The 144,179-nt window shown below is 42.3% G+C and overlaps 1 protein-coding gene across 1 annotated transcript; it reads right to left on the bottom strand.

The window, feature by feature from the left end:
- Positions 1–64,359: 64,359 nt before the first annotated feature.
- LOC148030244 (uncharacterized) lies at positions 64,360–122,100 on the bottom strand. The gene is made up of 4 exons (XM_087686530.1): positions 120,685–122,100; positions 75,670–75,846; positions 64,966–65,169; positions 64,360–64,869 (listed from the first exon to the last, which is right to left on the bottom strand). The coding sequence occupies exons 1-4, from the start codon at positions 121,978–121,980 to the stop codon at positions 64,753–64,755; spliced, it is 1,794 nt and encodes a 597-aa protein (XP_087542656.1). The 5' UTR covers positions 121,981–122,100; the 3' UTR covers positions 64,360–64,752.
- Positions 122,101–144,179: the final 22,079 nt, after the last annotated feature.

Raw genomic sequence — 144,179 nt, 5'->3', positions numbered from 1 at the left:
ATCGACTTAGAGCTTTATGCTAAGCCAGTAAGGCAATAACAGAGGTGCATGAATCCACATTACTCTGCTCCAGTAAAAGTAAAATTATTGAAGCTTCTTGAAGCTGAGTTTATCTATCCAGTGGCCAATAATGAATGGGTTTCGCCTATCGTGGTAGTACCCAAAGAAGAATGGAAAGTTGTGAATATGTGTGGATAGTTTCTCTATCCCTTTCAGAGACTAACTATTGGACATAGTGGCAAGCCATGAGCTTTATTCCCTATTGGATGGATTTAATGGGTACAACTAAGTGCAAATAGCAGAAGAAGATCAATCCAAGACAACCTTCACAATAGAATGGGAAACTTGTGCTTATAGAGTGATGCAATTTGGGATTTGTAACACTCCTACTACCTTTCAAAGAGTGATGATAGCCGCATTCCAAAGTCACATGCATGATTTTATTGAGGTATACCTAGATGACTTTTGTGCCTATAGCCTAATCCGTGAGCATTGGGGACACCTAGAGCAGTGCTTTGACAAATGTTGTGAGTATGGAATTTCTCTCAACCTCAACAAATGTGTCTTGGGAGTCTCTTCAAGAGTTTTATTGGGCCACATTATCTCTACACAAGGGATGGAAACAGACCCTACCAAGATGGAGAAGATTGTAGCTCTAACAATGCCAACTAACCTCAAACAATTGAGGGGATTCCTTGGCCATGTGGGCTATTATAGAAGGTTCATTGTACACTTTGCAACAAAGGCATCCGCATTGCATAAGCTCTTAAGGAAAGATGCAAAGTTTACATGGACTACCGATTGTGACGAAGTGTTCAATACCCTAAAGCAGTGTTTGACTGAAGCACCCATCTTACAATCTCTTGATTGGGCGAAGGAATTCTATGTGTACACTATGCATCTGTCGAAGGGTTAGATGTGGTCTTATGTCAAAAAGGCTCCTTGAAGTTAGATCAACCTATGTACTATGCAAGCCGAAAAGTCATTGACTGAGAAAGAAAATACACAATGATGGAGCTCAAATGCCTCGCTAAGGTGTTTGCCTTGGAGAAGTTTTGACACTACTTGCTATCAACACATTTCAAATTCTATGTGGACCATGAGGCATTGTCCCTTCTTGATGAACAAAGCATATGTGAAGAGAAGAATAATGAGATAGCTCCTTCTATTCCAGGAGTTTTATTTCCAAGTGTGACCAAACCCAGTCGCTCCCATGTGTTAACTGATCATCTATCATGAATCCCTCAAAATAATGGAGGAGCAAGATGACCCAGACCTCCCTGTGATGCTTCCTTGTTTCTCGTTGAAATAGTAACTCCCTGGTATGAAAACATAGCCAATCCCTTGGAAACTCAATAGTATCCTCCTCGTATCTCCAATAGCACAGAGAAGAAGAAGCTTTTGTTTAAATTAGCCCCTTTAAACACCCTATTAGGTGGTTCTTTGTACAAGAGGGATAGATATGAAGTGTTGCGCAAATGTGTTGCAAGAGACAAGATTGGGATAGTTCTAAAAGCATGCCATGATGAGCCCTATAAAGGATACTTTATAAGAGAAGTGACAACCAGGAAGACTCTGCTCACAGGATATTGGTGGCTTACATTATGCAAAGATGCCTATGATTACCAAGAAGGCTCTACTACTGGCAAGGATATTGATGGCCTACATTACGCAAAGATGCCTATGACTACTGCAAATGTTGTGATACGTTTGAGCAGATGGAAAAGGCTACCAAAACTAGCACCATGCCACTATAGCCCATCCTTTCCCTAAAGCCATTCGAGAAATGGAGAATCGACTTTGTTGGCCCCATCAATCCGCCAACCAGAAGGAAGCAAAATCGATACATTTTGGCATGTACCGACTAGTACGTGACAAAGTGGTGTGAAGCTAAAGCTCTGGCAATAACATGGCCCTATTCCTGCACGAGAATATCATCACTCATTTTGGCAGTCCCTTAGAGCTAATCTTAGTAACAGAGGTACTCATTATCTGAACAAAATTATCAAAGAATTGACAAAGCTTTACAAGATACACCATCACAAGCCCATACCCTACTACCCTAGAGCCAACGACCAAGTTAAAGTTACCAATCGCATCCTTTGCTCAATCGTGACAACAAGGACGATTGCTGCACATCTCCTGATTGGGATGATCGTTATATAGATGCTCTCTAGGCATACAAAACCTCCCATAAGGCTGCTATAGGAGGACAGATACCGTTCTAATTAGTGTATGGTATAGAATTCATTTTCCTTGTAGAGGTAGAATTGTCTTCTTTGCAAGTGGCTATCCAAGAATGCCTAGGCATGATGATGAGTCCTTGCATCACTATCTCCTACACTTGGAATGTCTAGATGATGTCGTGAATGGCCCTACAATGTATGGAAGCCACACATGCTCAACGAAAGGTTTATCATGATAGATTTATCAAGCATAAGGAACTTAAGGAAGCTGACTTAGTCCTTGCCTATGACTCGAGATTTGGCAAGTTCCTAGAAAAACTACAACATTAGATGGGCTCCTATAAGGTTCTTGCTATCAACCCTAATGGCTCTGTTCATATACAAGCCATGGATGCCTCTAATGATCCCTTCCTTATTAATGGCTATCGCCTAAATAATTACTTTCCTCCCTAGGGATCATGACAATCACAAAACCGACAGTTCCACTCCTTCTGAGACTGATCCAACAGAGGTGGCGAGGATGGTTTTGATACATGGTATTCCTGTCATTCTTCTTTTTGAATATTTTTATTTAAAAAAGAGAAAAAAATAATATACATAAATATATATCGGTCATGGGAGAAGATAACTTTGGTCCCTATCATGCCAACCTATTCTTTGAGAAAATGTGGAAATATCCTCAAGAGTAGGAAAAAAGGAAGAAAAAAGAAAAAAAGTTAAAACTATTATGGGAGAAAAGGAACAAATTCCCTGTCATAATATGCCTCACTCCAAGAAAAGATGGGAACACCCTTGGGGGATGTTAGCCTCAGAACAAGAAAAAATGAGAAAAGTTAGAGAAGCGCAAGTCAAGGGCTAAAAGAGACAGCCCAGAAGGAAATTGAAGACACAACGGAAGAAGCAGGAAGGGAAATAGCCAAAAGCGCAAGGGCAGCCTCAAAAGCTAAGCCAAAGGCAAAAGCACATTTTTAAATGCAAGGTGCCCCTAAAACAATTTGTAAAAGAGCGCTAGGCTCCCTCCTGTGCAAATTGTAAAGGTAGATGGGTGGTAGGAAGGAAGCTAATAGGAAGATAGGAGGACAATGGGAGAAAGAGGGCCTAGGCCATGTAAAAAAGGGGATAAGGGAATTACCGCCGAAAGGGAATCAGCATTAGGGTTTTGTATATAAAGTTGAAAAGTGAATGAAGAAGCTTATTCTTGTGTGTGGCCACCAAAATTAGCTCTCCTCTTCTTATTCTTCTTATTCTTCTTGCTTTCTTGAGCTTGTGCTTGAGAGAGAAGTATGCGAGTGTGAGGAAGTGTGTGTGAGGATGAGGGACCGTGGTGGAGAAGCTCTCCATCTTCTCTTCTCTTCTCTTCTCTTCTCTTCTCTTCTCTTCGCCGCAATGGAGCTTAGAGCATGGAGCTTGAGGATCGAGCTCGCTTGAAGCTTGCACTTGGATTTTGGAGCTACTTGAGTACTAGGGAGAAGAGGCAACTTGATCGGGCATGGAGGTAAGCTCACTACACTCGTAAAGAGAGATATCAGGTCAGCTATGTGAGAGGTAGCCATTAGTGCTCAACTTGAAACGCTAAGCGATCCATGGGTCTTGGTGATTGAGCACCTCTACATTTCGGTTCCCTTTCTGGGACCAACGGATTCATGCCTTGAGTGCTTGCGCACTCTGAATTGAGCATTGAAGTAGGGTTTTCCCCGAACTGGTGCTTGAGCTAGATAGGTAGAAAGCGAGGGAGTTTGAAGATGTATTTGATCTCCTTAGCAAGTAAGTTTTTTTTTTTTGAATTTGGAAAAGTAGATTAGAGTAGTGTAGGTGTTTGCTTTGTGATTTTGATGCATTAGGGTAGGAAAAAACAAAGAAAAAAAAACAAGCATTAGGGTTTCTACTATCATAATAGGGCAAGAGGGTTTGATTTGTTTGCCAATTTGTATTTTGGAGTTTATTTGCAATTTCAAGTATATACAATCCTTCATTAGGGTCTATTCTTACATTCTAGAAGTTTGTCTAATCCCTCATAACCAAAATCATCATAATCAAGTTGATTTTCGTCATCCTTGGAAACTGGTATTTAGGAGCAGGAATCGAACACAGTTGCCATATTTCAATTCCCAAAATCGGACTTGGCGGATGGTCTGATTCCTAAAATAAAACTCCCAGAATCGAATTTCTAGAATCAAATGTGATCTGATTTTTAAACTCAGATACCCTAAAAACCTGTCCAATCCGACACATGGGACTTGTCCGATTCAGACACTCGGACAATCGGACAATCGGACGCTCAAATTTAGACTACCTAGGAATCAGACACACAAAAATCGGACCAACCCATAATCAAACCACCAGAATCAAACCAACCAAAATCGGCGAACCACTCACCGTTTGATCGTTCGATCGGACCAACCCACCATCTGATTTTGATAATTGAACCTCTGAGAATCGAGCAGAAAACTATCAAGATCGGACAAGTGAACAGAATACAAATTTGACAGAAGACTATCAAAATTAGACAGGTAAACAAAATACAAATTTGACACATCTAACCCCTGAAATGGACCCAAAGACCGTATAGAGCCAAAAGCACATCATAGATCTATCGTTGGGCTGAAATCTAGAGCAAGTAGTTCAAAACATGGCTACAAACGGTCCTTCAAATCGTGTATGGTATTTAGCATAATGGCCCTACAGGCTAGGGGGGCTACCCCCCCTGGGACCCCAATAGAGGGTGCTCTACCCCCTCCGTACCTCCCCCAAGTAGGCTGGAGAGAAAACACGTGCCATGAGAGGTCCTTCAAATTAGATCCTAGTGTAGTAATGGCTACCCCCCCTGGGACCCCAATAGAGGGTGCTCTACCCCCTCCGTACCTCCCCCAAGTAGGCTGGAGAGAAAACACGTGCCATGAGAGGTCCTTCAAATTAGATCCTAGTGTAGTAATGGCTCTACACAAGCATAGATTCTCACTTGCAAAGCAACAACCAAAAGCCCATACTCGAACAAAGACAAATAGGGACCCTAGAACCTCAATGGGCCAATCTAGCCAATAAGGGAAAAAATACCACACCCCAAAAACATGTATATGTTGCATTCAGACTGCATCTAGTCAAAGCGAAATGCAATAACATCAAGCTACAACTACAAGGATGACTAGACATGACAATCCTAACGATAGATGCACCTTGAATGGCACTGCACAGACGACCCAAGACATCATTAGAGAATCCACATGTGGTCATGTAGTTGGGGACTCAAATGCATGTATCAAAAGGCCTAAACTTATAAGCTAAGACCGAAAAGATGAAGACATAGTACCACCTACTTGTCTTAGGGTCAAACTCCCCATCACAAAAAGAAAGCACTATGTCGATGCTCTCGTTGATGAAGGAGTGAATTTTAATATCTTGACCTATGAAGCATGGACTCGACTAGGCCAACTAGAGCTCACACCAACTAATGCAACTCTTAATCCTTATGAGGGACACCCATAAGCACTTATAGGGAAGTGTAGAATCCTTGTAACTATTCAAACGGAAAGCTTGCATATCCTATTCCATGTTCCTCCAAATAGTGCATATTGTGGAAAGGAAACCTTAACATACCAAGCAAGCCTAATAATGAGAGCAAGGACTTATTGAAAGAGTTGATACAAGCATATGTTGAACAGAGAGAACCAATGTGAACGAGGCCATGCTTGAAACAAGAAGGTTAGGAGACAACGCCAAAGATAGGCTTTGGACTTACAAATATTTTAGAAGACCACAAAGGAGGCCCAAGCCCTATAAATGAAGGTATTGATGGAGAGCCAACACAACGCCGTGATGGATATCCAAAATGTTGCTACGTGCTCAAGGGTATTACATAGGTAATCGATGGATTTTGGTACGAAAACCCCCGGATAAACCACCTTTGTTAGCACTAAAGGCTAGATCGTGTCAAAAGTGAAGAAGTGCAGGAGGAAATCTAAACAAAAATCCAAGTCTCGAGTAAAAAACATTGGAGTGACTAAGCCCCTCATGATTGAAATCAAGAAACCAAACATGACTATTCGAAAGGAAGATCCTTACCGTAGCATGCTTAACAAGCAGATTTGAGATGTAATCGCCGAGTGTGCACAAAGACCACTAGTGTCCAAAGAGCCTTTGACTTCCCAAGAGGACATCGAGAATAGAAGTTACATTGACCAGCCAAGCGTGGATAAAACAATGTCACACCAGGTTGACGAAGCTATACTAGTCACATCTGAGGAGAACCATGACATAATAACAACAAAGCCTTAGAAGAAATATGAAAACTCGGAGAACATTGAGCTAAAGAGGAAGTTCTGAAAGGAGTCTCAAAAGGGTATTCAAAGAAAGATGTTTTTGGGGGCAGAAAGTTATGGGGAAGATCTTCTATTTAATGTGATGAGCACCCATGTATATTTGGGGAGATGGTGTCTGAACTAGCATGAATGCAAGGCCATATGTTTAATGCCCGATTCAAAGTTAAATTACAAGGACATTGGCCAAGTTCACATTCTAGAGGGAAAGAAAAGTCTACATGCGAGTTGCTAGGATGATTGATGAGCCTTTGCATGGATGAATATATAGTTTATGAGACCCATAAATGAGTGATGATGTTCTGTATTATCATAAAAATGAGGGTTGGTGTACTAGTAGAGAGATCCCGCAAAGTAACCAACTACCAAGAGCTAGTTGAATGTGTCATTCTAGAGGAGTGTTTTTCTTATGGGGATTGCAATGTGCAAGAGAGATGGCTTGCTATGTGTCCTAGTTATGAAGGAAGATAGAAAACTATGTGCATATTGGCCAAGGAGGTGATCATAAGACTGCCTACTAGTGTTGTTTTTTATCTTCATAGTTCATGTAATATGTGTGCATCAAAGATTCATGATTCCATCATCTACACCTCCATCACAAGATATTACTCGATGTAGCCTCGTGGAAGAGATTATGAATTATGAATTCTATTTTTAGCAAAATAGGGTGATTCTTTCTTTCTCATTAACTATTCTGATCAATAGCAAAGGAGATGCCATTAAAGTTGGTATTCTAGATTTCTTTTTAAATCTTTTGAAGCCTTATATCTGGGGTGTTCTGAGCATGATTAGAGTTGTGGTGGCAATAGCCCTTAGAAGTATGAAGGTAGCCTACATTATGAACAAAAAGCAAAAAAATTTCAAAGAGAAAAGCAAAAAGGCTTTTCAATAAGGTTCAAAAAATAAGGAAAAAGCACGAAGCTTTTCTAAAACACATGCCATGTTTGAGGTTAAGGAAAAACTATATGAGTTATGAGATTTAAGGAAAAGGGGCCCTTTTTTTTGTAAATTTTCTTGTATAAATAGAGAATAGGTTTACACTCAATAAAAAGTCAAAGACAAGTGGCCTAAGGCCTATTGGAGAAGTGGAGATTTTTCCAAAAGTCGAAGCCAAAGATTTCAGAGAACTCTCCTTGTTAAAGAGGTAGGAGATATTTCTTTGAATAAAAATCTTTCGGTAGAGATTTTCAAATATTGAACTCAAGACTTTAAAGTTTGGTTTTAGGGAAAGGCATGCTTTATATTCTACAAGAGGCATTGAAGTTGTTGATTTACTCATGTTTTCTGATTTCATCAAGTTAATTTCTTTTCTTTGGCAAAGTCATACTACTTTTTGGCACTCCTTTCTTTTGTTTATTTGGGTTGTGTGAGAGGATTATCTTCAATCATCACTCGTGTGATATCTTTTTTTTTGTTAGCACTAAGGAATGTTGATTTAACTTTATTTTAGACTCCTAATTGTTTGCTTGCAGCAACAACCATTTTCAATGGCTAGTTCTTTTCCCAAATTTCATGGTTCAAAATATTATTGTCCCTATGCTAAAATTTCAAACTTCAAGGATTCAATTGTTGGATGAAGGTAGAAATTGGTTTGAGGATTATGAATAAAGTTTGCATTTAAGAAATCCCCCTATATCCTATAGAGTATGAAGCTACCAAAAGTAGGCATTCCTTGATCGATTTAAAGAGACTAAGACTTCTCAAGACCTTTCATGAAAGATAGAAATATGGCAAAAAAAAAGAAGACCAGACTGTAGAAATGTTTGCCTTAGAATTCAATCGGCTTTGGGATTGACGGAACACATTCTTTAGCACTGGAGAGAGAGCACTAGAAATGCTAAAAGTATAATAATTTGTGAAAAAATCATAGGGAGAGATTAGAATTAAACTAGAAATTATGGAATCTAACTCTTTTGAGGAAGCACTAATGATTGCAATTATAAAAGAAAGTAAAATTGAGAAACTAGAAAAATAGAACTTTTTAAAACACCAAATATTGAGAGTAGAGATAAAACTTTGCAAGGGAGTGAGCAAAATTATCAGCTAAGACAGAGTGCTCAACTAGCTCCTGAGGATGTAGATCAACTATCTAGGAAACTTTAAATTATGAGATTGAGAGCTTTGAGAGGATAGCCTTGGGAAAGAGGTAATGGGGGATTATAGAGGGAGCTCACACTCAACCGCCAAGACCCACGGACCACTTATTGTTCAAGCATTTCAAGAAGCTCTAATGGCTATATCTCACCTAGCCGACACGCCTTCGAACCTATGAGTGTAGTGAGCTTACCTCGATGCCAAAATGATTTTCCTCCTCCCTCACACACACCGGTAGCTCCACGATCCTAGATGCTAGCACAAGCATCCTCAAACCTCCTCCATCGAGCTCCATCCACCATAGCCACACGCGCGCGTGAGAAAAGAGAAGAGAAGAAGAGGAGAGGAGATGGTGAATAGCTTCATCCTCTTGATCCCTCACTCCCACACACTCACTCCCTCACACTCTCACACTCCCTCTCTCAAGAGAACACACAAGCAAGGTGAAGAGAAGAAGAGAGGAAGAGAGGACTCTTGTTAGCCACACACCAAGGAATGAGCTTCCATTCATTTTTTAAACTTTATATACAAAACCCTAAAATCCCATGGGCACCCATTCCTTTTTACATGACCGATCATTGTGGCAATGTCCTTTTTTCCATTTCCCTCTTTTTGCCTCATTCCTTAAGCCTACACTCGTCTATTCTTTTACAAATGGCGCAAGAGGGAGATTGGTGCTCTTTTACAAGAGTTTTTTGAGTTTTTTAGGCACCTTCCATTTAAAATTGCGCTTTTTGCCTCAGCTTATCTTTAGGGGCCACCTATGTGCCTTTGCTCTTTTTCTATCCTTTTTTTGCTCTTTGCTTCATATTTTGGCCATCTCGAACTGAGGTTCACATTACCCCCCTCGAAGACAGGTGCTAGTCCCATGGCACTTCAAGCTCTTTAGTGTGGAAGAGTGGGCTCTGGGCAAGTGCTTGATGGGTTGATGATAGGGCCACATGTGGACGCCGTTGATTGGAAACAGAACCCAATGTATGTCGAGTAGATGATGGGGGCCTCCGAAGTTGGTGGTTTGGAGCATCTTGTTGTACCTGAAAGGAGAAAATGCTCTACCTAAGGGGAGTGTCTACATCACCGTGCAGTGCTCTGTGCTCGTGCTAGTGGAACGGGAAGCTGTGTCTAGTAACCACATGCAAGCTTGGGTGATGTCCCACACTTGAGGACCCTATTCATGCGAAGGGAGGTGTGGTGTGTATAGCTTAGGGTGACAAGTTTGAGTGTTACCTCCCTAGGTATGTCCTGCCCTTGAGGTGCCCTAAGCATGAAGTAGGGAGTCAAAAAGGGCTAAGGGGTTAGGAACGGAGCCGGCCAATCGAGGCCACCGGGCATGTCTAACTTGAGGACCCCTAGGTACAATGACTGCGAGCTATGTGCCACGACTTGTGTTTGGACATGTCATGTGCTCCTTTCATTGTTATTTGTTTGCGGTTTTTTTTTTTGGTGGCTTGCTAAGTTACAAGATTCGGGCAATAGAGCTAATTGCTAGTTATCATCATCAAAATGTGGTGGGGAAGGGGATTTAATCGAGTGACTTAAAAATTTCCAACTCTGCATGTAACCATTAAGGTTCAAGCAGACATGGATAGAGGTGGTGGAGAGGAACGGGTGGTTACAGCGGGTGAATTCGCTGTCACTCCTATCCTCGAGAATAGCAAGGTGGTAGAAGGAAGGTAGAAGGCTGGCTCACATCATTAGGCGGGTCATTGCACAGCTATCTATGGCATTAGGATCAAAAAAGAGTGGGGGGAGACTACATTCTATCGGGGTGGGATCTTTCTCAAGTAAGATTTTTAATAGCCTAAGGTAGTTGCATGTGGTAATTAAGGCGGGATTGGGACAGGAGGAGAAGTCAGTAATGAAGCGAGTCATGGTAGCATCTAGGCTGTCCGAGGTGAAAGTGGGGGCTTGTGCTAAGGTAGTAGTATGGGGGTTATATATGATGGGGAAGTCCTAGAAACCATGGATGTTTGTTTCAAAATCTATGCCTACCCTATGAGGATATGCCATGAAGATGGGGTTGTTTCTCTCAGAGGGGAGGGTATTACAAAAGGCTATCAAGGAGAACACATTGTCGTCGCAAATGCGTCTCCGCCACAGTGGCTGGCACTTGTATCTAGGCACAGACCAAGGCACTTCAAAAACCTTATTTTTCAAATATGCCACATCCTCGGTGCCCCAGAGGGTGGGATTATTCTCTGTTTCTTCCAGCCATTGTTGGCCTAGCTGGCTTCCAACACCGATCACCTCTTCCACTACTTTAAGGGGAAGGAGTCTGTATAAGCCATTGGGGAGGAGAAAGCTGAAGTTAAAAGGGCTGCTTCTTTATTTCTTGTCTCTCCCAGACTATGAGTTTTGCAAGAAAGCTGGCCGACAGGTCACCTAGGCATGGTGGAAGAGGTGCGGACGGCTATGCCATAGGCTTGGATCTCAATCTCTGTCTGGAATCTTCAACCATTTTCTTTCTCCTTTCCCTCAGGGCGATTTTTCTTTCCAAGGATGTTTCTGTTGACTACTGTTGTTCTTCAAGGTGGGGTGAAGGGGGTTGTGGGATCACTTCTTCTTCAAATCTACCCATGTCAAATTTAAGTTCAGCTTCACCCCTTTAGCGATTCTCTTGCTATACCTCCTCTACAAAGCCTAGTGCATCAATATCCTGGGGGGTTAGGCCAGCCAACAATAGGTATTTGCGTTGTTTATCAAGGCTCAACCCAACTGCAATGGTTTGTGGTGGCATGTGTAGCCCTACTTGGAGAGCTCTGCATGCTATGCTCAGCCTCTTCTTTACCACCTCAAAGGACTCCCCTTCCTCCATGTGAGTGGCATCCATCAGAGTATTCAGGAAAGCTCGTTGTTGAGTGTTGAAACCCACTTGGGCTGCCTCTACTCTACTTTCTGCTAGGACTTTCTCTTTTTCTACGAGAGCTAGGTGATGCGCCAAGGTCTTCACTCTTCATTCATTTTGGCCTGCCCACTCTTTGGCTCTCTTTTTCATCTCCTCCATACTTTCTCCTTGTCTTTGCACCAGGGCCATGAGTCTCTACTCCTGGTCTTCCGATTCCCTACTCATTCTCTACTGCTCTTTTCTTTCAAGGCTCAACTTTTCAATCATGGTTTCCATCTCTCTGTGATGTTGCTCCTCTTCTTGCTTCCTTTCTTCTTCCCTTGCAGCAAACTCTTCCATGCCTCATATGATCTGATCTATTTTTGTTGCCAAATCCTCATAGTGCACAATTAAAAGTTTATACTCTCTCTGCATTTTCACTAGCTCTTGATTTTCATCTTCGAGTCATTGCCGCTAGCTTTCCTCCTTGTCATCTTTGGCCTTTAGTTCATGTTTTAGGTCAAATATCTCCTTTTGTTGCATAGCTATTTGCCTCGTCTTTTCAAGCTGGAAGGTTGCTGCTGACTCCTTTTCCACTTCCAACTCGGCCACACCGATATCTTTCTTTCCTCCTTTGCCTTTTCTAGCTGAGAGAGCAGTTTAGCAACATATTCATCATGGTTTGCCAGTGGCATCATAGTAGTAGGGATTGGAGTGGCCAAAGCTTCCACCTTTTGGCGTTTCGGATCCTACCTAGACTCAACATCTATGGTTGGTCTTTTCTGCCCAATGGCCGTAGTCTCCACACTCTTTCCTTGGGCCAATTCCTTATTAATGAAGTATTGCATCCAGGCCACAAAATTGTTTACATCGGTGCTGGCAGGGATGCTTGGAGTGAGAGTGGTTGCCTTGCTAGTGGCCACCAAGAGGGGTGGGATGGGATTAATGTGGGAGCCTTGCCCTTTCCTTTGATGACCACAGGCGGTATGACTTTGGGTACATGAGTGCTTGAGCCAGGTCTCTCATCCTTGGGCAGACTTAGAGCCCCTAGGTCATCAAGTCGGCTTTGTTGTTCTATGGACTGGTGAATTGCTTTGGTTATGTCTTCCTCCTCCTTTCTCCTCAACTCTGCCTCCTTTTTCCTAGCTCTTTTCTCTCTATTTTCCTCTGTTTTCCTTGATTCTTTTGCTAGCTTTTCAGCTTCTTCCTTCTCTTTCTTCTTCCTCTCTTCAACCTCTTTTTTCGACTCCTTGGCTTTTCTAGTTTCCTCTTTCAACTCCTCTGCCTCTTGCTTTTTCTTCTTCTCCCTCTCTTTAGCCTCTCTTAGGGATTTCATTTTGGCTCTCTCTAGATCTTCTTTTTCCTTCTTCTTGCCATCATCCTATTTCTTCTTTTGAGCTGTCTTTTTAGTGGGCTTCTTTGCTTTTTTCCTTTTGGATTAAGCCTCCTGATCCTCCTTCTTTGTCTCAGTTTCTATCCTCTCGCTCGCTCGATGGTTCTTTCTCTTGGTGGATCGGCGACCTATCTAGAGTCTCATCCGATCCTTCTTCTCCTTTGCTGAGCTTCTTTTATAGCCTCTTAGATGATGGTTGACAGCACACTTCCATATATGATGAAAGAGGCTTTCGAGGAAGGTCTCTTCCTCTCAGTACTTTTAGAGGTGGGAGACACTCCGCCTGCTTGTCTGTTGCCCATGGCTAGTGCTTTTGCTGTTGGTCTATAGTCTTGCGCACGTAGCCATTTCAGTCTACCTCATCCAAGGTGTGGGATGCCACATTCTCCAGCACATGCACACTAATTCGGTGCATGAGGGAGTTATAGCGCTAGCTGGAGAAGAGTGAGTGTACCAATTTTTCCTTCATGCGGGCCTCAGCATCAGGGATATCCTATATGTTGATGCCATCATTTGTCAAAACATCCTCCCTCTTCATCTTTAGCATAGCATACACATCTCTCTTATGTTTCTTCTCCACCTTAGGTTCCAACCCCAGTGCCTTCTCCCAAGGCCTGGTTCAATGGCACCTACACCTGTTTAGCATTCTCCCCTCTTCCCACAGTCACTATTCCACATTCTTGATCAAGGTTATACGTTCTCAGAAATTCCACACTTCGTGTGATCAGGCTCTTGCATAAACTTCTCTAGGTACTTCGAGAGGTTACACTATTCCACCACTCTCCTTGTAGCCTCCTCCTTGGCTACCACCTTCTCGAGGTTGTGGATACTGCAGAATTTTAGTTGATTATAAGCACAGTTTTCTAAGCTGATGCCGTACTGCGTCCTCTCCTCCTTCGTGAAAGGGAGTTGGTGAGCACAATCTTGCTGCAACATCTTTCGTTCTTGTCATGAACCATCATTCCCATTAGTGCTTCCAAAACAGTTATTTGCTAAAAACAAAGACTTCATGTTTGTTGAATGAAAACATTTAAGCTTCAACATAAACTTTCCTTTCAGACTCTTCACCCTTTATTTCAAAATTTTTGTGATATTTTTCCTCAATTGCAAGTTTACATGTTTCTTTCCTTTCTACGTTTAAGTGTAGATTTAGGATTTCACAGTGGTGTGTTTTCTTATGTGTTTATGCATTTGTTTGATTTTGATTGGTTCTTATATGACTCACCTTACCCCCTCCCCTTCTAGATTTGAGAAGAATCATTCCTAGGATTGAAGGTTAGTGGGCCAAGGGCATTCGATGTACAGGTCGAGTGTTCACTTTCGCATGAGCCAAGCATAGAAGTCTGGATTGTACTCCAACTGAGCTTCGCGGTCCAAATCGAAGGGTCGGCTACCTACTTGTGTGATGTATAGGACATCTATTAGGAAGTTGCCACAATCGATACAGCTAGCAATATGTAACTCTTCCTTGGTTAGGAGGTGAGCAAGGTAAGGGTGTCCTTTGATGTGCTCGTCCATGGGTCGGCCCCAAATAGTTGTTAACACCCTATACAAAGTTGGAGCTCCGATGTCTTGATTGCACATTGGTGCTTAGTGTTGGTCATTATTTGGCATTCTTTGAGCTCCCATTGCAATTGAAGAGTGTACCAGTTCCGTAAGAATGGGGATTTGGTTTGAGCAAGCTATTTCAACTCCTCAATTTCTTGGTCAGTCATAGCAGAAGTAGATCGCTTATCATATGACGTAATGAGGCGTTGTTTGATGTCTTGCTCTCTAGATATCTAAGTGCTGAGAAACTCTGCAGTTGAGTGGGGTGCTTTGACGAAATGCGAATTCGAATGTGTTCCATGAACAAGGCATCATACAAACTTCGGTCGCTAGGGGCTCTTGCAACATGTCCAAGTCCAAGCAGTCATAGCTCAGAGGAGCCAGTGACATGAATGTGGCATCTAAGCATCTAATGAAAGCAATCATATCATCCCATGTGTCTTCAGCTAGATCTGCAGCGGCCAGTGTCAAGAATAATTTCCGCTCATAGGAGGGTCTAAGACCTGCGGCGGGTGGTTGGGGTTTGATAGAACTAGAGAGTCTGGCAGCAGATGGTTGCGGTTTCGGTTGTTCTTGAGATTTTGGTTGGGTCCCTTGCACAACAGTAGACTGCTAATGGGGCACTGCTACTTGCGGATGTGACTTCTCGAGTCTTGGTAGAGTTATGTGGTACTGGTTTGGGAGTAGCATGCTGAGATTTGGGCCAATAGACTTAGTCGGTCTTCATGGGCATAATCAATTGTGAGTCAATGGGCTTGACGTGTTGAGGCTTATGAGGTTGTAGGCCTTGACACGTTGTATGGCTGGGTATGATTAAGTGTGAGGGTACCGTTTGATCAGTGCCTTTGGCTGTTTTAGCCTTAGAGATACATATCCAGCCATTACCCTCATAATAGCCTTGCGCTTGCAATAGGGTCTTAGGAACCCATCGCGGCTTGAACATACATCATTGTCTGTAGCTTTGTCTTGGCCTCCTAGGTTTTGAGGTTGCGTTCTTAGCCTTGCAAAGGCATGGCTGATTGCTCCTCGGTGGCAGGCTTTGATGTTTAGGTACCCATCTGAACTGGGGTTCATGGGCATTGGCTTTGGCCTTAGCGAGTTGTTGGTGTAGAGGCTTAGCAGGTTGTAACAAGTCACAACCCCCCTCCTTAGACTTGGTTGCAAGCGTTTCCACTAGTGTCTTTGCGGATCTCATAGGAGTCACCTAGCCCTTGCTAAAAGATGATACTATGCAGACATTGCCAATGACTAGGTGGATACATTATGACTCATAGTTAACATTGCAGTGAGCTTTCTTTTTAAAGGTTGGACCTAGCAGCAACGCCATGCCTACATCTTTACTATTTGGCAACATGTAAAAGATCTTGGACTTCCCTAGGAGTGCATATGATCAGCTCCTATATTGGCCTTTTCGATGTAACTTTATTGACATGTGGAGGTAAGCAGGTTTTGCATCTTCCTCATTTCATCATCAATCTCTGTGATTGTGGCTACTCGTACCTTAACAAGGGGTTCTAACATTGGTGGTTCATGCAGAGGATATGTGGGAGGGTAATACTTCTTGATGTGACTGCCATTGAAGAAGCCTATGCCCTCACCTTCCAGAGTCTCGAGTTTAACATTACCTATTTGGTTGATGGCACGAACCTTGAAAGGCCTTAGACCTTTAAACTTCATTTTCTGTTTATGCCCCTTAACGGAGTACAAGAGCACTAAGTCCCCCTATTCAAAGTCGCGCTGCTTGACATGCTTGTCAAACCAACTTTCGTGTTGTGCTTTCTCAAATATGAGCACATGGGTAGCTAGAAGTTGAGTTTCTAAGAGGCATTTGAGTTCAACTAGACATTTCGTCCATGCCTCCTTCCCTTCCCATTTTTCATGAAGTGTGATCCTCAACCTAGGAATGAAGAACTCTACAAGTAGTATTGCTTCAGTTCCATAGGTCAACCTAAAAGGCTGCTGAGTATGAGAGGGAGAATATGATGGAGTGCACCAGTGGATTCATTTTCAGTCTATGCTTATTTGGCTGAGGTTTATAATCCTTATTCTACCATCTAACCACAAAAAAAAAATCAAATTTTTATAATATTTGGTACATATAACACATCAACGAAGTACTTAGTTTTGACATATTTCATACTCAGAGGAACATTTCCAACATGAGTAATGGGGTGAGGTGTATCTTCCCCTATCTCCACACAGCTTGGAGTCTCTAGATTCTGCATCTCTCTAAACCACTCTCCATGAGAATTCATGTGGTTAGAAGCACTTGAGTCTATATAATATACATCATTCTTTACCATCAGTAGTCATAGTATTCATAGGGTGCTACATAACAAATGACTTTTCACTTCTATCATCATTATTTTTTCTTTTTTCATTTCTCATTTCAATCTTCTTTTTGAAGTAGTTTTTAGAAATGTGGTCTTTTTACCACAATGTCAGTACTCCTTGCTATCACTAAAATTATTTTTCCTATTAGAATCTACAACTTGGCCTCTTTGACTCCCCCTTCCTCAGGACTTTCCTTCTCTATTTTAATGTGTATTATAACCTTGACAACAATCACCACCTTGGCCTTTACCACCCATGACCTCTACCTCTGTTAATAGAGTAGAACACCTCTTCAAACTTGTTTTTACTTTGAGAAGAAGAGGAATCCAAGCCAAGGCTCTTCTCAGCTCTATCCGCATAAATCAAGTTTGCAAAATTAGGGATATCATCCCTTGTATTCATAAATGACTTGAAGCTCTTGTATTCATCTCCAAGTCCATCTAAGCATGCATGCATAGCATCATTATCATCAACTACCACACTGATAGATCCAAGAGCTTTTGTAATACTCTTGATCTTCAAGGAATAATCATTAATGGATAGGTCCTCTCTTTTCACTTGGTTCAATAGCTCTAACTTGAGTTGCAACTTTTTGGTCTTTGTATTTTTTTCAAGCAGCCTTGCCAAATTCTTCTATGCAATAGTGGAGGTTTCAAATCCTTGCAAATAGGCCATCATGCTATCTATGACACTAACAGACAGCCAATACATGACTTTACTCTATGTTTGGTCGCAACTTTTCTTAGATTTTACATGTTCTGTAGTAGCGTTTCGTGCAGAAACTTCAAGTACTACTACCATGTCTCCTTCAATATAATTCTAAACACCTTTGTCCTTCAAGAAATTTGTCATTCTAAACTTTCATGAAAGATAATTGATATTTTCAAGCTTCTTGCTAAAAATCTAGTTGAAGTTAGCAAACATTTTGATAAAACAGAAAACCTTGCAAAAATTTACAATCTATAAGCAAGTTGATACCAAGTGCACCACAACTAAATACACAGTATTTTACACTAATTGCACAACAATAACAGCAATCTGCAATCTATATGCAGATGCCCTCTATGTCTGCAACCTAGCATACATCTAAGATCTTACAGATTCAAAATCTATACATTGATCCCACATGCCACAAAACATAGCGGGAAATCCCTAAAGGACCTATCTATAGTATATACAACATTCTTTCTACTCACCAAGTTTTAGTGCAATCGAAGACTATAGCCTTGCCAGCCTCAAAAAGCCTCCTGCAAGATGACAACTATAACCTAAGGAAAATCGAGTAAGGTGAAAGAGCTTCTTACTCGTTGCTTGCTTTCTTACTCCAACACCTTCACATCAGCCTTTAATGAAGCTCCACATAGTCGTGGGATGGCTCTGATACCATGAAAATAGACAAGAGAGGAGAGAGATGAAGAAACCAAGAGCACACATAAAATAATGGAGACTTGAGCATGTAGAGAGATAGGGCTGAAATCTTATTCTTATTCTTATTATTTTTCTTCTTCCATACAAAATAATTAAGTATATAGGATGATAAAGTACGAATATGAAAGTACCACAACGTATGTACATGTGATCATGAAGTGCAAACCTACTAAGAAAAGAAGAGGTAGCACAATGAATGTGACATGACCAAGCATGGACTATGTGGATGTAGCCTAACTATAGAATCACTCATGTATCCTCGTGTCGGTCATCTAACACACCAATGAATAATATCCTACCACATCACCAAGGTACGTAGTAGATACCAGCTTCATGTAGAGTTTGGCATCTCAATAGCCAATAATGTTGGGGGTTTTTCCTCTTATTCTTGGTAGACCTTGGATAAGACAGGTTACATCAATACAAGGTTGGAGTAGAGAAACCATAACAATTTCTGATTGTAGAGAGATGGCAAGGAAGTTCAACATGGCATTGAGAAAAGAAATGGTAAATGAAGATAATAGTGAAAAAGAAAAAGAGGAAGAGAGTGATAGTACTACATTGAGGAAGATGATAGTGAGGATGAGAGTTCAGACATTGATTCCAATTCAAAAGTGTCATCAATTGTAGTAGAAAAAGAGGTAGAAAGGAAGGAAAAGGAGAGAAAAACCTTAAACCTTGTAGATGAAAAAAAAAAAAACTTAGAGGAGAATCGAGGACACACACACAAACAAAAATAAAGACAATTTTTTCTAAAGTTTTGAAAATGTTTAGTAAGGGAGAAACAATTCATTCATCAAAAGACAAGGGACTTTTATTTTTTCTCAAGTATAGGGAAACATCTAAAGAAGAAGAGTCTATGAAAGAAGATGATAGCGCAAATGCAAAAGAAGATGAAAGACAGTCTAATGTTCAAGTATTATGTGTAAAAGAGGAAGTTTAGGATAGCATTATGATTGGAGAAGATGAAGACGAGAAACTAGAGGAGTTAGAAGAATTGAATGGACAATCTCAAGTTTCAATAGATAAAAGAGCGTTATTGAAAAATATATTGAGTCATGACCTAATTAAGAGAGAGAAAAAACAATATCAAAGCATTATTAGTAAGTATCTAGATCTCTTTGTAACCTCTTACACAGAAATTAGAGGTCTGCAAGCAGAAGGGCTAAAAATCGAACTTAAAGGAGATGCAAAACCTATTTGTAAAAAAATTAAATCCCTTGACTTTAGAACAAATGACTTTGTTAAAGGAAGAGGTTGAAATTTTGTTACAAGCATGGTTTATTTATCCTGTTGAACATTCTAAATGGGTAAGCATGATACTCATGGCTCCAAAGAAAATCGAATGTTGGCATATTTGTGTAAATTATAAATCCTTAAATGCAACCACAAACAAAGATCATTATTCACTTCCTTTCATTGATGGAATTTTGGATTCAGTTGCACATTATGAAAGGTATAGTGTGTGTGATGGGTATTCAGATTATTTTCAATTACCCATTGCTCCTAACGATCAAAGGGAAATAACTTTTATAACACTTTGGAAAATTTTGGCTATAGATTTTTACCGTTTGGACTTAGTAATGGACCATCATGGTATCAAGGAAGGGTAAATAAAGTGTGAGCTCCTTTCTTAGGAAAAATTGTGAGGGATTTCATCGATGATGTCTATGTGCATAGCTCAAGACTTGACCATCATGAAAAGTTGGACAAAGTAATTGAGAGAATAGATAGTTATGGTTGTCAATTGAATCCAAAAAAATATAAGATAGGTCAATCTAAAGTGAAACTTCTTGGTCATGTGGTTTTTTGAAAATAGAATAGAGCCAGATCCTTAAAAAGTTAAAGCTTTAATCACTTTAGTGTCACCTACAAATACTAAAGAGCTTATGACTTTCATTCACAAGGTAAGATATCTTTCAAGATTCATACATTTGGCTTCTCCGTTACTTTACCCATTGCAAATGGTAGCTAAGAAGGATCATTTAGAATGGATAATAGAAGCCAAGAAAGTGTTTCAACAAGTCAAAAAAATTGTAGGTCACGCTTCATCAATTTAAGCACCTCTTTATGAATCCTTCAGTATATATGAGACACATTTGTTTCTCTAGTCAAGTGAAGATGCAAGTAGAAAGAACTTATATTGAGATTGAACTAGTTATGATCAGTGTGACCTTTGCTTGCAAGAAGTTTAGGAGGTACTTGTTGCCTAGGCCCTTCAGGATTTTGACTAGCTATACATTGTTGCCACAACCAGTGAATAACTCAAATCTTTCGAGGAGAGTTATGAAGTGGATTGTTGAGCTTACAGAATTTTAGTAAACATTCCAAATAGAGGACTCAACTCAAACAATGATAGCAAAATTTTGACCTATAGGGGGAGTTCATTTTTATTGAAAGAAAAATTTGGGGACAAAGAAGAGGCTAGAATAGAGATTGAAAACTCATTTTTGATGTACTTTGATGGTTCTTTTCGTAAGGCACATCAAGCATCATTGGGTGGAATTGTGGCTTTTGATCCATAAGGAAATTTAATAAGGAATGAAATGGTAAAATTTGAGGCAACCATAACAATAAAGTTGAATATGCAACTTTTCAGGTAGCTATCTCAATGTGTCAAATAGAATGGTAATTAGAACATTGAGGATTAGAGGTCATACTCTACTTTTAGTGAAGAAAATCCTCAAAGTTTGGCAAATAAAAAATTCCAAACTTAAGATAATGTGTAATAAGCTCAGACAAATTTGAATCATTTTGAAGCTTTGAGTTTGAAACATATAGCCAAATAAGATAATCATAATAATGATGCCCAAGCTACAATTTGTCAATTATTTTCTATCAAAGTAGATTTTCCTTTGTAACATCAAGCAAGAGAAACTATTCACTTGGCAGAAGAGTTTCTTTTGACTGAGAAGGTACCATCTAGTGTTCCTAAAGAAAAAAAAAAGTATGGGTTTTTTAGAAGGGATGGAAGATATAAACTAAGGAATGATTTATTTATTTTTTTTGCAAAAGGACTCGATTTGATTCTTAGAAGAGTGCCTTTGAAAGAGGAAATTTTTCATATTCTTAAAAGTAACCATGGGGGAGCTTGTGGAGGACATTATTCTTACAGTATTACATGCCAAAATATATTCTTAAAAGTAACCATGGGGGAGCTTGTGGAGGACATTATTCTTACAGTATTACATGCCAAAATATATTGGCTAAAGGATATATGTGACCAAGTTTGCATAAAGATATAAATCATTGGTATAGGTTTTATCATGGATGTCAAATAATGAGCATGAAAATTCTCAAATCCAAAACAAGAAAGACAATTCTTGTTTATGACATTTTTGAGAAATGGGGAATAGATATGATTGGTCCTTTACCTTATACTCAAAGAGAAAAGGTTTATATTTTGACTACAATTGATTATCACTAAGTACCATTGGGCAGATGTTAAAGCAATTAAGAATATTAGAGCTATTAATGTGGAAAAATTTGTATATGATAACATACGCTGTAAGTTTGGGACACCTATAGAAATTTTATCTAATAGGGGACCTAACTTCAAAGGAGACTTGATAGATTATCTTTGTGAGAAAATGAAGATAACAAAACAATTTTCTTCGCCCTATTATACTCACTGTAATGGATTGAATGAGAGATTCAATGGTGAGGTAATTAGGATGTTGTCAAAGATGATGAAAGACCATCCTCAAAAGTGGGATATTAAGCTTTTGAGTGCATTATGGGCTTATCATTTATCCACGAAAGAGAGTACTGGGTTTTATCCCTATAAGATGGTTTTTGGAAGAGAAGCTTTATGGCCTATAGAGGTAGATACTTGAAAAGTTGAGTGAGGATGAGGATAAAAATTATTTGAAAGGGAGATTTTTGCAATTAAAAGAAGCACAACTAAACAAGCAAGAGGCATCTGATTACTATGAAAGAAGTCAGAAGAAAAACAATCTTCAAATATTTAATCTATGATATCAAGAAAATTTTTATTAAAATTTTTGGTTTTAAGATATAACATTAATTTGGATCACACATTCAAAACAAATTCCAAACTGAATGGGAGAGACAATTTAGAGTGACTAAAACATACAAAAATGGAACTTATGCATTAAAAGACTTAGATGGAAAAGCACATAAATCAAGGATCAATGGATATAGATTGAAAAAGTATATATCAAGATTAATGACAATTAAATTGGAAGAGTGAACCACACATAAGCAAGAAAAGCAAAAGAACGAGGAAATTGAATGGATGATTGATGTAGCATCACTATTAGGCATGAATACTTGCAAACTAGGGGGAGGGCTAAATATATCATGTGTTTTCATGTAAATTAAAAACCCCTAGTAAAAAATCTCATAGGTAAGATTTCTTTTGTGTTTGATTATTTGTGTAACTATTTGCCTTGTTGTTTTCTAGCTAATTTTTTTGTGTTTGTTTAGACTCAAATTATTTTGTCATTATTTTGATTTGATTGTGCTTGAGAACTTGATTGACTTGGTAGAGATTAGTGTTTTGTTGGATACATTGGAGTTAGATTTTGATTATAGCTACTAGAAATCCTGAATTAGATATACATTCTTGCCGATATCTTTACACATCACAAGGATTGTGGGTTCATGAGCACTTCACATTACAGTTATTGGGGATACACTATACTCTAGGATCGTCTCCTGATTTTTTCAATTACTTCCATGTCATGGGTTGGGTTGAATGCACATATTGCACCATCGTTGTGAACTAGCATTGGCATGATGCCTGTTGCAGCTATATGCAATAAATCTTAGAAGCACACACACTTAAGAGAGCACATTTTTATTACTCACGTACTATTATTTGCACGCACGAGAGCTGGGATATTGATCATCAAAGTAGGAACCTTAGGCTAAGAGGAAAATGTGGTTGGGTGAGTTTGAGGGTTGTGAAGGACTCTTCAGTTGTGAGATGGGATTTTTACCTCGGTCAACATCATGAGGACCATTATTTCGTGAGTGTTTGTTAGATTTGGGTGCCTGGAGAGGAGTGCAACAATTATTTCTTCCACTGAGTGATGAGAGGTGAAGATAACAAACTAAATTTAATGAAGGAATTATGTTTGCATTTTACATGATACATGGACACTTGTAGACATGCTAGGATAATCTTTTTCAGTGCATACTTCTTTTCCTGTATTACATGGTTTGTGTGAGTCCATGGCATGGGCTCCGACTTTTCATATTTTCTCTAACCATGTGCGATTGAGCATGGAGTTCATCTTTAAAGCATGCATTTTGGATAGAACACATTGCATGGAACCAAAAACAAGAAAAATAGAAGGAGACCATCATCAAAAGAGCAATTTGAGAATAAATCAATGACAAGTTTGAAAGTATAGAGAGGCCTTAGTGGTGGATGAGTATTAAGATAATGATATAGAAGAAGGACATCATGAAGCTAAATTTGGGATAACATGAAAAGTATAGGCCCAATTATGTTTGGAATCAAGGTAGCTTTGGACTCGAGACATTGCATGCTAAATCTCTTATCACTACGAAGCTTGCAAGAGATACTCTAAACTCACACGTTTTGATCATGAAGAAATACAAGACTCCATCTCTGTGAGTGAGCGGTATATATTCAATGAATGTTTTTTTCCTTTTTTTTGGGGGGGAGGGGGGGTAAATAAATTTATGAGGAAGACCTTCTTTTTAATGTGAATGAGCACCCATGTATGCTTGGAGAGATGGAGTCTAAACTAGTATGAATGCAAGGCCATGTGTTTAATGTCAAATTCAGAGTTATATTACAAGGACTTTGGGTAGATTGACATTTTGGAGGTAAATATGGGGGTACTATGGTGGAAATAATATGTCAAATAGCAATCCAAGAGGCCCAACTTATACCACATTTAATGCATCCAAGCAACAAGGTAATTCTAGGATAGCATTTAGTCCAAAAAAAGAGAATATAAAAGTTGAAAATAAATCAAGAAATCCTTCATCTCAAAGTGGTTAAAATCTCATATTATTGATGGATTTCTTTGAGGAGCAAAAGGAAAAGGCTTTATGTTTTAAATGTGGAAAGAAATACATGACTAGTCATGTAGCTTATGTGGGTATAAGAAGGCCAAAGTTAATAGTATGCTTATCATTAAGAAATTGAGAAATGAGAATGAAGCCCCAATGGTGATGGATATCATGCTAAAATTGAAGATTTTAATTATGACAATGACCAATCTCAATTTTATGATCCTTTGAAAGGATTTTCTTTTGGCGTAACTGGTCAAATACTCTTCAATCCTAACGAAGACAATCATAGCAAGCTCTTGATTACCACTTCAACTTATTGAATCTCAATGGATGCTTGGATAGGTTCAAGAAGCCCACGCATGCTTAGGATTCTAAGGAGCATCCACGATAAGATTGCTTGTATTTTTGTGGAAAGTAGTAGCATGCATAGCTTCATCAACAAACAAGCAATGGATAAATTGAGATGTTTTTCCATTGATTTGCAGCAATCTATCAAGGTAGAAGTAACTGATGGAGATGAATAAATAAGCACCCAAATATGCTCAAATGTTCCTCTATGCTTGGCTGAAAATTATGTGGTATCGATGGACTTAATGGCATTGGAAATGGACCTTATTGATGTTGTTTTGGGTTATGATTGGGTGAGGTATTTAGAAATATTATCATAGACTTTTGCCAACTATATATGGAGTTTATAAGTGAAGGATAGCTTGTGCATCTTGAAGGAGTTCATAGTAAATCATATTTTTAGCTTATTACAACAAAGCAACTTTAAAAAAGTTCAAAAAGCGATTAAAGTTCTATTGGAGGATTATTAAGATTTATTCAAGTGCCTATAGTTGAAGGAATTCATAGTAAAGTAGATTTTTAACTTATTACAGTAAAGCAACTCAAAAATGAGTTCAAAAAGTTATCACAAATCCTTATTTTACACCTCAACAACAAGAGTATAGGTTGATCCACACATTTAGCAAAGGAGTTAGCACTGAAATCTCTATTGGATTATAAAGATTTATTCAAGTGCCTATAGCCCTTCCACCTAAGAGAGCAATGGATCATCCCATTGACTTGGAACCCAACTCAAAGCCCATTAATAAGACACCTTATAGGCTCTCTAAATATGAAAGGGAAGAGGTAGTTAAGCAAATAATGATTTGCTAGAAATCGAATTCATTGAGTCTAGATTTTTGTTATATGCCTCTCTCTAGTCTTGTTGTCAAGAAGAAGATGGCACATTTAGGATGTGCATTCATTACTGCGATCTTAATAAGATTACAATTAAAAAGAGATGCCCCATTTCAAGAATTGCTTATTGGATGAGCTAAAGAGGGAAAAATACTTCACTAAGATAGATATGAGATCAAATCACAAAGTGAAAACTATATTTAGGACTGATAAGGGCCTCTATCATTTTCTTGTAATGCCATTTGGGTTAACCAATGCCTCGGTCACCTTTCAAAGCTTAATGAGTAAGATCTTACACCCTTTCCTCTTCAAGTTTGTGCTTGTATTATTAAGTCATTGAAAGAGCATTTGTTACACATTTGGACTTGCTTATAATAAGAATTGTTGAAGCCCAAGTCTTTGGAAAATTTGACTTAAAATCTAGTTTTTGGCAACTACCCATTATTGCTAAGGATAGGCCTAAAATGACATTTTATGTTCCTCAAAGACATTACCAAAGGCTTTATCATTTGGTATCAAAACTACTCTCACAAAATTCCATGAGTGGAAAAACTCCATGTTTGATGACATGAGTTTTATCCTTGTCTATAGTGTTGATTTATCAATGTTTTTCGAAACCATTGACCAACACATTGCTCATGTTCAAAAAATTCTCTCCAATATTGAAGAGATGGGGATGATTCTTTCTTCTACAAAATATAGATTCTTTGCTTATGCAATTGATTTTCTTGGTTCAGCTATATGAAGAATGGAAAAATTCAACTTTTAGATCATGTTCTTAAAATTTTGATAGTGTTTCTTGATCGATTGGTGTTGGTTAATAACTCTAACAAATTTTATGCTTCTTGAATTGGATTAGTGACTTGGTCCTTTCATGATCCAATTCACCTCAATCTGTTATTCTTTACTTCAGAAAAGAAAAATTTAGCTAGTAAAAAAACTATAATTATGCCATGAAAGGATTAAAAATCCTTATTGCAAATATTTCACACTAGAGTTACCCTTTAGAAAACCACTATTCATCTATACTGATTTATCGAGAGATCTTAGCCATCCCTTTAGTGTCAAATCTGATATTGCACATGTGTCAAGGTCTCTAAAAGGAAAAGCCTCCTTTGCTATAGGGAACAAAAGGCTATTGCTTGAACAATTGGGTGTCACTTTCCAGCACATTAAAGGCAAATATAATATTGTAATGAACTACTTATCACATCATCCTCCATAATATACTTTCAATATGTACAAATGCAAATATTTTGGCTCCTTTAATCCCACACTTACTACATAGCTTTGTTTACACTATTTCTATTATAGTCTTTCAATATAAATTTGAACATAACATAGTTGCAAACCTTTTGGATAAGTTGCATGTTTCTCATAAGGAGATTTCCCTGGATTCTCTCAAAAAACTTAAGATAATGACTCATTTTGAAAAATTGGGTGAAATTTAACATATAGCTTTCTAAAAATTTTAATTTTATGTATTTCTAAATAAAAACTACTATGGTAAAATGACTTTGGTTTAAAAATTAGATCATTTTTGAAGGATTTTTTAAATAGGAAAGCTAGTATCTTGATATCATAAAGTTTACATAAACTTAATGATTAATAAAATATGGCACATGATAATTATCTTAAAACTAGAGTATTCAATCAGAATAACTTTGATGCTTAATTGACAAGAAAGATCTTCTTATAGTTACCTACCAAACTGTACAATCATTACCAATTTATATATTTGATCAACAAAAAAGACCATTAACATGCTACCATTTCAGATATATACTATCAACTTTCTTTTGTATAACTAAAGTTTTAGATTATCAAACAAAATTTAATATATACACAATAATCTTGTATGACAAAATATGAAAACTAAACTTTTCAAACCCTAGTATGAGTTAGTAAATCTGTAAGTACTATTTCGTATGCTACACAAATATATATTTATATTTTTATAACATTTTATATTTAAAAATATATATTGTAAGAAGTTGGAAAAAATATCTATTTTAGTGTGGATTTATTAATAATACATTATCACACTGACATAAGTATAAAAGGGTTGAGACATATAAATTTTCACATCTTTTGATATTAATACATTTACTGTCTTTTACCTCACCTTCTTGTTCACAGCTTCTATGGCTTCTCTCTCTTCTTTCCTAAATTTTTATTATTTCTCTTTCCTCATCACTCTTTTCTCTCTTCTTTACTCTTCTTTCTCTCACCTCAGTTCTCTCCTTAACAAGTGGTATCAAAGCATAGGCTTTTGATCCATTTGATTTTCTCATTTTTATACATATTTTCTCCAAATTTTCACTATTAAATCTTGGATAGTAAGTACACAAGCCACATGGCAGGTACTTGCATGTGTTCTACTTGGAGCAAAGACTAATCTTAGAGCTTTGACAAATTTCTTAGAGTGATTTAGCCAAACCATGGCTAAAATGGTAGATCATGCATCCACTACATGCCATTTTGAAGGTAACTTGGTGAAATAGGGGTTGATCGGACTTAGGAAAAGAACAAACTATGATTACTTTTCAAAGACAAGTTTCTATTTCCCCTTTCTTCAAGCTATTGTCAAGCTTCCATGGAGTTTTCAATAGAGATCTTCTTCTCCTTCACTAATCTTTGCTTCCCTTCAACAATGGCATGCATAATGGTTTTCTATCCTACAGGTACCATACCATTTTATTGATTGTGTGGATAGCCAATTGTGCAGAGATCAGTCTGAAATTTGCATTGATTTTTTTCAGTCTCTTCTTCATATTTTCTCCATCTCTTGGACAGCATTGATCCTTCTAAAACATCATTGGCACAATATACTTCAAGCCCGTGATGTTTAGACTCCCAAAAGAAGATCTATTTATCATCCTTTAACTCTCTTGAAACCCTAGTATGTAGCCCAAGGTTAGCCCTGAGAGCTTTAGTCCAAGCTTCAACTTCTCTTAAATTTCTTGAATACTTTTCATCATTTCAGCCCTGGGACTCATTCTAGTGAATATTCCTTAAAGAAATTGCAAGTATTGAACAAGATTTCAACCTCAAGAGCTTCCATGGAGTCAAGATTTGGGGGAAACGAATTCAAGGCTTGAGTCTCAAGATTGCTTCCAAGTATCCAAGGAACAAGGATTGAAGGTTATTTCAACAATATTGAGGAACCGGAGGCTTAATCAAGTATTTGGGGATTATTAAAGCCTTCATCAAACTATGTAAGAGGTATTTCTCTTTAATTTCTTGATCTCTCTCATTTATCAAACTGCTGAGCTTCATCCATTTGATTGATAGATTCAAGAATGAAAAAAAAATCATCAAAACTCAACCCATCATTGGTTAAATCAGTCCATTCATGGAGTGCATTGCTTACTTGATTCAAACAATGAATTAGAAGCCCTTGCTTTAGTTTTCAACATTACATTCAATCCTAACCAATTGGTCAAATTGCTCACTCTATTTCAATAATTAGCTGATGATTGTTTGATTCACATCAAAATATATCATAATCCATTGTAAAGGGTAATTTAGTAGTGAGTCCCTGCATGGTAAGACCCTCTCCCTATTCATTTTGCCGATTTCAATCCTATTGCATCTCATGGAATGAGCTAAAATTTAGAAATTTTAGTAATGCATATCATGATAATTGATTAGAGTAGAATATCCCATGTTGAGATTTCCACCTAGGAAAAAGGTGGATGCCGAGGGAGATCGTGGGACAACAGAGAGGTGACCCTCCCCCACTATTAAAGATCTCAAAGAGGTGCAACCAATCAACCTAGGGGGAATGTTGTGTTAACCATACTGCAAAGAAAGCAAAAAGAAAATTAAAAATACGCAGGGCAATGCAAAAAAAGGCGGCCCTACTAAAGAAATAGGATGAAAAAAGGCCAAAAGCGCAAGGACAACCTTGAAAGTTTAGGGCAAGTGAAAAAGAGGAAAGACACATTTTAAACATAAAAGCACACTCTAAAACCTTGTAAAAGAGTGCAAGGCTCCCTCCTATGCAATTTGTGAATGTAAACGGGCATGGGTGAAGGCACAATGCAAATAGGAGGGGAATAGGAAAAGAGGACCTAGGCTAAAATGGTCACGCACGTAAAAAAGGGATGGGTGGCCAAACGGGATTATGGTTTTGTATAAAAGAAAAAAAGTGAATGAAGAAGCTCATTATTATATCTGGCCAAAACTATCTCTCTTCTTCTTATTCTTGATTACTTGAGTTTGTGCTTGACGGAGGGAGTGTGAGGGAGTGTGTGTGAGGGTGAGGGACCGTGGTGGTGTGTAACATTTCCCCTCCCTCTAGCTATACGACCCCCCTAATTAAATGATTTTTTTAATTAAAAAATAATAAATTCCCCCCTACTCATGCCGCTGATTGGCAGACGGGGCGGGGGGGGGGGGGGAGAGGGGTGCTGCCGCGTGTCAAAGGGAGGGGTGCTGCCATTGATGACATGTGGCAGGGGGGAGCTCCAGGATTATGTGGGCAAGGGGGGGTAATGAATACTTCCTCTTCCCCTCCCCCATTCTCTGCATGGCAGCGGCCATCCAGCTGGCCGCCCTATTGGGAGTAGATGGGGGGGCCTCCATACCTTACCAAAACTCCCCCTCTCTATAAAAGTGCCCTTGGGTGTTGAAAGGAGAGAGGGAGGATCATTGTTGTCCGACTGGTGATGAGAGAGTAAGAGAAAATGGAGAGAAAGTGTGTGAGAGAAAAGAAAGAAAGAGAAAAAAAAAGAGAGTGTGTGTGTGAGAGAAAAGAGAAAGCAAGAGAGAGTAAGAGAAAAGATAGAGAGAGACGGAGAGAGAGAGAGAGAGAGGGGAAATTTTCCCCTTTGAAGGCCTCCAAGCTTACCCTTCTTTTATCCCTCTCTAAGAGGAATCCCACATACAATTTCCTCTCAACATAAGGAATCAACTCTCCTAAAGCCTGGGTGCGTAGTCATGAAGCAAAAGCCAGATTATACGATGCCTCACAAGCAAAGTAAGGTCCAATCCAGTGCAAATCCCGCTTCAACCAATGGAGCTGTGGGTCAAGGAACCGCGATGATTGGTAACCAGGTGCGTCCCATAAATCCTACCCTGATGGGAGCCCTTAAGAACCTGACCCACTTCATTGGGAAGGGAGAAGTATTCGAAAAAATTCTATGATAACTAACCACCATTTAGGTTGTATCATTCTATCATGTTGGAAATTGTGTTTTATTGCACTTTTGCATGTTTTGGATGAATAAATTGCACGAAAGATTTTGCATTCATGCACACTAAAAAAATCAAGGACCTTATTGATTATATTCATAGTGCTTTAGATTATGCACTAGCATTGGCATGCTTGAAGATACTGAAAAATGGATTGTTGGGATGCTTACGCATATTCATCATTAAACGGAGGGAAGTGGTGCATTTTGGCATTAGGCCTGATAACTTCACGTCCCCCACTCAAAAGAGAAATAAAAGTCTATATTTATGTTTTGCATAAGCTCATTGAAATGAATTCCCAAAACCAAAAGCCATGCATTGCATCATCGTCTTAGGAACGACACGCATCTAAATTGTGTTGTATCATGGTTAATTTCAATTGCACTGCTAGGAATTCATCTTAAAGATAACCGTAAGTGACGCATATGAAATGCTAAAATTTCTCAAGGCCATTCAATAAAATGAACTCTATATACACGAGGATAGGGCTTAACTCGACTTATTAGGGGTTAAAAGCAAGTGAACAAAACTACTAGGAGGACCCTGAGAAAGTAAAACACTCTTTGGTCTCTTTCCTACATCTAGCCTCCTTCGACAAAGTCAAAACAACCTTAATGATATCACCCTTAACCATGTAACAACTCAATGTTAATACAAGAAAAATTTGGAAGTCATTTTCATATGCCAGAACCTTGGACAATAAAGAGAACTATTAGATATAGATCCAATTGCATAATTTCTCACTCCTATCACATAGGAGCGGGGTCAGAAAGAAGGTATTCCCTAACCCTCGAAGCATATTGGAAATTGCCGCCAAGGCAAGAAGGACAAACGCTAAGCATCAAGGGAGGAACCCCACCTTAGTAGATGTATGTGAGCACTCACCTGCACCCTTGTTTCTGCTTGTAAATTTAGGAATATTGCTTATAAAAAGGATTGTTGACCCCAAACTCATAAAAGAAATGGAAATAATGAATCAAGTTGAACTTTTGGAAGGCGTGCCCCAAACCACCCCCAACTGGCCACCAATCCTAGCCAAGGGGGTTCCAAATAGTCGTGACAGGAACGTAGATCATCGAACCCGCCACGAGAGGGCTCACCGTGGGTTGGATTTGAATGTAGGAGAATGCTTGGATGCCAGGGGGGGCCTGACTATAAATTCCCTACCTCCGGGTCCTACTCAAACGATCTGTATGACTCGCGATAGATTCTCGAGGGCCCCTTGTTACTAGCGCAAGTTGAAAACTTGGTGGAAATAAAGTGCATCCTTACGGATTGCAGATGTTGTTCCTTTTGATGAATAAGACTTGTATCTCTGATAAAATGCTAATATTAAGTTTACTTCCAAGAATCCTGTTTGAATTCGTTTTCGTGTTAGTGCCATAAGATTACATGAATGAACCATGTTCCCTAAAAGGCTTAATTAAGGAAGCTACTTTTACATATCGCACATAAATGTGATAGGGCTAATTCGATAACTAAAGTACATCTATTGAGGGAAGCGGGTGGGCGGAACCCGATGGGTCTGTCCTATGGCAGGGTGGTCCCAAAGAATGGGGAGGCTTCTCACAAGGTTTTACCATCACTTGACCTTTAGGCAGTGCTAGGTTAAAACCCGATTCATGCCGTTCTAGGGGATCAGAATGGGACTATGTCGTACGAGCAGAGAGGTTGAGCAGCGCATCCCTCCCATTTCCCATTCTCCTTGAACCAAGTGCAGCATGGGTCTGCATCGGATTAGGTATCTCTATGTAAAGTAGGATGTCCAGAATTCGACGCTGGAATACTGTCAGGAGACCTTGACCCCTAGGGACTCAAGTTTTAGGTCAATCCTAGTGGGTTCGTCCGCGAACGTTCTATTGCAAGGTGGACTTGGGAAACCCTAGGTGATAAACCCTGGAACATTCCATGGTAGTGCTGGGCGGCATCGCTTAGATTCATTTCTCGATGGACCGATAAAACATGCTTGGACAACCAATAAAACATGCTTAGATTCGTTTCTTGATGGACCGCTAAAACCCACAACTAAAACAATTAGGAAAGCAAATTAGGAAGAGTGAGGCGATGTTTTCATTAGAAAATGTTTTTCTTTTTACTCACTTGTGGATTGTTGCCGCTTCTAGACTTACAAGGCATGGAGTAGGTTCCTCGTATTTCATATCATGTTCAGGACATCTATGAACTCTTCAAGCTATTGCAGGGACAGTCCAACATGATGGGGATCCTGGATCGACTCTATAACCCCTCACTGCTATATGTGAAAAGGCGTTGGACTTGGAGCATGGGATACTACTGCATAGATGCCAACTGACTCGCCTATCTTCAAAACAATCTGAAGAGGTTAAAGTGGTTGGAAGACTTGAAGATTATCAAGTTATTCATCTTCCATGAGGCTCGTATGAACTCGACCCTACACATTGGACGTCGACAAGTAGATCAGAACCGCTACATCTACGACGAGGTAGTAAAATTTTACCAGCAGACATAATTAAAGTAATGGGGAAAAATGAACGTCGTGGCTATCAAAAATAGGGATTTCCTAAACTTCCCATGACTTATCACTTCCTGAGAATCCATTCCCCCAATCCATACTACTATTTTGTCCCTATAGCTGAATCCAATAGGGAATTATTAACCTGGCGTTAATGTAACTCCTAAAAAGTAAATCATCTCAGCCAAACCCTATCTATTCCTGAATAATTGTACCTGAGGCTTATGCTTCCCTTTGGTTGAATAAAAAATTTATGTTCATTTGAATGGTTGCATAGTAGCAATGGAGAGTATGTGCACATTGATTTAAGTTGTATAAGGATGTCTAAATGCAATCCTAACACGGAAATTTTAAATTGGCAATCAGATACAACCCCAAGCGCAGACCCAGAATCCTGTTTCTGCACTAAGCCCAGCAGAGGCATAAGAGAAGAAGTTTCTTCTCAAACAAATTAAACCACCAGAATTTGACAAAAAAGGGAAGGCTATTGAAGATGATTCCGAAATATGGATTGAGTCCATGGAGGACTATTTCAATGCAGTAGGAACAACACCTGTGAACCAAACCATGATTGCCAAGCTCAAGCTCACTGACGAAGCTAGGCTATGATGGAAGCAATGGTGTAAAGACCAAGCAGTCCACTGAAAACACAATAACTTGGAAAAAACTAAAGGAAGAAGTGCATTGAAGGTATATGCCACTTGCGCATAGAACTCAGAAGTGAATGAGTTCTTTAAGTTGAGGCAGTTGGGCCTGTCTCTGGAAGCATACTTCTCGAAATTTGTTTCCTTGCTAAAACATGCGCCCCGACAATGAGTATCCCCAAGCAGGTCTCGAAGTTTTGTGATGGGTTGAATCCACCAATAAACACTCGGTTGGAATCAATGCGTCCTTCAGATTTGCACGATGCATTGATAAGAGCGGGACCTATTTCCCAAGAAGTCTAGTCAAAGTCCAGACCTTGGGCTTACAGATACTAGAATCCAGGGATGTCAAAAGCTCAAATTAAAAGGGCGCAAGACAGAGTCAAGGCCAATGGAAGAAGCCAAGAGCAAATGCAATCAATGACTTTTTCCCCACTCAAAGAAGTGAACAAAGCCTACGTTGTTTTCACTGCAATGAACCTAGGCATTTCAAAAGGGAAGGTCCCAAGCTTGGCGGACACCACCGTCAAGAGAAATTTGGAGGCCAAGCAAGGGCTACCTGTAGCTACAGTCATGCAGCATTGGGAGAGCAAAAACTTTCAATATTACCACTAAATTATTAGACGAAGAAGAATATCTATGCATGGAAGCCAAGATTGAGAGGGCAACTGTTCATGCCACTCTCCATAAGAAGGGCCCGAACTGCCAATTCTCGGTTATTCAAACACCATCGGACTACCAGGGTAAGGAATTCAAAACCCTGATTGACTATGGCAACACTCATTCTTTCATTTCACCTACATATGCTAGGTTAGGGATAACCACTGTAGCTGCACCCACTTTGCTTGTCGAATTAGCAAATGGGTGAGAAATCACTTATACTAGACAAACTGCTAAGGTGGAATTCCTTCTCGGAAATGGTCCCACAATTGTTAAGTTCAAGGTAATGAATCTAGGTGTCCATGAATGTCTACTCAGGATGGATTGGCTAATCCCCAATGATGCTCACATTCATTGTGGAAAGGGTCAAGTCTCCTTTTGAAATCCTAAGTGTGAGCTAGTTACAACACAAGGTGAAGCAGGTAAACCAAAGATCCAACTAGTTAAGGCAACACGAATAGTTCAAGGAATAAGGAAGGGATTACCTATCTACCTGATCAAGCTAAACAAACCAGATTAGGCAAAGGACACCAATGAAGAACCATCATGGCTAAATGAATATGTGGATGTGTTCCTAGAGAATTTGATTGAATTACCACCGCCTAGCGAAGTGGATCATGAGATTAAGCTGATCCCACAAGCAGCACCAGTTGCGAAAAGGCCCTACAAGATGTCCATTCTTGAAGCCATTGAGTTAAAGAAACAAGTCAAATAGCTACTGGACCAAGGGTACATATGCACCAGCAGTTCTCCTTGGGGAGCTCCAGTCTTGTTCCAAAAGAAGAAGGATGGTACATTTTGACTTTGCATCAATTATAAAGGCTTGAACCAAGTAGCCATCATCAAGAATAAGTACCCCATTCCAAGGATAGATGAGTTACTCGATCGATTGCAGACAGCAAAAATATTCTCCAAGATTGATTTGAGGTCAAGGTATTATCAGATTTGTGTCAAGGATGAGGATATTTCAAAGACAGCATTCAATACCAGATATAGTCATTTTGAATTCATAGTAATTTCTTTTGGGTGGACTAATGCCCCTACCACCTTTAACAGGCTAATGAAGGACAATTTTAGACCATACCTCGATGATTTCGTACTCGTCTTCTTTGATGACATCTTGATTTATTCCAAGGAAGAGGCGGATCATGAATCCCAAGTTCGTATCGTCCTTGAGACCATGAAGACTCATAAGCTCTATGCTAAGAAGAAAAAGTGTGCCTTCCTCAAAAGGCAAATTGAATATCTTGGATTTATTGTGTCAAATGAAGGAATCTCTGTAGACCCTACCAATGTTAAGGATGTCCAAGAGTGGTCTCCACCGACTACTATTAAAGAAGTGTGTAGCTTTCTTGGATTAACAAGTTGGTACAGGATCTTCATTAAGGACTATGCTTTAATCGCATCACCCCTCACAATTTTGCTGAAAAAGCAAGTTGCCATAGTGTGGACGCCCTCTAAACAAGCAAGTTTTGATCAACTCAAGCATAGCTTAGTGACAACACCAATTCTGAAGCTCCCCAACTTAAGCAAGGAATTTGAAGTTGTCACAAATCCCAGTGCACTTGCACTGGGCTATGTACTAATGCAAGAAGGTCATCCCATAGCCTATTCCTCATGGAAGCTAAAAACCCATGAGAGGAATTATGCCACTCATGACCTCAAACTGCTAGCAATGATCCACGCCCTCAAACTTTGGCGACATTACTTGCTTGGTAATAAGTTTTCTTTGGTCACAGACCATAAGAGCCTTAAATGGATTTTCACCCAAACCGACCTCAACATGAGGCAATGTCGTTGGATAGAAGTTCTGCAAGAGTATGATTTTGAGATCAGGTATCGACCCGACAAAGAGAATGTGGTCACTGACGCCCTAAGTCGCAAGGTGTTCCTCAACTCCCTTATCATGGAGGAACCCTCAATGGCCGAATCATTGGCAACTATGGTGTCAGTGCCTAGCAACCCTATCCTTGAACTAGCCAAGGAAGAAGCCAGCCATGATCCAAAATATCCGGAGATGATAAATGAAATTTTAGAAAAGGACCAAAAACCCCAGACTCAAGGTCAAATATCAGGAATTCTCCTCAATGAAGGACTTGTCTATTTTAGGACAAGATTATCCATACCCTCGAGCAAGAAACTCAAATAGATAATACTTTGGGAAGCACATGACTCCCCCTTTTCAGGCCATCCCGGATATGTCAAGTCCCTCAACACGGTTAGAAAGAGCTACCATTGGGGAAGGCTTAAGGGAGACGTGCTCAAATATATCACGGAATGTTTTTCTTGCCAACGCATCAAGGCAGAACATGTCAAGATGCCTGGGAAGTTGCAACCTCTCGACATCCCCCAAATGAAGTGGGAATTTATCAGCATGGATTTTGTTGTTGGGTTACCCTTAGTGCAAGGGGGCTACAACTCAATTACGGTTATAGTAGACATGCTCACCAAGGTTGCACACCTCATTCCAATCAAGACAAATTATAAAGCTTCAGATATTGCCAGACTATTTATCAAGGAGATATTTAGGCTCCATGGGTTGCCTAGAAGGATCGTTAGTGACCACGACTCCCTCTTTACATCTCACTTCTGGAGAAAGGGATATTTGAGGCCATTGGGACTCAACTCTGTTTCAGCACAGCCTATCACCCTCAAACTGACAGCCAAATAGAGAGGGTCAACCAAGTCATTGAAGATATCCTTAGAGCTTATTGTTGTCATGAACCCAAGAAATGGATTCAATATCTACCATTAGTAGAGTTTGCGTATAATGCTTCCTACCAATAAAGCATTCAAATGACACATTTTCAAGAATTGTATGGGCATGATTTTCATACCCCATTGACCTTTTCAAATCCTACTTTAAGGGTAGAAGCTTCTAAGGAAATGCTCGAGGAAATGGATGAGCAGGTTAAGGCCATTAGATAAGACATTAGAGCCACCAAGGATAGGTAGAAAATCTATGCAAATCTAAATAGACAAGAGCGACTCTTCAATGAGGGACACATGGTTTTTATTCATGTATAGCCCAAGAGGAGTTCCCTATCATTGGGGGAATTTAAAAAACTAAGTCCAAGGTATTGCAGACCCTACAAGATCCTCAAATGATTAAAGCCCAATGCCTACAAACTCTAACTCCCTGAGAACGTATAGGTTCACAAAGTATTTCATGTTAGCCTACTAAAGAAATACGTATCCAATCCTAGCCATGTACTCAATATCAACAAGTTGTAATGCCAAGCCAAGGAGTCCTCTGGCCAACTAGAATCCTAGACCTTATGGAAAAGAGATTGAGGAGTAGAATCCTCAAGGAGTGTTGGAAGAGAGGGAGAGAGATAGAGTGGAGTGGAAGATGAGCCTCAGCTCATTGTTGGGTATGACTAACCAAGACTAACTGTGGTTAAGTCACTGACTACAACGACTTATTGAATATCACACACATGTACAATTGTATCCATCTAATGTCAGTCACACACATAAAGATAGACTGGCTGAAGAGTAGCAGGAGCTTGATATTCTAACACTCCCCCTCAAGCTCAAACCATCTGATAAAATCCAAGTAGCTGTCTGAAAGTATATGAACTTTTATTTACCAAGTGACTTGGTAAATATGTCTGCTACCTGGTCGTTAGTCTTCACATGAATCAAGTCAATCTGCCATGTAAAAACCATTTCTCTTATGAAATGGTAGTGAACCTCAATATGTTTGGACCTAGCATGGTAGAGAGGATTGCTAGCCAACATAACACTACTAAGGTTATCACAATGCAATCTCACTCTGCTTTCCAACTATTTTCCCAAGTCTTTCAACAGTTTCATCAACCAAACTACTTCGCAAGCTGCTAAGGCAGCTCCTCTGTACTCAACTACTATACTAGACAATGCAACAGTAGGCTGTTTCTTACTCTGCCAGCTGATCATACTGCTGCGAGGATCGAAATAGAGGGAATTGAGTTAACTCTCTCCCTTGTAGCCTCTCGAGGTGACTCTTCTCTCTCTCTCTTTCTCTCTCTCTCTCTCTCTCTCTCTCTCTCTCTTTCAAGCTCTCTCTCACAATCTCTTGGAGAGGTATCCCTCTCTCTACCTCTCTCTCGCAGCCTCTCGGGGTCTCCATATGCTCCCTTGTGCCTCCCCATGCCTCATATTTATAGTGAATTAGAGAAGAGGGCTTGTGGCTGAGAAGTGGAGCTCTTTGTGGAGGGAGATCTTGGAAAGATCAGTGATCTGATGCTCAGATCATAAATCTGACGGTTCCATTGGCTCCAAAAGGGGGGTAAACCCCCAATACACTTGTTCAGAAAGCTCTCAGTTCACTCCTTCTTCTTTTCTCTACTTGAAGTGATGTTTTCTGTCTGTAGACTAGAATCGCGGCACATGTGATTTCACAAATCCCTCTCTTTATTATTTCTTTTTATAAAATCTCCAAAACTAACTAAAACATCACTTGTCTTTTCTTTTAAATGACATCCAGTTCTAGAAATCTCCATATCTTTTTTAAGGATAATATCTAAAATATCTAAAATATGCTAGTTTTGCCCAAAATCTAATATTTTTATACCATCCAAACTATACACATTAAGACATGATTAATATAGCTCATAAGTCTCATTCACGTTATAACTTCCGTGAAGGGTGGCTACGGTCCTTGCCAATCCGAGAAAAATTTTGGATTTACGACTTTTGGTTTTTTACACATATTTTTAATTAAACAAAAATCTTTAATTATTAATGTTAGTTAGTTTTTTACTTTAGTTAGTAATCTTACTAACTTATTAATTTACTAACTAACTTTCAAACTAACCAACTAATTTTTATTGTGTGAAAATATTACATCCTCCTCCCCTTAGAGAAATCGAGATGTCCTCATTTCGAGAGAAACCGGGGGTATCATTTTGGAACCTGTGGGTTATGGGCCTATCACGCTTCCGCTATGCTACTTTAGGCATGCGGTCTTTTGAAACAACAACCTATTCTATTTGTTATATCTGAGTCTTGATTACAAGAGAAAGTTTATTGTAGTTACATCTCATGGATATCTTCTAGGTTTTTCCTAAGTATATGGTATATTCTGGATCACTGGAGCTTGTACAACTTCATTTCTTGTAAGCTCAAGTTCTCTTTGAGTTCTGTTGGGACAATTGATATAGTTATGTCCAATGTTGTGGCACTCGGAGCATCGGTGTTTAGGGTGCTTTGGACATTCCCTTTTGAAATGACCTAACTCCCTACAATAGAAACAGTGCGGAGCTTTATCAGTTGCAGTCACAAAGTTCTTAGTTGTCCTTGGCAAGAGTTTCTTCTTTAGATCAAATTGTCCTAGGATCCTTTTAGCAGATCGAAGTGGTCTTCTACCTCGGATACTATGTTCCCAGATTTTCCTCTTCTTAATTCGGGACTAAGCTCCATGGACAATTGGCTTTGCTTGTAATACTAAAGAATACTTCCAAGCTTTGACATCCTAGTAAGACCCAATCTATATTAGTTGAGAAGAAATGACTTAAGAGAAATTCATTGTACGTTATAACTATCATTCCTTGTCAAAGTATCTCTAATCATTTGCAAGTTCTAGGCTCAAAATAGATGCAACTCATATTACTCAGGTTAACTGTAGTTACAAGAGTAAAGTTTATTCCAATACAAGTTGTATTTCATGTCGATAAAATTTTCAGGATTTCTAATCATCTTGAAGAGGTATTGTCGGTTCTAGGCCTCTGTCTTCATCTAATTCCTCTATATATCCATAGAATACACCTATGTAGCTTCATTTTCTTGGAGGCTCAATATCTTTTGGACTTAGATCAGGGCAGTCTACTTGGATGTGTCCTAGCTCATTACAGTGGAAACATCGACGGTAGAGACATCTCCTACGGATGTGCCGTATCTCTCCACACATATGGCATCTCTTACCCAGATCTCGGGAGTCATCTTTGCTACAATTGCCCGATTTAAGTTCTTGGACGATTGGATTCGCTCGGAGTAATACATCTTGTAAGTCCGTTGGACGCATTGATTCAAGACAGTGGTTCAGAGGAGTGTTTATACCATGGCAAAACTTAGATACTTGCTGTGCAATATCCATAGGTGGCGCATATTTTAGTAGGGTTACAAACTTTGAGTAGTAAGCTTCCAAGGTTAATTCCAGCTGCTTGAGCTTGAAAAATTCATTCATCCTCAAAGTCGGGTAGGTTGGCGGAAGCATTATCCACGTACAATATCTTTCAACTGAGCCCAAGTGACAATAGCTTCGAGAATACCTTGATCCTTGCACCATTGCATCCACCATAACTGAGCCCGGCCAACTAGCTTAAGTTTGGCTATCATTGCTTGATTGGTAGAAGCAATTCCTGAAGCAGCAAAATAATCGTCCATCGACTCAGCCCACATTTCCACCTCAGTTTGCGACGTCTATTCCTTCTCCATCAAACTCGGGTGCCTTAATTTTCTTGAGATGAAATTTCTTCTCTTGCATGTCAGCATTTATGGGTGCAGGAGGTGCCTAACAATCAAGCCATACCACTTAGATTATTTTGTTGAGGATATGCCTATGAACTATACATTAATCAATCACTCATCATTACGAAGTTTCGCTTTGATACCAACTGTAAGGTGCCCGCCCATTGGCTGTCCAGGCACGCTTTTAGCGTTCTATTGAGAAATGAATCTAAGTGTCACTGCCAGCACTCCCATGGAATGTTCCGAGTTTTGTCGCCTAGGGTTTTCCGAATTTGCCTCGCAACGGAACGTTCACAGTTGAACCCACTAGGATCGACCTTAAATTTGGATTTCTAGTAGCCAAGGTCTCCTAACAACATTCTAGCGTCGGATCCTGGACATCCTACTTTATGTAGAGATACCCAAGCTGAAGCAGACCCATGCCACACTTGGTTCAAAGAAAATGGGAAACGAGAGGGATGTGCCACTCAACCTCTCTGCCTGTAGGGCATAGTCCCATTTCGGTCCCCTAAAATGACATGAATTGGGGTTGTATCCTAACAATTTCTAAAGGTCAAAAGACGATAAAATCTTGTGAGAAGCCTCCCAGTGTCAAGATTGTGGGAGAGAAGGAAGGAGTCTCACTTGTAGCTTTCTTGCTTGCACAATGGGGGAATACACACAGAGGTGGAGGCTGAAAACAGTTTTTCTCTCCTTAGTTGTGTAAGCCAAAAAGAACTCTACTACATAGAAATAGAAGAACCCTATATATGAGTCTCAAACCAAACTCAACTAACTAAGGTGGCATACTAACTGAGCCACGAACTAGAGTAGATAAGGATAGATGTCATCTAGCTATTATTCATGGGCGGTGTACCAACTGCATCTGCAATTGACAAGTCGGTGACATGAATGCACAACGGTCACCCTAGCATATCACGAGTGGAGCTCGATATCTCAACACTCCCCCTCGAGCTCAATCCCAATTCCTGCACACCAAGCAGGTCTTTGAACTTGCGCAGCTTCTCTGCGCCCAATGCCTTCGTGAATATGTCAGCTACGTGATTTTCTGTGCTGACATAAACTAGATCAATAAGACCTAGTAAAACCCTCTCTCGCACATAGTGATAATGCACCTCAATGTGCTTTGTTCTAGCATGATAGACTGGGTTATTTGCCAAGTGTATACTACTCATATTGTCACAATAAATGACAACTGGCCCATCTGTAGGCTGATGCATATCATAAAGTAGCTTATGCAACCAAGCTACCTTACATGCAGCCATTGCTGCACCCCTGTACTCAGCCTCTGTGCTCGACAAGGCAACTGTAGGCTGTTTCTTGCTGCTCCAAGTGACTGCAGCACTCCCAAAAGAGAACACATATCCACTGGTAGATCGTCTATCAGAAATACTACCAGCCCAATCAGCATCAGTGTATCCATGCAATTGTATCTGAACCCCAGTCTCATAAAATAGTCCATACTGCAATGTGGACTTCACATATCTGAGTATGCGTCTAGCCGCATCCAAATGCGGTTTCCTTGGAGCCTGCATAAACTGACTTACCAATCCAACAGCATAGCTCAAATCTGGCCTGGTAATAGTCATATAAATCAAGCTTCCTACTATGCATCTGTACATAGTAGGGTCTTCCAGAAGCTCACCTGCATCTGCGCTCAGCTTCACATTCTGCTCCAAAGGAACTGAAATAGGCTTACAGCCTGTCATCCCATATTTGGACAGCATGTCCAATCTATACTGCCTCTGCAAGAGTTGTATCCCACTTGGTGATCTAATCACCTCAATGCCCAAGAAATAACACAGCTCTCCCAAATCCTTCATCTCAAACTTCTGCTTCAATAGCATTTTCACATGAAGGATATCTTCATCACTGTCACCTGTCATAATCAAATCATCAACATAAATGATAAGTAGCATAATACCTTTCTCTGTTTTTCTCACATAAAGTGAGAAATCTGCCTTGGAAATCTGAAATCCAATAGTGACAAGATACTATCCTATCTTGTCAGACCATGCTCTAGGTGCTTGCTTCAAGCCATACAAGGCTTTCTTCAACCTGCAAACAAACTCAGGATGAACAACATGCACATAACCTGGTGGCTATTCCATATAGACCTCTTCTTGCAAATCACCATGCAAGAAGGCATTCTTTACATCCATCTGATGTAAAGACCATTCCTTTGATGCAGCCATAGCAATGACTGCTCTTACGGTTGCCATCCTTGCAATCGGACTGAATGTTTCTTCATAATCAATGCCATATGTTTGTGCATACCCCTTGACTACTAATCTTGCCTTGTATCTGTTCACAGAACCATCTGCATTGTGCTTCACCTTATAAACCCACTTACAGCCAATTGCATTCTTACCTTTAGGCAAAGGTACCAACTCCCATGTAGCATTTGCTTCCAAGGCATCCATTTCTTCATCCATGGCTTTCTCCCATTTTTCTTTTCCCATGGCTTGCTCAAAAGAAGTGGGTTCTGGTTCCTGTATCACTTTGACCATATATGCATAGTGGATGGCTGTAAATCCATCATATTTCAGCCTATCCACAGGATACCTAGCTCTGGTAGACCTACGCAAAGTTTGCTCGCTTTCAGTTGCTCTCAAAACATCCCTGGTCTTCCTTACTCCAGGTGTAACAATAGAGGGGATACCCAACTCATCATCAATGCTCTGTTCTGAGCCACTGGATTCACCATCCACATAAGAGTGACCTGCATTCACATCAAACATGGGCTGATCTACCTTCTCTTTTCCTTTTCGTGATACCTGCATACCACTATCTGCATTGCTTTGAGAAGATTCTCATGATCTCAATCTGCCTGTCCATGGCGAGGAATGTGAACCACTGCTAGAGGACGCTCCAGGTCCACTAATATCTTGTGACTGCTGCTGTGAATTCTGTGCAGCATTACCATTTTGTGCATCTACATTATCAATCACATTTACTGGTTTATACCAACTACTCATCTCATAAAAAATAACATCTCTGCTCACTGTAAACTTATGAGTAGAAGGGTTATAGCATCTATACCCTTTCTGCTGCAAAGAGTAACCAATAAAGATGCATTTCTCAGCTTTTGGATCCAACTTGGATCTCAACTCATCTCGCACATGAACATAGGCAATGCAGCCAAAAATATTCAAATGAGAAATATCTGGTTTCCTACCAGTATACCTCTCCTCTAGAGTCATCCCATGTATTGCTGCAGTGGGAGTCATGTTCATTATGTAGACTGCTGTAGCAACTGCCTCAGCCCAATAGAAATCTGGCAGGTCTTTTTCACTGAGCATGGCACGAGATACCTCTCCAATATGCCTGTTTTTCCTTTCTGCAATTCCATTTTGTTGTGGGGTATGACCTACATGAATATTGCTGCTTTATGCCATGCTCCTGCAGGAACCTTGCAAACTCATTTGAGAGGTACTTTCCCCCTCCATCTGACCTTAGGCATTTTATTTGCAGACATGTTTCTTTTTCAACCATAGCTTTAAGAGTTTTGAAATGCCCAAAAACTTCACTTTTCTTTTTCATAAAATACACCCAAACTTTTATGCTATAGTCATCAATAAAAGTGGCAAAATAATGACAGCCTCCAAGAGATGCAGCTTTAGTAGTCCACACATCAGAGTGGATTAATTCCAATGGCTTCTTACTCTCTTGAACATGTCTAGGAAATGGTTTCCTTGCCTGTTTTCCAAACTGACAGGCTTCGCATATCTTATGCATTTCTGCAACCTTGAATTTAGGCAATCCTGCAACAATATTTTGGGCTTGCATTGATTTAAGTCGCTGTACATTAACATGACCAATGCGTTTATGCTAGATATCAATATCTGCAACTACACCGGTCCCATGTGCAAACATTGCTACACTCAATTCAGGCATGTCTGCATCCAATGTAAACATTCTGCCCTTCTTCTTTCCTTTTTCTATCAAGCGACCTTTATTTTTCATATCCTCAACAAAGCATCCATGAGGATTAAATCTGACCTGCAAGCCCTGCTCAACCATTTGACCAACAGAAACCAGATTCTTGGTGATATTCGGGACATGAAATACATCTGGCAGGTATTTCTTTTTCCCATCCTGCATAGACAAAGGAATTTTTTCAATCTGCACAATAGGATGTGCAGTATCATCACCAGTCTCCACAAATCCTGGTTTTTTCATTTTTCTTGCATCCTCCATCCATTCTGCATGACCTATCATGTGGTTTGATGCACCTGAGTCAACATACCATACATCGTTGCTTTCTTCTGCACTTGTCACAGAATTGTTCATGTGCTGCACCATAAACAAATGCTCACTTCTGTGTCATCACCCTGTCTACTAGAAGATGCATAATTTCCTTGTTGCAATTTTCCATTCATGATGTCATTCTGCTTTTTATAGCAGTCTTTAGCCATATGACCCATTTTACCACAGTAGTAGCATTCAACATTGTTGTTTGCATTTTGCCCTCTTTGCCATCCACCACGACCTCTTTGGCTCCCCCTGCCTCTAGAGTTACCACGTCCTCCTCCATAGGACTGGTTTTCTTGAGTCTGCTGCATATTTTGATTTCTACCACGGCCTCCAGATCGGCCTCCTCTACCTCTGCCTCTACCTCTTCCAGCATTTGAGTAGAAGACAACTTCTTTTGAAGTTCCTCCTGAAGAAGATGCACCACCATTTCTCTGCTCCTCAAAAATTAGAAGAGCAATCAACTCCTCAAAATCAAGAAATCTTTCACGGACAGAAATGGATGTTCGGAATTGTGCATAATCCTTTCCTAGACCATTCAAGGTCACTGAGACTAAATCATCATCTTCCACTGGCGACCCAATGGAAGCAAATGCATCTGCAATCTTCTTCACCTTCATGTGGTAGTCATTGATGCTCATACTTTCTCTTTGCACATTGTGCAACTCTTGCTTGAGCTGCATTTTCCTCGCTTGCGTATTTGTGCTATACATTTTTGACAAAGTATCCCATGCCTCCTTTGGCGTACTTGCATCCTGAATATGCACAAACATAGAGTCTGAAATGCTGATAAACAGCCAATACATAACTTTCCTGGCTCTCTCATGCCATGGTTTAAATGCCTGCATTTGCTGTTGATTAGGAATATCAGGAAGAACTGGTTCTTCTTCATTTCCTGCAACAAATTCCCAATATCCTTTTTCCATAAGGAAATTCGTCATTTTAAACTTCCATGCTTGGAAGTTGTTCTTGTCAAGCTTTTCAGTGACAATCTGTGAAAGAGAATCAGACGCCATTACAGAACACTGCAAAAAAATTCTGTCACTGCAAAAAACACAACTTCACCCTCACAAGGGCAAATCTGCAAAACTGGCGAAAGTGGTATTTGACCACACAGTCACTTTCTAGTGACGATTTTGTATAAACAAGAACCAAGGATGATTTTGTAACTCCCAATGTCTCTGCACACAAGCATACGATGCAATTTCTGTGGTAACTTTTCACCAACCTGTAGAACAGTGGTCGCACAGGATAAAACATGGCCTTTTCCTGAGTGCGTGCAGAAAACTTCCGCCTCCAAAACAGGCCCCGAAATGGCCTCAAATCAAAAAAACAGGGTCACCAAGGGCTAAAGCTCTTTCCCGTAGCATATACTGCCCTCTTGCTTCACTGCGAAGAGCGTCTCAACCTGAGACAATGCACTCCTGCACTTTCCGGCTGTGCTACCTGCAGAGACTTGCTCCCACACCAGAAAAATGAAAGCAACACTGGTCTTCTTACCAGAACACCGCAAGCTTGGCTTGCTTTCTTGAGCTCCTTACCACGAACAAGGCTCTGATACCATGTCAAGATTGTGGGAGAGAAGGAAGGAGTCTCACTTGTAGCTTTCTCGCTTGCACAATGGGGGAATACACACAGAGTTGGAGGCTGAAAACAGTTTTCCTCTCCTTAGTTGTGTAAGCCAAAAAGAACTCTACTACATAGAAATAGAAGAACCCTATATATGAGTCTCAAACCAAACTCAACTAACTAAGGTAGCATACTAACTGCGCCACGAACTAGAGTAGATAAGGATAGCTGTCATCTAGCTATTATTCATGGGCGGTGTACCAACCGCATCTGCAAATTGACAAGCCGGTGACATAAATGCACAACGGTTACCCTGGTATATCACGAGTGGAGCTCGATATCTCAACACCCAGTTCTCTGGGACTACCTTGCCGTAGGATGGACCTGTTAGGGATTCCGCCCACCCACTTCCCTTAATAGCTTTAGTTTTCTAACTAGATCCTACCACATTTATGTGTGACACTTAAAGTTAGCTTCATTAATTAAGCATTTTAGAGAATAGAGTTTATTTGCATAACTTACAGCACAGACACAAAAATAGAGCAAGCAATCTATTTGACAAACAAGTTTCTTAACTTATCTTCAAGTTAATCTTTGTCTCCCACCCATACAGGAGAAATTATGTGTCCCTTTTATCCAACAGAAGTATCTCTTATGCCCTGCAGAAGTAACTGGTCCAAATCACATGGCACCACAAATTCAATCCTTTATCTAGAATAGGATCTCCCAACATGCCCAGATATTAGGGGTCAGGGAGATCTTCAACTCCATTCTAGACCTAGCAAGGGGTGTCCAAAGCTCCAACTGACGCGCAAGCTGTCTAGGAGCGAAACATCATTCATTTGGTGGTTAGCCTTTTCACCACTCGACCTTCGGCCCATGAATCGAGCAGCGTCCTCTTTGGGTTAATCCGCGGTGAGATCATGGAGGTGATCCACCCGTGCAAAATATCATTCCTTAATTAAATCCTTTAAGAATCAAGCACAAAAAAGGCATTCAATCCTAATATCATTTTTCAAGAAAACATTCCTTTATTCCCATTGTGACGTCACCATAGGTTTTACCATAAATCACAAGCACTTGGAATAATCATCAAACAATAACTAATAACCAGTTGAATATAAAAGCATTTAGGATGTTGTCCGATCAACCAACAAAACCAATTGCATTCTTCCCAAACAATGCAAGAATAGTCGCGATAACATTTCCATCGCATATCTGCTCTCCCCCTTGGGATCAATGAGCGATTCTATATAAAATTTACTTAACACTTGTATGCACAATTTTAATGTCATGATTATGCCATTCATAACCTTTGACCAATCCTTCCTTGTAATAACTCTATCAACGAATAAGACACATGCAACTAGGTGCAATTAACTTTCCTTGATATATGCACTTCGCAAGCTTCATCTTGCGAATATGTGAGATGAAATGATCTATACTCGTGCATCATAGTATAGGCCTAATGTATCTCATACGAAAATCAAAACAAGCATCTATCAATTTGAAAATACATTACTTACGATCGGAATCGCAATTGGATTGACGGTGATGCCTTCGTCTGAAGCTTCGTTGTCAACTATGGGATTGCCATTCGCACATGACATTCTTCGCTTGGGGGCCATCATCCGCAAGCAGACTCAAGAGATTAAGAAGGCGAAATAGATTCGAGATGGGAGAGTGTAAGAGAAGATGGGTAAGTTGAGGATCGAAATAGAGGGAATTGAGCTAACTCTCTCCCTTGCAACCTCTCAGGGTGACTCTTCTCTCTCTCTCTCTCTCTCTCTCTCTCTCTCTCTCTCTCTCTCTCTCTCTCTCTCTCTCTCTCTCTCTCTCTCTCTCTCTCTCTCTCTCTCTCTCACAAGCTCTCTCTCACAATTTCTTGAAGGGGTATCCCTCTCTCTACCTCTCTCTCGTAGCCTCTCAGGGTCTCCATATGCTCCCTTGTGCCTCCCCATGCCTCATATTTATAGTGAATTAGAGAAGAGGGCTTGTGGCTGAGAAGTGGAGCTCTTTATGGAGGGGGATCTTGGAAATATCAGTGATCTGATGCTCAGATCATAAATTTGACGGTTCCATTGGCTCCAAAAGGGGGGTAAAACCCCAATACTCTTGTTTAGAAAGCTCTCAGTTCACTCCTTCTTCTTTTCTTTGTTTGAAGTGTTGTTTTTTATTTGTAGACTGCGATCGCGGCGAGCACAATTTTTCAAATCCCTCTCTTTATTATTTCTTTTTATAAAATCTCCAAAACTAACTAAAACATCACTTATCTTTTCTTTTAAATGACATCCACTTCTAGAAAGCTCCATATCTTTTTTAAGGATAATATCTAAAATATCTAAAATATGCTAGTTTTGCCCAAAATCTAATATTTTTGGACCATCCAAACTATACACATTAATACGCGTGAGTAAGATAGCTCATACGTCTCGTTCACGTTGTAACTTTTGTGAAGAGTGGCTAGGGTCCTTGTCAATCCGAGAAAAAATTCAGATTTATGACACTAGATTTTTTACACATTTTTAATTAAATAAAAATCTTTAATTATGAACCTTAGTTAGTTTTTTACTTTAGTTAGTAATCTTACTAACTAATTAATTTTACTAACTAACTTTCGAACTAACCAACTAATTTTTATTGTGTGGAAATATTACAAAGAGTAAGAGAAAAGGGAGAGAGAGTGTGTATGAGAGAGAGAGAGAGAGAGAGAGAGAGAGTAAGAGAAAAAAAAGAGTGTGTGTGTGTGTGTGTGAGAAAAGAGAGAGCAAGAGAGAGTAAGAGAAAAGATAGAGAGAGAGGGAAATATTCCCCATTGAAGGCCTCCAAGCTTACCCATCTTTTTTTCCCCTTTGAGAGGAATCCCACGAAAAATTTCCTCTCAAAAGGAATCAACTCTCTTGAAGCCTAGGTGCGTAGCCATGAAGCAAAAGCCAAATTATACAATGCCTCCCAAGCGAAGTAAGGTCCAATCCAGTGCGAATCCTACTTCAACCGATGGAGCTACGGGTCAAGGAACCGCGACGCTTGGTAACCAAGTGCGTCCCATAAATCCTACCTTGATGGGAGCCCTTAAGAATTAGACCGGCTTCATTGGGAAGGGAGAAGTATTCTACAAAATTCTACGATAACTAACCACAATTTAGGTTGCATCATTCTATCATGTTGGAAATTGTGTTTTATTGCACTTTGGCATGTTTTGAACGAATAAATTACACGAAAGATTTTGCATTCATGCACACTAAAGAAATCAAGGACCTTATTGATTGTGCTCATAGTGCTTTAGATTATGCACTATCATTGGCATGCTTGAAGGTACTAAAAAATGGGTTGTTAGGACGCTTAAGCATATTCATCATTAAGAGAAAATTGTACTTTTTTGCATCGCGAAATTTGTGAAATTGGAAACGTAGGAGTAAAGGCTTGAATTAAGTACATGAGGATTGTGAGTCGCTATGATAACGGTTAAGTATATTTTGGTTATTGCAATACTAAGCTGGATATTAGGCTCCTATAAACCTTCAGAGGGAAGTGGTTCACTTTTGCATTAGGTCTGATAACTTCACATCCCCCACTCAAAAGAGAAATATAAGTCTCTATTTATGTTTTGCATAAGTGCATCGAAATGAATTCCCAAAAGCAAAAGCCTTGCATTGCATCATCGTCTTAGGAAGGACACACATCTAGATTGCGTGGCATCATGGTCAGTTTCAGTTGTGCTGCTAGGGATTCATCTTAAAGATAACCGTAAGTCGTGCATATGAAATGCTAAAATTGCCCAGGTCCGTTCAATAAAATGAACCCTATATATGCAAGGATAGGGCTTAACTCGACTTATTAGGGGTTTAAAAGTAAGTAAACCAAACTACTAGAAGGACCCTAAGACAAGTAAAACACTCTTTGGTCTCTGTCCTACATCTAGCCTCAACAAAGTCAAAACAACCTTGATGATATCACCCTTAACCATGACATAACTCAATGTTAATACAAGAAAAATTCGGATGTCGTTTTTTTAGGCCATAACCCTGGACCAAAGACTACCAAGCTAGGACAATTACCATCCACGGATATGGATCCAATTGCATAATTGCTCGCTCCTATCACAAAGGAGCAGGGTCAGAAAGAAGGTATTCCCTAACCCTCGTAGGATGTTGAAAATTGATGCCAAGGCAAGAAGAACAAACTCTAAGTGTCAAGGGAGGGACCCCACCTTAGCAGATGTCTTGAGCACTCACCTGCACCCTTGTTTGTGCTTGTAAATTAAGGAACATTGCTTATAAAAAGGATTGTGTGACCCCAAAATCATAAAATAAATGGAATAATGAATCAAGTTGAAATTTTGGAGGGTGTGCCAAACCACCCCCAACTGGCCGCCAACCCTAGCTAAGGGGGTTCCAAATAGCCGTGATAGGAACGTGGCCCAAACCCGCCACAAGAGGTCTCACTGTGGGTTGGTTTGATTGTAGGAGGACACTTGGATGCCAGAGGGAGCCCTAGCTATAAATTCCCTGCCTCCGGGTCCTACTCAAATGATCTGTGTGACTCGAGATAGATTCTCGAGGGCCCCTTATTACTAGCGCAAGGTGAAAACTCGGTGAAAATAAAGTGCATCCTTACAGATTGTAGATGTCATTCCTTTTTAACAAGACTTGTATCTCTGATAAAATGCTAATATTATGTTTACTTCCAAGGATCCTGTTTGAATTTGTTTTCGTGTCAATGCCATAAGATTACATGAACGAACCATGTTCCCTAAAAGGCTTAATTAACGAAGCTGCTTTTGCATGTCACACATAAATGTAATAGGGATAATTAGATAACTAAAATACGTCTATTGAAAAAAGTAGGTAGACGGAACCCCCGATGGGTCTGTCCTATGGCAGGGTGGTCCTAGAGAATTGGGAGGCTTCTCACAAGGTTTTACTATCATTCGAACCCTTAGGCAGTGCTAGGTTAGAACCCAATTCATGCCGTTTTAGGGGATTGAAATGAGACTATGTCGTATGGGCAGAGAGGTTGAGTGGCGCATCCCTCTCATTTCCCATTCTCCTTGAACCAAGTGCGGCATGGGTCTGCATCGGATTGGGTATCTCTATGTAAAGTAGGATATCTAGAATCCGATGTTGGAATACTGTCAGGAGACCTTGATCCCTAGGGACTCAAGTTTCAGGTCAATCCTAGTGGGTTCGTCCGCGAGAACGTTCCATTGTGAGGTGGACTCGGGAAACCCTAGGTGGCAAATCCCGAAACATTCCATGGCAATGCTGGGCGGCGTCGCTTAGATTTGTTTCTCGATGGACCACTAAAACATGCTTGGATAGCCGATAGGTGGGCACATGACATGGTGAAAGCAACCCTACCACGAACAGAAACAACCACAAAGCCAGGGTAGAAGCATGAAAAATCTATACACATGGCTGAGCCATTAATCTCAAAACGAGAAAGAATCACAAATCTCACACTTAACAAACAAAATCATCATCTTCATCTTCATCCTCCATAACTTCAGTTCTATAAGAGAAAAGGAAAAAGGAAGAGGAGAGAGGAGAGAGAATCTTTTGCACCACACAAAAGGAGAATGTGTGTATTTTGGAAGAAATGAGAGAAACAGGCATATAATCAGTTGTGCACTCCACCCCACCTTTTTCCCAAAAGACACATAGCCCTTCATATTTTTATTATTTCTTTGTTTTTTTTATACATTTGTATTCATAAGGTTTTAGCCTTTACATTTCAATTCTTTCTAACCTTTTAGAAATGCATGTACGTACACTTTTGTATATATCATTTATTTATGATAGATGTGGATGTGTTCCCCTCATGGGTAAGGGTGTATTTTAGTGCTTTTGCAACAAAATGAATATTATTCCCTTTACAAAAGATAAATTTATGGTATATGCATGGATATTTTTATACACTATTTTTGTGCTTATTTAGGTGTCATCATATTCTCCCACACTGAAATGTGAAGCATCCTCGCGAACCTTGTCAAAGAAGAACCACTATCTAACACAAAACATTTCCAAAATTGTTAGTAAAACAACTTCAATCACAAGGATGAGACCTAACCATGGTAGGGTATAAGACTCCAAATCCATGACCACCAAAGTAAGGGAACTCTTGCCTCCATCACTCTCACATTGAAAAACTTGTAAACTTATTGAAGGATAGGGTTCAATATTCCACAAGGATCACAAGAACAACTCCATCCCAATAAAGGAAGAAATATGATTTTATCATATTCTATTGTGACTCTTTCCCTTTTCTTCTCCTTTGAGAGCATAATAATCTCAAATGGATGAGGGAACAAGACCATTTTTTCTTTCCATTATCATGAGAGGGGAAGATTATGCATATGTTGTAAAAGAACATTTTGGAGAGCACACTATGTTTTCTCAAGAAAGGAATCCGATTAAGGGTATGAAAGGAAAGTGCATTGGCACAAAGATGGCTTGTCAAATGGGGAGGGAATAAGGAGAAGATGGACATATAATTAATGTTGATGGTATAGGGGAGGTGAGATTGATTATGAGGGCATGTGGAAGAAGGCATCACAAGTGCAATAACAAGATAGAAATACTACTACTATAGAATTAAAAGGGGTTAGAAGGATGGAGGAAAATGACATGCTCAAGGGCAATCACTAGGGGAATACGTGGAAAGGTTTAAACCAACCATAAGAAAAGGTTGGTAAAAAATGCATTTTTCAATTTAATGTTTATATTACTATTTTAATTTCAAAAAAATGAAATTAAGGTTTTTGAGGATAAGAAAAGAAAGAGGATCCAATTAAGATGCCATGCAAAGGGGAAACGAAACGGCCTGTGAGGATCTTGCATGTTTAAAAGGATGTCACATGTGTAAGGTATGGGAGATGCAGAGGAAGTGGCTCACAATGGGCTGACAAGCCGTGGAGGATTAGGGTTTCTCCTTGTCCATCATCTTCTTTTCCCTTTCTTCTACTGCATGATCAGGAACTTTGAGATCCTGGCTATGGCTGCATGGAGGGGTGAGACTTTGTGTGTGTAAGATGTTTCTCACTCATTCATTCATTCATCATTCGTTCAAAGCTTGGAATCGGCCTATTAATGCTGAGCCTCACCTTTAGGTTTATCATGTCCCTACTCCTATACAAGCAGCACTTTGCTTCAAGAGGGTTGCAAATATTTAAGATCCTTATGTAGAAGATGCTTGAGAATCCATCTATCGTGAATGTGATTAGTAATGTATTGCCGATATGATCTTCAAGAGCTCATCAAGGTGCCGATATTGAAAACCTCTCTCTCTCTCTCTCTCTCTCTCTCTCGCTTTGTCTGCGTGTCCATTTGAGCTGAGGTAGTGCACCACACGAGGCCCAAAAGTGCAGACAGGCGGGGTTTCGATCTTTAAGGCCTGTGTCAAGCCTCGCTTTGCTTCTCAAATCCTTCACCATCTCTCTCTCTCTCTCTCTCTCTCTCTCTCTCTCTCTCTCTCTCTTAGATCTGACTACCTAATAGATCTTTTTGCTCTTTACCAGACATTACTCATCAAAGGTCTCCATGGCAACCGCATAGATGCAGCTTCACAGCGAGGAGATGATGATCTCTCCCTCCCTCCCTGCCTCCCTCCCTCCCTCTCTCTCTCTCTCTCTCTCTCTCTCTCTCTCTCGTTGAACGCTGCTAACTATTAGGTAGTCTTGCCAACCCCCACCCATATATAGCAATGACCCAGCACTCTGATTCTTCGAAAAAGATTCTAACTCTCAGCTTTCCCGCCTTCGCATTCTAATCTCATGTACTGCTCTGAGGAGAGGCTCTTTGATGATGTTGCTACTACTGAAGTTGTTGAATGATGGTGATGGTGATGATGTCACACCTACCAACTCAGCATGGCCCCAACCCCAATGCCTCATCAACATTCTCCCTTCTTATTCTTCTCTCCATCCCCCGCAAGGCTGAGGACGCAGGTAGGAAAATGAAAAGGCGAAAGGGTCAAGAGATAGAGTGGTGAAGGGGAAGGGGAAGGGGAAGGGGAAGGGACATGGAACAAGGAGGAGGGGGAGGGGGATAGGAAGGGGCTTCTTGTGGCGACCCCCTGCCTACATGCGCCTTTCTATTCTTCTTCTTATTTTTCTTCCTCTCCTCTACTATTGTATTTCCACCAGCATCTTCTACCCCTAACATTGTGCATGCAATACTCATGTCTAATTCATTTTTGGTCTCTGTCCAAGTCCCAAGTGTATTGTTTTCTCTTCTAGAAACCGTGGTAGCAAGTGACTTTCAGAACCTACAAGCCCACCTTAACTATTGCGCCACTTAAAGCCATCATGGAGGATGTCTACCTCGCTTCTTATCAAGATAGCAATTTGGGACCGACATTCCCTCTTCTTCTTCTTCTTCTTTTGCCTGCCATTAATTTTAGTGTCGTTTCCTTTTCACTATTGGGGCAGCTGCATGGAGAAGAGGAAGATGAGAAAGATACTGTTAAAATGGTGTAGGACTGAATAGCAGTAGTGCCGTGCCTTCTTTTCGTCATCCATGGCATCCCTGCAAATTTGATGGAAACAAGCCATGGATGTTCTCTACATCATCCAACTCTCTCTTTATCTCTTTTCTTCTTCCTTCTTCTTCTGTCCTTTGTAGGGTACAACTCTCTCTCCTCTCAACCAACAAATTCTTGATATCAAGAAGCCATTGCTCTCTCTATACTTCTCACTTTATCTTTGCATTTTTGAAATAGAAAAGATCTTCAGTTTGAATGTCGCATTGGTACACCAAAGATGAGCCATGGCCACTAATTGCCCCAATCTCTTTCAGTCATTCAAATTGACAAGGTAATGTTATGGTATTTGGAGAGGAGACAACTGGTTTTCTGGTATTGGAGAGGAGACAACTGGTTTTCTGGTAGGGAACTTCATGAGAGAGAGTCATTTTGGAGGGGCAATGTTGAAGAGGAGAAGAGGGACATAGGAGGGGAAAATGAATGGTTCCTATTTTGCTTTATCCATAACTCTATTTTGACCAATCCATTGCCTCTGTCAATTGCTCTCACACTTGTTCTCCTTCTTCTTATTCTTTCTGATTGACTGAGTAAGGATTTCATCCGTGAAGAGTTTAAGAGGCAAAAAGAGCAAAGGGGAGCTTATTTTTACATTTAGAGTTGAGAGAGAGAGGGAGCTAGATAGGTTGTTTTGTAGGGTAGCAATCAAGTAAGGAGTGCTTCGATTCGTGCAACCGACACATTCACAGGCTATTGGTGAGTTGATTTGATAACTAACTTCTTGTTGTTTGATCCTAGAGCTTACCAGGGATGAGGCATCGAGAGCATCGTGACGGATTTTCGATAAGTTTGTGCTAGTTTTCCTTACAGCATTCAGACCGCTCCCAGAATTGGATCATTTGACTGCCCCAAAGTCGTCTGATTTTCAAAATCAAACGTAATCAAATCATTTGATTGGACAAACCCTAACTGTTCCAGAACCATACAGCCCCAAAATTTGGACAATTTGATCATCCAATTCGGAAGAATCAGACTCAGGTAGTCCAGACTCTTGAACATCCTAGAATGGAACGTCTGATTCTAGGAATCAGACGACAAAAAACCTACAAATCATATGAGAAAACGGAATATCAAATTCCGACAAAGTCTGACCTCACTAGACCCTGTAGCACCAGCTATAAGATACCACGGTAGATCCCCAGGTGAGTGAAAGGAGCAATAGAGCCAATTGACTCGAGAGTTGAGACCCAACATTCCAAGAGTGACTACTGCGGTCACTAACCATACCCCAATAGAGATCTTGATTGACAACCTGAACCCACTACCCTTCAGACCACGCTTCTTCAAATGCATAACAGGGACATAGAATGGACCACTGTGAGAGGTTGCCACTTACACGGAAGAGCTAGCATTAGCCAAAATTGATTAAAGGGAGTGTGATCTGCATTGGTTGTGTTTGAATTCACATATTTCATCACATAAACACTTGGAATGCACTAAAAAATCTGAAGGACTGATTTCTCACAACACACATTGAGGAGCACCCCACTAGCATCTGGAGTGCATGTAACATTGAGGATTGTTTTGAATTACAAGAAATTCATACAACATACGATATTTTGAACAAACCCACTAGTAGAAGGAGACCCCTAGGCATTGAATGTTGGCCAAGGACACCAATCATCGAATATTGAGAGACTTGAACTGTCAAGCCACTTAGGGAGCAACAATTATATGCACGATTAGGGACCTAGATCTACGTGACTTGATCAATCTGATCAACACCCTAGTTGCCCAAGAAACTAGAAACATTTTAACCAATGCCAACCCGAAAAATAACAAGCTTTACTTGGGAGAATTTCCAATCGACGTCCAGACTAATGACCTGATATGACCTACAAACCACCAAAATGGAGCATCATGGTAGACTAGTCGAGGACATCATAGTCGATCTAGAAAAGGAGAGAAGGTTGGCAAGGAAAGTGTTGCTAAGCATAGCTGCCTATCATCAAGAGCAAGGAGCTCAAAAGTTGAGGCAAGACATAGAAATGTGTGAAGTCCAATGCATTTTAGTGCACACCAACTGAAATGGGACAAGACTAAATGTTGAGAGGAAGAGAGCACTAGGATCCGAACTTACGCTGAGCGAGCTTCTCACCAAGTGACTCTTAAATAACACAATTGTAGAATAGAGCAGAGCACCCCTAGCAACTTTGTTGCTAGCATGACTAGGAATCACCCCGAATTCTAGGAGCCAAACCAAGATACATGTGGTTTCCAAGCAACTCAACAAGTATGAGCCCAACAATGACCCATATAGCTTTATGGAGCACTTTGAGTAAGTATGCAAGGTGCTAACGGCCTCATGGACGTTGCTCAACACACACAAGCTTTTGGACTTTGCCTAGGAGACAAAGGACAGACATGGTACACTAGTCTAGACAATACCGAATGCAATGACTTCAATAACCTCAAGAGTCTCTTTATCAAGAGATTCTCTAAGGTGGGATACTCTGACAACCTCATATCATCAAGTTGATGAATGTTAGTCAAAAGGACAAGGAGGATATCCGAGTCTATGTCACCCATGTGCGGAGTCTCTTTAAGGAAATCCCAGCCCCACAGAGTGACCTAGCGAGAACGAGCGGTCCCCACTGTGTTCATAAGTGGGACCCAAAGCAAAGATCTTTACAAGGCCTTAGTGAGCAACTTAACCCTGCAAAGGGATGTGCTAGCTAGGGTCTTTGAAGAAGCCATATGAGTGGATGACCTACTAAAGGAGAGGAGCTCAAGACCCATAAACTGAGGATAGCACTGTCTCTAGAACCTCAGAAATGGCTATGACCATTGGTGAAAGATCTAACCAGAGTACCCAAGACAAGGAAAAGAGTGTCAACTAGAGCCAAGGAGTTGGTGGACATGAAGCTAGAGTTGGCTAGGCTTCAAGAGATGATGAGAAGGCCTGCATGCCCTTACATGCAGTGCATGCACTGCAGAGAAAACCACCTTCTAGCTGAGCACATGGATCCCAGATCCATACCCTATGCCAATTGCCAAAGGTTTGGCCATGATGCACTACATTGCCAACTACTGAGGCAATTGTCATGCTCACAGCCATACAATCAACCTTACTACCTAGAAAATAGACCACAATCTTTCAGGAGGGGGGCTCTACTAGCTCTCCCAGCACCCACGATTCAAAGCCAATCATCCCTAGGATGGACATCAACCCCACAAGGATACCTAGACCACCTGGACCCATCATGACCCATCCACCGAGCAATGCTCCAATACATCATGTAGAGGAGTCAAATGAGGATGAATAATACATAAATCCTTACATCTCGTATGATGAAGAGGGTAATCCCATCTTGATGGATTTCAGATGAATGCTAGTGATGAAAGAGAGAGAGAGAGAGGTATTTGATTGTCTTGTCCAAATTGATCCATCCTTCCCCCAAATCATGGAGCATATTGAGTGTCTATGTAGAAAACCCAAATCATGGAGCATACTAAGTGTCTCTATAGAAATCCAAAAAAGCAAAGTTTGCATCTTATGGCATTAGTATTGTCTCTCAATACATTTGGTTTGATGATCTTATTTCTATCTTTTTGTATTTTTAATTATATGCCTAAGATACATGTAGTTTAAAAGCTGAGTTGTTTCGCTTTTGCATGCTGTTAGTGATATTCTATTTCTTAGTGTCTACATCCTAGTATATGGTTTCATTGTAATGATGCAAGGTTTAAGGTTTTGATTCATCACACAAACATGTGCATATATGGATGATACCTACATGCCATAGCTACATTATACATAGATGGATGAAGCAACACCCCTGGATTTAAACTGGATGATAACATTTCAAGCTACCTTAGACCTCACAAGACTACCATCTCCACTTGACCAAATGAAATTCCTGATGAGAAGCTTCACTTGGCCAATGCATGACGTAGAAAAGGCCCAACAAGAAGTTATATACCACATGGTGGCTAATAAAACCTAATTTGCAACTACCGCCGTGCTTGCTAATGATAGTCTAGCTATGCTCCAATATAGTAGTATTTGTCTTATGTTAAGTAATAAGGGTGCCACGTACTACTTTGAGGAAATATCAATGCCTACATGGCAGCCCAAGTATCTCATAAAAGTGCCAAAGGGAACCCAAGTGAAACTCTCGTGTGGTTTTCAATCTATCTAACGAGTATCACAAACCTAAAATCCATAGGATTTGTGCCACTTAATAAGAGCTCCTAAAGCTCTACAAAAGACCTCCATCGTAGCTACAAAGGCCCTAAATTTCTCCTCATTCCCATCCAAGTAAATGAATATGTCATCTACAAAATCTACATCCAACAACTCCTCAAACTCTAGAATGGGAAGTCTAATGCCTCGAATACTTGTATTCCTATCCCTCAAGAAGGAGCTCATAGCCTCCGTAACAAATAAGAAAAGGGGAGGTGGAAGGAGGCATCCCTGTCTCACTAACCTTTGAATATTGAATCTAGCACCCCTAGTCCCACCAATAAGGACCTAGCTATGAGATTATGAATATAGAGTTGATACACCTCTGATCCACTACTCTGGGAAATCCATCCTCAACATGGTGTCCTCTAGAAACTCCCAATCAACTCTATCATAGCCCTTCTCAAAATTGACAAGCAAAGAAATGAAATTTTCTCCCCTAGGTCGTACAAGGGCTATGGATTCCCAAAAGGTGAAAATATTGCCAAGGATGTTGCGCTCTCAAATAAAACTAGTTTAGGTAGGGTGAATGAAGTCTGGCATCAAGAGAGATGGCAACTGATCATTTTGGCTAGGATTTTCCTCTAAAAATGAGGCCACCAAATGTATCATCATGCTCTCTATGACCACTCTCTCTTGGTACTCTACCACACAATGTCTCCATCCCTCTCCAATCCTAGAGGCCTTGTCATCATGCCCAATAAAGTAGTGTAATAATTCGTGGTCACCTAACCAACCTCTTGTGGCCCTTGGGCAAGGGATCCATCTACTCTTCTAAGTCACCTTTAACATCATATCTACAATGTCTAAGACTTGTGGTGTGAAAGAATTCTTTGTTCATCCTATCTCCTATCAGTGTCTAGAAAGAGGCCCTCATATGGTTTCCGGTTTTGGTTGCATACATTCTCTCTACCACCCACCTACATCCTAGTTATCTTTTCTCCTCCCTTTGAAGTGATGCCCCAATGAGGCTCTAGCAGCCCTCACTTTCTCTAAGAGACCTTCCCTCTTGCTCCTAGCCTTCTCTTTAAGAAAGGAGCTCACCTCCTACAAACTCTCATCCAAGTCCCTAGCTACCTTTCCCACTAAAAATGACTTGGCCCTCCAAATCCTAGTAATATCCTCCCTCAATTCCTTAGCATAATATAAGTGTAAAGGAATTCTAATGTTGGTACATGTTCCTATGTGTCCCTCCATAAGAACCAATTCTACCAATGTGTGATCTGACAAAGTCATTCCTTGAACAATACCAACTAGACCCCCCCTTGTCACAAGCCCAATATATAGATCCCCTTGTCACAAGCCCAATCATCTATATAAAGTCTGTCAACTAGGAGAAGATCGTAGCACTAGTTGTCCTACCTCTTTTGGAGAATTACAAAACTTGTATATTTTGCAAATGCTACCATGAACCAAGGGTCCTATCCTATGATACAGAAAATAAAATCCTACCAAGCTACTTGCTCTCCTCCTTTGATAGTATCTATGCATCTACCCCTCATATCCTCCAAGGCTTAGACAATATTTAAATCCACACCTACAATCTAGTGGTCAACATGAGGTAGAGACTAAGTGAGTGTAGTCCAAAAAAGTCTTCTCTCCCTTAGGCAATTGGGGGTGTATATGACCAGCAAGCCTATTAACACCTCCTCCACTCTCGCATATACCTAGAGTGCTCTCCTTGCTTTAAGGATGCCCCAATCCTGCACTATATGAAGCTAATGCTCACCAACACAAAGGCATACACCTGCCTATATCTCTAAGGCTCCTATAGCAAGTGCCCAATACGTGAAACTTCATTTAGGTAACAGCTTCCTACTGTACTAGGAGATCCTCTCTTCTAAGAGGCGATGCTCACATAGTAGCATAAGAAAATCCACTGATCCTCCAACTAGTACTCTATGAAGATCCTGTCTCATGAGGCTTCGTCCTTGGTGGAAAAGTCTTCCACCAAAGCCTTGAATGTTCCAGAGGATCCTCATGGAGATCGTATAAGTCTCTCAAACTGGTGTGGCTTCATGGACCATGCATGTCTCTTTTGCTACCTAGTGTATACTCTATCCTATCTCATTGCTACAATCTCTTCAACCTCTTAAAGAGATGGGAACTCCATGGAGTCTTAAAGAATCATCTAAATCTATGCCAAACTCCTCACTCCCTCCCTCCCTTTGATAAGTAACTGGATCCACCTCTCTCACCATGGGAATCCCTCCCTCCCTTTGATTAGTAACTGGATCCACCTCTCTCTCCATGGGAATCCCTCCCACCTACTGAGTATCCGCAACTTGAGAAACAAATTGCTCAATGGAGACCTCAACTACAAGATGATCCATCTCAAGTGTTATAGGTGCATGCTTCATTGCCTCAGTAGGTTGGGGAGTGTGAGCTAGCTACTCCATCCCACATGGGGAAGTCATTGTCCCTCTAGTTGCTGGTGATGTGGTAGGTGACTGAGCCTCTATCACCTATGGCCTAGGAGAGGGAACCTCAAGTACAATCATCTTTGCTGCCTCAGGTGTGACGCAATGGAATTCCTGTGTGCAGCAAGCCTAGGATCCCTAACAACTATCCATCGTCTCTCGGCTTGCTACTCTCGCCCCTATCTCTGTCTCTATCTTCTCCTTTTTCTAGTAGCTCATCTCCTCTGCCACTCCCTCTCTCACTCCCCCTTTGAGGCAAGTCCCCCCCCCCCTTTTTATCGTGAAAGGAGTTTGGGCAAGTCCTAGGATTCTGTCTTCTTTGCTCCATCCTAGGGCAATCTACTGCAAGGTGGCCTACCATCTTGCAAGCAAAGCACTCTCCTAGGAGACAAGTATAATATATCATCTAAATCATACACCCTCCATGCACTTATGGAATCTTGATGGCTTGAGGAAGGGATCCCAACGTTGAGGTAGGGACGATAACTCTGATTGATGGGTGTTGAGCTCATCCCTCCACCATCGCATCTACGAAGGTTCTATCTTGCTAAATGGCACGTCCAAAAGCTTTGTCAATTTGGTCTATATGAGAGAAAAATTACTCATCAAGGCCAAGGAGTGTACCATGATAGCCATGCCATCCCCCAACATGAAAAAATCCTTACCCTCAATCCATCTATAAAAGAAAGTGATTGCAGTGCAGACGTCCAATGGGCTAAAGGCGAGTACTATTGTAAACTATACTGATGTGCTAAAGTTGACCCTGAAGCACCCTTTTCCCAATGGGGTAACCTTTGTAACTCTCGCTAGAGTGCCTATGAGAGCTAAACATTATACATATGATTTGTTTTAACATCTTTTAGAAAGTGATTCTAAGATTTAGTAAATTAGATATTTTCGCCTCTATCTGCTTGATGGAAACAACATGCTCATGGATGCTTACTATGACATTATCATAAGCCAATAATCTATCTAGACTTTATCATGTTTATATTGGTCTTCCACTCCCTATATATTAGTCAATGCCACATCCCCATAGATTGTGTTTGTTTATATTCAACATTGTGCAAGTCTAAGTTGCCAAAGCTTTCAAATTTTAGATTATGTTCCTTATATCAACCTCACATGAATCCTCTTGCCACATAAAATGCATATCTTAATGAATACCGACGCGAGGGAATCTTGATACAAAGCACCTAGTATCTATTGTAAAAAGGTGGCAAACATCCTAATCAAAAACTTTTAGCATGACAGCTAAGTAAATGCTTTGGCCATGCAATGAAAGGACAAACTTTTAACATGAATAACATGTAAATACATTCAAACACAAACATGTACCCAACATTCCTATGTGTATCCCCACACATACATCTATAGTCACACATATATTAGCTTTGCTAAACTAAATACTATGAATAAACCTATTTTACAAAATTCTTGAGGGCCATAACATATGCACTATTGTACAACTTGTAAGATAAATACTTGGTATTGGCCGGAAAACCATGTGCTTCATTGGATCAAATTCGTATTTTGAACTCTTTACAACAAAAACCAAGTATTACCCAAGAAAACATGTGCCTTAAAATCATTTTTTGAACTTTGTAAAAGATTTTGATGTATTATTTGTTTCTTAAAATGTCTTTCCCCTTTAGTTATTACTATTGACATTTACTTTCATGTAACATCGAATAATACCTTCACTAAGCCATTATTTAAAGCTAATCTCAACTTATAGATTCAATGCATTGCTATGTGAACTCCCCCTCTACTTATTACCATTGACATTTATTTTTCATGAAAGATCGAATTATTCCTTCATCTTCACACTACCTTTAAAGCTGACCTTTGCTTACACACCCATTTATCAAGCTTGTTAAACCCCCTACATAACCATGTTGTTTTACTCACCCATACTCTCCACCTTCCTTGAGTGATTGAAAAGGTGAACTACTATCGGAAAGCTAACTCACACAAACACAAACCATGTCATCCAAGCGTAAGTCAAAGCCCCTTGATACCTATGTTTGTCTGAGACTTTCCAAACACCAAAAGTATTAAGCTGCACAACAGATCAAAATCCTATAGCACATGCTCCTTGTATTACCCAACATGATGAGGACATGAAGATAGGAGTGCTTTATCAATATCTTTGAAAGACCAAACAAGTGTAAAGCACGGGATTCAAGACTTTCTAAAACACGAATAGATTGGTGCCACTGAAGGTACTTCTAGGGTTTGAATGGGGACCCGCTTACACTCACCCCCACACAATCAAACGACTTGGACTACAGCCGTGTGGGGCAAGGAGGTGTGTCAACACTTCTTTGACCTAACTAGACTGTTGGGAACACACACCAACACACAGTTGGTGGGTGCATATAAAGGTGTGGATGTGCATGCACGTGCATTGTTCAATTCAGTCTAAGTTGATCTTATTTTGCAACCTTGATTTCAACATAAATTCACCAGGAATCCTCTTATCGACATCCAAGAATGTGTAACCTTGCAAAGTGGACGTACTGTGGGCAAAAGGGGGCAACAGCAAAGTTCAAGCACTGGACCTCAGCAAATAAACGAGTGTAGACAGACAACCATCTGCAAATGTTGCATTTATCACTTGCAAGTACAGTATTCAAACAGAGAATATATCAGATCACTCAATTTGAGGGGGCAGTTCTGCTCATCACCATGGGGTTCAAGATATCTTATAAAGATCAAATTACATCTAGATATACCATACAGTGGATACCTACTGTTACTTTCAACCTGCAATGGAATTTTTGTAGACTCCAGACTCATCCATCATAAATCATCACATGGAAAACAGTAAACCACAGCCAATATCAGTATAGAGCAGCATTAACGAGTTCTTACCAGCCGACTGAAATGATAAAACTGCACATCTAATTTCATGGCATCATCAGGAGTTGAAAGACTGGAAAAATTACCTGACTTGAGCCCGCCCTTATGCTGTTGCACAAAACTTTTAAACCAAAATAAACTTAGACTTCAACCCTAGGTTTTTATTGCACAAAATGTGCATTGACTTTTGACACGTAGGACTATGCTCCCTGAAGTTGTTTTATGAAAGCAAGATATGTCTTTCACCAATGCTAGGAAGGATCCTTTGTCCTGAACATCACCATATATGAAAACCAGTCAGAAACGTTTTAGCTCAGCTCAAGAGAAGTGACTGGTAGAGGAGTAGAGGAGACAAATTCGGCAGACCTCTTGAGTAACCAGCCGACTTTTGAATTGCTTCACTAAGTCAACAACTTTGGCAGGCCCGATTTGCTGCAAAACAGCCTTCAGCTCTTCTTCGGTTACTGGTCCACTGCTTTGAGAAACTGAGTGCCTGTGTGGAGAACCTCCTTTAGGCACTGTTCCTCTAGGCTCCCCCGCTACAGATGTTGAAACCTTCGCAAAATCATCCTGCTTGTATTTTAGATCAAATCAAAGTCCAATTAGAATAAAGGGGGGGAAACTAGTCAAGATCTCAAGTTACAAAGTTCAAATGAGTCCTGCAGAAAATTCTCATCCAGTATGAATATCCTCATCAAGATTTAGAATGAATATACTTAAGATTCATTTTTAAAATAAATATACTCAAAATTCATTTCAGCAATTCCAGATCTGTCAAATAAGCTATATACAACATAGAAAAGGTACATTTCGGCCTCTTTACCCAAAAAAGATCAAGATCCTTTACTAGAGCATACCCCTCTATTCAGCTCCATGCAGTCTCTCTCAAACTCAAAGCTTACCATTCACTGGTCCACAGCACAAGATTTCTCAGTGATACCATGCTACCGAGCTGATTGTGTGTGTTAAAAACATACGGACAGTTAAGTCAGAAATTCTGGTTATTCGTGAAGCATATTGTTGCATGTTTACAGTTGACAAAATAAAGCTTTCAGTACTTGCCTAACAAACTTGATGGCCACCCCTTGAATGCTAAAAAGGATTTTTTAACCTGTTTGCTAAAGGCAGGTGCTGAGGGGACCATACTTTTGGGAAACGGGGTTGCAAGCATCACTAACCTTCCAACCATGACAACTCAAACACATTATCTGCCCCTCATGAGCCTTGGTTCTACAGTGGATCAGGCAGCCCTTTGGGAACAGCTCAACTCTTGAGCCTGTTCCTCTCTCTTCATGAGCTGCCATGATTTGGTCCTTGTGCACGTGCACAGAAACAGCTCCACAGCTGAGCTGTGGACTCATTTGGCATCCCTTTACCAAGTCCGTACCTTTGCCCATTGCATGACCCTCAAGACGAGGTTACATCAGCTACCAATAGCAGACTCCCCCAACTATGAAGAACCACATCAACAAGATAGAGGAGATTCAAGATGAGTTCAGAAAGGAGGTTTCTTCTAAAGGCATGGTTGTGACACGCTTGTCACATCTTCCATCTCCAAAATACTACATCTTCTATACCAGCCTCCTCACCTCAAGAGTGCGGGGCACCATCACACAAGAGGAGCTTGTGCCCACCATGAACTTGGAGCAATGTACGCCATAAGGAGACTGGTACTAGTGGATCATGACTCGCCAACTACTCTTTTGTGGTTATGACCTCATCAAGTGATGGCAATCAAAAGCAAAAGAAAGGCAAGAAGCCTAAGAAAAGGCAGGATAAAGAGAAGAATGAGAAGTCCAAGCATCATCCCAAGTGCCTACACTATGGGAAAAAGACCCATCTGAAGGAAAGGTGTTGGAAAAAGTACCCCCATCTTCAGTGTTCAGTGGAGGAGGGTGCAAAAGATTCTAAGGCTATATATACTGGCCATGACTAGAAGTCCAAATTTGTCCATCTCTACAAGGTGGAAGATACCACTCTAGCTTCTTCTTCAAAGATACCTTGGCTTGTGGGTACTGGCATGTCTGCTCATATGACTTACTGTTGTGATTGGATCCAGGACATCCATGATAGAGGGGGCAACATCACCATCGTGATAATTCATCAGTGCCAATTCGAGGTGTGAGCACAATCCCACTTCTTCCTAATAGATAGGATTTGTTGGCAAAAGTCCTCCATGTTCCAGATTTGGACTTACTCAAATGGGAACCTGTATGATCTTCACCCATGAGGCAGTGACCATTGAGGATACTACCACTTGAGATGTCCTATGGACCGGTATTCAGGAGGGCGGGCTTTACAAGCTCACAACCTTTTCCGTCATCTCCTCATCGGCACTTGGGCTACTATGGGATGCCTGTTATGGGCATCTTAATTTTTAACTTCCATTCCATTCGACAAGCATCACAGAAGGGTCTTGTTGAGGGCATACTGGACTTCCCTTCCAAAATTCCCTCTTTATGCCTAGATGTTTGAGGGTCAAACAACTTCACACACCTTTTCCTAAGGTGGCTACCAAATGGGCATCTACTTCTTTGGAGTTAGTTCATATCAACTTGTGTGGCCCTTTGCAGACAACTTTCTTAGGGAAAGCCAAATGTCTCATGCTATTGGTGCTTCTCCAAATATGTTTGGGCTTATTTTATAAAGCTAAAATTAGAAGCTTATTCTCGATTTTATGAGTGGAAGATATTCCTAAAGAAGTAGATTACCTTCAGGGTTCAAGGAGGTCAAGCCACAATCTTGGAGGAGACTCCCAAAAGAATTTCATAGGTTTTGTAGCTAACATGGGATGAGGTTGGCATTCTCTTGTACCAATACATCATCAGAGAATGGTGTTGTGGAGAAACAAAATTGGACTATGTTGGAGATGGCCCGAGAACCGAGGACTATCCCACACCTTTGCACTGAAGCTATATCTACTACGATTCATATACATAGCAAGTCACTAACTGTTGTCTTACAAGGTACGACTCCCTATCACACTTTCTTCCGCCAATTTCCCACTTTCACATCTTTGGATGCAATGCCTACATCCATGTTGATAAGAAGAAGAGGAAGTAACTTGATGCAAAGTCTAAGCGGCATTATTTGTTAGTAATAATCATATAATCAAAGGTTACAATCTCTACTATCCTGATACCAGCGAAGTGGTGGCTGTTGAGAAACCATATCATTCAGTACCGTTTCTCTCCTTCATTTCCATTTTTGGTTTCCATTTACAGCCCCAAAGAGGCTTTCTAGGCACCTTACCAAGAGAGTCATAGCGCCACCCAAGAGACTTCAATGAGCAACACTCTAGACAGTCTATGCCTGTGTATATGGCACCGACTTCACCCATTCCACCCATTCCACCCATCCCACATTCATTGCTTCTGACGTTCTGTCACTCTCTTCCATCTCTCCACTGTTGCTCACACCCCACCCGGAGGAGATTGCGGTTCACGGTCTTCATCTCTCCCTCCACCAGGCACCTTGTCTCCTTCACCTTCCAAGCTGCATTTTGGGTTGTATTCTCTTCCTCCACCTAGCGACCATCTCCACCATTTGGCATCAAATTGTACCTACGTTTTTGGCTGCAAATTCTCTTCCTCCACTTGGCAACCATTATCTCCATTTAGCGTGAACGAGCACCTGCAGTTTTGCTGCCTAATCACCTCTCTCTACCTAGCGACAGTGCTCTCCACTTGGCATTAGCCTCTCAGGCTATGCTTCACAATCTGACACCTCTCTAGTATCAAGACAACTCTGGATACTTGCGTTTTTGCAATTCTTGCTCCATAAGGGGTTGGATTTCATCATCTCGCAAGCCGTATTATTGAACCTCATCTTCTAGAGTACGCATTCGTAGCTAGTGATCTTCTTCCTCATCCTTGATGGCATTTGAGGACTGCATTGCACTCCCTCAACAATTGTCCTTCACCTTCAGCATACATCTTTGATATCCCACTACCCGGAGGACTACGTTTCACTCCTTCACTTGTACAGATCCCCTAGAGGTGTTGTTACGACGCAGTAAAATCTTCAAAGCTTCGGCCCCTTTGTATCAACTTTATTCACTTCGCATGATTTAGTGCTTCATCATCTTCTTTTTCTGTGTTTTCTGAATTTCTCCTCTCTCTTAGTGTTTGCCATACACACTTTGTGTTTCTCCCCACAAACCCTACTATATCTCTAGTTTGCTTTTACAGCAGTCATTTCTTGACATGGTATTAGAGCATATCTACCACCAAGCACCCCTTGTGCCACATCCCCCTTTTGGGCCATAGAGATTGTTCTGCATTGGCTATCAAAATATTATGCTTAAGGCAATAAGATGCATAGTGCACTAAGTCTTAACGAGTAAAAGGAGGATCATCAGGCGCCACGATCTCATGGAGACCGCCACAATGCGCTAAAGAGGTTTCCCCCACCTACTTTTAGGTCCAATGGCTTCCACAACCATGGCTTCTACAATCTGCTCCATCGAGAGAGTTTTCAGATACCATTCTCTCATCAGTTTGCTCCTTCAAGAGAGAGTGGTTGTTTGACTCCTTCCTTCTCTTCGGCTCCGCAATCCGCTCCATTGAGGAGAGATAGTGACTGTTGTCCACCTATGGCTCCCCAGATGCTTCCCATTTTCTCACCTCCCTTGTCTTGCTCCACGGACAGCGACTCCAATGTGTGCATCAAGGAGATTCTATGTGTTACCCCACCCTCCACCCCCTCTTCTACTCAAGTTCAAGAGGCCACCTCTAGGAGTTGCCTAGCTTCTATTCCATTGGAGCCCCAGATACCTTCTTCGTTACCACCAACAGTGTTTCCTTTGTCTATTGATGTTTTGGAGGTCATGGTCGATGAGTTTCTTTCTTCCCAATCTCTTTTCGAGGGGAATCCCACGAGGGACTCAAAGGGGGCTCAGATTTTTTCTTCAAAAGGAGATCCCATTTCTTCAACTTCAAAAGGGGTCCCTATTCCTCTTGCCTTTCTTCACACACCCTTAATATTCTTGGAGTGATTGACATCTCCATTCCATTTCACCCATTGATTACCCTTTCCCTTACGTCCCAATGATATCCAGGATCTACTAGTTCTTTCTAGTTTAGGGCTTTGGATGTTTCAGCCATGGCTTGGTGGCTAGGCTTGCATACACCTTCTAGCATGGAGTAACGAAGCTTGTGGCTTCTCTCCCAAGATTGAGTTTCAGATCCTATCAGCTCATCATGTCTACTATTCTTCACTATAGGTTACCTTACGGGTGGAATACCAAGATTTCCGGGTTGATCTTCTTCTCTCTCTCACTCCTCTTTTGTGCTCCTTTTTGGGCCTAAGAAGGGGTGTTGAGAAAACATATCATTCAGTACCGTTTCTCTCCTTCATTTCTATTCTTGGTTTCCATTTACACCCCCCAAAAAGGATTTCTGGATACCTTCGGAAAGAGTTGGGGTGCCACTCGAGAGACTTCAGTGGGCGACACTCTAGACAATCTATGCCTATACATATAGCACTAACTTCACCCATTCCAGCCATCCCACATTCATTCCTTCCGGCTTTCTATCACTCTCTTCCATCTCTCCACTGCTACTCACACCCCACCCAGAGAATATTGTAGTTTGTGGTCTTCATCTCCCCCTACACCAAGCACCTTGTCTCCTTCACCTTCTAGGCTGCATTTTGGGCTACTGATTCTCTTCCTCCACCTAGCAACCATCATCTCCATTTGGCGTTAGTGATGTGGGATCCAGGATCATGAGATATTAATTGGTACCAAAGGCAAAAGTAATAAGTTACGCCTGCCATTGCTATTACAGCATTCGGCAAGCCATTTCCAGCCAGGAAGAGAGTCTCCAAGAGCTAGTGACATGCCCAAAAGAGACTACAACAATAGTCGGTGACAGCATTTTGAGGGCTATTTCAACCAAGCAACATCATACTCGGGGTGTTCCATCAATGGAGACAACTTTCATGGCTACCTAGATAGTGCAACAATTGATTTCTTCCATTTTCCTCTTGTAGATACTTTGCCACACAATCTCTCTATCCCTCTCCAATCGCGGAGGCCTCGTCGTCATGCCCAATAAAGCAATGTAATAATCTGTGGCCACCTAACCAACCTCCTGTGGCCCTTGGGCAAGGGATCCATCTACTTTTCTAAGTCACCTAACACCTTGTCTAGAGTGTCTACGACCTATGGTGCGAAAGAATTCTTTGTTCACCCTATCTCCTACCCATGTCCAGAAAGAGGCCCTCGGATTGGTACTTATACTCTAATCTAGCCTCCTCCATAGCATCTATTTTAGCTTCTTTAGCATATACTCTCTACCACCCACCTATATCTTGGTTGTCTTTCCTCCTCCCTTTGAAGTGCTGCCAATGAGGCTCTAGCAGCCCTCACTTTCTCTAAGAGACCTTCCCTCTTGCTCCTAACCTTCGCTTTAAGAAAGGAGCTCACCTCTTGCAAACTCTCATCCAAGTCCCTAGCTGCCTTGCCCACTAAAAATGACTTGGACCTCCAAATCCTAGTAATATCCTCCCTCAATTCCTCGTCATAATACAAGTGTAAAGGAATTCTAATGCTGGTACCTGTTCCTATGGCTCCCTCCATAAGAACCAACTATACCAGTGCGTGATCTGATAAAGTGGTTCCTAGAACAATACCGACTAGACCCCGTTGTGACAAGCCTAGTCATCTATATAAAATTTGTCCAACAGAGAGAAGATCCTAACATCAGTTTTCCTATCTCTTCTGGAGAGCTGCAAGGGACCTGTAGATCTGCCAAACTCTGCCATGAACCCAGGGTCATGTCCTCTAATATATGGAAAATAAAATCCTCCCAAGCTACCTGCACTCCTCTGATAGTGTCTATGCATTTGCCCTTCTATCCTCCAAGGCTTTGACCATATTTAAATCTCCACCTACAATCCAGTGGTCAACATGAGGTAGAGATTGAGTGAGTGTAGTCTAAAAAAGTCTTCTCTCACTCTGGCATTTAGGGGCATATATGATCCTCATGGAGATTCTAAGTCTCTCAGACGAGCATGGCTCCATGGACCATACCTGTCTCTTTTGTTGCCTAGTGTATACACTGTCCTGTCTCATTGCTGCAATTTTTGAATGCTAACGCAACTAGCTTCGCCTAACTCTCCTAACAACTCTAGCCCTGATCTACACAATGTCAATCGTCTACCACCTGTGAGCCTTGCATGGCCTTTATTGACCTATGGCGACCCGCTCAGAGGTTATTCAACGCTGGCCATCAAGCAAAGATAGTTTTTCTGATCGTAACATTGACGCCACCAGAGCTACATGAATTTTGCCAATGATGGACAATTGAGAGTAGAGAGAGATGAACAAATCTTCGAGCCCGTCTTTTTGCTTGGCAGCTCTCCTACTTTTTGCGTCTATCTCCACATTGATTGTTCTAAGAAGACTCATGTATGTATGCATTCTTCTTTTAAGAAAAGCTGGTCAGGAAAACATATGGTATGCTAAGTTTGACAAATTAATGGGATGGATTCTTTAAAATGTATGGTCTTTTTTTGTGTCAAAAAGTGTTGGGGTTTACAATTGTAGAGTATCAATGCACTTATGCTATGGAGAAAGCAGTTAAAGACTTTCTTTGGCCAACTTTGAAACAAGAGATGGATACTTTTGTAAGAAATTTGCGTTGTCTAAATTAAGCTATTGAGTTTGTTGTACCCTTTTGTCTTAGTAGAAAGTGAACTTTGAGACATAATATGATCAATGCAACAAATACGTGTGTCTTTTTAGTTGTGCTTGGCTATTTATAAGTGCAACAAGTACCATTTTGATAGTTCTAGATTTATACAATTGTGATTGATTGTATACTAGAGCAATAACTGCCATCGTGGAAAAAATGTATTACCAAAACATGGAGTAACAGCAATGTGCTTGGTTACTTCAAAACATGTATGGATAATTGTACATTGTTAGTACATGGAGTAACAATAACATGCTTGGTTACTTGGAAACATGTATTAACAATTGTACATTGATAATACATGTAGTAGCAATAGTATGCTTGTTGCTAGAAAAGATGCAGTAAAGGCCTGTTTGGTGAAAAATATGCAGTGAAGGCAGTATGCCTAGTTGCTAGAACACATGTATTGACCATTTCATGTGTCGTATTGGATCTTAACTATGTGCAATCCGGGTCCCTTGCAATGTTTCAAGAGGGAAATATATCATCAGAATGAGAAATAAACTTAATGATTTTATTAAACTTCACAAAAAATTTTAACTAAAATGAACTTTAATTCTAGTTCCCCTAGCTCTTGGCATGGTGCACATTGCACAAGTAGTGAAGGATTTGACACAGGCATGGTAAGCATTGAATAGGCAATGAAAGATTTGACACTATGCATAGAGGGGAAAAGTCCATAAGCTATGTGGTACAAGAAAAAGGCAAAAGAAACAAGTTGCAATGTGAAACTTTCATTAAAGTGAAAATTTACACCTTAGAATTGAGTGGCATTGGAAGTTTCACACAATAAACAGCTCACTTAGAGCACTCAAGTTATTATGCAAGCTTTGAGCTTAAGTTTGGTCTAGTGAGTGGCTCACTTATGATTAATGATCAAGTCCTTAATTAGCTCCTAATCAAAAACATGAGCAAATTAAGGAACAGCTAGTTATTCACTCGAAAACTTGATATTGGCTATTTGGGACTCTCTTTCTCTCTCACTTTTTGTAGTAACCTAAGTTTGGAGAGCTATAGCAATGAAAGAAGTTACATACTTACTGATTTTTCACGATGAACAACAAGAGGAGAGTGTTTTGCAGCCATCTCAAGATTCTCTCTAGCTGTGCAAACTTTACTTTACAACAAATCAGAATTAGGATTTGTTGTTTACAATAGATCAGTGGCTAGGGTTTGTAGAAATCAGTCACTTTGGGCGTGAAATTTATTGCTTAAGACATTCCAACCAAAAGCCCCCAATTTCCCCCTTATTTTGGGTCACCAAATCATTGAATATCAAGGCAAACATCTGGAAAAATGAATTTAGACATGCAAGTCTGATTTGCCACCACCGAAAGCATTAAATTCAGCATCCAATCTCAAGGCAAATGCATATCAGAGATTAGGGTTTATGGACAACAGATTTACAGGTCTGAATTTTCAACTACTTCAATTTCACATTGAATTGAAGATGCATTGCTTAGGGTGAAGCTCTAAGATTGTTGGACAATCAAGGCTGAGGCCTCATTCAATGAATCAGATCAGTATGGAACTAAGATTTGTGCAAATTCTTGCAGTTTGGCAATAGTGAAACACCATTGATGCATTTCTCAATGTCATGTTGGTCAACATTAGAGGGATTGGAACTCTGTATGCATGAAGACACACTAGTTTGAGTGTGTAATTGAGACAGATTCAAAGCTCATTGATTAAGGTTGGTGAAAGCAACTAAGGACATAACAATTGGAATGAATCTAGTCCATTGAAGAACCAAGCATGCAAGGAATCATTAGCAAAAAGAGTGCTGGTATGTGACAACCGCATTGATCACACGGGTGGGTCACAAGTGGTTCGTGTAAAATCTCATCTTCAATATTAAAGAAATATCATACTTTGTTGAATTGAATAATGCATGTGCTATAAGTTTATGTTCACTACTCTATAGATCAGATCTACATACCAGTTTCACACTGTGTGTGCCTTTCTACGTGCATCACTTATCTAGTACCCATGAAACCCTATGAGTAGGTTTGACTTTAGGTCTATAGTGGATTTGATGACATAGAGTGATTCGCTCATGTCACAGGGTGACACTTTGGCAAGATGGCTGAAGAAGAGGAATCCATAGTAAAAACTATGCTTCTACAAGGCTATACATTAGAGACATAGAGATCATATTGTTACTTCTCTATGATCAAGGCTAGAGTATGATTGACATCAACTTGATGCTTCTTCCAAGGAGCATCTAGCATTAGCATGAAATGTTGGAGTATTCATATGGTGAATTTGTTGTCATGGTCATATGTGCTATAAAGTTGAGGGTTTTCTAGTGCCTACTATGGTATGGGACATGGTGAACATTTGGAGGATCTTCTTTGGTGGCTGATTCTGTGCACTACATCATTGTATAGATCATTGTATTGATCACTTATGATTTGAGAGAGGGTGTTAGCATTGTGCATATCATGTGTGTATTAGGCCTTTCATAGGGTTTTCATTAGCTTATATTTGGGTGCATGCATGGCCACTTTTATGGGCAGCCTAATGGCACTTCAGTGGGCTGTGACCTTAGCCTTATCGAGTGGCATCTCCGTATTTCATACTATATATAGGCATGCCTCTCCTCACATTCATTGCTCACATTGTTGGAAGGGGAAAGAGAGAGCTAGCTGCACTGAAGGAGGTCCGCCGCCCTTAGTCCTATTGAGTGGCATCCCATATGTGTGTGCTTCTCCTCATATTCATTTAAGTTATTTGGAATCGAATCAAGTCAAGCATAGAGAAGAACTTAAATCCTTGGGCAGTTTTTAACGACAAGTATCCCCCAAGTACACCATCTTGGTTGAGCTCTGGTTAATCATTCCTTTCATGGAAGTCGAAAGCAACTAGGAGGAGACTCCCTGCATTGGTAGGAGCTCAACCATAGGGATAGCATAGCCTATTCTTCATGAGATGGGATGGCACCCTCAGGTAGAGGTTTACTCCCCCGCCGTGGCTTCTCTCCAAAACCACCAAGACCACCTTGAGAGGCCTTGTATCTATGTGATGTCATTTTTTTCTTGCTCCAGCAGTGCTGTTGAATGCATTCACTTCCACATTTTATTTGGAGTAACATACTTAGCCACATTATTTGGAGTGACATAACTAGCCACACTCAATTTTGCAAAAAAAGGTGGTTAGAACAAGGGAGTGAGAAAACTCAAGCACTAGTACATTTTGATTACTGCTCTTGAGCATCGCAAAGTTCGAACTTGTGTTTTGTCTTGCATATGAGCTTAGAATAACAATAACATATGAACAGGAATACAAATGTAGTGCACGCTAGAAATTGTACAATACCTATGATAAAAGACAGGAGTAAACAAAGTCTCTCCTAGAAAAGGAACCTTACCTGCTCAATAACCTCCATCTTAATCTTTTTTATGGCGGCCACAGGAGGATTTGGCTTCACTTCCTGGGAAACAGCTTTGCGTTTGGCAAGGCCTGGAGTCTTTGATGGAACTGAAGGAAGATCTGCACACTTTACAGTACAATCTGGTGGAGTTGTATCTTTGCAGTTCACATTGGGCTGACACCACAGACGAGCAGAAGACAAGTGTAATCAATATCTAGATCAAGAAGGGATGTTGATAGACAGCAAGATTCTACTTAAAAACAACATGATATCTCTCCATGAGAATGTCAACACAGTTAATGAGATTGAAGCTGCAAGACAGCACCCATGAATTGAATATGCATGAGACAGCAAATTAATGGGCTTATAAAATCCATTATGCAAATGGGACAGAGATTTATTCAAACATAGCAATCCTTGAGTCAGGCAAAGAAATAAGATATGATCCACCTGTAGAGTTGAAGCAGAAGCACAGAGAGAGAGAGAGAGAGAGAGAGCAGAGAGCATAGAAATGTATTTATACTTAAGGTACAGCACAGAGAGCACAGAGAGAGAGAGAGAGAGAGAGAGAGAGAGAGAGAGGGTGAGTTCATGTGTGTGAAGTAATATATACACGGGAGATGCGTAAAGGGCCTTTACACCTAACAACCTCCCACTTAAAGGTCCTAAGCGAACTCCCACAAGTCTAATGCAATGCTCATGTTGAGCCTTTGCAAGACTTTTAGTGAGAACATCAGCAGGGTTATCCTGTGATTTAATCTTAGTCAGGATGACTAGACCATCATCCACAACCTGTATGATGAAATAGTACCGAACATCAATATGTTTGGTACGTGCATGAAACATGGCATTCTTAGCTAGGCATACAATGCTCTGGCTATCACATCTAAGTATAGGTGTTTTGGTGGGCAGCCCAAAATCCTTGACCAAATGACCAAGCCAAACTGCTTCTTTGGAAGCTTCACTAACTGAAATATATTTAGCCTCAGTGGTAGAGAGTGCTACTATTTTTTGCAATCTAGAGCACTAAGAAACCGCCCCACTAGTCAAGGTAAAAATGTACCCGCTAGTAGACTTGCGAGTATCCAAGTCACCTGCCATGTTTGCATCACAATACCCCTGCAGATCTAACATACCCTTGCCATAGCAAATACATTTTCTTTGTGTACCCTTAAGGTACCGTAAGATACATTTCACTGCTTCCCAATGTGCTTTGCCAGGATTTGACATGAACCTGCTTACAACTCCCACTACATAAGCAATGTCAGGTCTAGTGGCAACCATAGCATACATGAGTGAACCACAGAATAAAGCATAAGGAACACCCTTCATAGTACTGGCTACCTTATCATCTTTTGGTCAATCTGCTTTGCTAAGATTAAGATAAGGTGGAAAAGGTACACCAAGAGGCTTAGCATCAACCATAGAAAAACGATCAAGTACTTTGCTAATGTACTTTTCTTGTGAGAGAAATAAAAGCTGTTGCTCTCTATCTCATGTTACACGCATGCCCAAAATATGTTCAGTTGCACCCAAATCATTCATGGAAAAGGCTAAATTCAGCTGTCTTTTCAATGCATTAATCTAGCAATGCATTAATCTGGTTTTTATGCTTACCAGCAATAAGCATATCATCTACATATTGCACAAGTATAATAAGGCTTCCATCATCAGCCTTCTTAATATATAAGCAGTGATCTACACTACTCCTTTTAAATCCATGTGAGAGCATAAAGGCATCAAACTTTTTATACCATTGTCTAGGAGCCTGTTTCAAACCATACAATCTTCTCTTAAGCTTACATACCAAATGCTCCTTTCCTCGTATAACAAAGCCTTCGGGTTGTTTCATGTACAACTCTTCTTCTAGATCACCATGTAGAAATGCACTTCTAACATCCATCTGGTCAAGTTCAAGATCCATAGATGCTACAATGGCAAATAACACTCAAAGAGTGGTCATTTTGACAACAGGAGAAAACACTTTCTGAAAATCAAATGCCCTCCTTTTGTGTATAGCCCTTAGCCACAAGTTTGGCTTTGTATTCGGGTTTGCCATCCACATATTTGATTTTGTAGACCCATTTGTTAGGAATGGCTTTCCTATCCTTGGGCAATGTAACCAAATCCCAAGTATCATTCTGATACAATTACTTCATTTCTTCCTGCATAGCTAGCTCCCACTTTATCTTTAATTCACATGATAAGGCATGTTTATACGTAAGAGGCTCACCTTCATCTGTGAGCAAAATGCAGTCCAAAGAAGGATCAAATCTTTACATAGGTCTTCTAACACGTGTAAACCTTCTTACCCAATGATATGTGTTATCAGGTAATGGATCCACATCCAAGGAAATATCAATGACCTCATTGTTTGGCTGTTGAACTACATATTCAGGTTGCTGTAATATAATTTCAAGCTGCTGTAATTCATTTTCAGCATGCTGACTTTGGTGCTCAAGCTGAGCATCCCTTTGCTGCTCATTTTCATCTGGCTCAATAATGATACGCTGATTGTCATAATCAACATCAAAAGGATGCTGAATTTTCAGTGGTTGATGGCTGCTCAAGTAACTGATCATACTGAAATTTAACTTTCTTTTTGTCTGAGTCATTAGATGTGACATTTTTCAACAGCTTTGACTCATTAAATACCACATCCCGGCTGCGTAGCACCTTTTTCATGCTTGGAACCCAAACTCTATAGCCCATTTCACCTTCATCTCCATAACCCATGAAGATGCCTCTATGAGATTTCATGTCAAGTTTGGTTCTGCTATCAACACGTACATGTACATAGCTTTCGCAGCCAAAGACCCTTAAGTGGTCATATGAAGCAATTTTGCCAGACCAAACCTCTTCAAGGATGTCGCTTTCAAGTTCACGATGTGGAGATTGGTTGCAAATATACATCACGGTTTTAAGTACCTCTCCCCAAAACAATTGCGAGAGATTAGCTGTGGACAGCATGCATCGAATCTTCTCACATAACGTGTGATTCATTCACTCAACCACATCATTAGATGATGGATTGTAAGGAGCTGTAAGCTCTCGTTTAATCCCATTGACATCACAAAACTTATTGAATTCTTTAGATACATACTCTCCCCCATTATCTGTTCTTATGCATTTTAATTTTAAGCCCTTTTGAGTATTAACCAATGCATAAAACCTATTAAAAGCATCCAATGCCTCACTTTTCTGCTTAAGCAAGTAGACCCATAGCTTCCTAGAATGGTCATCAATGCATAAGTAGAAAAACACTCCAAGGATGGAGTTACATGAAATGAAGCACCGTTGTCGACAATCCACGATTGTGACAAACCATCATGAGCTAACAAAAAAGCATCTATCACATCTGTTTTAGTGATATGCATGTCCTCCACTGTCATAGCAAGCGGATCTAAAAATGCAACCAGCAAATCCGCATCTTTATCCTCTTCTATTTCCTCAATAACAACACTAGATACCACATTTGCTTTTTCTGTCTCTTTAGGGGTAGAGCTACCATTCTTGTCATTCTTTTTGCCTTTTGCATTAGCCTGCTTCTTGCGTTCTTGTTCCCTTTTAAAGTACCTGCAATCGGGCTTTTTATGCCCTTTGCGACCACATTGACAACAAGTTACATCTTGTTGTTTTTCTTTGTTTTTACTGCGATTTTTGTTTTTATTTACAGCATTAGATCTTTTTTCAGTTATTCCTCTTACATTGTAGGCTGATTTACTGTTTTCCCCACTTGCCTTGTGTCTAATCTCTTCATTGAGAATAGAACTACGCACACCATCAAATGTCAAGTTGGGATTATTACTCAATGACACAACCAATGCTTCCCATAAACCGAGCAAGGTCATGAGCAAGAAGATAGCCCTCAATTTAGGATCAAAAGCTGGCAAACCTACATCCTGTAACTGACTCAAAATACCAGTGAAAGCATTCAAATGCTCTGAAGCAGGCTTGGACTCATCAAGCTTCAAGTTGACCAACTTCTACATGAGATGTACCTGATTGACAGGAGTTGTATTCTCATAAGTAGCCTTGAGTTTCTCCCAAACTATATAGGCAGTATCAAACCCCTTTATATCAACCAAGATATCATCTGTGACGGCCATTCTAATATAAGTAATGGCCTTTTTATTCATTTTAGCCCAATCATCATTTGACAAAGCAACAAGCTTATGTTCTGCTAAAGCATCATCACAATCCTTTAGAAAGAGTATACCCTACATACGATCTTTCCAAAGATCAAAACCATTGCCATCAAATTTACAAATCTCAAAGAGATTCTTTGTGTCAGATGTAGATGCACTGCCAGCCATCTTCAGTAATACACAACTGCAACAAAGGGCTGAATGATTTAAGCCAATAGCAAGGTTGCTGAATTGTAACAGCAAGTACACACTCTTGTACTTCCAAGGTGTCCAAGAAGCAGATGTTTAGCTGCAATTTCAGTCTCAAGTACTGATTACAGCATTATACATGAATCAAAACTGATACATTTGCATTAAAGACAGCTCCCACTTAAGTAATACATCACCAAAATTCCCAAATGCAATAACCCAAATGCTGCATTTACCACTATTTCACTGCACAGTGAGTATTCAGTAATACATGTACCAAGAGAAGCTGCCCTTTTTCAACATTTGAAGCATCCAAAACTCAAAAGACTCCCACTCAGCAATGAATCTGCTGCAAATTTCATTGTCCAGTCTTAAATCAACTCAAAATACATCACCAATGTGAAAAGCCCCAAAATTTCTGCAGTGAATCTACTTCAATTGCATCAATATATTTTCCCGAGCATCAAGTACAGACTAATGTTGCAGAAATTTCACGAATTCTGCAAAAGCCCCAGATTTCGGGGTCCAAGAGTGCACAATTTCCAAGAAATTGGCACAAACAAGCAAGAATTTCACTTGCATCTGAAAATCCCCAAAATTTTTGAGACCCGTACACTCAATGTTTGCAATTTATGGATCAGGAGTCACTGAAACATGTGTCTGGCACCAAATCTAGGACATGCCCCAAATTTCTAGGAGCAGATTTGCACAAATTCGTGCTCTGTGCTTGCTCGTGTGAACACCAGAGGAGAATAAAGTGAAGTGAAAATTTTTCTGAATTTTAAAGAAAGAAAAAAAATATTCCATTGACCCGCCCGATTGACAGACGTCAGTCCGTGCAGCTACATGACCCGTCAGCACCTATCCCCCATCACAAGCAGTCACTCGCAACTGTCACGCTGACCTGAAGCCCCACAGCGCCCGCTTGATCCGTCGTGAAGTCGTCACCTGCCCCCGTCGACCACCAGTCAGTTACACCTACAACAGGTGTTAACACAACTGACGCGTGTTGGTCCCAATGGTGACAACTGCATTGTCAACAGTGACTACCAGTCACGATTGCCTGCATGTGTGAGCCATTGGCTTTGATACCAGTTTGTAATGTTGAAGCGAAAGCAAAGAGAAAGCAGAGAGCAGAGAGTAGACACATTAATCGAGGTACTCAATATTCCAGAACTGAACAATGTTGAACACTGAGATAGAGTGAGAGTGAGTCGTCGAATAGGTGTGTACCAGTGTGGTACACACAAAAAATAAAAGAATGTATTTATACTTAGGGTACAGTGCACTTACACCTGCTAGGGTGAGTTCACATGTGTGAAGTAATATATACACGAGAGATGCATAAAGGGCATTTACACCCAACACCACCTACATTTGTATCTGAATGGTTTTCACTAGAAAATTTCTTAACTGAAGAGTCAGCTCCTAGCTTCCTTAAATCTGGCTCCAATCCAATTTGTCCTCCCTTTTCTTACTCCCAATGGTGTTGTTCTGCTTCTACACATTTTCCCTACATAAAAATTACTGCATTTAGCTTGCGAGCTGAATATCTGTAAAATCCAGATGCACACTTGCCTCTTTAAGAGAGACTTCATAAATAAGGGTGATGATATGAGGAAGAGGAGAGAGAATTTTCTCAGGACATGGGATTCTGGCACCTTTTTCCTCTTCCAGACCCACATGGTTTGGCATTATAGACCTCCCGACTAGCCATTCACTCAAGCTTTGTGATAGACTTCCCCTTGTTATATAATTATTGATATGGAAGTCCCTTACAAGGCTGTTTTGTACCTAGTTTTTGCCTTCGGACACTTTGTTATGAGGCGTCTTAATAGAATTTTTACTTTTCTCTGAAATAAAAGGGGTGATAATATAGACAGCAATGACAACTCGAATCTGTACTTTTTCTCCACAATACAAGTCCTAGAATATTTGCAAGAAACCAGATTTGCACAAAGAGCACACACTACGAAATGGTTTTATAAATAAATTGTAACATTTCACAGCTGAATCTGATAATCCGAGATCCACATAGAAACATTGGTGAAGAAGTGATTGCAATATTGTGAGTCATGACTCCTGACCATATGGAAGCAACAAAATTATGCATGGCATCAGTCATTCAAACAGCGGTTTATGTGAATCATTTACCTCTTCCAACCCGTGAGTACAATTTTCACAAACTCACTAGTACTTGGGTCAACATAGTTTGACTATAGACTCCAAAGTGCTTGATTTGGTCTCCTATTGCTATTCATGGCAAGTGGCTGCTCTAGTTCTACCAGGAAGTGGAACGGACTATTTGCTGTCCCCTAATGTATCTAACAGCCATCTAGGGACTGTTTTAGCTTCCCAAATAGCAGCCCCCCTCATCGGCCACTTCATCATCAGTAATGCCTTGATCAATGGGCTAGAAATCAGGCTGCTGCCCAACATGTGTTTGCTGCTGAATTTGCTACTGTAAACCCTCAATAGGTTGCTGAAATTGACCAAAATCAGGTGCACTTTGCTAAAACAATGGTAACAAACTATCAAACATGTCTATAGGCCCCACATTGGGCTATTTTTTGCAGTCTATAAAGGGCTGACCAGTATGTTCAGCAAAAACCATATCACTACTAACAAAAATCTTATTTGTGCAAGGTTAGTACAAGCAGTACCCTTTACTTTTTGCATTGTAACCTTTAAAAATGCATTTGATAGCCTTGTCTTACAATTTATGTCTTCATGGCTACGGCACCAAAGAATATGCCAAACAACCAAAGACACCAATATGTAACACCACTGGTTTCCAGCCATTCCAAGCCTCATAAGGTGAATCAATCCTTTAGTAGGGCTACGATTCAGCACATATACTGCATACTAATAGTATCAAGCCAAAACTTTGGGAGCAACTTGTTGTGTGAAAGCATACACCATGCCATTTCCATCAAAGTGTGTTTTTTTCTTTCAACCACACCATTTTGTTGAAATGTGTAAGCCATAGTACACTGATGTGTAATGCCCCTTTCCAAAAAAGAAGTTAAACTCTCGTGACATGTACCCCCCCCCCCCCCCCCCTCGATTGGTATGAAGTGTAATCAGCTTGCATCCACTGTCATTTTCAACCAAGGCAAAGAAGGTTTCAAAGCATGCAAACACTTTTGATTTGTACCTCAAAGCATATGCCCAATAATGACGAGTCATGTCATCAATGAAAGTAACAAAGTACAATTATCTTTTGATGGATTTGACATGCATGGGTCCACAAACATCAATATGCACAAGCTACAACATCCATAGACCCACCTTTGAGAGACAGCACAATGCACTTTTGCCAAGCCCACAACTCTCACATGCATTATGAGTAGGTGCTTTCAATGGAGCAAGATCAAGTATCATATTTTTGCTTCTTAGGTGAGGAAATGCTTTATCTGTGAGCAGACTGGTCATATTACGTCTAATTGTCCGGACAAGAATAAGAGATCAGCTGATGATGATAAAGAGGACAGGAAAGGAAAGAAACCCAAACCTTCAGCAAGTTTAGTGCCAGATATGCTGGGAGATAAGCCACACTCGAATGCTAATGAGCTTTGCAGAGCTTGGGGTAAAGTTAGGGATCAACATGTACTTATTTTCTTTAATCCTGGAGCTAAAGCAAACTTTATCTCACCAGAGTTGGCTTCTACTTTGGGCATCAGAGCAGATGAGATGGGCTACACAGCAGAGGCAGGGTTGGCATGTCCTGGCCACTCAGAGTCTGTGACACCCATTCTTGGAAAGCTGTGTCTTCATATACAGTCTTATGTTGATGCAGAAGAATTTTATATCATGCCACTTGAAGGCTATGATGTCTTGTTGGGAATGCCATGGATGTTCAAAAAGCATGGTGTGATGGATGCCTTTAACAAGACACTGACTTTGGAACATAGGGGAAAGACTCATGTGCTTGATGTGAAGCTTAAAGGAGAGTCTCTACCTGCTGTATCGGCTTCTGCCATTACATCTGTAATAAAGAATCATCTTTGTGCGTAGTTGATTTTTGCACGTGATGTCAAGGATAATGATGAGTCAAATTTCTCTATGCTAAATAGAGACAGGTCTGCTTTCTTGTCTCAGTTCAGTGATTGTTTTTCTGACTTATTACCATCACAGTTGCCACCAGAGAGGTCTGAGAATCATGCGATAGATTTGGTGCCAGGCAGTAGCCCACCAAATAGACCTCCGTATAGGGCTAGTGTAGCCCAACAGAAAGAGATATTGAGCCAGATGAATGAGCTGTAAGGAAAAGGGCTGATTCGGCCAAGTTCATCTCCCTTTTGCTGACCAGTGCTCTTAGTGCATAAGAAGAATGGCTCTTGGTGCATGTGTATAGATTATCGTGCGTTGAACAAGAGTACTATCAAGAACAGGTTCCCCATTCCAAGAATTGACGACATCCTTGACCGTTTGGAAGGAGCGTCAATTTTCAGCAGGATAGATTTGAAGAGTGGATACCATCAGATCAGGATTAAGCAAGAGGATGTGTATAAGACTGCATTTAGGACCACGTTTGGTCTCTATGAGTTCTTGGTAATGCCATTTGGACTTACTAATGCTCCTGCTACGTTTAGTCGAATGATGGACAGGATTTTTCATCCATACACGCAGTTTGTTGGTACATTCTTTGATGACATGATTGTCTTTTCAAAGAATGAACAGGAGCATAGAGAACACTTGAAAGCAGTCTTTGATGAGCTTTGCAGTAATAGGTTGCTTACCAATGGCAAGAAGAGTGAGTTCTTCTTGAAAGAAATCCAGTTCTTGGGGCACATAGTGTCAAAGGATGGTGTCCGAATGGATCCTGCTAAGGTTGAAGCAATTAGAACATGGCCAAATTTGAAGACTGTCCATGATGTTAGAAGCTTCTTGGGTTTGTGTTCTTACTACAAGAGGTTCATTCGCAATTTTGCAGAGATTGCTTCACCTTTACATGCTTTACAGAAGAAAGGAATCCCTTTCCAGTGGACACAGAAAGAGATTTCAGCTTTTAATCTTCTTTAAGAAAAGATGACTTCTAGTCCAGTGATCATTCTGCCAGATCTTAGGAAGTCATTTGTTGTCCAATGTGATGCCTGTGGCAATAGCATTGGTGCAGTGCTAATGCAAGATGGCCGGGTAGTGGCTTATGAAAGCAGAATCTTGCGAGGGCCAAAGAAGACTATGCAGGTCTATGAGAAAGAATTGTTGGCTGTGATTCATGCGCTTTCTAGTTGGAAACACTACGTACTTGGGGCAGACTTTGTTGTCCAGACAAATCATCAGACATTGCGTTATTTCTTAACTCAGACTAAGCTGTCAGAAAAGCATATGCGTTGGGCAAACTTTTTGTCAATGTTCCATTTTCAGATTGTGCATGTGAAAGGCAAAAAGAATGTTGTGGCTGATGCTTTGTCAAGGAAGCCACAAATTTCAGCTGTGTCAATTCCTTATCATCATGAGCTTGATGATATGAAGGAACAGTATGCTGATGATGAAGATTTGGCAAGGATCTTTGATCAGCTTGTCAATGGACAACATCATGAGCATTATCTTCTCAAGGATGGTTTCATGTTGATGCATGGTAGACTATGTGTGACTATGCCATTGAGACGGAAAGTTATGACAAAGAGTCATTCTCCACCGTATGCAGGGCATCGTGGTATTGATGTAACAATCAAAGCAGTAGAGACATTCTTGTATTGGCCTACTTTGAGAAGAGACGTGGATGCTTTTGTGCGGCAGTGATTGATTTGCCAAAAGGTCAAGTTTGACATGCAAAAAGCACCAAGGCTTTTACAGCCATTGCCTATTCCAGATAGACCATGGGAAAGCATAGCTATGGATTTTATCTTTGATCTTCCAAGGACACAGACAGGAAATGATGGGATATGGACTATTATTTGCAGGTTTAGCAAACAGGCTCATTTCATTCCTGTCAAGAAGAAGATAAAACCAGATCAGATGGCACGTTTGTTTATGTGCAATGTCTTCAAGTATCATGGTATGCCACAGTCTATTGTCAGTGACCATGATCCACGGATGACAAGTCTATTCTAGAGAGGCATATTTGAGAACATGGGCACAACGCTTAAGTTCTCATCGTCATTTCATCCACAGACTGATGGACAGTCAGAAGAGGCAAATTCTGCTATCTTGGATCTGCTTAAGTGCTATGTGTCAGAGCACAAGTCAAAGTGGGAGCAGTATTTGCCTTTGGTCGAGTATGCATACAATAATACTGTGCATTCGTCAACAGGCAAAGCCCCTTTTGAAATTGTTGAAGGTGGTAAAAAGGTTCCTCCCATTTTGCACACAAAGGATAAGATCTTTCAGGCATATCAGTATGTGCAAAGTATGGGTGAAATGTATCAGAAAGTTAAGCATGCCCTTGAAAGGACTCAAGCAAAGCAAAAGAAAGCTTTTGATCATCACCGTCGTGAATTGATATTTTCACTTGGTGATTGGGTACTGTTGCGGTTTAAAAAGGCACGCTTAAAGAAGCGGAAAGGCAAGGAAAGTCTTTTCACTAAGCTTGGTATGCGATACTATGGGCCTTTTCAAGTAACAGAGAAGATTAGTGATGTCAGTTATAGGCTGAAATTGCCTGACAATTGGAAGATTCATAATGATTTCCATGTAAGTCTTCTTAGACCTTATGTGGGTGATGTGCCAGAAGATATGCCAGCTGAGGAACAGCCCGAAGTTGAGGAACTTGATGAAATTCTTGTTCCGGAATAGGTACTGGCACACAAGGAAAGGAAAGTGAAAGGCAAGGTTGCTAGAAGGTATTTGGTTAAGTTCAAGAACTATCCAGCTATAGATGCTAAGTGGATGGATGAAGGTGAACTTGCAGAGTCACCTAATGTGTTGGAACTTTATCTTGAAGCATTTCGCTTGCAACCTACCTTGACTCCTTGTATCTCTAAGCTGAAATAGATTGTCAAAGTGACAATTGCTCAAGAAAGAAAATATGTACAGAAACAGATTTTGTAGAGGTTAACACTTATTGTGTCCATATGGTTTTCTGAGTGCTAAAGAAGTAAGTATTGCTTGCAAGAATACAGTTTTTACTTCTATTGGATTCAATACATGTTGTAACAATGGTTACTCGATCGGGCATGTATTCTGTGAATTGACTCGGTGGGGATATCATTTTGATGTACCAGCCACTAGATCTCTAGTCAGGGTGATGTGGAGTCATCAAATGAGAATCTGCCACTATAGGGATATCATTGTGGTGTACCGGCCACTATATCTGGAAACACTGATGTGGAGTCACATGATGATATTCTGCCATGTTTCACAGTTAGAACATACATGTGTTAATAGTGTGTTTAGTTCACAATGTTGACTGATAGCATGTATGTGTTGTACATGTGCTGCCAAGTGTAAGTTCACTGGGTTAGCTGGAAGCATGTATGACATTCATGCAAACGAGGACGTTTGTGATTTCGAGAGGGAGGTATATCACAAGACTGCGACAACTATTACCTTTTTGTTGATTTCTTTATTACATATTTTATTTGGTTTTTCTTTTTGGAAGGATCTCTCTTGAAATCTAAACGCCTGAGTTGCATGGCTAGTATGTGAAACGGAGAAGAATGTCTAGTGATTCAAGACTGGACAGTTAAGATCCAATATAAGTCTGGAAGAGACTGATGGCACTGTAGATTGACAAGTCTGGAAGAGACTTGTGAAAGTGTATATGGACAAGTGTGTTGAAGAACTAGCCTGGAAGAGACTAGTTCAAAGTGAAGATGGTCAAATCTCCAAGAGATTAGTCCATGTGGGGTCATCAGTGGAAATTCACTTTCAGTTGAGCTACATTACAAATTTGGATGTAGCCATAGTCTGCAAAGATGGTCAGAAGACTAGTGGGATGCAATGGAAGTAACTCCTAAAATTTAAGGAGTTACTATTTTTGGACCTCAAAGTCTGTTCGCGTCATTATCTTCGTTTTTGCACGAGGATAAATCCTCTGGTCTGTGCCAAGGTCAAATTTTGAGCAGAGGATGGAGAATTTTAGACCGGAAGGTTAGAACGGGAAACACCTTCCAGTGCTGCCATTTGGCACAAATTGGTGCACTTACCTCTTTAAAGAGGGCTGGTATGCAGTTTTTGGGCCAGAGGGGCTCATTTGTAAAGGAGAGGATGGACAGTTGCTGATGGAGAATTGTTGAGAGCTGGCCTACCTTGTCTATGATGCACAGAGGGTTGAGCTTGCTCCCTACTTTCTCTTTCTCTCTCCCTGACAGTTATGGATATGCCTCAATTGAGGGCCTTTCTGCTGATTTATGTACAGTTGTGTGGGAATATGTTGTTTTTGCATGAGGCAAGAGCCTCCTTTCTCCAGGAACAGGAGCAGTTGTTTGCAGTTCCCAACAGGGACAGGTGAGGGTGGTAACCTCACCAAGCAAGTGCCTGAAACAGCACTAAACCAGAACTGATTCTGGACTATTCAGAGGTTATTTCAGAGCCCAATTGATGTCAAAATCAAGGGGCACTTGGCACAAATGATGCAGAACAGTGCAGGGAACAAAATGGGCTGAAAACAGGTTTCAAAACAGGTCTGAACCAGTAATTACAGCAGGCTGAAATGGTCAATTCTGCACTCCAACCAAAAGTTTCAGACTTAGGCAGAGTTTCCCCTCCTGGTCAACTTGTTGAGTCAGTAATTGTACTGTTATGCTGCCAAATTTCACCCAAAATAGGTGAAAGACAGCCCATTGTACTTTCTCTTTCTAAAGATAAAGAAATACCGCAAGGGGCGCCTAACTTAGGGGCCAACAGGGTGTCTGGGTTGCAACAGGAGCATTCTAGCTTCCTGTATTTCTTCTTGATTCTGTGTCTTTAAGTTCAGGTAAAGTGGGCGACGGTGAATTGGGTGAAAGCATTTATATGTTTTGGTTGTACACTACCGCCCTTCCCAGTGAACAGGCCGGTTACAAGTAAACTAACATAATTAAGATGACCAATTGAGTATGCCATAACTCAGTGTCATCCCAATGGTGGCATCAACCTGTAATGCATCCTTTGATGCTCTCCTTTCATATAAACAAGCTAATAGAGGCCATTGTACAATGTACAAGTGACAATGAGGGCATCCTCATCACTATAGTCATAGATACTCCATCGATTCATGTGGAATTTAACCATAAAACCAGCACATACAATGGCTAAAATTGAAAGAAAATTTTTCTTGATGCCAGACACATACAAGACCTTTTCAAGCATGATAGTTTTCCCATCTATTCCAATAAGGGGAATTTATCCAATGCCTTAGATTGCATACAAAGCATTATTTGTACATACAAATATCCCCCCTTTTATATATTTAGATATGATACAAACAAGTCACGAAAGGACATTATGTGCTTGAACGCTCTGTTGCCAAAATACCATATGCTCCAATTTTGCGCCACTAATAGACCATGTTCATGTGAACTTTGAAGGAGGATAATACAAACAACACACAACAAAAGCATAAGATTGACCAATGTCCAAGCTTGCTATATGTGCTATTGTATCCTTCACACTTGCTGAATTTTCAGCAATAATCATGCCCGTTTCCTCTTTTCACTTGCCATTCTCTTTCTGCATACTTCAATAACATGCCCCTTTTTTCTGCAATAATTGCATCTCCTTTTCTTAGCACCATCGTCTTTGGTGTTTAAAGAGTCCGTGGAAGAAGCTCCTTTGCCTTTACCCTTTGACTTTGACGGCTACCATGACTTCCCATTGTTCCAATGTGTTTGGTTGCAAATGCTTGATTTTCCATACTTATGTTAGAGTAATTCACCCATGATTGCTCTTCTTGAAATAACAATGACACCAACACATCAAATGTGTATGTCCCGGCATCTCCTTTTGCAAGTAAGCAGTGTAGTAGCAAAATGTTTGATAAGTATCAAGTAGGCCAACCAAGACTATAGATATAAGAGAGGCATCTGAAATTATTTCATCAATATTTGCAAGTTGCTACATGATATCCTTAACATGTGTAATGTATGCATCCACAGAATCACCCTCTGTCATGTGCTCCATCTCAAGCTGCTTGTGCAAATAGGCTACATGAGCCTCATTGCGCACCTGGTATAACAAAGCAAGCTTATCCCAAGCATCCTTGGCCGTTGTGCACAACCGAATATGCCGGATAACCTGCCTTTTGCACAAGAGTGCAATCAAAGCATGAGCTTGGGTATGCAAAAGGAGCTGGAGCGGAAGATCCATTGGTGACAATGGATGAGCTAGATGAAGCGGTAGCATTCTGTGTAGTTGAGCCTGCAAGCCTAACCTCTAAATCACATACATAACCCCAAAGCTACTTGGTGATGTCAAATTCATGTATGCCCACATGGAATAATTAGTGCCATCCAATTTATTGAAGTCCCCAAACATATTGAGCAAATCATTTTGCCCTACCGTTTCTTGCTGCAAATTGCTAGTATTTGTGACCAGCTGCTGTCCAAAGTACAGATACAGGGGCGGCACAAAAATAAAGTAGAAAAAGGCCAAAAAACTTACAATTTTTTGCAAAATTGATGACAACAAAGAAGAATCGGTAGCTAAAAAGGCTCCAATATCCACTAATATCAATGCAAAAGGTGTAGTTGGCCTCAATGTCGATGAATTTGGAAAATTTTCACAAAAGCCCCAAATGTATCTGTTGACATTTTATGAGTTTTGGGCTCGAATGTAAAAAGCCCCGAATTTTTGGTGCAAAATCAAGCAATTTTGAACACCAAACACAAAATCCCCAAATTTTTTTTGAAATTTTGGAACTTTAGGCAAAAGCCCCAATTTTTTTGAAGAAATTGGGTAAAAATTGATGTCTGTAATAAAAATCCCCAAATTTATGCCTGATGGGGGCTGCATGCAAACGAGCATTAGTGGAGATTGAAGTAATTGATGATAAGGGTTAGGGAGAAATAACAATGTAATATGTTGATTGTCGAGTATCAAGCTAAACACTTATGCATGTTGTCGGGGCCTTAAACAGAGCTAACATGATGTGACAGGGACCTGTTGGGGCTAGTGATATGGCAGGGACCTATCAGGGCTGTGTTTCTGTGCTAGATCTATCAACAACTGTCCAATGTGAGTAAGTATGAGCTATCAGCACAAGTCAGAGGACGCAATTGTCAGGGGAACATGTCACTCATCAAGATTTGATCGCAGGTTGCAGCGTGGCAGGCAGAACCAAGTCTGGAGAGAACTTAACAAACAGACGGACCATGACTAGAGAGAGCACAGTAAACTCTTGGACCAAGCACAAGGGTGGCAATAGATTTGATGGTATTGAAGCGTGTTGTTCAACAGGCTGGAATAGCAACCAATATATGAGAAGGTAGCCGAGCAGGGGGCTTAATGGCAGCAGTGGCGAGCGGCGACGATGGCTTAGAAGAGGTATGCTTTAACACAATTGTTAGGTTAGGTTTCAGCAGTACGGATAGGAAGAAGTGGCAAAGGCTTTGATCTATCATATCAAACTCAATGGTTGGTCTTGCAAAGCAACCATGTCAAACTTTATAAGCAACTTTGACATGGTTCCTTATAAGTACCATTGCTGCAAGATGAAGATGCCTTGATGTATCTCATACACATCAAGGCCAAGGAAGAAGTGGCAAAGGCTTTGATCTATCATATCAAACTTAGTGGTAAGAATCTACCGCCTGCTCAATCTCCTTTGAAAGATTACATAATGAGCACACATTGACTAGTCTCCAGCCAAAAGTAAAGGTTGGGGTTTTGTCACATGATATGATCTTCGAAAGCCATGCTCAAGGAAGACATGGTCAATCTAGTGATACAAGGCCTGAGGTGCCTACTTCATGGCATAGAGAGCCTTATGCAAATAATAGACATGATCCAACTTATTGGGCACAACAAAACTTGAAGGCTGATCTCTGTGAAGACATGCTTGGGTTTACATTGAGAAGACACAAAATGTATGAACATAATTAAAACACAATAACCCAAACAAAAACACAAACAACGAAGAAAGATAACTCTAAAGAAACTGAATTCATGTAGTAAATAAACAACAAGCGTGCACACAATGGAGCTGTCCAGCAGCCAATGACTCTCATGGGAGTGGGTTGAGGGAGAAGTCAAGAGTGTGACATCCACCAAAGATGGATCTAGAGTGCTATAACCACCATTCAATGCTGAAAAAAGTGTGCATGCAGCAAAAACACAATCTATAAAGTGTGTTTGGTAGACTGTGACCTCCAAGAGTAGCACAACAGTTGGGTGACTAATCGAACTTGCAAACACAGCTGTCCACATGGCTGTGGTTGGCAAAGAGGGCGGCAGCAGGAAACAAGCTATCAGGTGCTAGAGACTGTTGAGCAAGCAAAGCAGTCAGTCATGTAGTCAATGACCAGCAAACTGGCGGCAATGGAAAATCTGCAAAATGCAAGTGTTGTCAGGTCAAAGGCTGAGTGGGAGGTGCTGAAACTGAATGATCGAGATACTAAGTGACTAAGCACACCACCTATTTGTAGATAAAGAACCAATTTTCTGTGGGAGTTTGCTTATGGTACACAAAAACTCTTTGTAGCATTAAATTTTGAGTTTTGGGGTTGTTTTAATGAGCTAAATAAGGTTTGATATAAAATACTCATTTTCTAGCTTTAACAATCTTGCCTTCAAAATGGTGCTGAGAAAAGCTAATTTGATGTCCAGGCCTTATAGACCCATTTCATGCCAATGATCTTTCTCTTAGGAGGAAGAGGCACCAACTGTTGAGTGTGATTCCTCTTGATAGGGTCAATCTCACCCTCTATAGCACAACGCCCGATATCCTATGCAAGAGCCTCCTAAATGGTGGCAAAATCCCGATCCCCCATAGTCTTAGTCATAAGGAAATACTTCACACTATGTGGACCCCCTACTTCTATTGGCATTGCTATAAACAAGCTGATCATCAAGGTCCTCCAAGACCCCAAAAAAGAGAGAACTCCAAAATCCTACATAAGAGATTGGAACCGTCAATAACATGTGGGGCTCCTGTATTGAAAGGGCTTCCTTTTGATCACCATTATCCGAGTCTAGATCCAAAGTTCCCCTAAAACAAGAGAATAAAAGTTGGGTCCCATTGATGGCAAAGGTGTTAAAAAGTGAGGAGATGAGCGAACCAGAAATTGCATAGGGAGAAGGAAAGGTAATCTAGAAGGGAAAGGAGGTGCAAAAGAAAGCCAATGGAAGGTGTTAACGTAAAAATTCATTACATACTGATTAGCTCTTTAAAACAGCCCCAAAACATATAAATTTACCAAAAGTTTCATTAGACGTGGAACCGTTGTAGAGAGCTTGTGTCCATCATGCAAAACACTAATTTGGGAGGATCCTTCTACATCTATAAATAGATAGGCTGCCCACCATTTAGATTATCCTTCTATGCAGGTTTCTCACTTCTACATACAAATTTCAGCCATCAGCCTTCACTCAATGGCTGCCTAGCCTTCACGACTACTGCTGCATCATCATCAGGGTGTCCTTGCTGTTGGGGACAGCTCCCATCTACTGCTGCTGGACTATTCCAAACTACTGCATTTGTTGTCCCAACCTGCCACCTTGCTGATCAGCCACATCGATCGCATCAGCTTGCCTACATTTTCAGCATTACATGCCTGTATAGCCACTAACACCTCTCCCACAGTTATCACCCTGCTGTCTACAGCTCCAATGCACAATTTCCAACTTCCATTTAGTGGTACACTGCTGCGTTTACCAGATTTCAGGCTAAAAACTGCTGTGTTTTGGTGACCAGCCTGCTGCCCTTCCTTATTCAGCACTCTTTCAGCTGCGATTGGTGGTTACAACACTCGAGATCTGTCTTCCATGGACGTCATCACTCACTGCTTTGCTTTTGAGCATTCTATACACTCTTACATTCATTTACCACATTGCTTCATTCACTTCAAAGTTCTCTTCTATCTTTGTTTGTGTTTGTGTTTTTGCACTTTGAGTTTTGAGTTAACATTTTGAGCTTCGAGTTTGCATTTTGCATGAGTAATTGTGTTTTAGTTGTGTTTATATATTTTGTGTTTTCTCAGTGCAAACCCTAGCATATATTCACATGGTATCAAAGCCGGTGGTCTTTTAAAGAGTATCATGTGGTATTTTGGAGGCTTGGTTTTCTGCAAGATACATTGGTGATACATAACCATTTCACAATATCTCAAACTCCTTGGGATCCTACTATCTTATCAAGCCTCTCCATCACTAGAGGGCCTGAGGAGGCGTTACGGATTCAACAAAGAAGACAACCTTCACCTTCACCTTCACTTTCTTCTCCTTTTCCAAGCTTCATGATAGTTGAGGAGTTTGAAAATTTCATGCATATCAAGTATCCTACCCAATACCTCCCTCCTACCAACTACCAGCTACCAGCTACACTCGAACTGGTTGGTGAGACTAGCCACCTCTCTGATCAAGGAGGACATACGGCATTTGAGATAACTTGCAAACCATCTTCTTCATTTTCGCTACGCCCAGTGTCAAGTTCGTATAACCCCTTTAAGTCATATGAAACAAAACCCTCCCCTGTTTCTCCTTTTGGTGTGTAAGATCCAGATAATTTTGAATATGTCAACTTTAATCGTACCACCCACATCTCCCGAATCTCTTTCTTTTTCATGATTGCACTCCACTTCAGCATCTAGTACACTGGGAGTTGGGTCTTCCATCTCTACTTCTAGTTTCTTCTCTTTCTCTACACCCCATATCACCTATCCTCATTAGGGGGAATCCCACCCTTTGACACTATGTCTTATTCAATCTCTAACTGAGCAGTGGTAAGCTTATTCATTTTCTTTGTATGAAAAAGGACCCAAGTACTCCAATTTCTCTCACAATGACCTAAGCTATAGTCTTGTGTGAGAGCACTCCGATAGCAATGCATTTCTATAATTCATCATTCAAATAGAAATACAAATGGAGCCATAAGAATTAAATTGTGCAATGATAATAAATTATATATTGTATAGATGATATTATGTATAATTAAGGATGCCTAGGGTTGCAAATTACTAGTATAGGTGCACAATCTCTATACTTTTCCCACCATGAGACAAGCTAAAGTTGAGACTCTCTTAACTTCGCAGTCTCTCTACCAAAATGCAAGCTTTCATTGCTGAATGTTAAGAGATCATCCTCAATCCTTTGAAGTATGAACACATCACCACCTGTCACCTTCGTCATATACTCCATGAATCCGTCCTCTAGCTCCTCACTCTCACACTACTCATCATCTCACCAAAGAGGATACAAGACATGGGCCATTGCATGAATTGGTCTATGAAACCAATTCCATCTCTGCCACACAGCTACAATTTGAGCAATCCTAAAGAATCAAGATATCAACATTAAACAAACATGTGAAATGTCAATTCAAAAATGATTATTCAAATATAAATAATAATATCAATTTGCAAAACAAAGAGCTACTTGTCCAAGGGAAAAAAGTTATTCTTTTTGAAAGCCTCTCCTACTTTATCCATATCCATATAGTCATAAAGGAGACCCATGGTGCTATCCTCCATATTGGTGATGCGTAGCACTATGTAGACAGGACTGAGAGTTCTCACCATAGCCTCCACCTCTTTCCACCAAGTATCGTTCATGACATTACGCCTAAATGCCATGGCCTTTAGATAATCATACTCATCCCACTGCATGAACTCATTAGACCATATAGTGTGCGCCAACTCCTTGTGAACGCGGACCAACCTCTCAAGCACAATGAAGATGTAGGCAAATCTAGTGGCAAAGGGTTTTAAGAGCTCAAGGTGGCTAAATGAGCAAAAGATAGTGAGGACTTTGGGCCTCCTCACAAAATTGACTATACTTTTGGCAATGCTGAAAATGGCCTCAACCCATTGAATTTTACTTATATCCTCGATCAAAAGATCAATAGAATGAGAAGCACATGGCATCTATACAATGGCTGGAAACTCCTCCTCTAACATGCTACCCATGGAGACCAAATTGCTTCCATTATCAATCACAACCTGCACAATATATTCGGGCCCAATTTGCAAGATGGCATCTCGCAAGTGCTGCCATATAAATGCACCTATCATGGTAAGGCCTGGCAAAGAGGCATCAATGGTCTTCACAAACATAGTACCCTTACAACATGAGACCATTATATTATACACATTTCTCTGACAGACATCAAACCATCCATCACACAGTGTGGTACACCCATACTTCTTTCATGCATCTTTTAATGGCTCCAACTGAATCTCAATCTTGTCCTTCCTGAGCTCCCGTGTTTGTAGTGCCTCTAAGGATGGGCCCTCCCATTCACATCCAGTGCAGCTAATGGCGCTCATGGTTCACTTCCATTGCTTTGTTTTAGCCACGTGGGAGGGAATGGCACGCCTAATGAATAATCGCATTAACTCTCGAGTTGCCTCAGCTATGGCTTGCGTTTGCATGTGTGCTAGCCCTCTATAATGAATGTTTAGGAGCACCTAAAACATCATGTTGGGGCAAAGGAATCCTTGTTACACATGAGTTAGCAACCGAAGCTAAAATTGAGACACTTGTGGTAGGAGTTGATGCAACCCTACTTCTCTTTGATGGCCCAACTGCACTTGTGCTACCCTCCTATTGAGTTGTGGCTAAGTCTTGGTCTTGTTCTACATCAACCATAGGAAGACCAAGCCGTTGCCTCCTCCGTAGATCAAGAGAAAGCTTCATCTCTTGGCACATTTGCACATGGAGCTATATCCCTTCTTGACACATGAGCAAGATGGTCTTTTACCCTAGTGACACTCCTTGTTTTCACCATGCCACAATAAATGCATTTTCATTTTTTAGATCCACCTAACCCCTCATAGAAGTTTAAAAGAGTAACATGGCACCAATTAGGTCGGGGATTGTAGTAATTTGTTAGCTGCAAGCTGCCCAAACAATAAACAAACAACACATAAGCCTAAAATAGTGTGCAAATGGCTGGCAAGGTTAAAATTTTATTATATCTTAGCTGAAAATTGCAGAAATTCAGGTCTGAAATCTGTAACAAAACAAACTAAATGATCACAAAAAAAGGGTACACAAGGCTGAAATAGTGTGCACATGAGTGACAAGACAAAAAATTTCATATAACTTGGCTGAAAATTGAGAAATTCAGCTCTGAAATCCGCAGAAAAACAGGCTGAATGTTCACAATTGAAGCTTATCTTTCGAGAAGAGAGCTTTTAGTGTTGTCGACGTGAAAACAAGTTTTTAGTGTGCATGTACATCAGGTGAAAAAGATCAAGCAAGAGGTGAAATGTGCAGGCAAAAATGAAAACACAGCCTGAAAAGGGGGTTTTACCTTGATCGTCGTCTCTAGACTTGCCAAAAATGGCATTTTTGAAAACAGAAACGGCCAAAAACAGCCATTCCATTTCAGCAGCCCTGATATGCCGTTTTTGGAAACTGTGCTACCCTTTCTTGGTATTTTACAGGATTCGGCACTTGTCTTTGACACCAGCCCCCCTTCCCTGTTGTACCTCCCCTTTGCATTGCACGATCATGATCATCTTTGTACAAGGGCGCTTGGGGAAGTGAACAATTTCTTCAGACAAGACACTATCCAAGTGGCACCCGCTACATGCTCATTCTCATCATGTAGCACACTACTCTATGCATCTCATTGCATAGAGTGCACCTAGGTAGATCTTGAGCTATCTCCATTGGCAATTCTTTACCACCACATCACCATGCTTCTTCACCCCTTTCCCTACCATTAACACCAATGAGTGGCTGGATTAGCTTCTTTGTTTTGTAATATGTTAAGATCTAGCCATCCCTTTTTCATTCTCCCCATGGGGGACGATTACTTGATAGATTGCAAACCACATCTGTTCTCACCCAAAAAAAAAAAGTTCAATGTGGTTCAATTTGCTTTTGCACATCCTAGTAGACCACTCGGTAGCTAATGAGTACCCTTTGTCCAATGCCTTGGCCTCTCTAGGGTGATCACTTGGACTCCCTTGGTAAGATAACGATCACCTCTATAGTCTTGGTAGGCCACTAGGCAACTGACATGCACCCTTTGTCCAATGCCTTGGCTACTTTGGGGTGGGACACCTTGGGCTAAAAATGGGCATGACCTTTTCTTACAATCCCTTTTGAAGAAGAAGAAGAAGAAGAAAGCCTTGTCATTCTTACGCTCCCTGTCGTCGCATTGCTGCCCGCCATCGCGCCTCCACCGCCCCTCCTACTTGCCAACGCGCCTCCTCCTCCAGCCTGGCTGGCCGCCATCACGCCTTCCCTCCTCCCTCCATCACGCTGCGCCCATCTCCCCCTTAACGCGTTGTCCCCGCCTTCACGCTTCTTCCCCCCTCTCCCCCCCCCCCCTCCACATTGCCCCTGCCTCCCTCACCTTGCGGCCCCATCCGGCAAGTCTCCCCATCCGCATATTTCTAGGAGGGAGAAGGTCATCCGTGGAGTCCAGCACCTCCCCCATTATCGAAAACAACACCCCCCCCCCCCTCCTCGTCATCGCCCCCCCCCCCCCCCCCCCCCCGATTGCTCCCTACATTTGTAGCAACACTCCCCCCTCCGACATCACAGCACAGGGATTGGTAGGTTCTCAACAGGGACGCACAATGGAAACTTCTAGTCAAATGCCGGTGCATTCTGTAAATGCCCCCCAGTCAAACACCTTGCGTGTCATCCTCTCTGGGGAAGATATTCATGGTACGACTCACCTTGGCAGACGCAGCCCATGAGCTACGGGCTAGCTCACCCTAGGCTTCCACGAAGGGGGTCATCTACATGGTTCCCTTGTACAGTGGCTTCAGAGTGGAGGCATTCGCGCTCCACAACAAATTCCTTAGACATCCAGTCACCCAACTCTTCCTCAAACTGGCAATAGAGTACTGCCAATTAGTGGAGAACTTTGGATGACTTTTCGGCACTGTCCTCGCCTCTTTTGCGGACACACTGACAACCACAGGATGTTAAGAAAATACCCTAATACAGAAGCATAAACAGAAACCGTATGACAAATCACAGATTGATAAAAGAACATAGTTAGGGGTTAGGGTTAGAGTAACTTAGAGACAATGAACACTGTGAATAAATGAAATGATATGACTACTAATAATACGATGCTCATACAGCAAACACACTATGCAGTGAATGAATACTGAACCTCAAACTCCTGTATCTCAAGGATCAAGGTAGGGGTAATGAGCTGGAGAGTGTGTCGCACTCCGAACAGATCCCAAATTGCAATAGGGCAGCCTCCAGATGTCGAACACCAGCAAACGCAGTAGTGAGAAGCTGGATCTGATGCAGACTGCAGTGAGGAGAGAGAAAAACTAAAAACGCAAGCAACAGGTGAGAGAAAGACTAAAAATGCAAGCAAGACAGCCTGCACAAGAGAGAGAGAGACTAAAAACGCAGGCAGGACAGCCTGCAGGAGAGAGAAAGACTGAAAACATAGCTGTGAGGAGAGAGAAAACTGCAAACGACAGTTGACAAGTGAGAGAAAGACTGCAGCGACTACAGCAAGAGAGAAAACTGGAGACGACACCTGACAGGTGAGAGAAAGACTGCAGCGACTGCAGCAAGAGAAAAAACTGTCAGGGCAGCAACTGGAGCCTGCAAACGCAACAGTTTGCTGACATGGCAGGCTGTACGACAGCAGTGCAGATGATCAGCAATTAGTCGCCAAGTAGAAACAGCATCAATCAGCGTGTGGAGGGCTAGAAGCAAGCACCAGACTGTAGGGAACAGTAGTGGACAACAAGGGCTGAGATGTCCTCCGCGAACGAGGTATAGACAGCAAGCTGATAACACCTGAAACCTGCAAAAACGAGATAAATGGAAGAGTGGAGGGCTGATTGCCAATTTATAGAAATTTAGGGTTCTAGATCCTCTCCCAGTTAACTCTCTCGATCCGCTCCCCGTTTTAGGGTTTTGGCTAAAATAAGCCTAAAATAAATATGTTTTGGAGTCGTTTAAGTGACTAAGAGCAATTCTTAGCACATCATCTCCTCTCAGGCCCAAAATAGGGTGAGAAAAGTAGGCCAGCCTAAATTTTGATTTACCCCAAGGTGTCCTACCCCAAAGCAGCCAGGGCATCGGACAAAGGGTGAACGTCGGCTGCCCAGTGGCCTACCAAGACTACAAAGGCGATGTTATCTTACCAAGGGAGCCCACTTTTTTTTTTGAAATGTTTTGAAAATACATAAGTAATATAGGGGTAGCGGCCGATTAAGTGACAGATAGGAAAAGATAAAGAGAGTTTTAAACCCAAGCACAAAACTAGCACACCAATCCCTCGCACTAACTAGGATAGGTGCCTAAGGATGAGAAAAAGTGTGTGTATGTGCCAATCATGTGGTGAATATGTGGAAAGGCAAAAAAGAGAATAGTGGGCTTAGCAAGACAAGCAAAACAAGCAAGCAAGCAAGGGTAGGGAAACTGCCATTAGGAGAATTGCCATGTGTTATGCTACGAATATGGTGGATCCTAGAGTCGACCACTCCAAAAGACCGAAAAGGGATAAATGCGCACAGATGCATGTTTACATGAACAGAATGCCAATGCATGGGGTAATGCAAAGGGAGATGCAAGATGTCATGCTCATGCAATATGCTATGCAGTGGTGCCACTCGGACAGTGCCCTCGCAGGGGAATTGTTCACTTGTCCAAGTGCCCTTTTACAATCAGGTTATCCTAACGGTACGAATGAAGTTACAAATGCCCATAATACAATATAAAAGAATAAGTGAATGTAATGTCTAAAAAGTGTAAGCATCATCACTATCACGATCAAGAGTAGAAGCCACCCCCTCTCAAACTAGAAGGCAAAGCAAGAGGGAAACACCCTCTCCCCGTCAAGCTGAAGAAGTAGGGGGAGGGTGTACCCAAGCCGACCCTGGGTAGCAAGTACTGAAGAACCGGCCAGTTGACCGCTTTGGTCAAGATATCTGCAAAATTATTTGATGAAGGCACAAACTCTAGGCGAATAGTGCCTAGCTCAACTTGCTCTCTGGAAAAATGGAAGAGAACTCCCACATGCCGTGTCCATGGTGTGATGATCGGATTGCCCGCGAGGGCAATGGCACTCTGGTTATCGCAGTAGACAATTGTGAGAGAGTCACATGGAAAATGAAGTAAACTCCTCAGATAGATGGCCTCGGTGGTGCCATCGAAGAGAGCCCGATACTCAGCCTCGGCCGTGAAAGCTGCCACCGTCTCTTACTTACGGCTGGACCAAGAAATAGGAGCCATGTCCAAGGTAAAGAGGTAGCCGCCATGGGAACACCGGGTGTCAAGATCTCCTGCCCAATCAGAATCAATGTACCCCTGCAAACATAAACTAGAACCATATGTCAAGCCATAAGAAAAAGTACACCGCGAATAACGCAACACACGAAGACATGCAATCCAATGTGACATCCTACGTGCTGTGAAATACTGACTGAGTATGTTAACTGAGTAAGCTAAATCTGGCCTAGTGTGAATTAACCAAAGAAGTTTTCCTACAACAGAACGATAGGTGTGTGCATCGAAGGGCTGTCCTAGGGTATCCTTCGACAAGTGGACAATAGGATCAAGAGACGTGGCCACTGGTCGTGTTTAATCCGAAGTGTACTGTTCCACAAGCTGAAGTGCGTACGTCTGCTGTGACACACAAATACATCCCCCAGAACGAACTACCTCCATTCCCAAAAAATAGGGCAACAAACCAAGATTTGTCATTTCAAATGTAGCTTTAAGCTTAGCCTTAATTTTCGCTATGGCAGCAGAATCTGAACCTATGATGAGTAAGTCATCAACATATAGCAGGATATAGCTAACCGCCTCTGGTGTGGATCGAACATATAAGTTCGGGTCATAAGGGATAGAATGGAATCCATGAGTCTGTAAGAACTCATCTATTCTATGGAACCAAGACCGCAGCACTTGCTTCAGTCCATAAAGAGCTTTCTGCAAGCGGAATACCTGATCCCTAGGGTTCCCTAAAGGAAAGCCCGGTGGCTGCTCCACATAGACTTCCTCCTCCAAGTATCCGTTCAAGAAGGCACTCTTGATATCTATCTGATGTATCGGCCAGCCGTGGTGAGCAGCGAGTGCGAGTAGCAACCGAAAGGAAGTCAACCATGCAGTAGAGGCAAAGGCCTCTTCATAATCAATGCCGTACTTCTGTCGAAACCCTTACACTACAAGGTGAGCCTTGTACTTGTCTAAAGTCCCATCAGCTTTTAGCTTTGTCCTAAAAATCCACCTTCTCCCGATGACTTTCTTGTGGCTCGGACGATCCACCAATGTCCAAGTCTCATTTTGGTCAATACTCTCTAGCTCCTTTTCCATGGCCTCTCGCCATTGAGGATGCTGAAGAGCCTCCTACCATGTATCCGGCTCAGAATGCGCTATGTAATCAGCTGTAAACAGCGTTGCAAATGATGCCTGACGAGCAAGCCAGGTAGATCTTCTAGGTCCTCCGCAAACGGGGTGTGGGCAGCAAGTCGATAACACCTGAAACCCACAAAAACGAGATTCGGGGAAGAGTGGAGGGCTAGCTGCCAATTTATAGAGAATTAGGGTTCTAGATCCTCTCCCACTTAACTCTCTCGATCCGCTCCCCTTTTTAGGGTTTTGGCTAAAATAAGCCTAAAATAAACATGTTTTGGGGCTGTTTAAGTGGCTAAGAGCAATTCTTAGCACAACACAAGAGTCCCAAAGGGGTGCCAGTGAAAGAAACAAAGAATATACCACAGTTTCTAGAGATTGAGGCAAGTGGACACTCTTTCAGGCAGCAGCAGGTTATTGTGACTGGGCAGCCAGGGCAATGCTTGCGTTGCCATGACTTTGGGCATCAGGCAGCAGATTGCACACGCTACGGAGCCAAGGCGGCTCTGCCGACAAGCTCACACGTGGACGCGGACGGCTTTACACGGGTCTAGAGACAACACAGAGGGAGACGGCAGGAGGGGGCCACAGTCAACCCCTCAGACACAGCCACGGCAACAGGGAGCGAGAGGTCAAGTGTCGCCCCCCCCTCCCCCCCGGCAGAGCCCCACACGGTCCCCCCCTCCTCGTCCCACCTAGCAGGACCACAGGCGTCCACAGTCACCTCCCACGGAGGTGTCACATGCCACCTCACATAAGGGCCCACATCCCCCACATCCTCCCCACGGCTCTCCCCCCCTTCCCCCGATCCTAGCCCACAGTCCCCCCCCCCCCCACAGGAGGTGAGGAGCCCCATACGCCGACATCCTCCACTCACCAGCAGCCTAGTCCCCCCCCCCTCCCCACATAGCCACCATCTCATCCGTCCATGCCGCTCGTCACACTTTCCCGAGACAAGCGCAGCTGCTACCACAGGAGTTTTTTTGCAGTGGACTGTAGTCTTACTTGAGACTTGCAGAGCGCGGAGAGTTCCCACTACCTCTGGAGGTGGGAATCTTCATGGTACACAAGTCAAGGAGCGGCAAGTTCCATCTACTAGTACCACAGGATGGACCAAACTTTGCTTTCTACCTTCAATCCTCTCATACAAGAGACTGGACGATGACTCAGATAGAGGAGATGAAGAGCCAGGTGGCAGACCACATCTCCCAATGGATGGGAGAAGGAGAACTAGCACTTTTCTCCCAGCAGTGGCCAGGTTGCATGATGGACATTAACAGGTGGACTAGGGCATAGGTCCCACATCTGAGCATTATCTTTCAAGCCCCTCCGCAGTGGAGAGCTCCGATGGATGTGATCGAGCGGCCCCTGGCACAAGCGGCCCGTTTCTACCAATGTATAGAGTCACACCTCTCAACCTGGATGATAGATGCCCTGGTGATGCCTGGTGGTACCACCAGGTGCATCTATCACCCCCATGGTCCCCGAGGGCTACCATGGGGGAATGGAGCTCACCATCCAAGCTAGCAGCAAAGCGTATCTGCATGCCCCATAGCTCTTCTTCTTCGTCAGCAGCTTCCACACTGAATAGATGCCTGTTCAGTCAATCACAGGTTTCCCTATGAGTTTACATCTTGCACTCTGGAATGTGAACAGCCTCCACTACAGTGGAGCACGTGGTTCCAGGAACTTGATTGTTTGGCAGGAGCTGCAGCCAACCTTTGCCGGACGAATCGACATCTTACTATTGCAGGAGCACAAGCTTACTCCCGCCTAGGCCCAACGGGTAGGGAAGGTACTCCCAAGCAGTTCACACACTTACTGGGAGCATGCCATTGATACCCATGGCAGGAGTAGAGGCGTATGCACCTCTATTGGCCCGAGCCTCACCGCATGTGTACAGGACCACGGGACGATTGTGGCAAGGAGGGTTCTATGGATCAGATTGGATATTGGGGACTCGTGCCTTGGAGTCATCAATGTCTATGCCCCTACCGACATTAGGGCACGCAGCAGGTTCTAGGTGAAGATCGCAGCAAGTCTCCCAAAGGTGGACTCCTAGATTGTTGGAGGAGACTTCAACAACCTGGAGGCCTTAGAGGACCAACAGGTCAAAGGCAAAAACTACCAAGGCATAGCTAGGGAGAAGCAGGAGGCATGGGAGGTCTTCCTACACTGACAGTAGGAGCATGTGATTCTTGGAGAGACCTAGCTTTCCACAGGAGGGAGAGGTCGCTGGACTTCTCTTGGGAATACAAGCGGCTAGGCGGAAGTTTGCTGGAGCGGCTGGACAAGTTTTATGTGAGAGAGTGGGATGCTCTCGTGGAGGTCAAGTGCCAAGTAGGGCAGTTGGCTGGCACCACTTTGCCCGATCACTGCCCGGTTCTCGTGACACTTGATGCCCCAGCCTGTGCCCTAGACACACGATCTTGTCAAATCCCTAATTCGATCTACGAGAGAGGGAGGAGGTGGAGAGACAGATTGAGCAGATTTAGACTAGGGAGTGGGGCAGGAGGGAGCGGATCGCAAAGGAGGTTGCAGAGGTCCTAGCCAAGTTGAGCAGTATCTGCCAAGAGGCAGCCCTACAGGCCAAGCAGCAGAGCTGGGAGGACGGAGCACTCCGATGGGACCTAGCAGCCACGCAGAGATTACTACAGAAGGCACCAAGGGATCCCATCCTTCACACACAGGAGGTGCGAGCATGAGCTGCCCTCGGTGGCCTAGAGGACAGGCGCTTGGAGTTCTCATTCCGCACCTCAACAGCCTTTTGGGCACAGAAGGGGGACACGATGTGCAGGGAGTTTTTCCATGTGCATCAGCCCCACACCTCAGGAGAGCAAATACGCAACCTTTGGGATCAATATGGGAGGATTCGCTCTAGCCCAAACAAGGTGATGGAGATTGCCACAGACTACTACAGACGTCTCTTCCAGCAGGAGATAGCCTCAGTCAGAGGACAGTGATGTAGACAGCAGGTCTGGGATCACATCCCGTCCCTCGTCACAGAGGAGATGGGACGCTCCCTCCTAGACCCCTTCACAAAGAAGGAACTAGAGGAGGCTTTCCATACACAGGACGGGTAAAAATGCCCAGGAGAGGATGGCCTTTCTAAGGCCTTCTTCACTACCTACTGGGAGGTGGTAAAGGACCCCTTACTGCTGGCCTTCCAGGAGATCTTCAGTTTAGGACGGATGCCAAGGAGTCTTTTGGCAAGTCTTATCAGTCTCCTCCCCAAAGGAAAGACCGATTGGAGCTATCCCAATGGAGACCGATCACCCTGTTGTTAATGGCCTATAAGGCATTAGCAAAGATGATTGATAGGCGACTCCACCCTATGCTTCCAAACATCATTCATGAGACACAGAGTCCAGGATAGAAGCATCCTAGACAATGTCTTCACCTTCTTTGAGGCGATGGAGTGGGCCCAGGATAGTGGTCAGGGATTGGCGGTACTATTCCTGGACTTCGAGAAAGACTATGACAAGGTTGACTGGGACTTCTTAGAGAGCACCATGGTGAGGTTCCCCCAGGCATGGATCCGCAAGGTCTCTGCACTTTACAGATCAGCTACCAGCAGGGTTCTCATAGGTGGTAGGCGAGGGGAGGGTTTTCGGCTGGAGAGATCGGTGTTGAGAAACCCTTCACTTGCACTTTGCGTTTTTGCATTTAGGGTTTGCAGCACCAAAAAAGGGGCACCATCCTAGACTGACTATCTTTACTATTAGTTAAGGGGAGGTTGGGAGCGGGTGCCACTTGGCAGCCCCCAACCTCCCCAAGAAGAATGGCGGGGGCGGGTGCCACGCGTCCGCCGACACCCGCCCTCCCCGCGAAAAGGGCACACCGCCTCGACCTGTGCACCGCCTCGACCTGCACCAGCCCCGGTGCGAAGCACCGGGGCGAGTCTAGGCGCAGAGCGTCTAGTGTCTATTTATAGGCCACTCCTTACTCATTCTTCACGGCTAGTCATTCAGTCCGTCACCTCTTCTCTCCAGCCTCTCCACTATCCTCACATCCACTTCTCTTCTTCTTCCACTGCATCAAAATCTCGTTTTTGCAAATTTAAAGTGTTTCAACTTGCTGCCCACACCCCGTCTGTAGAGGACATCTCAGCCAAAGCTGTCCATTGCTGTCTCCATCAGTTGGTGTCTGATTTCTAGCCCTCTTCATGCATTTTTTAAGGGTAAAATGTTGGTTTTGTCATTTCAGGTGGGTGAAATGTGTTCCTATGGGGAAAAAAGAAAAATAAGACTAGATTTTAGTATATTGAAATGATTGGTATAAGAAAAATCAAAAAATAATAGTGATTATTGATAGATAAATGCATAAAAATAAGTAAAAATAAGAAAAAAAATAGAAAAATGCTTCATAAAAATAAGGAAAAATATAATGAGTGTTTATGAATGTATGGTAGTGGTAGAGCATGAGGTTTAGCCTCAGTTTTCCCTATTTCTTTATTAAATTTTGTGATTTATCACTTTTCATACATCAAAACATGACAAAATGAACCCCTACACCTATGCAACGGAAACACTACCTAAACGTAGGGAGTGGGGTGTTTGAATGATGCAATTTGGGTACTCATTATTGCTGATTTTTTTTATGCCTAGCATGATATAGGGTTCGTTGTGTTTTAATTAAGAGGATAGTAGCATGAGCGTTGTCTTGGTGCTATCCTTATATCACCGCAACGAGTTAGTGAATGAACATTTGTTTGTATCCACATCATGGGAAACCCATGCCTTTGATACACTATTAGGTTTCTATGGAGCACTTTGATTTTGTGAGTAAAGCCATCATTTGGTACAAAAACATATTCATTGAGTTGCATAATGTCAATTTGGAGCTGATTCCGGCCAGGCGACTATTGTTCCTATGCAGACCTGCTACTGTATAGCCTGCCACGTCATCACAGTCCTGCTGCATGCATTTTTAGTCTCTCTCCTACAAGCTAGGCTATCCTGCCTACGTTTTTAGTCTTCTCTCTCTTGATACTTGCGTTTTTAGTCTTTCTCTCTCCTGTTGCCTACGTTTTTAGTATTTCTCTCTCCTCACCTGCGTTTTTCTACTGGTTGCAACCTCTTACTATTCGTCACATCCTCCTCCCACTGATAGCTCACTTCCAACCCTTCCACTACCCTCCCATCCCTTCAGGCGAACATTGCGGTTCGTGCTTCACATTGCCCTCACACCCCTTGAGGCGAACATTGTGATTCGTGGTTCATGGTAGCTGACCTCTTCCTTCTTCAACAAGGCACACTGGTATCCACAGCTTCTTTACCAACAGATGTCCAGACTACTGGGTGCTCCTACTGTGGCATCACCGAACACACCACCGATACTTGCTAACTTAGACCTTTGCTCCCCACCCCCCCAGAGTACATGCGTCTTCCACCATGCACTCCTTGTGCCACCTCTCCTTTCTGGGCCACAGAGATCGTTCTGCATCGGCTATCAAAGTACTATGCTCAAGGCAATAAGACGCATCCGATGTGCACTAAGTCTTTTCGAGCACATAGAGAATCGATTGGCGCTACGACCTCCTGGAGATCGTCACAATGCCAACGGCAATCTTCTCTCACTTATTTTCAGGTACAGTGGCTTCCACGACCTACGTCTCTACAATCCGCTCCATCGAGAGACAACGATTGTTTGATACCGTCTCCTCGTCAGTCCGCTCCTTCGAGAGACAATGGCTGCTCAACTCCTTCCTCTTCTTCGGCTACCCAATTCCCTCCACTGAGAGACAGCAACTATTGCCCACCTCTTGCTCATTCTGAGCCCCACCCTTCCCCACCCTCGAATACTCTGGTTCGAGAGGCTACCTCTGGGACCTCTTTAGCATCCCAGATACCTTCTTCGGCACGACCGGCGGCACTTCATCATCAGATATTTTGGAGTCCGTGATCCATGAGTTTTCGGATTCCCTATGTACTTCAAAGGGAGATTCAGAGGAAGATGTTATTTCTTTGCCCTTAGAGGAGGCATCTACTTCTTCTTCGACTACAGCGGGAGCCCCTCCACCTCCCGTCTCAGAGGGGAAACCTACTCCACATGAAGTTCTTCACCCATCCTCTACTTTTTTGGGGTGGCTGTCTTCGACTAGTCATCTCTTCTACTGATACCCATGATCTTCAGGTACCACCTAGATCGGGACCTCGGAGGTTCAATCGCGACTTGGTGACAAGGCCTTTGTATTCCTTCCAACATGGATGCACGGAGCTAGTGGCTTCTCTCCCGGGTTGATTTTCGGGTTCTCCATATCACTTTGTCTACTAGTCTTTACTGCAGGTTCTCTTTCCGGTGGAAATCTTGGATCTTCGGGATCCTCTATTCTCCTCTTCTTCTTGCCTTCGTCCCTTGGTCAGTATGGAGTCACCTCCCGAGATCGAGTACGGGCATATCCTTATGGTTCTCGGCACCACACAAAGTTCGACATTCCTCCTATGCATTGCATGTTTTCATCATCTTTGTACTAGGGCGCTTGGGCAAGTGAACAATTTTCCCACAAGGGACACTCTCCAAGTGGCACCTGCTGCATGAGCATTCTTCAACATGTAGCATTGTATCTCCACCTCACTCTTCTCTTGTTCCCCTTTTGGGCCTAAGAGGGGGTGTTGAGAAACCCTTCACCCGCAGTTTGCATTTTTGCGTTTCTGCATTTTGCATTTAGTGTTTGCAGCCCCAAAAAAGGGCGCCATCCTAGACTGATTGTGCCTATTTATAGACCACTCTCTCACTCATTCTTCACGGCTGATTCATTTAGTCCATCACCTCTTCTCTCCAGCCTCTCCACTAACCTCATACCCCTTCAGGAGAACATTGCGGTTCGTGGTTCGTGGTTGTCTTCATCATCTTCCTTGTGCTACAGCACCCTTGGTCCCTTATATCACATTCACTCCATGATTCGGAACTTCATCATTCCATTCATCAGAGCTTCTTATCTCTTCTCTTCTCTTCTCCATGTTTGCGGAGTTCACTCCGTTTTCCTCCCCGCAAACCCTACTGTCTCGTTGGTACGTCATCTTTTGATAATCCGGCAGGACTACCCTCTAGCCCCATATTTGTTCCTACTCTTTGCAAAGGCAATGTCTCACTTCCTCAAGTCACATGTGAGCGGGTTACATGGCCTCCAACTTCCGGTGAGGGAGGAGACGGAGCTATTAGACTCAGAGTATATAGATGATACTGCACTCTAGATAGAGGACAATGAGCTGATACTGGAGAGAGTGAGACTAGCTCTCGAGGTGTTAACATTCCACTGTAGCAAGAGCGAAAATCAAGGCCAGCGAGGGGGAGGAGAGTATGAGAGATTTTTTGGGGGTAAGAGAGAGAGAGAGAGAGATAGAGAGAGAGAGAGAGTCGGTTGGTTTCCTCACGAACCTGGACTCTAGCATGGAGTGGGGCGTCCACTTGGGATTTAGATGGGTGTGCAAAGGGCAAAGACCGTCCGTTACCTAGGGTTCCAAGTGGGACTCCACATCACTCCTACCCAGCAGTTTCTTCTAGTCCTCGACTCTATTCGGAGGAAGCTGACCTACTGGAGTACTGCTCGCCTTTTCCTAGCGGATCGAGCCTTGGTGGTTAACCAGGTCCTCCTAGTGACGGCTTGGTACATCGCCTCATGTTGCTGCTTCTCGTCCTGTGTAGTTCAGCTGCGCCGCCTAGTGTGGAATCTTTGGGCTAGGTCAGACTGTTCCAGGGACTCCCGGGCCAAGGTGGCGTGGGCGACCATCATCCGGTCAGAGGGAGAGCTTGGGATCATAGACCAAGAGTACCAGAGTCTGACCCTTTTGAGCAAGCTAGTAGTCCGCAGTCTCACACCAGGAGGGTAGACCTGGAAGGTCCTATTGCAGAAGAGTCTCTAGGAGTGTAGACCGAGGCTTGGCAATGATTGGAGGCCATCCCTAAGATGGATCTTCACGATGGCCTAGATCACACCCCCCATATCCCCTTTCCTACGCAGCCTACTTCGCATGTGGCAGGGCCTCTATAAGGCCGTGATTTAGAGCCCCCCAAGCTGCCAGGAGGAGAGAGACCGCCAACTAGTGATCTGGAACCCTCATGTCAGAGATCGGGATGGGGTGTAGATTGGCGAGTGCCCCCACATTCAGTGGGCTGGTTGGGAGGCCGGCCCAGCTCGTACCATCAAGACATGGCAAGAGGTGTACAGAATGGTGGACGAGGAGGTGTTGCAACGGACATCAGGTTGCCAAAGAGGAGTTGAGTTGAGGAGAAGGGAGATTGACGAAGCAATACCTCAGGAGTGGCTTGGCCCCCCAATACAAGAGCTGGTAGAGCCCGAGGAGTTATGGGCCACTAGGTTTTCACCAACAGGTATCCCCCTACAGGTGGCAGGTAGAGTGGGTGGCGTCCCACATGGGACTTTCTTCACTGTGCACGAGAGGGGGCGTCTGGTCCTTGATAGAGGGTAGCAGGATGAGGGGATATTTGTCCTTTCGTGGAGGAGGATTCGGGTGGTTGGCCTCCAGTGGAAGACATGGCGGCTAGACCCCTATGTGTTCTCGGAGGAGCTCTGAGAGTGGCACCTCTGGATATGGGAGGGCAGGCCACTTGATGAGTTGGAGTGGGATCTGGGAGAGTGGCTATGGCCGGCCACTGTGGTCGCCAAGAAGCCACTGAGGTTCTTGGAGTACACGGCTAGAATTGGCAGACACGTACTGATGCAGGAGGACATGGACTGGGCCCCGTTGCGCAACAAGTATTGGGCGAAGCACAGCATTGTTGGATATTTCACTTACACCTCACTTACGCCTACGCTCACATAGGAGTGTCAGTGATCAGTAGGACATTGGGGCACTTTTTACTCTCTATAGGAGAGGTTTTCTCCCCCAGACTTATTGTCTTATGTCGTATATGCTTATGTCACACACTTACAGACGCTTATCGTGTTCAGGTGTGAACACCACCTACAATCCTAAGGTTTAAGGGTTGTACATTGTACTTTCAAACTACTCTTTCAGTCTATTGCATTGGGTGTCGTGCTTCACTCTCACACTGTCTACTGATTTCTGTGCTAAGCATCGATCTTGCCTTCATCTCACATTTGGTATCAAAGCATTGGCTCTATTCAGCTCAGGTTCTGTTCAGCCGAAGCTCAAGTTCTTCTCAACTCCACTCAGTCTTTGGGAGCTTCTGGCTCAGTTCAACTCTGCTTTGTCAAATTCACCATGACCTGCAGCAGCTCGACCTGCTTCTCTCCACGTTAGCAGCACGCCACACCAAACGCCCTGCCACACTGCAAAAACTCGCGCCAACTCACGTCAGTCATGTTGCCTCTAGCCACGCCCGCCCGTCATCAGAGTGCCGCCCATTGTCAGAGCTCAGCTCGTCGTCCTGCAACCTGCCAAATGCTGCACCCAGCACCAGCACCATTGGTGAGCCAGGGCTCTGCCTCTGCACCGCCGCCCATCTGAGTGAAGCGCCGCCTCTGCAGCTCGTCGCCTACTCAGGCCACTCGTCCGCCCTCTCCACAACCACCGTCTAGCCCCTACGTCGCCTGTCAACACTACATTGACCACTCCCCCAACACAATCCGCCTGTGACTAGTGCAGCCCGCCACCAGCCCATCATTACTAAGGTTTTTTTTTTTTCCAAAATTAATTTTTGAAAGATGCGGTTTCTATGCAAGCAAGCACAGTCTTCTGGATACGTGCCTGGGACACAGTGATGCAAATTTCTGGGCACATTCATCAAAAATTTTGGGTTTTTTATGTTTTTTTAGGACATTCGCACATGTACTGCAGTTACAATCATTGATAGACTGTTTTGAACAAATCTCGAGTAAGAAATTTTGGGGCTTTTGCTAATACAATGTTGCTGAACACTGATTGCACCTTGGACTGCATGCATTAAAGACAGTTTTGACAGAGTGCACCTCTGTATACTAATTGCAGAAAGTTCTTCCTTGCAATTTCTGAAATTTTTCAGATTTCCAGTTTGGTCCCGCTTCGACATTGCTCCTTTGCTTCTTTTGGTAATTGATTATCAAGGCAAATCAGGGAGGAGATGTCTTCACCTATGTATCCAAGGAAGACAAATTGGATGAAAATAACTAATCACTTTGGTCCTTCATGATGAAGAATGTACTTGTGGCGAAAAATCTTTGGGATTATGTCAATGGAGAAGAAACCAGACCTGGAGTTGTGGCTCCAGCTACTCCTCCTCCAGGAGGACGTGTACAACGGGCACCTAAGCCTGCTCCACTTCAGCCACTTCCACAAAGATTAGCAGCTCAAACAGCATGGGATACACAGGATGCACAGGCGTTGTCGCGCTGATTGCATTGGCAGTTCAATGGTCAATCATCCCCCACATTCGTTCAGTAGCTTCTTCACAAGAAGCTTGGCTAACTTTGGAGCAGATGTTTGCAGGCAAGAATGAGAGTCATATCTCTTTCTTAAAGAAAGAGCTAGAGACATTGAAAATGGATGAAGGTGATTCTATTCAGGATCACTTGAACAAAATTCAAGACTTACGTGAGCAACTCATGAATGTTGATGAGTACTATTCGGATGCACAAATGATATCTACCACTTTGAACTCATTACCTCCTTTATACTTGGCTTTTCATACGGCTCTCACCATGAGGATTACCGCACAGCCAATCACTTTTCTTCAATTAGTTAGTTTTCTTCTAGGGGAGGAGCAAACATGAAGAAATAGTGGTATGGATACCATAGCCTCTAAGCAGGCTTTTATGGCTAGACAGAAAGGCAAAGGCAACCAAGTAAAGAATGCTCCGCAAAGTTCTGGGACTTCTGGCACATCACAGGCAAGTAAAAAACAAGGGGGCACGCAAGCCAAAAAGAGCAAATGCCATTATTGCAAAAATCCAAGCCACTACATCACTGAGTACAGAAAGCGCATTGCCAAGGAGGAGGAGGAGTCAAGAATGTATGTTTCTGATGCTCCTTCCACTCCTACTGAATCCGTGTCCTTTGTTGCAAACAGGGACTATTGCTTTTACACATGTAGTTATGACACTTCTTAGGCTGATCGAGCATTTAGCTCTACTGAGGATACAAGCACTTGGTTTTTTTACAGTCGTGCTTCTAGGCGTATTACATCTTGCAAAGATTTATTTGCTTCTGTTGGTGCAACTCCAGTTGGCAAATCTATACAGTGTGCCAACAATGCATCATACCCTATTAGAGGGATTGGGGAGTTTGTGCTCACAGTCATTGATGGCTCTATTCTCCACCTACAAGATGTTTTATTTGTGCCAAGCATAAAGAAGAATCTGCTCTCTATTTCTTCTTTGGCACGTTGTGGATTGTAGGTCACATTTGATGATGACAGACGCATGGTGAGAGACAAAGAACACATGACTTTGGTCTTGACAGGCACTTTATGTCATGGGTTATACGAGTTGGATGCTCTTTCAGTTGATCAATCAACGTACTTGGCATCCACTCTTACTCCTGCTATGATACAGGCAGAGTTATGGCATGCTAGGATGGGGCATGTGAACTTTGACAGCTTGATACTCTTACAGCGTACACAGATGTTAGATGGATTACCTCTACTAGAGAGACCTCCTAAGCACTTATGCGAAGAATGTATTTTGGGGAAAATGCATCGTTTTTCGTTTCCCCGTTATGTTGCTTTTAGAGCAATAGCCAAGTTGCAGTTAGTGCATTCAGATGTATGTGGGCCTATGCAGACAAAGTCATTGGGAGGATGTTACTATTTTGTGACTTTTATTGATGACTTTACTCGATTTTGTTGGATCTACTCTTTGGTCAAAAATTCAGAAGTGTATGACGCATTCTTGGCTTTTACTGTTTGGACCGAGGGGGGGAATACATGTCTTCTATGCTGAATTCTTTTTTGAAACAGAAGGGCATTGTCCATTAGTATACTACTGCTTATACTCCGCAGCAGAATGGGGTTGCAAAGAGGAAGAATCGGTCACTCATGGAGATGGCCAAATGTATGCTGAACGCAAAGAGCTTGCCACACAGTTTTTGGATGGAAGCCGTCATGTGTGCTTGCCATGTTTTGAACAAATGCCCCACCAAAGCATTCAAGAAAATTACACCTTTTGAGGCTTGGAACAGCCAGAAACCTTCTGTTGGACACTTTCGTACCTTTGGATGCCTTGCATATGCACATATTCCACAAGTACTCAGAAAAAAGTTGGATAACAAGGCTATCAAATGCATTTTTTTGCAATATAGCAGTGAGAGCAAAGGCTACACACTCTATGATCCTATTTCTAAAAAGGTGTTTGTCAGTAGGAATGTGCTGTTTGATGAAAAATCAGAATTGTCCCTGGCTGGTTTAGACACATATCAAGCTGCCCGTGATGTATTTCAAGGGCTGCTGCCCATTACATTTGGTGATTCAGCTGAAGTTTCAGCGAGTGGACTCAATGTTCAGCCAGCTGCTCCTTTGGAAAATGCAGAAAATCAGCCATTGGCTGATCTGAATATTCAGCAAAGTGCTGAAAATGAAATTCAGCAAGAGCTTATGCACAGTCAAGAGGCAAGACAAATACCTAGATGGTATTTACAAACTATGAAAGATAAGTCATCTGAATGCACCCATGGCTGGTCGTACTAGAAGGCAAGCTCATATGCATGATCTGCACATACCATGGAGTTTGTTATGGCAGCAAGCACCCTTGATGATGAGGAGCCTGAATGTTTTGAGGATGCACAACAAAGTGTGCATTGGATGGCAGCAATGCAAGCTGAATTGGATTCTATCACTAAGAATCAAACATGGGATCTGGTGTCTTTGCCCTTCGGGAAGAAAGCCATTGGAACAAAATGGGTCTACAAGCTGAAACGGAATGTAGATGGATCCATTGACAAATATAAGGCAAGGCTTGTAGCTAAAGGCTATACACAGAAGAAAGGCATTGACTATGAGGAGACATTTGCTCCTACTTTCCGCATGACAACCATCAGGTCTATGGTTGCTTTGGCTGCCCATTATGGATGGACTGTACATCAATTGGATATTAAAACTGCATTTTTACCTGGGAAACTTCATGAGGAAGTATATGTACAGCAGCCCATTGGTTCTGTAGTCAAGGGCTTAGAACACTTGGTTTGCAAGCTGAAAAAAGCTTTATATGGCCTTGAAACAAGTTCCTAGAGCTTGGTATGCAAAGATAGATGCTTTCTTGCTTAGCCAAGGATTCATAAACAGCTCATCTGAGTCTACCTTTTGCATATGCAAAGAGGGGGGATCCATGCTGATCATCTGTCTATATGTTGATGATCTCTTGCTTACAAGGACACATGCTGATCAGATTTCAGCATTCAAACAAAATTTTGCAGCAAACTTTTGACATATCAGACTTGGGGTCTTTGCATTATTACTTGGGCATTCAGTTCATACATGATGCTAGAAGTATTGGTTTATCACAGTCAAGATACATTGGTAAACTTCTTGAGAAGTTTGGCTTACAAGATTGCAAGCCAGTCTGTACACCAATGGAACCTGGACTAAAGCTGTCATTACATGATGATAGTGATTTGTTTGATATACACACATATGCTCCAGCAGTTGGATGTCTTATTTACCTATCCAACACTAGGCCGGACATACAATTTGCAGTTTCAGCCCTGAGCAGATATATGCATCAACCACACCTGTCACATTGGCAAGCTGTTAAGCGTGTCTTCCGCTACTTGCAAGGTACTAGATCTCTTGGATTGCTTTATGCCAAGGGGGGACCACTGCAGTTACATGCTTACAGTGATTCTGATTGGGCTGGTGATTATGATTTACGTCACTCCACTAGTGGCAATTGTTTCTTTCTTGGCTCGTCTTGCATATCTTGGCTTAGCAAGAAACAGTCCACTATTGCCACATTGTCATGTGAAGCTAAATACAAGGCAACTTTCACTGCCACAGTTGAATGCGTATGGATTAGACGCTTACTAGCTGATCTGGATGTACCTATTACGAAGCCTACTCCTTTATTCACTGACAGTCAGAGTGCCATTGCAGTGGCACGGAACCCAATGTTTCATGCACGCACGAAACACATTGAGATACATTATCACTTTATCAGAGAGAGGCTACATGCAGGTGATATCAGCCTTGTCTATTGTCCTACCACCAGTAATATGGCAGACATCTTCACCAAAGCTCTTCCTCGTGACAAATTTAAAGCATTTCACAATGCTTTAAATTTGATCTCCTTTGGTGACGGATGATCCTTGTACTCTTGATCACTCTTCACTCCAGGGGGGTTTGTTGGGTATTTCACTTACGTCTCACTTACGCCTATGCTCACATAGGAGTGTCAGTGATCAGTAGGACACTAGGGCAATATTTACTCTCGGTAGGAGAGGTTTTTTCCCCCAGACTTATGGTCTTATGTCGTATGTGCATATGTCACACACTTACGAGCACTTATCGTGTTCGGGTGTGAACACCCCCTACAACCCTAAGGTTTAAGGGTTGTACCTTGTACTTTTAGACTACACTCTTTTAGTCTATTGCATTGGGTGTCGTGCTTCACTCTCACACTGTCTACTAATTTCTGTCCTAAGCTTCGATCCTGTCTTCATCTCACAAGCATCACAGATGCTTTTCGGTGGACTTTCTAGCGCCACCTATGGGACAGCTAGAGGCCGAGGAGGGTATCGTATTTCTTATGGCTATTGGCACATGGAGGCCTCACGGTGGGGAGTTGGTTAACACCAATGCAGAAGGATGGAGGTTGTAAACACTGCACACAGCAGCTTCTGGAAACTCCAAAGCAGTGCTTTTTGTCATGTGAGGTGGCGCAGCTCGTATGGAGAGAAGCATGTTGCATTCTCCGTCGTATAGCACCTAGCCTTGGATATATCTCATGGGGGGCTTTCTGCTAGAAGGTAGTCAACTAGGGCCGTCACCTTCTGTTTGAGGTTGGGATGCAGGACCGATATTCTTTATTCTTTATTGAGGCTGGGTCGTGCACAGTGGTCAACTTGGAGGTTCTACCCATCCGCCAGGTACTGGAGCCCACAGCAGACCGCTCTGAGATTTGGGAGATGGTAGGGAGTCTTACCGGATGGCACATCTGAAAGACGCAACATTAGCAGAGCTCTGGATCTCCATCATCCACTCCCTCTGCGGCCGATGGGACCAAGTGCAGGGCGAGTCTCGAGCTCGTCAGGAGCTCGCTTTCATTTCATGCGCACCTGGGGCAGCTAGGACCTGTTTTTCATGATGCAGGCAAGCAGCCCCAGATGGCGATACACCCCCTCCATGGCTTCTTGCCCCCATCCCCCCTAGACCGCCCTAAGAGGCTTGTATACTTGACATATTTGTGACTGTGCATCAACTCTAGCTAGTCTATTGAGCATGAGCACTTCTTTGTATTCAAGGGTTTTTTTTTTTAAGTAATATAATTAGCCACACTTTATTTGCAAAAAAAACAATCTCTTTTTTGTTCCAATTTTGGGCCTGAAAGGGGGTGGTACTAGAGTGTAAAGACTAGGCTTTCCTTGTGACTTTAATCTCAAAGTCTAAGCAATTGCAAGCGTTCTTTGATGTCTTTGGTCCAAGAATGCATATCTGCCACTGGATCTGGAGATCCACACACAAGCCACACCAATGAGATGAAATGAGGTTAATGAAACTTTCCTTTGTCTGTCCAAGTGTGTACCAGACGATATGACCAAAATCAACGCACCAAAGACTAACTAAGGTGGATCAATGAAAACATCATATTGAAGGACATTTCGGTTGGACTGCCTGGGCTTTCTGTGTGACTTTTCATCTAAATGTCTGAGCAAATGCAAGAGCTCTTTGATGACTTCAGTCCATGAATCCACATCCTATGTCTGAAATCAATGCAAGAAGGTTTAAATAAAGGAGGATCAAATAGAACATTATACTGGAGGACACTTTCAGTTGGGTAGTGTACTTGTACAAGACTTGCAAGGTAAGCTTGTGCCAAGCTACTGCCTCCTCATGTTCAACTTGTCTTGCTGCCAATTGAGCTTGCTCTCAGTTGAGTCTCATTGCTCATACATGGTCTTGATCTCTAAGCAAAAATGCTCTTGCTACTCAGTTTTTCTTGGCGATACTTATTCCAAGCCTCTCATGTTCAACTTGTGTTGCCGCCAATTGAGCTTGCTCTCAGTTGAGTCTCATTGCTAATACATGGTCTTGATCTCTAAGCCAAAATGCTCTTGCTCCTCAGGTTTTCTCGGTGATACTTATTCCAAGCCTTACACACACATTGAAGTATATGAAGCCCCTGTGCTTTAGCATAGGATCTGACTGATGCTGCCACTCTAGCTGGAGCAGTAACTACCAAGGTTGAGTCCCATAGTTTGACCTTTTGGGCCTCTTTCTCACCCAATAATTACTGGGAAACAAGATTCCCCCTTAAGCATGTGCATCAACTGCTTGAAGTTCTAATTCTGTGGGATTTCTCATTTGTTACTGTGGGTCACTTCTTCCCCTTCTTTGTACATTGAAGCTTTGATATAAACGTAATTTAACTGCATCAAGAATATCACAATTTTACATACATCCTAGAGCCACAAATTTCTTCATTTTTCTGACAGTTGTATCCACAACCCTCATCAGCTTAAGGCAAAGTTGCCTAGGCTTTCTCACAGCCACATCTTCACCTATCATTGCCATCACCAAGGAGAATCCTGCACCTAACTTTCTTCACCAATTGAGCTGGCAGCAGCATCATTCAGTCAATAAAGCTGCTATTGCATCTTCTTTGTAATGCAAGTCTGCTTCTGGCATCATTGCATCACACAATGCTATCTAATTTCATTTGCATCAGGTCTGCTTCTAGCATCATTGCATCACACAATGCTATCTAATTTCATTTGCATCAGGTCGAGGCTTATGCACTCCTGTTCATGCCTCTCTGCTCCAGTTCTTTGTCTCAATTTTCTGCTGATAGGTATTCCAAGGCTGTTCTACCCGTTTTTCAGCCATTTTTTGCAGGGAGACTGAGACAGGAAACTGGAACTATGGTGCCTATTATCCTGAGCTGATTACACAGCAGGCTTGCTGGAGGCCTAAAAATCCCAGCATGTAACTGCTCAACAATGGCTGTTGTCCAATCTGCCTATTTAGCAACCTACCTAACCAAATCCACACATAAGGGGCCATGCACAAATTCAGACTGACTGATGCTGAGAGCCCAACTGTAACCCACTCTCCATGTGCCAAGGGTCATGATTTTTCTGAGAACTCCCAGTGGATGCATGCACATATCTCATTCTATCCCTTTGATGGTGGTTGTAGTCAAGCATTCACAGATCTAATCAGCTTGTTTCTGTAACTTGTGTGCATGGTTGTGTTCTTTGCTCATAAGCTACGCGCTGTGATACTTCCATCTTCATCTATGAATGTCTGGCAATGGCAGACAAACATCCAACCACTAATCTTTTTGACAAAGCTTCCTTGTGCAGTCACATATGCTTGATCCTTCATGTATTGCCCATGTATGCTTGATCCTTCATGTATTGTCCATCTTGTCAGTCCTGATCTGAGGCAAGAAGGTCCTAAGTTTTAAATCTGATTAACATTGTCATGATTCCTTTCACTCTGAATATGTACATAAAACTGAGGATGGTAGACCCTGTGGGGATGTCAGGTTCCTTCCAATCTGACCACTCCTAAAATTGTTCCTAGAAACCATCCATGCTAATTTAGACATTCAAGTCTACCACCAATTCTCGAGAACTGGTAGAAGCCATTCACGGTTTCCACATCCAGCCCCAAACCAGACTTAACTCATGCTTATCTTTATAGATATTCACCACCTTTATATTCATAAACTTGGTGCAGCTCTCCAGTGGCTAATGTTATGCCCATAGATTACTTGGGGTTTGTAATGGAAGAACAGTAGGTGGCATTCTAAATAGCTTATGTCTTGGAACAAAGTACACAAAAGTTTACCTATTTGCTGAGATCAATAATGTTCTCAGACAGCTTGTGGCTAATGTTATGCCCATAGATTACTTGGGGTTTGTAATGGAAGAACAGTATGCGGCATTCTAAACAGCTTATGTCTTGGAACAAAGTACACAAAAGTTTACCTATTTGCTGAGATCAATAATGTTCTCAGACAGCTTGTCCCTCCAAAGCAAAGAATAGTTCTCATCATTCAATCAATCATTCCATGGGACATAAAACTGAAGACAAGATTCTAGATGACAGTGATCCAAATTTTCTTTTTTGCCGGAGATTTGAACACAAGCTTAACTAACAAGCTCCACCCAAATATTGTGAACTTAATGTTATAAATGGCCTTGGATTGCTCAGAAACTTTTTTGTATGCAAAGAAGGTACCAACATTGAAGGTGGGCTGGACAAATGTCCCTTTCGCATCTTCAATAGGACGCATTTCATAGACTCCACCCTTCATATGTTCTTTCCAAGTCTCTTCTTTATCTAATAAAATCAAAGAGTCATCAACTCCAAATCTCTGCAAAGACGTTGCTGTTTTGGGAACATGCATTGGTTCATTTTTTTCGAAGGACACTGAATGCTCGTGCATTCCGACATGATCCAAAGAGCTCTTTTGAGAGGAAATGCTTCCTGTACATGTCAAATCACAAGGCTTTTCCAACAGCTGTTCTGAATGCAGCACGAGAGAGATATTATTCGGATTGGGATTGGGCATCCATGATGCGTTTATAGGCCCTTTCAGCTGCTGTAACTTGTTCTCATTTGTTGACATTTGAACCTTCATGAGGCTAGGATTGGCTAGCCTTTCCTGCAATTTCAAAGGGCAATCCACCACTGTATGGCAAATTCGTTTACATATGAAACACAAATGTGGGCAAGGAGAGAAAAAAACAGAAATCTTCTTTGGCTTAAGGGGTCTGATGTCAACCAACAGGAACTGAGGGAAGTCCTTGGACAAGTCCCAGTATATGCATGCTCTGGGAGTGGCTGAGAGATCTATATCCTTCTCGGCTGGCAGGTACAGCACTTTACCCAGACAACTGGCTATTTGATTGACAAATGGCCTCAAGAACAAAGGAAAATGTGGGAACAAAACCCATAGTGGACATTTTCGGACAGGTTCCTTCGTCGGGCAGAAGGATGGGGCGTATGGCAATGCATAAGCCACAGAACCGCAAAAGGGCAGAGTAACATTGCATAGCACACGCTCGACCGTCTCCATATCATTTACTCTGACCAAATAAAACCCTCTACCCAGGCCCCAGAGATTCTGCACATTGAGTTGGATGATCTCCTGCATGCCCAGCCATCGCTGGACTTCGGTGGCCCTGCACGGCGAGCGGTGATCAACACAGTAGAGCATAAAGGTTGTGCGACGGAGATCTGCATACACGCTGAGGACACGGTCGTACGGGAGGGTGACAAGGGGGGTGACAGGCGCAGGGCTCGAGGCCGAATGAGCGTCAGCCGGTTGCAACGGCAAGGGCAGGCCGCTGTCGTCGTCTTTCTGCTCCTCCTCGTCCTCGAGGTTTTCGAGGGCATCACGGTGCCACCAAGCTTTTGCTTCTGAATCCCATGGTGGCTGGTGCAGCTGCTCATTGTTGGTAATACGGCCGCCGTTCCTGACGTCCATTGAAGGGGGAAGGCAAAGCCCGCTCTCCCTGCTTGTTGCCTCCAGCATGAAATATACTCAGGTGCTGATCTCTATCTCTCCCTGAAGATCGTTGCCCCTCGCAACGTGACCGTATCTTCTTCCTGTTGTTCAGCTGCATGCAAGTTGTTGACGGGCTAGTGTCCGTGATAGAAGTTGCGTATAAAACGCAACTTACTGCATTTTGTATATTATTTCTATTAAAGCATATTTTATTGGATCTTGTGAGACTGTGAGTTATCAGTCTACCGGAGAACCATATTTTCCATGTTGCTTGGTCACGTCTTGTGATTAAAAGACAATGGGGGATCTAAATTCCTCGAAGGTTGTGAGATTCCAAGTGGATATCATGTAAGTCGTTATGAATCTTTCTAAATTTGTGATGCTACATGTTTTTTTCTCTACTATTTTGTCATTTGGTGTTTGGGCTCATGCTGAAAGCTAAATGTATAGAGAGGGAGGGATGAGGCCAAGACCAAGGGAAGGGGAGAGAGAGAGGTATTTTAGAGGGAGAGAAGGGAGAAAGAGAGATTGGAAAGTTACAATTTTTTTGAAAGTAATAATTTCTCCCTCTCTCTCTCTCTCTCTCTCTCTCTCTCTCTCTCTCTCTCTCTATGTAATAGGTAATTGTATTACTTACGAAAAAATACAAGTACAAGATTACAAGATGCAAGATGGCTCTAGTCCATCATGCATAAAAGATACAAAGTCACAATAAAGGAACAAAGGAGATTGTCATAATATGCCAAGGAACTAAATCTTCTTTAACCAAGATATCAGCATGCTATAAAAGGTCAAGTTGCCATTGCAGAAGGCCCTTAAGCTTCACAACATGACATTGAATGCCCAAGGCGGCATAAAAAATGAACACGTTGCGAGTGATCCAAACATGTGAGCAACCCCAAAATCTAAAAATGTGAAAAAGATTCGTCATGTGAGGTTGTGGCAAACCATTGTATTTAGCTTTTCCAAAAACCCAATCAAGCGTACGCATCCTTGTGCCCACCACCACACGCCAAATGTCCAAGAGAAGGGTCCAAATCTTTTGAGCAAAAGTACAAGAAATGAATGTGTGAAAGGAAGACTCCATCGTAGTGGTACAAAAGAAACAATTCCCATTAGATATACCTCTACGGTGAAGGGCTGATGCAAGAGGGAGGCCCTCCACCAAACATTCTCCGAATGAATACCTTGCATTTGAATTGTGTCTTATGATCCATCCCTCCATTATTGTCAATTTCCACCGAGCTTTAGATTTATGCAATGCCCAAAGAGAATAGGCTTTGGTGGCAATCCATGCGCAGTCTTTGATCATGAGATAATAAATTTGATTAACTAAAGAGGATTGGAGGGTCAAACGTCCTACAAGACTCCACCAATCTTGCCAAGGACAAATATCCTGCAAGATCCTAGTCCTACCAAGGATTGAAGGGTCAAACATCCTACAAGATCCTAGTCCTACCAAGGGCAATCAAAATCCAGAACAGGAAAAGGTTTTCAGTCCTGCAAGAGTGACAGATTCTTCTAATGATGAGAAAGGAAATCAAGGTGCCTCGGGGCAAGAGGGTGGCATGAGCCATCGGGGTCAATCCAAGGTGTGCTATGCAATTAAATTAAGGTATGATTTGCCTTCCCATGAAAGAATAGAAGAGAGTGCTAGAATTTCCATCGGCGAATGAATTGGCTGCCTGTCTATCCTCTATTGAATACCAATGGGCCTTAGAAAGGACAAATTTCTGTGAGGACACCAAATTGTTAAAAAGACCTAAGGAAAATGCAGAAAAGTGAGCCTTAGCATTAAGCACGTGCCACCAGGAGCCTTGGATCATTGTATTGCCATGCTAGAGGCCTTGTTCTTTGAGGAAAGCATGAGCAATGATAGTCAAGGGTTGTTGACCAATACACATGGCCTAAAATAAGTGACCAACGTTGGGCTATCATATGGGCCCCTATATCCAAAACAACCCCACCACCCATGGATTTCGAGTGCAAACATGACTCCATGATATCCAAGATATCTTCAGCTGCACAAAATTCTTCTTCCAAAGCATGAGACGGAAGTGGCAGGGCAAGATCCTTCAAGGCAGCATTATTCCAGGGCAATAATGGCAAGAAGTAGGTAAGCATAGGAAGCACAATAGTCTAGGCTGCTTTGAGACGCACATGGAATGGCCAAGCTTGAGATTTCCAATAGACAAATTCGGGTTCTAATTTTTGCAATATCCAATTCAAGAAGACTTTCAATTGCACATCAATCCATGAGGGGTAGCGAAGATGCCTAACAATGTCATTGTGATGTATAATCTTACCTTGCCATCCTAAATCTAGCAGATTGGAGGCATGCAATCAATAATGGAAGATTTGGTAGCATTGATTTGTAGGCCACCCAACACATGCCCAAATAACTCCCATCCATCCAAGGCTAATCGAAGATTAGAAACATCAACTTTTAGAATCATGAAAGCAACATCAACCAGTACTTGACCAACAAAATGTTGTTGCAGAGGTAGAGAAAAACCAGCTAAGTGTTTCATATCCACAAGATGCAATAGCATGGAAAGAATAGGGTGAGTAGCAAGTGCAAAGAAGAGTGGGATGAGAGAACATCCCTTTCAGATCGATCGTGTAAGGGAAAGGGACTCTATGACTCCACCAATTAGCATGACACAAGAGGTGGCACCCATATTGATGGTGTAGATCAACCTTGACATGCGAGGTCCAAAACCCATAGCTTCCATGAGATTTGCAACAAAAGACCATTCCAAGAAGTCAATGGCCTTTTCCAAGTGTAGTTGCACTAGAACCACTTGCTACTACAAGTGCCATGCTGCAAAGTCTATGGCCATCTATGCATTGAGAATATTATGAAGAATATTTCTATCCTTAATAGACCCATATGAGGATGAACAAGATTAGGCAAGTGTTTATGGACATGGTTTTCCAGCACCTTTGTGAAGATCTTATACATGGAGCCCATCAATGAAATTGGTCTTCATTGGGTAAGTTTGGACAAAGAGGGGACTTTAGAAATCAACTTGATCAACCCTTCTTTCCACGATGAAGGCATGTTGCCCAATGCCCAAATTTGTTGGCACATGGAAGCTAAGGGTTTTGCCAAAAGAGATGCGTAGGTGCCAAAGAATTCATTGGTGGTGCCATCTCAACCGGCACTTTTATCATTTGGTAGATGTAATAAGACATCTGTAACATTGCCCTCATGGATATCAACTTCCAAGAAGTCTTGTGTGTCATGGGAAACCTGATTTTTGACCAAGGCATAAAAGGGCGTATGAGCTTATGTAACCTACAAAGAAGATATCTACTGCAAGCCCAAAAGGTTTGTGAAGTATTCCCTACACATACTGACACTTGATCAAGGATATGTGACCATTTGGCCTTCTACATCTTGCAATCTCACCACATTTTCCCACTTTAAGGATGCATGCAAGGCCCGTGTAGAGGCGAGCACAAGCCGCCAAGACCCACGGACCGCTTATTGTTTAAGCATTTCAAGCGAGCACTAATGGCTACCTCTGGCATAGCTGACGTGCCATACCTCTCTAAAAGTGTAGTGAGCTTATCTTGATGCCCGATTGAGTTGCTTCCTCTCTCAAGCACTTCGATAGCTCCACAATTCTTGATGCAAGCTCAAGTATCCTCAAACCTCCACCTCCAAGCTCCATCCTCCATAGCCACATGCGAGACGAGAGAAGAGAAGAGAAGAAGAAGAGAAGAGATGGAGGAGGGATTTACCTCAAAGATCCCTCACCCCCACACACTCACTCCCTCACTCACTCACACTCCCTCCCTCAAGCACTCGCAAGCAACCAGGAGAAGAGAAGAGAAGAAGAGAAGAAGAAGAGTCCACTTTGCCACGCACCAAAAAATGAGCTCTCATTCACTTTTTGAACTTTATATACAAAACCCTAAATCCCTTTTGGGCGATCATCCCCTTATCCCCTTTTTTACATGGCTGATGCCCTTTTTCCCATTGTCCTCCTATCTTCCTAGCTTCCTTCCTACTGCCCATCTACCTTTACAATTTGCACGGGTGAGAGCCGGCGCTCTTAAAATAAATCATGGTGTGCCTTGCGCTCTTTTACAAAAGTATTGACTTGCACTTTTTTATTGTGCACCTCTCTCCTTGACTTGGGACTTTTTCACACCTTGTGTTTTTCGATTTTTCTTGGCGCACCTTCGTCTTCCATTCCACTTTTGCCTTGGCCTTGTCTTCTGCTTTAAATTTTCTAGATTTTCCACCTTGTTCGTGTGAGGGTTAACATTACCCCCCTCCTAGCTGAGTACCAGTCCCATGGCACTTGCAGGGTGGTGAGTCGGACAATGTTGTTGGGGTAGCCAAGTGGCTTTTTGAGTTTGTATACAAGCCGTGTTGGGGGGTGTGTTGGAGGGATTTATGGAACCAAAAGTCCCTTGAGTTGAGAATGAACCTTGGTGTTGGAGGGATTTATGGAACTGAAAGGCCCTGGAGTTTAGAATGAGCCCTCATCTTGGAGGGATTTATGGAATTGAAAGGCCCTTGCATTGGATATGATCCCTAGTCTTGGAGGGATTTATGAACCTATTGGAGGGATTTATGGAACTAAAAGGCCCTGGAGTTTGGAATAAGCCATGGTCTTGGAGGGATTTTTGGACTTGAAAGGCCCTTGCATTGGATATGATCCCTGGTGCTGGAGGGATTTATGGACCTGTTGAAGGGATTTATGGAACTAAAAGGCCCTTGCATTGGATATGATCCCTGGTGTTGGAGGGAAACTGGTGGACGCATTCGGCTTTGAAATTGAAGGTAAAGTTGGACAGATCTGTTGTTTGCCCCTCCGTGGCTGCCATCTTCGACGCGGTTTTAAATGAGCTTCTTCATTCACTTTTTGATTGGGGTTGTTGCATCTGCCCCTTACTTTGTTGTGCACGCATGGTGACATGTCACATAAGATGGGGAGTACATTGCATGGATGATGGGGTTGCTGGAGTTGGTGGTTGGAGTCTTTGTTTTTACCTGGGAACAAAAGAAGATGCACTACTTGGGGGTGTGTCTGCCTTACCGTGAAGTGCATGGTGCCAGTGCTTGTGGGACTGGGAGATGGATCCAACCTTGGGCACAAGCCCTCGGTGTGTCCATCCCTCGGTGTGTCCCACACTTGAGGACCTAGTTTGTGCAAAGGGGAGGTACGGTGCTTGTAGCTTAGGGTAGCAGGTCTAACCATAGGCGAGTGTTATGTCCCTAGATGTGCCCTGCCCTTGATGTGCCCTAAGTGTGAAGTGGGGGAGAAAAATGAGGCTAGACGGTTAGAGATGGAGTCGACCGACCAGGGTTAGTGGATGTACCTAGCTTGAGAACCCCTAAATGCAGTGGCTATGATCAATGCGCAGCTTGCAGTGCCTTTTTTTTTTGCCACAGTTACATAGTCGTAACAGAAATTAGTCTTCATCATCGGAGTGAGGTGGAGAAGGGAGCTTAATAGATTTATTAAGGAATCGGTAGCTTTGGAGATACCCCTTGAGGTTTAGGCGGACTTGAAGGGTGTTGGTGGAGAGGAATTGATGATTGCAGTGGGTGAAGCGGCTATCATTCATGTCCTCTAGAAGAGCTAAGCAAAATGAAGGCAATAAAGCAACCCACATCATTAGTCGAGCCATCATGCAACTATCTATAGCGTTAGGATCAAAATGGAGTAATGGGAGGCTGCACTCTTGCATGGGGTGGGGTCTTGCCTAAGGAGTATCCTAAGCAATCTAAGGTAATTACAAGTAGTAATAAAGATGAGGTCAGGGCATGAAATGAATTCATTAGTGAATTGGATTAGGGTATCATACAAGTTTTCTAATGTGAAGATGAGGGCATCTTCGTACGTGGTACAATGAGGGTTATAGATTATAAGGAAGCCGTAGCGGCCGTGGACATTGGAATCAAAATCCACTCCCACCCTTTGAGGGTAAGGCATAAAGGTTGGGTCATTCCGCTCAAAGGGTTGAGTGTTGCAAAAGGACAGACCTTGGTACTTCAAAAAACTTTATTTTGCCAAAATTCAGCATCTTCAATGGCCCATAATGTGGGGTTCTGTGCTCTCTCCTCCAACCATTTCTGTCTGAGCCTACTTCTGATGTTAATCACTTCCTCCACCATCTTGAAGGGTAAAACCCTACGCAAGGTGATGGGGAATTGGAAGTTAAAGTCGAAGGGGCTTCTAGACATTTCTTGCCTCTCCCAAATTACAAGGTCGGTGTGGACGCTTGCTGGGGCATTGTCCTCACATGGTGGGATAGGTTTCTGGTGTGCCCTCAATCCCTTGGCGTTCCATTTTTTCCTTGTCTCCTCCACCATTTGTTTTCTTTTTTCCCTCAGTGCCACCTTTCTTTCTGCAGAAGTGTCTGCGTTGCTGCTCTTCGGCTGCAGGGAAGGAGGTGGTGGGACAAGATCCTCTTCACATGGTCCCATTTCCAAGTTTGCATCCACCTCTCTTTCTTGGCTTGGCTCTTGCTACTCTCCTTCGATGAACCCAAGTGCATCCACTTCTTGCGTAGTGAGGCCTGCCAATAGGAGATAATGACATTGCTCTTCCAAGCTTGGGCCGATCCCGCTAGGTTGTGGCGACATCTGCAGTCCTGCTTTCAACGCTCTACGAGCCATTCCTAGTTTCCTTCTCATTGCCTCTATGGACACTCCCTCTTTTGTTTGGGTGATGTCTAATAGGGTGTCCAAGAAGGTGTGTTGCTAAGTCTACAAGCTCACTTGGGAGGCCTTTTCTTTGCTTTCAACAAGTATTTTTCTTTTTCTACTTAAGCGAGACGGGGTGCCAAGGCTTTAACTTTTTTTTCGTTCTGATTAGCCCATTTTTCTACCCTCATGTTCATGTCTTTGAGGCTTTCCCCCTTCCTTTGAACCAGCACTGTCAATTTGCATTCTTGGTCTTCCATCTCTATCTTAGCTTTTGCTACTCTTATTGTGCTATGGCAACCTCTTGGGTTTGTTTTTCCACCTTCCTTTCATACCTACGAGCTCTTTCCTCCCTCAGCTCCTCCAGCTCTTCTGTGGCTTTAGTGATTTTCTCCATTTCAGCTTATAGATATTTGTAGCGTGCCACAATCTCTTCATTGTGCTAGTGTAGGCATCATGTGGCCTCGGTTTCTTTGTTCAAACGCACCTGCCATTTAGCTTCTGTCTCTTCCTTAGCTTGTAGCTGCTCTTTCTGCTCATTGACTTCCCTTTAGGCCATGGCCATTTGGCGTGTTCTCTCCAACTAGGATGCAACCATGGCCTCCTTTTCCGCTTCGAGCTCTGCTATTGCGGTTCTCTTCTCCTCCTTGGCTCTCTCTAATTGAGAGAGGAGCTCTTTGACATACTCGTTGTATTCTTCGGGCGGCCTCTCTGTTGCAGGGATGAAGATTGTAGAGCTTGCCACCTTTTGCTTCTTAGGGTCTCACCTCGACTTGGCGTCTGCCATAGCCGGACTTTGGGTTCCTACTAGGGGGATTCCTTCTCCTACTCCTTGGCCCATTTCTTTATTCACAAAGTATTGGACTCGAGCCATTAGGTTGCTGGCATCCACCTGGGTCATAGAGCTGGGAATGGAGATGGCGGTGGTGATGGCGGGCATCAGGAGAGTGGGAATGGGGGTGATTGGGGCTTTGCCCTTGCCTTCTTGCATCATAGCTAGCACGAATTCTGGCACCTGGGAGCTTGCGCTCAGCCCTTCGTTTTTTATTGGGCTCGCAGGTTCTGGCTCATCGTGCTTGGACTACTACTCAATGGACTTGCGCATGGTGAGGGCTATGTCTTCCTCCTCCTTTTTTCTCAACTCCTCCTCTTCCTCTTCTTGCTTTTGATTTCTTTCCTCCTCGGCCTTTTTGGACTCCCTGTGGGCCTTTTACAAGTCGGTATTTTCTTATTTTCTCGTCTCCTTTTCTTGCTATTCTTGTGTAATTTTCTTCTTTGTCTTCTTAGCCTTTCCTTGGATAGTTTGCTCTTGTTGTTCCCTATCTTCTCCTTCCTCACTCAGTGTCCTTTCACTAGACTGCGCCTCATGTTCTTGGTGAGGCAGCGACATTCTTAGTGTCTCATCCACCCCTTCTCCTCCTTCTTGTCCCAAAGCTTCCCTGATGATCACAGTGAGGACCCCTCCGAATCCAATGGTTGTAGCCTTTGAAGATGAGGCTTTTCTTTTAGCTTTGGTGGCGGGAGATTCTTCTCCGGCAGTTTGTCCTCCCGTTGCCAAGGCTTTTGTTGAGGTCTCAATGGTCTTTCTCTCAAAATCGTTGAGGTTCACTTCATCCAGCGACCTAGCTGCGACGCTCTCTAGCAAGGGGACGTTGATGCGGCTCATGATGGTGTTGTATCGTTGACTAGAAAACAATGCATGCACCATTTTGGCTTGGAGTTGGATTTCGGGGTCAAGAATATCCGCCAAGCTGATGCCATCGTTGGTTTGGACTTTTACATTGTCCATTCCTAGCAAGGCATATACATCTCTTTTTGGCTTTCTCTCTACTTTGTTTGCCAATCCCAATGCCTTTTCCACTAGCTCTGGGGTCAATTCAATCTGCACCTGACGAGTTTCCTCTCACTCATGCATAGTTACAATGCCGCACTTGCTATGGAAAGTCCTCAAGAACTCTACACAATGGAAATAGTCCACCCCTTGGCTTACTGCTTCTATGTATTTCTGTAGATTGCATTGCTCGATGATTTGTCTCATGGCCCGCTCTTTAATGACCACATCTTCTAGGTTGAAGATATGCCAGAACTTGAACTGGTTGAAGACTAGTGTTTCCACCAAAAGCTCATATTTTGCTTGTTCTTCCTCTAAAAAATGCAATTTGCCAGCCTTTTCTTGGCCTGCCGTGATGGTTACTTGTCATGAAGCCATATTCACCATTAGTGGTTTTCATAATAATTACAAGCAATAGGAAAGGACTATATACTTGGTGAACTGTGTAGAAGTGGAATTTTTCCTCCCAATAGTCTGTTGATTTCAAGTTTTATTGTCAATTTCTTAGTCACAAGTTGCTTCATCCTACCATTGAGGTCCCTCATGTGTGATTTTCCTTTATGGTTTTTTTTTTTTAAAAACATGTTTGGTTTGATTTACCTTATGTGTCATTTTCCTTTAAGGCTTTTCTTTTGGTTTGATTCACCTTACCTCCCCCTCTTTGAATTGAGAAGAATCCTTCCTAGAATTAAAGGGTTAGAGGATGAAGGGCGTTCAACACATAATCTTAGCGCTTCACCTTCACATGAGCCAGGTGTAGAAATTCGGATTATACTCAAAATTAGCATAGCTATCTATGTTGAAAGGGCAGATACCTACATGCGTAATGTAAGTGAGGACGTCGAGTAAGAAGTCACCGGAGTCCACTCGACTAGCGACATGCAACTCCTCCTCAGTGAGGATGCGATCTAACTAAGGTTGTCCCTCAATGTGTTCTTCTTCCAGGGGTCAGTTACGAATGGAAACCCTATAGGAAGTTGGAGCGACATAGGTTGGGTCATATTCAAATGCCTTGATTACGCATCGTTGTTTAGTGTTGGTCATTATTTGGCATCCCTCTAGCTCCCATTCCAGGCATAACATGTACCATTTCTACAAGGAGAAGGAGTCGTGGTCGGTAAGCTGTTTTGAACTTCTCGATTTCTTTGTTTGAGGCCATGATTGTATTCTTGTTATACAACGAAATGAGACAATGTTTGATTGCTTGCTCCTGAGATATCTCAAAAGCAATTAACTCCTGAGCTACTTCAGAAGCCTTAACAAATACAAATTCCGACTCCTCCGAAGAGAAAGGGAGTGTTTGTACTTCCGTTGCTATAGGTTCTTCCAAGAGGCCTAAGTCTAGTCGATTGTAGCTTTTAGCCAAGGTCATGAAAGTAGCGTCCAAGTGTCAGAGGCAAGCAACCAAGTTGTCTCCCGTATTTTCAGCTAAGTCTAAGGCCAAGGTTAGAATTGATCGTCGCTCATAAGAGGGTCGAAGGCCGGTGGGTGATTGAGGCAAAACTAGAGAGTTCAACAGCTAATGGTCGCATCATGGTTTGCTCCTTAAGTTGTGGCTTGGCCTCATGGTTGACGGGTTGGGTTGTAGTGGCAGTTGTCGTGTGACTAGACGCCTTTGAGATTTTAGGGGTATCATCGAGGCCAAATTTGGATAGTTTGTCAGTAGTAGCAGGCTACGGTTTTGGATGATAGATTGGTTTAGGCCTTACTAAGCTAGGCGCTGGATGTTCTATGGACTTAGTGGCCTGATTCTCTTGTGGTTTGAGTATCGATGGTGTGAGGTTTTATGTGGTCAAGTGTGAAGATGGAGTTTGAGTAGGGCATTTGGTTGTTTTGGCTTTAGGTAGCCAAATCTAGGTATTACCCTTATAGTAGCCTTGTGCTTGCAATAAGGCCCTGGGGACCCATCGCGACTTGATCGTATGTCGATGTTTATGATTTCCTCTTGGCTTTCTAGTTTTGGGTGCAAATCATTAGCCTTGTGAGGCCGTGTATTTCTATTCTTAGGTGGTGCTTTCTGTTTGGGTACCCATTTGAATTGGGGTTCATGGGCTTCATCGTTGGTTCTAGTGGGTTGCTGGCATCAAGGCTTGGTAGGTTGTGACGAGTCACGACACCCCTCCTTAGACTTGATAGTGGGTTTCTCTACCAGTGGCTCTGTGGACTTGGAAAAAGTCATATCGCCCTTGCTGAAAGCTGTAACTATGCGGACATTACCCACGGCTAAGTGGATGCACTGTGACTCGTAGTTGACATTGCAATGAGCTTGCTTCTTAAAGGTTCATCCTAACAGCGACTTTGTGCCTGCATCTTTAGTATTGGGCAACACATAGAAGATTATCGACATGCTTTCAGACTCGATAGAAATTGCAACCTTGCACTTTTTCCCAAAAGTGCGTAGGGTTAGCCTCCATAAGGGCTAAGCTTAGCATTAGTGGGCTGCAATTGCAGCTTGTCCATTTGGGTCCAATGGTAATGGGTCAAGACATTAAAATCAGCTCCCTCATTGATCAATATGTGGATGGTGCATATGTGCTTAGCAGTAACCATCATGCTTAGGTAAGCTGGTTTTACTGCTTCCTCATCCTCACTATCCATTTTAGTGATAGTGGCTACTCGTACGTGGATAGGGGGTGCTAGCATTGGAAGCTCATGCAATGGGTGTGTGGGAGGAAAATACTTCTTTATGAGACTGCCATTGAAGAAGCCTATGCCCTCTCCCTCTAGGGTTTTGAGTTCTATGTTGCCGGTTTGTCGGCTAATGGATCAGACTTTAAAAGGTCCTAGCCCTTGAAACTTCAGTTTTTGCTTATGTCCTTTGACTGAGTACACCAGCACTAAGTCACCTTGTTCAAAGTTGCGTTGCTTCACATGCTTGTCAACTTAGCTTTTGCGTCTTGCCTTTTTGCATATTAGTGCATGGGTAGCTAGAAGCCGGGTTTTTTATAAGCGTTCGAGTTCAATCAAGTGTTATGTCCATGCCTCCTTCCCATTCCATCTCTCTTGAAGAGCTATCCTGAGGCTTGGTACAAGGAATTCCAAGGGAAGGATTGCCTCTGTGTACCATATGTCAGTCTGAAGGGGGTCTGTCCTAGAGCTATCTTGTAAGCCATGCGGTAGGCCCACAAAGTAGTCATAAGCTTGTTATCCCAATCGTTGCGTGAAGCAAAGATGACTTTGGTCAGGACATTTACTAAGATTTTATTTGTAGATTCGGCTTGACCATTTGCCTAAGGGTAATAAGGCAATGATTTCTGATGGATGATTAGAAAGGAGGACATGAGGTGAGCTATCACTTCATTGATGAAGTGTGTGCCTTGGTCGCTAACTAGTTTGATGGGGCAACTGAATCGTGAGATCACTTGCTCCCATAGGAACTTGGTAGTGGTCCTACGGTCATTCTCTCTCATGGCTCGTTCTTTTGCCCATTTTGTTAGATAATCGGTGGCACAATTATGTATTTGGATTGTGAATACTGTGTCGTAGGACTAATAGGTTTGATGAAGTCAATCCCCCATTTCTCGAAGGGTTGTCGTGCGACATTTGGGGTTAGCTCCATGTGATCCTTACGAGTCTAGACTTTAGTCAGTTGGCACTCATCACAATGCTTCACAAATTGTGTCGCATCCCAGAAGAGGATAGTAGGCCACCACATCTAGGACTGCAACACCTTGCAGGCTGTCGCATCTCCACTGAAATGTCCTCCTGCAATTCCACCATGTGCATCTATCAGTATGTCATAACTCATCTTGCCCCAACCTATAAATTTGACCTGATATCAATTGATATGGTTGGATCTTCAAGATGAGCCGCCTAAGTCTGGCTTTTTCTATTGACCGTTTCGGCATTCCGTGCTAAAGCACTTGAACTATGCTGTTTGCCCAATACTACGTCATGTCAGCTTTAAACAAATCTTCTTCGTTGGATAAGCGGAATAGATGCACATCTGGCAGTTCATCCATAATGCCTTGTCTAACCACAGATGGTCAGCCATGTAATGTCGCTTCTCTTTACGCACGTGCCATCACAGAGAAGTCAAACTTCAAAAGCAGAAGTAGCCATCTAGCGATGCATCCTATAGCACAAGGTTTGTTAACAAGATACAACAAGGCTTGATGGTCAACAAAGAAAGTGAAAGGCGTAGCCAAAAGATAATGTCAAAATTTATTTATAGCAAATACCATGGCCAAGCCCTCTCTCTCTCAATTGGGGGTGAAAGGTCAACAATGACTTCGATCTTCGAGAAATTTGTGGCAATACCATTCTTTGACACCATGTGTCCTAGAATACATCCATACTTCACCCAAAACTGGCATTTCAAGGGGTTCAATGAGAGGTATAGTTGACATCGTTCAAAGACGGCTCGGAGTCTGTCTAAGTGTTCTCGCCAAGTAGAGTGAACACACAAGTCATCCACGAAGACCTCTAACTCCTTCCTCAGCATGCCTTTGAATATTGCACACATCAGTCGCTGGAAAGTAGCTGGCGCATTGGTCAATCCAAAAGGCATGACTATGTAGGCAAAGACTCCCCATTCAGTGGCAAATGCGGTTTTATACCTATCGTTAGGATGTACTTGCACCTGATTATATCCAGAGAAGTCGTTTAGAAAAATGCAGGCCTCTTTTCTTGCCATTCTCTCGAGCATGTTCTCAGTGTATGGCAGTGAGTAATTATCTCTCTTTGTAGCTGCGTTTACCTTCTTGTAATTGACACACACTCTAATCTTTCCATTCTTCTTTAATACGATGATGATGGGGGAAACCCAGTCCATGTATTCAATTTCATAGATGAATCCTACTCTCATTAGCTTGTCTATTTCTTCCTTGACAACATGGGTGTGCTTTGGATTCATGGGATATGGTTGCTAGTTGACTGGTGTTGCATTAGGTGTCATGGGTATGTTGTGAGTCACCATGATCCGGGTTTTTTACAACCCGGATTACTACCACAAAATTTTGGCCAAAGCCCCTATCAAGAGCTTACCATATCACTTTGGGTTTACTCTTCAAGCACTAGGTATGCTACATTGCTTCTTGATTACGATAACTCTAGCAAATGGGGGGAACAAGTTCTTAGAAGGCATGTCAATGTAAAGGGTAAAAGGGATGGTTATCTTAGTGAAGATGAAAATGGATTACACCTAGGGGTTGAGTGAATGCATAGATTTTTCAAAGGACTAGCCTCCAACTACACATGGGCTCTGTCTGCATCACTAAGATTTGGAATCTATCACCATCATTAGAGGACACCTCACCCTAGCACACAAGTCAATATCCACATCATGGTGTCATTTGGATCTTGCACAAAAGCTTACAAGCATGGACCCCTTTTGTCACATGCTTATATGTATTTATATACATATGGGATACTAAAGTCAAAGCAGCTTTTGGAAGCCCTTTTTTATAATCTCAATAACTCCCAAGAAAAAGGGAATTTCAAGAAAATTCTCGTGAAGGCCGATCGGTTTTGACCTGGTCTACAAAGTTGCAGAAGAAACTTTTTTCAAATTCCTCACGGATTTGAAGTTACGAAGGCGCAGACTGCTGGCTACATGCAATTTTCTTCTCTCTTTCACCACACCAACTTTCCACTCTATCCTTCTTGTAAATATATTATAATAATGTGCTTTGGGCACCCACCTCTTGTAATCTAGCTCCATTTCTCTATGTTTTCTACCACCACCCTTGGCTTCTTGCATGATGACCAAGGTGGGGACTTGTCCCATTCACTATGCTCCATATTTTCAAAGATGCCATACATCATCTAGGATTATGTTAATCAAGAAGATTAGCTTAATCTAATCCCTCATGGAGGCTATATAAAGAGCCCATGGAGAATGAAGAGAGGGGAGAAGAAGAAGGACAATGACAAGTCCATGAGAGCATTCTAGAATACCCTCATCTCTTTGAGGGAAGCTATGAGTGAGTTCTTTTATTATGTAGCATAATGGCAAGCTTCCTCTACCTCTTCTCCTATTATCTCCCTCTTTTCTCATCTTCTCATTCCATGTAGCATAATGGAAAGCTTCTTCTACCTCTTCTCCCCTTGTATCCCTCTCCTCTCATCTCTCTCTCTTATATTCCAATATGGTGTCTAGCACATATATTCTCTCTTGTAAATCTATGTCTTGGTTCTCTTGATTCTCTTTGAGAAAGGGGAGAAGAGGAGGACAATGACAAGTCCATGAGAGCATTCTAGAATACCCTCATCTCTTTGAGGGAAGCTATGAGTGAGTTCTTTTATTATGTAGCATAATGGCAAGCTTCCTCTACCTCTTCTCCTATTATCTCCATCTCTTCTCATCTTCTCATTCCATGTAGCATAATGGCAAGTTTCTTCTACCTCTTCTCCTCTTGTCTCCCTCTCCTCTCATCTCTCTCTTATATTCCAATATGGTGTCTAGCACATATATTCTCTCTTGTAAAATTGTGTCTTGGTTCTCTTGATTCTCTTTGAGAAAAGGGATGTCTTAGCCCATCCTCCCTTTGGCTAGGTGGTGCCCCTCTTTAGTTCTCTTAGTGAGGATTGGAGGTTGGATGGGTAAGAGGCAACTCGTTCATCATTTCATCCCTCAACCACACTCAGGTCTACCCCTTTGAGCTCTTCTAGGGACCAAGCAAAGACATCTATGTACTCTTGCAAGAGAGTAATGAGACTTGCTTCATCTTGCTCAACCAAGTCATTGGCTATAAATACAGGTCATGGGGTCTCTCCCTCCATGGCCAAATTGACCTCATTGACCTTGGCGGATCCCTCAATTGATTTGCTTGCTTGCTCATGTCGTTTGGCTCCTTGCAAGATCACCACCCTATCTCCCTTTTTGAACTTCATGAATCATTTTGGCAGGTCTTGCGGTTTTCATTGTTCTTATGCCCACGTTTCTTTGCTCAGCGTCCATTGTTCCTCCCTTAACCGTCGGCCTGGAGGGGTAGGTCCCCCTTAATGCATCTAATCTTAGGAGACCGAGGTATTTCAGGGTCACTATCTGAGTTGACTTCCGATTCGAAATCGAACTCTCCATTTTCACCAAAAGAGGGGCTCTCTCCTGGTGGTCGTAGCTCGGAGGGTGAGTTTATTCGCAACAATGGCGCATCACTTGGTTGGACTAGGCCTGCCTGCTCGTAGTTGATTGCACTCGTATGCTCCAACCAAGTTCAATCGCAGTCCTTGTGTCTAACTCCTTTCTTTACTCTAAGTGCACCCTGCTTGCGTGGTCTGGGGTCTACTTATATTTTTTCGATTACACGCCCCCCAGTGTCGTACTCTAGAGTATCAATTTCCCTTTTGCTCTCATCCTCATATTCATTGTCAAAGTTGCCTTTGTCCGGGTGCTCATTATTCTCCTGGTTCTGACAATTCTCTTCTTGTTGATTGAGGATTAAGGCCCAATTATACTTGAAGTTTAAATTGTGTATATTGGACCATTGCCATTCAGGCTTGTCCAAGAGGTCTTGGAGTGGCTTAAGATTCGTTGCTGGATTGCCAGCCAACTTGTCGGTCAAGTACCCTAGAATCTCCAGGAGCTCTCATCTATTGTTTGGGACTCAAGATGCAACAAGGTTGGGTCTTCCACGTAGGCTCCCGATCATCATGCAGACTGGCACTGAAGGTGTGTCCTTGAGCTTACCAATTGCCTTGATGGCTTGTTCATACTCCTCAATATCTAAGAATGGTAGATCGATGGTAGCAAGAACATGCATTCAGTCTCACTCATCCTCAGGGCATGGGATATACTTGGTAAGGGACACATAGGATCCCCTAGTGTGTCCGTTGCCCTTCAGCATGGTGGAGATGGCATCTAGATACGACTGGCATAGCCTTCCAAGTGTCCATCTCTACCCTTATAGCCTTTGTTTGATTGTCTAAGAAGATAAGACCGTTGCCCCAGTCTTCTACAACTCTCGCGTTGCGCATCTAGGGTCGGCCTAGTATGATGTCGTAGTTCACTCCCTTCATGACTATAAAGTCAACCAAGAATTGGATTCATGCAATCTTCACTGGCTAATTTTTCAAAACTCCACACGGTTTCATCTTCATTTCGTTAGTTAGTGTGACGTTGAACCTAGTAGTCTCGACTAGTGGGTTGCCCCAAGTTTGGAGTAATGCATGGCATAGCACACTCACTCCTGCCCCTATATCTACAATTCACTTTCTTGTGACATCCCTCAGAGCTAGGACTGGCAAGTCTGCATGCATTTCTGTGCCTTCCCAAAAGGCATTGATGTGCAGGGATTAGCATGAGTGCACCGTCAGACTTGGTATTTGAGTTTCTGCGTCATGCTCAAGCAAGTTGTGGTAATTGGCTCATTTGGTTCTTCAACCCATTGCTTCAACTCTAGCCATAGCATTGGATGCTGCCTAAGCAGGTCGCCTACGCTTAGAGTTATAGGGGTGGTCACCAGACTATTGAGGAGATTGCTAATCGTTTGCCTCTCTTCTAACTCCGCGGTTCTTGGCCAATGGCCTTGACTGGTTTGGTGGCCCGGAGCACTTAGACTTTGTCTAGGCAGCCCAGTTTATGGTGCCATCACCTCCCTTGATTTTGGTCATGGGAGAGAGATTGGGGTGCTTATGCTTGAGAGATCATTGATCTCGTCCTCTAGAATGGGCTCTGTGTCCTTTAGGTGCTCGTGGGCCTCCTTCACCCATTCTTTTACCTTCTTGATGACTTCGAGTTGGCACTTCACGTTGGGGTACTCCCTGACCTTAGAACTTCCCTTTTCAGCCATCCGAGGAGCCAATGTTTCTTCCTCTACATCAATGACTTTCCTTCCAATAGGTAATGTTGTGGCACTTTCGGTTTTGAGGGTGATCCTTGCATCTGGTCTTTTTTTCCTTCATCTCCAACTCTTCTTTTCAAATGGAGTTACGTCAAGGTTGCTAGACCCTGGCAATGATATACTGGCTAGCTTCGTCTGCGCGTGGGTCATGACATGCAATGGGATAGGTATGGCCTCCCCATCGAGGGTCTCAACATCGAACAAACCCAATGGAACCAATGGCTCATTTGCTAAACTAGGGGATGGCCTCCACCTAGGGTAATTGACAAAGAGATGAGTGATTCCACACTTAGCACATCTTAGGTCCACCTTATCTCTATTTGCTTGCTCCCTCTCAGGGCAATGCGAAGAAATATATCATGGGTGACCGCAAGTCCAACACACGATTGGCTCTTGGGCTTGCCCTCCTAGGCCTCTGCCTCTCCCTCTACCTAACACCATCATGGGTACTAGTTGAGAGTCCATGAGGATAGCATTTTCTTCCTCATCGTGCGACACATATGGGTTTATATAAGGCTTATCGCTGCTAGGTTCATCCACATAGTGGACTGGAGTATCACTCGGTGGTGGCTCGGTCACGTAGGGTCCAGTTAGTCTAGGGATGCCTGTAAGATTTATTTCCATTCTAGGGATGGTTGGTTTAGCGTCATTAGGTTCCATGAGAGTGAATGGGGCTCCCCTTCCAAAGAAGTTTGGTGGTCTGTTCGCAAGGTAGGGTTGACCGTAAGGCTCTGGGTATGGGAGCCTCCGAGGTAATCAACAATGCATGGTGTCGTGGCCGAACCTACCACAATTAGCACAAGGTCATGACCTAGGGTCTTGACACTCCGCTGGCAAGTGGTTTTTGCCACAATGCACACATTGGATGTGTGGGCACATTGGCCATCTCATCATCTCCTATAGTTTTGCTATGTCCATCCTAATCTCTACTAGCTCTTTTCTAGACTCAGTGCCCTTCCCTTTGTCCTGTGTGCTTGGGTCTGCTCTCTCACTCGGTGTTGAGGCTCTCTCAGAACTCCTGGCATTGGACTCTTCTTAATTCGAGCCTTTGGAGCCTCTTTCCTTGATCTGGTCATCCACTCTAATAGCTTCTTCAAAGACCCTTGCCGGTGTATCTTGCTGCAAGCTTGAGTTGCTGGCCAAGGCTTTGTAGAGCCCTTCGCTTCGTATCCCATTGATGAATACCATGGATACTGTCCTTTCGGTTGGTCTCTCACCCATGGAAATTCTCTTGAGGCTCCTCACATGGGTCACATAACCTCGAATATTCTCTTTATCTTTTTGCTTGACGTTCATGAGTCGCACTAACAGGTTATTAAAGTATCCAAGTTCAAAAAATCTCTTAATGAAGAGATTTTTCAACCCATTGAAACTAGCAAGCTCCGCAGCATCTAGACTTGTGTACCAGGTCTGACCCTTGTCACCTAAGCACAGTCCAAAGGCTTGGGAATATTAAGTAGGATCAGTGAGGCCATTGGCCTTGCAAACTTGCTCAAACTATTCCACGAAGCTGTATGGGTCATTGGTTGCTTGGTATTTTTCCAACTGCTTTGCTACTGCGGGAATTTTTGATTGGCAATGTTGCCAATGCTGTAGTGCTTTGTTCTGCGGCAGTGTTATCCAGCAGCCATTTTGTCAGGAGCTCGCTCAGCGTGAGGTCTTCTTCTAGCACTCTCTCACTCTCTAATCGACTTCTCCCTCTACTAGGGCTAGCACTCTCTAGATCTCTCACATTTCTAAGATCTAATGTAAGTTCTAAGCTCTAACGTAAGTTCTTCTAGCACTCTCTCACTCTCTGATCGACTTCTCCCTCTACTAGGGCTAGCACTCTCTAGATCTCTCACATTTCTAAGCTCTAACGTAAGTTCCTAGTTTGTTGATCCTAGTTGTACGTAGCTAGGCCTTGCAGAGCCCTGCAGGCCAGCTTCCTTTCCTCCTTGAGGTCTACTATGATATCCTCTACCGGTCTACCGTAGTGTTCTAGCCGCGTTTGAGCATCATATTTGTTCACTAACTGTTGAACACCCTCAAGAAAGTCTCCTAGGTTAAGCTCATCATTGCTTCTACGGCCTGAGCTGCCCTCTTCCATGTCTAGGACTTCCTATTTTGCCAAGCTGTCGATCAAGTTGATAAGGCCGAGTAGATCCACTTCCGCGATAGTGCATGTCCTTATTACATCCGGCTTTTTGGCCGTGTTCTTTGCTTGGCCTACCTTTGGTGGTTAGATCACCCGTCTATGTCTTTGGGTCTTCTCTTACTGGTGGGTTCCTTCAAGTTTTTAAGTTTGGGTGAGTTCGTGCTAATTACAACTAGTCCTCAACTTACCCTCACTCTGTGAGTGTGTGCATGTGTGCTCGTTTCCATGCACTATGCAAAATCAGTCTTTTAGCTCTTTTCAAGTGTGCTTTGAGTGATGGAAATCAGAGTGGGTGAGAAAACAAAGTGTGTGCAACTCCAACGCTCTTGTCTACGGGTTGGCTTGATAGGGTTGTGTGTTCGATTCCTAGGTGTTCTCGCCAGCTTCTCGAGTTAGTTTGCTGCGCTATCCTGTTTGGCTCATTCAGGGTCGAGTTGGGGTCTTGCAATCAGCCCACAACACCAGACAGCCTTTCGGATTGTTTGGCCACAATCTCTAAGTTTGTAACTACTTGTGAGATGTTCGGCAGGTTCTTTTGGCATGGTCACCCTTCACACACACAAAGCCATAACTGTAAATGAGGTTTTCCTTGGTCCCTCAAGACCTTAAACCTTTGCTGGCCAACACCTTAGTCATCCCAATCACTCCACCTATGACTCTGAGGCACCTGAGCCCACTTCTTTTCCCATTTTCCCCTGTTATTATCCTGTTCAGGGTTGTTTTACAACAGTGAACTTCAAGCTTCCCACTCTGATTTCTCATTCCTATCCTACTCTAAATGCGACAAAAATTAACAGCAAAGTACTGAATTGATTTCTCCTACTCAACTAATCATCAAAAATAAAAAACACTTACATGTAGCATGGATAAAAACCCAAAACCTCCTATCTATCTCAAGCTCTGATTCGGGGATGAAACTCTTACTTCAATGCTCTATTTGAAGTGCGCAAGCCCTCGAGCTTGAATCCATTGTCCCGGCAAACAAAACCAAAATGTAGAGGCAAGTACAAGCTCAACCACCAAGACCCATGGACCGCTTATTGTTCAAATTTTTCAAGCGAGCACTAATGACTATCTCTCACATAGGCGACGCGCCATACCTCTCTACAAGTGTAGTGAGCTTACCTTGAGGCCCGATTGAGTTGCTTCCTCTCTCAAGCACTCCGATAGCTCCACGATTCTTGATGAAAGCTCAAGCATCCTCAAACATTCACCTCCAAGCTTCATCCTCCATAGCCACGCACAAGACGAGAGAAGAGAAGAGAAGAAGAAGAGAGGAGATGGAGGAGGGCTTCACCTTCAAGATCCCTCACCCTCATACACTCACACTCCCTCCCTCAAGCACTCACAAGCAAGCAAGAGAAGAGAAGAGAAGAAGAGAAGAAGAAGAGTCCACTTTGCCACACACCAAAGAATGAGCTCTCATTTACTTTTTGAACTTTATATACAAAACCCTAAATTCCTTTTGGGAGGTCATCCCCTTATCCCCTTTTTTACATGGCCGGCCTAGGCCCTTTTTCCCATTGTCCTTCTATCTTCCTAGCTTTCTTCCTACCGCCAATCTATCTTTACAATTACAGGTGAGAGCCTGATGCTCTTAAAATAAATCATGGTGCGCCTTGTGCTCGTTTACAAAAATATTGACTTGTGCTTTTTTCTTGTGTGCATCTCTCCTTGATTTAGGACTTTTTGACACTTCTCGTGTTTCCTGATTTTTTCTTGGCCCGCCTTTGTCTTCCATTCCACTTTTGCCTTGGCCTTGTCTTCTGCTTTAGATTTTCTGGATTTTTCCACCTTGTTCATCTGAGGGTTAACAGCTTGAAAGAATTTGTGAGTCTAGGAAGAACTATCTTGAAGTCTGTTATAGTGAGACTCCTTATCTTAGCTTGTTGGTAAGATTGCAATTGAAAGCCTTGAATAAGTTCACCCAATTAAGCTGGCAATGAGATTAGAAAATCACATGTGGTAGGTTGACCAACAGAAAATAGATCAAGGCCAACATGTCTTCTGTAGCATGCAAACACTGCCTATTAAGCAAAGCATGATAGATGCCATATTGTCTTGGACATTTGAAATCAATCCATCAAAGGAGTCCAATCCTTGCAGTGGGAAATCACATGAAAACCTTTTCCAGCAACTAGGTCATATAGCCCTTGAAAACCACATGACTTAAAAGGAAAGAGTTGAATCTCAAGGGCAACCTAGCTAGGAGACTGAAAAAAGCATACATTGGCTATGTGACCATGTCATGATGCAAAAGAAAATGGTTAGATATTACACAATGTTGCAACACTCATCTCCGAAATTTATGGTAAAAAGGAGTCTTCATGCATGGCATATATGCGGTCTACCCAACCACATGTCCATTTATAAAGGCGAGTGAAAGGTAAAACTTGAAGCTAATGGAGAAAGATAGGACCAAAGATCTCGCTTTAGGACATCCCTGGCAAAGGCTTGCTACCCCCTACTTTCTAGATTATCCATCAGAGAGTGTTTCAAAGTGGATTGTAACGGGTGAACGCACATGTTAAAATCTCCCATGAGCAAACCCAGTCATCCTAGGCTCAAAGAATCTTGAAGACGACTCCATAAGGCCCGATGATGCAATGAGTTGTTAGGTGCATAAAGGCCAACTAGCCATAGGGCTTGCCCTTCAAACACAATCTCAATCACTAGGAAGTGTCCATGAACATCATTCTTAACAAACACAGGTTGAAATTTCTCGTTTATAATCATGACAACCAACTAGTGTTTAGCATTGGAACCAGCATAAAAAATACGAAACCCATGACAAGCCTAGCATCA

The sequence above is a fragment of the Lygodium microphyllum genome, chromosome 10 (assembly GCF_053477565.2).
Source record: "Lygodium microphyllum isolate KBCC chromosome 10, Lygodium_microphyllum_v1.1.10, whole genome shotgun sequence".
NCBI lineage: Eukaryota > Viridiplantae > Streptophyta > Polypodiopsida > Schizaeales > Lygodiaceae > Lygodium > Lygodium microphyllum.
The sequence above is the reverse complement of the archived record's forward strand: the minus strand, read 5'-3'. Positions and strand labels throughout refer to the sequence as shown.

Coding starts and splice junctions, on each gene's coding strand:
- LOC148030244 (XM_087686530.1), bottom strand. CDS start 121,980: ATGCTGGAGGCAACAAGCAGGGAGAGCGGGCTTTGCCTTCCCCCTTCA. Junction 65,170..75,669: donor AGATGGAGGTTATTGAGCAG/GTAAGGTTCCTT, acceptor AAATACAAGCAG/GATGATTTTGCGAAGGTTTC. Junction 64,870..64,965: donor GTCGGCTGGTTACTCAAGAG/GTCTGCCGAATT, acceptor GGTGATGTTCAG/GACAAAGGATCCTTCCTAGC.